Genomic DNA, 144179 nt, shown 5'->3' with positions numbered 1-144179 from the left:
AAATTGTGTGGTTTTTTTTTGTTTGTTTGTTTTTTTAGAGATGGGGAGTGACCCATCAGGCAAGGGTCGCTGCCCTGGGGGGCAAATTGTATTTAGACCTTTTCTGCCCCCCTTGGGGGCAGATTGGCCGATTTTAGGTCAATCTGCCCCCAAGGGGGCAGAAACCACTAGGCACCAGGGATTTGTTTTTTGGCGCCAATGTCATGCAGGGGGAGCGACCCCGTAGGCAAGGGTCGCTCCGGGGGAGGGGGGTGGGGTTTGGAGGGGCAAATTTATTTTAGGCCATTTCTGTCCCCCCGGGGCAGAAACCTCTAGGCGCCAGGGCAAATGTTTTTTTTTGTGTTTTTTTTTTTTTGTTTTTTTAGAGAGGGGGAGCGACCCATCAGGCAAGGGTCGCTGCCCTTGGGGGCAAATTGTATTTAGACCATTTCTGCCCCCCCTTAGGGGCAGATTGGCCGATTTTAGGTCAATCTGCCCCCAAGGGGGCAGAAACCACTAGGCACCTGGGATTTGTTTTTTGGTGCCAATGTCACGCAGGGGGAGCGACCCCGTAGGCAAGGGTTGCTCCCGGGGGGTGGGGGTTTGGGGGGCAAATTTATTTTAGGCCATTTCTACCCCCCCAGGGGCAGTTCGGCCTGTTATTAAGCCGATCTGCCCCCGGGGGGGCAGAAACCTCTAGGCTCAAGGGCAATTTTTTTTGTTTGTGTTTTTTTTTTTTTTGTTTGTTTTTTTAGAGATGGGGAGTGACCCATCAGGCAAGGGTCGCTGCCCTGGGGGCAAATTGTATTTAGACCATTTCTGCCCCCCTTGGGGGCAGATTGGCCGATTTTAGGTCAATCTGCCCCAAAGGGGGCAGAAACCACTAGGCACCGGGGATTTGTTTTTTGGTGCCAATGTCACGCAGGGGGAGTGACCCCGTAGGCAAGGGTCGCTCCCGGGGGGGGGGTTCGGGGGGTCAAATTTATTTTAGGCCAAACCTCTAGGCGCCAGGGCACATTTTTCCTTTTTTATGTTTTTTTTTTTTTTTAGAGATGGGGAGCGACCCATCAGGCAAGGGTCGCTGTCCTGGGGGGCACATTGTATTTAGACCATTTCTGCCCCCCTTGGGGGCAGAAACCACTAGGCACCGGGGATTTGTTTTTTGGCGCCAATGTCACATGGGGAGCGACCCCGTAGGCAAGGGTCGCTCCGGGGGGGGGGTGTTGGGGGGGTCAAATTTATTTTAGGCCATTTCTGCCCCCCCAGGGGTAGATCGGCCTATTATTAGGCCGATCTGCCCCAGGGGGGCAGAAACCTCTAGGCGCCAGGCCAGTTTTTTTTTTTTTGTGTTTATTTTTTTTGTTTGTTTGTTTTTTTAGAGATGGGGAGCGACCCATCAGGCAAGGGTCGCTGCCCTGGGGGGCAAATTGTATTTACACCATTTCTGCCCCCCTTGGGGGCAGATTGGCCGATTTTAGGTCAATCTGCCCCAAGGGGGCAGAAACCACTAGGCACCGGGGATTTGTTTTTTGGCGCCAATGTCACGCAGGGGGAGCGACCCCGTAGGCAAGGGTCGCTCCCAGGGGGGGGTTTGAGGGGGGGGGACAAATTTATTTGAGGCCATTTCTGCCCCCCCCTGGGGCCGGCTGAGCTAGAGGCCAAAATCCACAGGTAGGCACTTTGCAAAAAACACCTCTGTTTTCAGTGAAAAAATATGTTTTGTCCACGTTGTGTTTTGGCCCATTTCCTTTCGTGGGCGCTAGGCCTACCCACAGAAGTGGGGTACCATTTTTATCGAGAGACTTAGGTGAACGCTGGGTGGAAGGAAATTTGTGGCTCCTCTCAGATTCCAGAACTTTCTGTCACCAAAATGTGTGGAAAATGTGTTTTTTTTAGCCAAATTTTGAGGTTTGCAAAGGATTCTGGGTAACAAACCCTGGTCAGAGCCCCACAAGTCACCCCATCCTGGATTCCCCTGGGTTTCTAGTTTTCAAAAATGCGCTGGTTTGCTAGGTTTCCCCAGGTGCCGGCTGAGCTACAGGTCAAAATCCACAGGTAGGCACTGTTTTCTATGAAACAATTTGATGTGTCCACGTTGTGTTTTGGGCCATTTCCTTTCGTGGGCGCTAGGCCTACCCACACAAGTGAGGTATCATTTTTATCGGGAGACTTCGGGGAACGCTGGGTGGAAGGACATTTGTGCCTCCTCTCAGATTCCAGATCTTTCTGCCACAGAAATGTGAGGAACATGTGTTTTTTTAGCCAAATTTTGAGGTTTGCAAAGGATTCTGGGTAACAGAACCTGGTCAGAGCCCCACAAGTCACCCCATCTTGGATTCCCCTAGGTCTCTAGTTTTCAGAAATGCACAGGTTTGGTAGGTTTCCCTAGGTGCCGGCTGAGCTAGAGGCCAAAATCTACAGGTAGGCACTTTGCAAAAAACAGCTCTGTTTTCTTTAAAAAAATGGGATGTGTCCACGTTGTGTTTTGGGGCGTCACCTTTCGCGGCCGCCTGGCCTACCCACACAAGTGAGGTATCATTTTTATCGGAAGACTTGGGGGAACGCTGGGTGGAAGGAAATTTGTGGCTCCTCTCAGATTCCAGAACTTTCTGTCACCGAAATGTGAGGAAAATGTATTTTTTTAGCCCAAAATTGAGGTTTGCAAAGGATTCTGGGTAACAGAACCTGGCCAGAGCCCCACAAGTCACCCCATCTTGGATTCCCCTAGGTCTCTAGTTTTCAAAAATACACAGGTTTGGTAGGTTTCCCTAGGTGCCGGCTGAGCTAGAGGCCAAAATCTACAGGTAGGCACTTTGCAAAATACAGCTCTGTTTTCTGTCAAAAAATGGGATGTGTCCACGTTGTGCTTTGGGGCATTTCCTGTCGCAGGCGCTAGGCCTACCCACACAAGTGAGGTATCATTTTTATCGGGAGACTTGGGGGAACGCTGGGTGGAAGGAAATTTGTGCCTCCTCTTAGATTCCAGATCTTTCTGCCACAGAAATGTGAGGAACATGTGTTTTTTTAGCCAAATTTTGAGGTTTGCAAAGGATTCTGGGTAACAGAACCTGGTCAGAGCCCCACAAGTCACCCCATCTTGGATTCCCCTAGGTCTCTAGTTTTCAGAAATGCACAGGTTTGGTAGGTTTCCCTAGGTGCCGGCTGAGCTAGAGGCCAAAATCTACAGGTAGGCACTTTGCAAAATACAGCTCTGTTTTCTGTCAAAAAATGGGATGTGTCCACGTTGTGCTTTGGGGCATTTCCTGTCGCGGGCGCTAGGCCTACCCACACAAGTGAGGTATCATTTTTATCGGGAGACTTGGGGGGAACGCTGGGTGGAAGGAAATTTGTGCCTCCTCTCAGATTCCAGAACTTTCTGCCACAGAAATGTGCGGAACATGTGTTTTTTTAGCCACATTTTGAGGTTTGCAAAGGATTCTGGGTAACAGAACCTGGTCAGAGCCCCACAAGTCACCCCATCTTGGATTCCCTGAGGTCTCTAGTTTTCAGAAATGCACAGATTTGGTAGGTTTCCCTAGGTGCCGGCTGAGCTAGAGGCCAAAATCTACAGGTAGGCACTTAGAAAACAGAGCTGTTTTTTGCAGTCAAAAAATGGGATGTGTCCACGTTGCGCTTTGGGGCATTTCCTGTCGCAGGCGCTAGGCCTACCCACACAAGTGAGGTATCATTTTTATCGGGAGACTTGGGGGAACGCTGGGTGGAAGGAAATTTGTGGCTCCTCCCAGATTCCAGAACTTTCTGCCACAGAAATGTGAGGAACATGTGTTTTTTTAGCCAGATTTTGAGATTTGCAAAGGATTCTGGGTAACAGAACCTGGTCAGAGCCCCACAAGTCTCCCCATCTTGGATTCCCCGAGGTCTCTAGTTTTCAGAAATGCACAGGTTTGGTAGGTTTCCCTAGGTGCCGGCTGAGCTAGAGGCCAAAATCTACAGGTATGCACTTCGCAAAAAACACCTCTGTTTTCTTTCAAAAAATTGGATGTGTCCACGTTGCGCTTTGGGGCATTTCCTGTCACGGGCGCTAGGCCTACCCACACAAGTGAGGTATCATTTTTATCGGGAAACTTGGGGGAACGCTGGGTTGAAGGAAATTTGTGGCTCCTCTCAGATTCCAGAACTTTCTGCCACAGAAATGTGAGGAACATATGTTTTTTTAGCCACATTTTGAGGTTTGCAAAGGATTCTGGGTAACAGAACCTGGTCAGAGCCCTACAAGTCACCCCATCTTGGATTCCCGTAGGTCTCTAGTTTTAAAAAATGCACAGGTTTGGTAGGTTTCCCTAGGTGCCGGCTGAGCTAGAGGCCAAAATCTACAGGTAGGCACTTTGCAAAAAACACCTCTGTTTTCTTTAAAAAAAATGGGATGTGTCCACGTTGTGTTTTGGGGCGTTTCCTGTCGCGGGCGCTAGGCCTACCCACACAAGTGAGGTATCATTTTTATCGGGAAACTTGGGGGAACATAGATTAGCAAAACTAGTGTTATTGCCCCTTGTCTTTCTCTAAATTTTTTCCTTCCAAATATAGGAGAGTGTGTAAAAAAGATATCTATTTGAGAAATGCCCTGTAATTCACATGCTAGTGTGGTCACCCCGGAATTCAGAGATGTGCAAATAACCACTGCTCCTCAACACCTTATTTTGTGCCCTTTTTGGAAATACAAAGGTTTTCTTGATAGCTATTTTTTACTCTTTATATTTCAGCAAATGAATTGCTGTATACCCGGTATAGAATGAAAACGCACTGCAGGGTGCAGCTCATTTATTGGCTCTGGGTACCTAGGGTTCTTGCTGAACCTACAAGCCCTATATATCCCCGCAACCAGAGGAGTCCAGAAGACGTAACGGTATATTGCTTTCGATAATCTGACATTGCAGGGAAAAGTTACAGAGTAAAACGTAGAGAAAAATTGATGTTTTTTTCACCTCAATTTCAATATTTTTCTTTTTCAGTTGTTATTTTCTGTAGGAAACCCATGTAGGATCTACACAAATGACCCCTTGCTGAATTCAGAATTTTGTCTACTTTTCAGAAATGTTTAGGTTTCTGGGATCCAGCATTGGTTTCATGCCCATTTCTGTCACTGACTGGAAGGAGGCTGAAAGCACCAAAAATTGCAAAAATGGGGTATGTCCCAGTAAAATGCCAAAATTGTGTTGAAAAATTGGGTTTTCTGATTCAAGTCTACCTGTTCCTGAAAGCTGGGAAGCTGCTGAGTTTAGCACCGCAAACCCTTTGTTGATGCCATTTACAGGGGGAAAAACACAAGCCTTCTTCTGCAGCCACTTTTTCCCATTTTTTTGAAAAAAACGAAATTTTCACTGTATTTTGGCTAATTTCTTGGCCTCCTTCAGGGGAACCCACAAAGTCTGGGTACCTCTAGAATCCCTAGGATGTTGGAAAAAAAGGACGCAAATTTGGCTTGGTTAGCTTATGGGGACAAAAAGTTATGAGGGCCTAAGCGCGAACTGCCCCAAATAGGCAAAAAAAGGCCTGGCACAGGAGGGGAAAAAGGCCTGGCAGCGAAGGGGTTAAATATATGAATTACAATGTAAAAATAAAATACATGATAAGTTTCAGGCACAGTAGGCAAGGGATATAGAGGTACTGGGTGGACAAGGGTATTCATACTGAGGTATTAAGTATTACTACCAGGAAGTTAATTATAAAAATTAAATGCTTTATTACATTTGCAGATTTAAAAAATCAAATAAAATGCATAATATGTTTTAGGTACGGGATGAAAGGGATATTGTGGTATTGGATGGGGAAGTTTATCAATACTCAAGCATTAAGTATTCATATCTGGGTAATAATTGAAAAAATATATTAGTAAAGTAATGTTTCAAAAAAGTATGATAAGTTTAAGGCTTGGGATGCAAGGGATATACGGTATTGGGTGTGAAAGCCTATATATACTCAGGGCCTGATTACAAGTTTGGCGGTCCACAGGCCACACTCCTGGCGATCCGACCGCCAGATCATGACCCTGAAGACTGCCGCCACTGCCAGGGTCATGGATAACGATGGGTTGGCTGCAGTCGAAGTCGTGGTCAGCACAGCGGTGTCGAGTTCGTCACCGTCATGCAGATCACAACTTCAATGTCTGCCAGCTTTTGCATGTCGGGGTCCCCGGCATTAAAAGGCTGGCAGAAAGCTAGTGCTGGAGGCCAAAGGGGGTCCCGGGCACTGTCTAAGACCATGTTGTGGGCAGTGCAGAGGCCCCCCCTGCCAGCACCCTCAGAATGCACACTGTCTGCTATTGCAGATAGTGCCCAATTCAAGAGTGCTTATGTGCGACAGCATTTGCTTTGGCTTTATAAGAGAGTTACCACTGTTTCCACTGGGCAGACCGGCAGGAACATTGTAATATGCCGTTTCTGCCGTTCAGCCCGGTGGAAACATCATAATATTACAGGGGTGAGGCCACCAGCTTGATGGTAGCCTCACCCCCGCCATACTGCCAGTCTCACCACAATGCCACCAAGATCATAATCAAGCCCTCAGTTGTTAAGTGTTAACACCTGGGTAATGATTACAAAAACTAAACCATTATTAAATATATGAATTATAAAGCAAAAATAAAATACATGATAAAGGATATAGAGGTACTGGATGGACCACTGTATTAATACTGAGGTATTAAGTAATACTACCAGGGTACTAATTATAAAAATTAAATGCCTTACATTTGCGGATTTTAAAAAATCAAATTAAATGAATGATATGTCTTAGGTAAAGGGATGCAAGGGATATAGTGGTATTGTATGGGGAAGTTTATTAATACTCAGTTATTAAGTATTCATTTCTGGGTAATAATTGAAAATATATATTAATAAAGAAATAGTGTAAAAAGTATGATAAGTTTAAGCCATGAGATGTAAGGGACATACAGTACTGGTTGTAGAAAATCTATAAAAACTCAGTTGTTAATTAATAATTAACACCTGGGTAAAAATAAAATCCATTATTAAATATATGAATTGCAACATAAACATTAAATGCATGATATGTTTTAGGCACGGGAGGCAAGGGATATAGGTGTATTGGGTGAGCAAGTGTATTAATACTGACGAATTAAGTATCATTACCACAGTATTAATTATAAAAATTAAATGCATTATTAAATTTATGGATAAAAAAAAAACAAATAGAATGCATTATACGTTTTAGGTATGGGTTGCAAGGAATATAGTGGTATTGGGTGGGGAAGTGTGTTGGTACTCAGGTATTATTAAGTATTAACCCCCAATATTAATTATAAAAAGTAAATGCATTGTTAAATGTTTGCGTTAAACAAGTTAAAATAAAATTCATGATAAGTGATAGGAACGGGATGCAATGGATATAGGGGTATTAAGTACTATTGTGTAGGGAAGTGTATTATTACTCAGGTATAAGGCATTATTACCTGGGTATTAATAATTAAAGCATAAAAGTTGATAACAAAAACATAATTAATGATTTAAAATAATAACAAAACTGTCAAATTTTTCAAAACCTTTATAATACCATATAAAATCTTAACGCATCATTTTTCATTAAAAATAAATTAATAAAACAAAATGTTTTGCAAGTTCAATATTTTTTTAATCAAAGCAGGAATTTGAAAATTCCAAAAAAAGGTTTATTATTACAAAAAATATATATGTATTTAAGAAAATAAATAAATAATTTAATGCATTAAATGTTGCATTTAATAAAAACATTTACAACTATTTCCCATGGTTTCCCATTCAATTCAATGTGTAAATTTGTCTTTTTTCTTTTCATCTTTCAGGGCTGTATTCCTGCTTTTGCAGCTGTTTCTGTAGTCACTGGAGTATCGCAGTCAAGTTCGGAAGCATGGAGGAGCTATATTCAGGTAAGATTTTTGGGTGCAACGCGGATGGATTCAGGAATTCGAAAAATGTTTCCATTAACTGGAATATGGGATTTCCATGGACTGCTATGTAACATTAAAAAAAACACCAGCAGTTAAAACACTTTCTCAGTTAGGACATGTATTTTTTATTTATAAAAAAGGACAATTTAAAAAATTCCAAATTATTTAGGAGTTCAAGTAACAGGAGAGCAATTTAGTGTAATAATAAGTTTAATTGTTAGAATGTGCGCAAACTGTGTTTGTCGTGGATTTTGCCAGTAGATGGTCAAACATTTATTTAATTTTTTTGATACTCGATGATTCAAACTACCTGCTAAAAAATGTATCTGTCTCATTTCTTGAAAACTTTTTTCTTTTTTTTTAAATTCCAGGAAATGATACTGGTTCAGATGAATTTTGCCAATCACACTGTTGAAGGAGTTATGCCACCCCTTAATGACAATGCTTCTTTTGGCACTTCCATGTAAGCAGGTCGGATAACAGTTTCACCATTCAATTGTAAAGCATGGCTTTTTGCTCTGACCGGACCTGCTAAGAAGGCCAATCCACGTATCTTCAAAATAATTTATAAGAGGGTGCCATTTTGTCTCCCTTTGTGCAGAAAATTCGGATTGTATATTTGCTGTGTAGTAGCCATCCACACATTTAGGAGGAACAAAACACAAAGCTGTTCATTTTCACATTTCAAATTGTAATTTCCGATTTGATATGTAATCCTCAGCTAAAGATGTTTTTTGATTTTTTTTGCCAGTTGCCTGGGAAATGTGGAAACACATCCTTAAATGTGTGCATTTGGTATAGTTTAATAATAGTGTTTATCATTTGTAATTCAAAATCAAATATTCTTTTGTAATGACTTTTATTTATTATTTTGGATTATATAGCTGATAAAATTCATTATAGGCTAAGAATTGCTTGTCAGGGAGTAAAGCATAAACTAGTGGGATGGTGATGTGATTAACATTGGCATGAATTGTGTATATTTAGGTGAACGGATGAGGTGTGGATTTAAATGTGCCATCCATCATCCAAGTTTCATTGTTTTCCACTGTATCTGTTATATGAAGGGTTGAATATATAAGAACACATTTTTGGGTGTCAATTGTCATATAGAAGAAAAGGTTTGTGTTGAAAACAATTCTTCTTAAATTTGGAATTGTGGACATGATACTTGCAACATGCATGGGGATGTTCTGAACTACTTGCATCAGTATTGAGCCACAGGGTTCATTGAAGGTGGCACCAAGTGCCTTAATGTGCTAAACATTCTAAGGTGCTTCCAATTCTGTTGCAGTGGCAGAGTGGTTATGCTAGGATGTACTTTCACCTATGTCACCAAGTGCAACAGGTCTGCCTTTGCAACGGGCTGAGAAGTATTCCATATACCCACAGTGACTCCTGGGCTCAGTCAGTCTCTCCTTACAATAATGTTATGTACCATGTTTTAGAAAGCTGTTTTCTTTCTTAGAAAGAATGTATGCAGCTTGCCTTATGTTTTTGATGATATTTATCTGAAAGACAGAAAAAAAGACATACGTTAGTAATATGTATTTAACATGTTTAATATGCAGGCCCTCAATCCAAAATAAATGTTGGGTTAATTGCTGCTATTCTGTTTATGAAAATATGTTAAAGGTAATTTTTTATTTTTACACACATGCTTTATTCGATCAATCGATCATCAAAGAGAATATACAATAATAGTAAGAATACAAAAATAAAATAAAACCAATAATAGTAGTAATAATAATAATACATAATAAAATTAGGCATGGATTCCTAAGAACATAGTCCAATTAAAATTCTCAGAATATATAATACACATATGATTTCAACCCCCCTCCTACAATTCTTATAAGAGTAAAAGAGTAAAAAGCGGGTCTCTGGATTAAAACACAGTCCTTACAATGGAATTACGTATTCGCCATGCTACTAATAAATATTTACTAACAGCAATTATTAAAACCGTAGAATGGTGACTTTTTAAAATCCTCAAAGCAGAGGCACAGTCTCTTATCCCCATTTCGTGGCAAATGTGGCGGATCCACTTAGATCTAGGAAGGGAGTAAGCAGGGCAAAAAAACATGATGTGTTCAACCGTTTCTGATTTTGCACCGCAAACTGGGCATGTACTTGTATCTGTTTTTGCACCCCATCTGCACGTCAATGCCTTCAACGGCAATGACCCGAAACGGAATCTGGCATATAAACCTTTGCCGAGGATGTCGGGAATATTGTCTAAGTATGGTTCAAATTGTGGGTACCACTTAAAATCTGTGAAGCGGTTTGTTAAAGTGCCACAAGTTCTATAGGTAATATAATCGTTACATACATAAGACCAATATGTACGTTTCAGCACAATGGAGTGAGCCTTTTCTAGTTTGAGGGGTTCCTCCCAGAAGTGGCTAAGGCCGAGTTTGTTGAACCAACTGGATACATGTTTAATCCAAGGAATAGAGGTTGAGTTGGGACACTTTAACAGGTCGTGGAGTGAGGTCTTGTAAACATCTAGTTCAGGATTAATCCATAGTCGTATCCAATATAATAAAGGTCTTAAAATGATTAGATCGGCTATGCGTCTCAAACCCAGGTCTAAAAACAGTGGTATCAATGGAGTACTAGGACTTGTTGATCATTTATTGCGCACACAGAGCCAGTAACCGAGTCACACACTCAATAAAGAAATCCAACACCAATAATCAAAATAACACTTATCTTTATATGAATTTAGATATCAAAATCATCAGAATCAGGTAAGTTCTTTTCAAGATATGAATTTTTATACATTTTAAAAGTTGACAGTGCAATTTCTGGAGCAGTAAATTTATGCTATGGGGAAAAACATATACTGCATTCGGGCACTTTGCATCAACTTACAGCACTAATCTTTTGGAGTTAAGGTAAGTATAAGGCAAGGTCCAAGGTAGTATCAACAGGTCACTTCGGGAGGCACTCGGGTGTCAGGGTGCAGAGGTGCTTTTCAGTGTTAGGTGTCCTAATGTTATCCTATTAGAAAAGAAACAGATGCTGCATTTGGACACTCAGCAGTGACTTACAGGACAGTTCCTCTGGACTTGAGGTGAGTATAGAGCAAGGTCCAAGGTTATACTAACAGGTCTACTCGGGGGACACCGGGGTGTGCAAATGCAGAGGTGTGCTATGAACTTGGCGGTCCCATTCATTTCAATGGAGATCTGTCTGGTCAGAAAGAGTCTGCAAGCAAGGACTGCGGTCCAGTCCAGGGGAACCAAGAAATGGGCTCAGGATTTATGATGCTTGGGGATGAGAGGACACCTTTGGTCTTCTTTTCCTTGGGTCAAGGAGGCCTGGTGCAGAGGTGACCGGGGGCACTCACGGTAAAAGTTGAAGGCGGCATCGGGAAGAACACAGTTGGCAAACCGCAAGGTGGGCTTGAGCTCTGGAGGGCCTGGGGACCATGCTGGTACCATTGACCCACTTCAACTCGGGCTAGGGGGCATGCGTGCAATGGTGCTGTCCAGTGTCGGGATTTGGCAGTCCAGAGTCATTGTCAGTCTTCTTTGGTGCCTGCAGGGTGCAGGGAAGCAACTCCACTACTCTGTGGGAGATCCTGGTTACTTCTCAAAGTGCTGGCAGTCCTCTCAGGCTTTTAGGGGCAGAGCAGATGTAGAACAAGTTGTCTTTGATGCAACTGTCAAGGACAGTAGGCAGGCTGGAGGGGTTTGGGCTAAGTCAATTGTTGCTCCTCAGTTCTTTTTGCAGCTCTTTGGACCCTTCTTCTTCTTTACTCCAACAAAACTGAAGTGTTGGTATCAGGGAGCCCCCTGAATACTTAATTTATGGTGGTTAAGGGGAGTGAAGAGCAATGGCCAATGGACTACTAACCGCTGGAGTCACTATACCCCCTAGATGACCACTTCCTGTGGGGAATGGGCATCTTCCTGTCCCAGAATTCCTAATTCCATCACACACAAGATGGTGGAATTCCTAATTTCGTGTTCACTTCAGTCTGGCCACCCTGAGGTGTGTCCAGCCTGACAGTGCAACACATCTTCTGTATAGTTAATTTTCCTGGCTGTCCTGGTGCCAAATGTACCTCAGGGCAGGGGGTTGCCTCTCACACGTCTATGGGAAATTGGGGGCCATATACCAAAGGTGGATGAGACTTTGAAGTTTCTGGCTTTGGTAGGCAGATTTACTAGCCATCCTGCTGTTGGAGGTGATAACACCTCTTGCCAGAGCAGGCATTATTTCTGACCTCAGAGAGCAGAGGCTCCCACCTCCAGGGGGCCAGAAACTCATTTGTGGTGACAGACCAGTAAAATCCAATTAGCCAGCACACAAGAGGACTAGTAGGTTTCAGGAGGCACTTCTAAGGTGACCTCTGGGTGTATTTCATAATAAATCCAATACCGGCATCAGTATGGATTTATTAAGACAAGGTGTCTGATACCAAGCACCACTATTTTCCATGTAGCCATCATATAGCTGGGTCATTTGTGCTTACCAGTGTCTAGTACATGCTTTAAGATGGGTGGCCAGTCACTTGCAATATCTAGTAATAGAACTAGAAATCACAGAGGCATATCTGCTCATGCAGATATGTCCTCACATGTATTATAATGCTCCCTGTTTCAGGGCTCTCAAAGCCTGCTGTAAGGGTGACAAATATAATGCATGCAGTGGCTTTGGCATGGCACACAATGAATGAGTGCCATGTTGTATTTTTACTCAGGGTCTGCACCGGACATGCAGTCTGGGATGGCAGGCTGAGTGCAATTTGTGGGTGGGTCCCTTAGGGTGACATAAATTATGCTGCAGCCGTAACGGACCCTCTTTAGTACTTATGCCCTATGTGCCAGACGTGCCATTTACTAGGGACTTACAGGGGTGCTAAATTCCTATGCCAGTTGTTAACAATTAGACATACATTGCTTTAAGGAATGAGCACTGGCACTGAGGTCTGATTAACAGGCATTAGTGCACTGTCAGAGTTGAAAATCAGCATCTAGCAGTTCTAAAAAGGGCAAAAAATTGGGGTGATCTACAAAGAAGCCCTGTTTACTAAAATACTTTCTGTTTTTCTTTTTTTTTGGATGTGGAGTTTCTGAAATAAATAAAGTGTGATTAATACAAAATATGTTAAAATATATAGAAAGAAAAATTATATTATAAATTTCCAAATATGTTCCTATTTTAATTGCACAAATAAGGTTAGTTTTTTCAGATTCAGTTTTTTGTGGAGTACGTTATCTCTTGGTTTCGTTTCTTGATCTTGGTTGTGAAGGTTCAGTATATGCAAGGTTGAATATGAAACTTTTTCTTTTTTCATTGTAATACTGTTGAACTAAGAGGATATTTAACTTTTTCAGTAAATGTATCCACACTAACACTGTCCAGCACCTTCCCCCATTTGACACTTGGTGGAGTTAAGAATAGTTAATCTGTCCCTTAGCCACTGTCCAGCATCTTACTCAATTTGGCACTTGGTGAAAATAGGAATAGTATGTTTGCCCCCTAGTGACTGCCCAGCACCTTCCCTGAGTTGTCACTTGCCAGAGGTAGGAATAGTAAATCTTCCCCCAAGCCACTGTCCAGCCCTTTCCATGAATTGGCACCTCATAGATTTAGGAATAGTAAATCTGCCCTTCTGCCACTAAACAGCACCATTTCTGAGTTGGCACTTTGCAGAGTTAGGAATGGGTAAATTCCATCCCCGCAAACATTGTCCAGCACTTTTCCTCATTTGGCACTTGGTGGAGTTAGGAAGAATAACTTTGCCCCCCAAGTCAGAGTCCAGCACCTTCAATTAGTTGCCACTTGGAGGAGTTATGAATAGTAAATCTGCCCCCACCCCAACCACTGTCCAGTACTTTCCCTGAGTCGGCCCTTGGTGATGTTAGAAATAATAAATCTGGCCACCAACCACTTCCCAGTACCTTCCCTCAGTTGGCATTTGGGTGAGGTAGGAATAGCAAATCTCCACCCCAGCCTCTGCCCAGCACCTTCCTAGAATTGGCACTTGGCAGAGGAAGGAATAGTACATTTCCCCTCCCCCCACACCAGCCAGTGTTCAGCATCTTTACCAAGTTGTTAATATTTTAAACATTTTAATTATGAGGTAAGATACTTTTGCTGCAAATTTTCAATTGGTGCCCAATAGACACACCAATTAGTGTATTTCAGGTTAGAAGAAATAGTGTCTCAAATTGTTAAAAAAACATGATGTTATTTAAAATGCTTTTTAAAAGATATTTGTTTTGATAATGTTCATTTGCTCTTAGTGATTCTTACATTGAGACTGATACAGTTTTTCAGGAACACTCTCAGTCACAGTCTCCTCCTCTCAGCAGTGTATGTGGTCACCTCACAAGCCTGTGTATGACTGATTACAAAATAGTGAACAGTTAGTTTTATATGTTAATTAAGGATTAACCACAATTTTCAGTAAAATAGTAAAATAACTGCTGTAATCCTTGTTTTGAAGTGAACAATGCATGCCTAAACATATTTTGTTGTTGAAAGTGTCTTTTGCCATGGTTTTGACCTTTGTATGTTTGCCATCTTGGTTGGGGACAGAGGTACCTATCTAATAAAGTCAATTTACAAAGCCACACTAGGCTTCACATATTGAACCTTGTGTTGCTTTACAGGTAACAGTTTACTATTTGAGTTGCCTTGCATTTTCCTGCACTGTTGTGCTACACAATTGTATTTTTTTTTGTAGAGTCACTATGCAAGTTCATCTCTAAGATTATTTTAATGTTTTCATTATTAGCCACATTAGAGACATTTTTGGTTGTAATTTTATTTTTTATCATAAAATTAAATTTAGTTTTTTGGAAATTAAAAAGCAAGGTATCTCTAATACTTTGCAAAGTTTTACGTTGTTAAGGTATGCATGGCAAAGGTATGTGTGCTAAAGGTTACTCAGATGTTATCTTATGTGTATGCACGGTAAAGGCATGCCTGGTAAAAACTAATGCATGGTTAAAAAACATGTGTGAAAAGGTATGTATTGTAATGTCACACTATTATTATGACATACGAACATGCATGCATTATAACATATACACACATTTGGGTGTCAGGTATGTGCATACTGGAATGATGCAGGCACCTTTATCTTTTTTTTTTATTTACCCATCTGAGTTGGCGGACACTACTTAGATGGAGTTATGAAGAGGAAATCTGCCCCTCCAACCACAGTACAGCACCTTCCCTGAGTTGGCACTTGGTGAAGTTAGTAAATTTGGCCACCAGCCACTGTCCAGAACCTTCCTTGAGTTGGCTTTTGCAATGCATGCCTTTTCCACACATGGCTTTACCATGCAATACTTTTTGCCATGCAAGTCTTTACCTCTCGTACACCTAAGATAACATCTGATTAACCTTTACCATGCATACATTTGCCATGCATACCTTAACTATGCCCACCCAAATGCCACCTCCGGGAAGGTGCCAGGCATGCATGGAAAAGGCATGCATTGTACTATCACACATTCATTATGACATATGCACATACATGCATTATAACATATACACACATTTGGGTCATCAGGCATGTGCGTGCCTACAGAATGATGGGGGCGGCATTATCTTTTTTTATTTGCCAATTTAAGTTGGCAGATACCGCTTAGACTGGTAAATGAAAAAAATAACATTTTAACTATGCAAAACTCCATTTTCATTTGAACACCAAAAAACAATTAAATGGAGCTAGGGGTGCAATGGAGGACTGGATGGATGGTGTGGGTTAAAGGGAGAGATGGGGCCAAGGTAGCAACAGTGGCATGTTAAAGCTCTTTTTATGACCCAACAGCAAATGGCAGCTACTTTACGCTCAGAAAAACAAAATCTAACTACTGCATTTGACTTTGAAGGACCACAAAGGGAGGAGGAGCTACAGATTAGTGGGTTAAAGGGAAGCCGCAGGGAAGGGAAAGTGTTTGAAGGAGGGATATGAGCGCATGATAAAGAGTAAGAAAACACATGCACTCTCATGTAGTGCCTAAAAAAAAAAAAGTTGCTTCCTAAATGTTAGCGATGAAAGGACACTGGTCCGCCAGTTAAAGGGGTGGTAAAAGGTAAGGGACAAATACAAGAAGAGGAATGCAAACAATTGAATAGGAGGCAAGCAAATGGGATTGGCAACAAAATCAACTAATGGTAAGAAATAGTTGAGCTGCAAACTCACTGTAAGGTTTTGGTATGGTCCACAAGAGGCCTTCCCCTACATAAAGGTAAGAATTGCCAAGTAGGTGAGATCTGAAAACAGGTATTAGTAAAGGCAATAGTTCATGCGTTAGTATAAAACACGCAGACTGGACAAAGTGAGTACTGACTTTGTACTTCTAGTTTTGAATGCACAAAAAGGAAATCAGAAGCATTACATACAGCACACAACATATACAAAAACAAATGCACACATAGATAAGTACACATACAAACAAGCACACACTGTCAACACTTCCAGCACGCATAGTCAGACATATATCCACACAAACCCAGAACCAAACCAAAGACAGATTGTTGGACCTGACCCTGTCTGCAGAGTCATCCCAAAACATTTTGCCTTTATCCTCCACTTTTATGCTGAATTCACTTTTGTTGGCCTTAGGACTCTCTGCACTTTACCACTGCTTTACCACATGTAGCTATGTATTATTTGGTACCTATGAAATTGTAACAATAAACCCTCAACAATGGTAAACTCATTTTTTTCATTACAATTTTGAAAATGCCACTTTTAGAAAGTTGACAGTTTCCTGCCTTAGCCTTTTATGCCTGAAGCCTGCCTTAGGTCACATGACTGGGTGTAACTGACAGTTAGACTTTGTGAATTCCTCCTGGATAGTCACACAATAGAAGAATTAGGTGTTCCTGAATGGGCCATCTGCTGGCAGGAGGGAGTGTAGCTGAGCACAGCCCCACTTGCATCTGAACAGCCTGTGATCTGTCATAACACAAATGACTTAACTATCCTGCATTGTCATTGCAGCCAGCTTTGAGCCAGGGCAGGGGGGTCAAGGAATGCCATGCTCTTCAAATAACCTTTCCAGAAGCTTTTCCCACCTTCCAGAAGAAAGGCATCAGGGTATCAGGGTATAAAAATAGGACCTTCAGACCCACTCTTCAGTTCACTAATGGACCTGTGAAAGGGCTCTCAGAGAACTGCTATGCACTCTGCCAGACTGCTGCCGTGCTTGGAAGGACTGCTTTTCTGCCTGGAGCCTGCCTTAAACCCCCAGAGGTCAGCCATGCAATTGACCCCTGCATCCTCACCTGCAACCAAGGCTATCAGAAGGGACTTCAAGGGCTAGTTCACTGACCACCTGTTCACAGGAACAAAAAAGGCTTCCACCATCTTGAACTCACACCTGGATCCAGCCCAAGTGAGTCCTGCACCACCAAGAAGTGTCCCACCAGTCCTGAACCCTTGCTTATGGTGTCTGGATGGTCAGTTTCCAAAACTAAGGACTTAAACACAATTTGGCTGAAAGAAAGGCTCTGAGAACTAGAAGGAGACCAGGACCAACCTGCTGGCCTGTCCGTCCATGGTGAATTAACAGTCAGAATGACTTCACGGCTTCTCCCGCTACATTCTTCTCCACAGCAGCAAATCTGTTGCAGCGGTTCTTCGCCAAAAGGGTATCCAACCTCGTGGAATTGTCTGCACCTACAGCCTTCTGCGTTAATCCCGCTGGAGTTTTTCAACTTCCATTTTGGTGACTAAGGGCCTCATTACGACTTTGATGGTCCTAAAAGCAGACCGCCAAAGCTGCGGGGAGGACGCTACCATCATACCGGTACTGGTAGAGTCCCCCAGAGCGTATTGTAATGTTCTCACAGGGCTTCCTTTAAGGAAGCTGAGGCCAATATCCTAGCACTCTAGCACCCTCGGAATGTGCACCTTCTGCAAAGTGCATTCTGACGGTGTGCTTTCCAACATTGCTGGGCAGGAGGGCCCCTACAATGCCTATGCAATGGGCAGTGTAGGGCTCACCCTGTGGCCTCCCGGCACCTGGCTTTATGCCAGCCTTTTCATGGTGGGGTCCCTGCCATGACAAGGCTGGTAGAAAGTGAGGTTGTAATCAGCCAGGCAGTGGTGAATTCAGCACCGCCCTGGCTGGTTACAACTTCAACCACTGAAACCAAGTCAGGGACAAGGCTCTCGGTGGGGACATTGGTCTCCTGGTGGGTCCACCCGCCAGGGTTGTAATGTGGTGGTCAGACCGCCACAGTTACGGCGATCCAACCAACGCCACATGTTTGGCGATCCTTGGACCGCCAGACTCCTAAGGACCCCATAAGTCCAAACATAGAAATATTCACTGCAGATTTGACACAAGGCCATCCTTTTGCAAAGTTACCTTTGCTGACACGTCCTGCAGCCTTGCCCAGCAGAACTTTATCTTCTCAGACATTTTTCCGAAAGTAATCGGTGACCAGGCCCAAACCACCTCTGGTATCTGAACCGCGCTGCTTCGAGATTAGTCTTAACTTTCGACTTTGACCCGGTTTCGCATGTCTACTCGACTACATTTCTGCGTTGGTGCTTTGAACTTTTAGGTGTTAGTTTTTTTAATTCTTTACTCCGGTTCTACTGATTGGATTTTTGTCATTTTGGTCAAATAATTGATTAAAATGTACTTTATTTTTCTACATTTGTTTGGGATTTTTCTTGTGTTGTGTTTTCACTTAACTACTGTTTGTGTGCTGCATAAATACTTTATACATTGCCTTTAAGTTAAACCTGACTGCTTTTAGTGCTAAGCTACCCGAGGTTAAGCACAAATTTAGTGACTTTTTGTGGTTATTCCTGCAAGGGTCTGTGGCTGTTGCTTAACCAGGGCTCACCCTCAAGGCAGCCAAAAACTCAATTTCACACACAGGTTTTAATTTCCTTGGTCGGCAGTTCAGACAATAGCTGTCAGACCTTATCTTGAAGTCACAAAGGGACATAAAGGTAAGGCCATATTTATGAAAAAGTGGCGCATCCGAGCTGATGTGTCACTTTTTCTGAGCTCCCCTGCCTAACAACACCACGGTTGCGCCGTGCACCATGGCGGTCGTTAGTACAATAGCGTCAACATTTTTGACACTATTGTGGAACTTTGTTACACCAGCTTAAAAAATGTTGACGCTAATGCAGCAAAGGGCAAGGAGGCCCATAGGTTTCTACTGTATTGGAGTGTCATTTTTAACACCTGCTCGGACTAGGCGTTAAAAATGATGCCCAAAACGGTGCAGTGAAATCTGATAAATTTCACCGTGCCTTTTTTGTGGGCCTCCTAGCACAGGAACACACCCCTTGCATGCATTATGCCTGGTGCAGACATAATGTGGCACAAGGGGTTACAAAGTGGCGCAATGCATGCATTCCGCCACTTTGTAAATATGGGTTAAATATGGGGTAGGGAAAAGGCCACCTTAGCGCTGCCTTAACGTAAAAAAATGAGTGTAAGGCTGCGCAAGGGGCTCTTCAATACGCCCTGTAGTGTTTTGATGTGCTGAACTAACAAGACATAAATCAGTTAGATATACACTAACACTGCTGATTTCAGGCATCTGACCCTGCTTACCTAATGAGCTCTTCACCATGTGCCTGAGTCCAGGAGCCACCTTGTATTTTATATTTTGTATTTGCATTTATAAAGCGCATACAACCCAATGGCCATATGTAGGAAAGTACCATCTTGCCTGGCATGTTACCCCCATTTTTACATGTATGTAAGTTTGTTTTTGCCTGTCCCACTGGGATCCTGCTAGCCAGGACCCAAGTGCTCATAGTTTGTGGCATTCAGGTGTGTACCTGTGTAGTGACTAACTGTGTCACTGAGGGTCTGCTAACCAGAACCTCAGTGCTTATGCTCTCTCTGCCTTTAAAATTCTCACTATAGGCTAGTGACCATTTTTACCAATTCTAATTGGCACACTGGAACACACTTATAATTCCCTAGTATATGGTACCTAAGTATCCAGGGTATTGGGGTTCCAGGAGATCCCTATGGGCTGTAGCATTTATTTTGCCACCCATAGGGAGCTCAGATAAATCTTACACAGGACTGCCACTGCAGCATTAGTGCAATAACGCACATGTTATTTCACAGCCATTTTCACTGCACTTAAGTAACTTATAAGTTACCTATATGTCTAACCTTCACTTGCTGAAGGTTAGGTGCAAAGATACTAAGTCTGAGGGCATCCTTGCACTAGCAAACGTGCCCCCACATAGTTCAGGGCCATTTCCCCGGACTTTGTGAGTGCGGAGATGCCATTACACGTGTGCACTACATATAAGTCAATACCTATATGTAGCTTCACAATGGTAACTCCGAATATGGCCATGTAACATGTCTACGATCATGGAATTGTCCCCCCATGCCAAATCTGGTATTGGGGTGCCAATCCCATGCATCCCTGGGGCTTCACTATGGACCCCAGTACTGCCAAACCAGCTCTCTGGGGTTTTCTCTGCAGCTACCGCTGCTGCCACCCCACGGACAGGGTTCTGCCCTCCTGGGGTCTGGGCAACCCAGTCCCAGGTAGGCAGAACAAAGAATTTCCTCTGAGAGAGGGTGTTACACCGTCTCACTTTGGAAATAGGTGTTAAAGGCTGGGGAGGGATAGCCTCCCCCAGCCTCTGAAAATGCTTTTAAGGGCACAGATGGTGCCCTCCTTGCATAAGCCAGTTTCCACCGGTTTAGGGAACCCCCAGTCCCTGCTCTGGCACGAAACTGGACAAAGGAAAGGGGAGTGACCACTCCCCTGTCCATCATCATCCCAGGGGTGGTGCCCAGAGCTCCTCCATTGTGTCCCAGACATCTGTCATCTTGAATCCAGAGGTGTGAGGGCACTCTGGAGTCCACTGAGTGGCCAGTGCCAGCAGTTGACATCAGAGACCCCTCCTGATAGGTGCTTACCTGACTAAGTGGCCAATCCTTATCTCAGGGCTATTAAGGGTCTCTCCAGTGGGCTTTTCCTCAGATAACGACTTGCAAGAATTCACCAGAGTTCCTCTGCACCTCTCTCTTTGACTGCTGCCAAGGATCTACTGCTGACTGCTCCAGGACACCTGCAAAACTGCAAGAAAGTAGCAAGAAGACTGCCAGCGACATTGTAGCGCCTAATCCTGCCGGCTTTCTCTACGGTTTCCTGGTGGTGAATGCTTTGGGGGCTGTCTGCCTTCATCCTGCACTGGAAGCCATGAAGAAATCTCCAGTGGGAATCTTCCCCCTGCCCTAGCAGGTATCAAACTTCAGCATCACCGGTACTCTGGGACCCCTCTCAACCTGGTGAGTGTGGCCCCTGGAACACAGGTGGTGGACCCAAGTGACCGAGACTGTCCAGTGGTCCAACTGTCAAAATTTGGAGGAGGTAGGTCCTTGCCTCCCCTCTCCTGACAGTAATCCTGTGAACCGCATAAACTGCAGCTGCTAGGGCCTCTGTGCACATTTCACAAAATCCTTTGTGTAGGAAAGTACCATCTTGCCTGGCATGTTACCCCCATTTTTCACTGTATATATGTTGTTTTAGTTGTATGTGTCACTGGGACCCTGGTAACCCAGGGCCCCAGTGCTCATAAGTGTGCCTGAATGTGTTACCTGTGTAGTGACTAACTGTCTCACTGAGGCTCTGCTAATCAGAACCTCAGTGGTTATGCTCTCTCATTTCTTTCCAAATTGTCACTGACAGGCTAGTGACCATTTTTACCAATTTACATTGGCTTACTGGAACACCCTTATAATTCCCTAGTATATGGTACTGAGGTACCCAGGGTATTGGGGTTCAGGAGATCCCTATGGGCTGCAGCATTTCTTTTGCCACCCATAGGGAGCTCTGACAATTCTTACACAGGCCTGTCACTGCAGCCTGAGTGAAATAACGTCCACGTTATTTCACAGCCATTTTACACTGCACTTAAGTAACTTATAAGTCACATGTAAGGAAATGCCTCCTTGGCATGGTTGCCCCCTGACTTTTTGCCTTTGCTGATGCTATGTTTACAATTGAAAGTGTGCTGAGGCCTGCTAACCAGGCCCCAGCACCAGTGTTCTTTCCCTAACCTGTACTTTTGTATCCACAATTGGCAGACCCTGGCACCCAGATAAGTCCCTTGTAACTGGTACTTCTAGTACCAAGGGCCCTGATGCCAAGGAAGGTCTCTAAGGGCTGCAGCATGTCTTATGCCACCCTGGAGACCTCTCACTCAGCACAGACACACTGCTTGCCAGCTTGTGTGTGCTAGTGAGGACAAAACGAGTAAGTCGACATGGCACTCCCCTCAGGGTGCCATGCCAGCCTCTCACTGCCTATGCAGTATAGGTAAGACACCCCTCTAGCAGGCCTTACAGCCCTAAGGCAGGGTGCACTATACCATAGGTGAGGGTACCAGTGCATGAGCATGGTACCCCTACAGTGTCTAAACAAAACCTTAGACATTGTAAGTGCAGGGTAGCCATAAGAGTATATGGTCTGGGAGTTTGTCAAACACGAACTCCACAGCACCATAATGGCTACACTGAAAACTGGGAAGTTTGGTATCAAACTTCTCAGCACAATAAATGCACACTGATGCCAGTGTACATTTTATTGCAAAATACACCCCAGAGGGCACCTTAGAGGTGCCCCCTGAAACTTAACCGACTATCTGTGTAGGCTGACTAGTTCCAGCAGCCTGCCACACTAGAGACATGTTGCTGGCCCCATGGGGAGAGTGCCTTTGTCACTCTGAGGCCAGTAACAAAGCCTGCACTGGGTGGAGATGCTAACACCTCCCCCAGGCAGGAGCTGTAACACCTGGCGGTGAGCCTCAAAGGCTCACCCCTTTGTCACAGCACCGCAGGACACTCCAGCTAGTGGAGTTGCCCGCCCCCTCCGGCCCGGCCCCCACTTTTGGCGGCAAGGCCGGAGAAAATAATGAGAATAACAAGGAGGAGTCACTGGCCAGTCAGGACAGCCCCTAAGGTGTCCTGAGCTGAGGTGACTCTAACTTTTAGAAATCCTCCATCTTGCAGATGGAGGATTCCCCCAATAGGGTTAGGATTGTGACCCCCTCCCCTTGGGAGGAGGCACAAAGAGGGTGTACCCACCCTCAGGGCTAGTAGCCATTGGCTACTAACCCCCCAGACCTAAACACGCCCTTAAATTTAGTATTTAAGGGCTACCCTGAACCCTAGAAAATTAGATTCCTGCAACAACAAGAAGAAGGACTGCCCAGCTGAAAACCCCTGCAGAGGAAGACCAGAAGACAACAACTGCCTTGGCTCCAGAAACTCACCGGCCTGTCTCCTGCCTTCCAAAGAACTCTGCTCCAGCGACGCCTTCCAAGGGACCAGCGACCTCTGAATCCTCTGAGGACTGCCCTGCTTCGAAAAAGACAAGAAACTCCCGAGGACAGCGGACCTGCTCCAAAAAGACTGCAACTTTGTTTCGAGGAGCAGCTTTAAAGACCCTGCAATCTCCCCGCAAGAAGCGTGAGACTTGCAACACTGCACCCGGCGACCCCGACTCGGCTGGTGGAGAACCAACACCTCAGGGAGGACCCCCGGACTACTCTCCGACTGTGAGTACCAAAACCTGTCCCCCCTGAGCCCCCACAGCGCCGCCTGCAGAGGGAATCCCGAGGCTTCCCCTGACCGCGACTCTCTGAAACCTAAGTCCCGACGCCTGGAAAGGACCCTGCACCCGCAGCCCCCAGGACCTGAAGGACCGGACTTTCACTGGAGAAGTGACCCCCAGGAGTCCCTCTCCCTTGCCCAAGTGGAGGTTTCCCCGAGGAAGCCCCCCCCTTGCCTGCCTGCAGCGCTGAAGAGATCCGTTGATCTCTCATAGACTAACATTGCGAACCCGACGCTTGTTTCTACACTGCACCCGGCCGCCCCCGCGCTGCTGAGGGTGAAATTTCTGTGTGGGCTTGTGTCCCCCCCGGTGCCCTACAAAACCCCCCTGGTCTGCCCTCCGAAGACGCGGGTACTTACCTGCAAGCAGACCGGAACCGGGGCACCCCCTTCTCTCCATTCTAGCCTATGCGTTTTGGGCACCACTTTGAACTCTGCACCTGACCGGCCCTGAGCTGCTGGTGTGGTGACTTTGGGGTTGCTCTGAACCCCCAACGGTGGGCTCCCTTGGACCAAGAACTGAACCCTGTAAGTATCTTACTTACCTGGTAAAACTAACAAAAACTTACCTCCCCCAGGAACTGTGAAAATTGCACTGTGTCCACTTTTAAAGTAGCTATTTGTCAATAACTTGAAAAGTATACATGCAATTGAAATGATTCAAAGTTCCTAATGTACTTACCTGCAATACCTTTCAAACAAGATATTACATGTTAAATTTGAACCTGTGGTTCTTAAAATAAACTAAGAAAAGATATTTTTCTATACACAACCTATTGGCTGGATTTGTCTCTGAGTGTGTGTACCTCATTTATTGTCTATGTGTATGTACAACAAATGCTTAACACTACTCCTTGGATAAGCCTACTGCTCGACCACACTACCACAAAATAGAGCATTAGTATTATCTATTTTTACCACTATTTTACCTCTAAGGGGAACCCTTGGACTCTGTGCATGCTATTCCTTACTTTGAAATAGCACATACAGAGCCAACTTCCTACATTGGTGGATCAGCGGTGGGGTACAAGACTTTGCATTTGCTGGACTACTCAGCCAATACCTGATCACACGACAAATTCCAAAATTGTCATTAGAAATTGATTTTTGCAATTTGAAAAGTTTTCTAAATTCTTAAAAGACCTGCTAGGGCCTTGTGTTAGATCCTGTTTAGCATTTCTTTTAGAGTTTAAAAGTTTGTAAAAGTTTGAATTAGATTCTAGAACCAGTTGTAGATTCTTAAAAAGTATTCCAACTTTTAGAAGCAAAATGTCTAGCACAGATGTGACTGTGGTGGAACTCAACACCACACCTTACCTCCATCTTAAGATGAGGGAGCTAAGGTCACTCTGTAAAATAAAGAAAATAACAATGGGCCCCAAACCTACCAAAATACAGCTCCAGGAGCTTTTGGCAGAGTTTGAAAAGGCCAACCCCTCTGAGGGTGGCAACTCAGAGGAAGAGGATAGTGACTTGGAGGACAATTCCCCCCTACCAGTCCTATCTAGGGAGAACAGGGTCTCTCAAACCCTGACTCCAAAAATAATAGTCAGAGATGCTGGTTCCCTCACAGGAGAGACCTCTGAAATCACTGAGGATAACTCCAGTGAAGAGGACATCCAGTTAGCCAGGATGGCCAAAAGATTGGCTTTGGAAAGACAGATCCTAGCCATAGAGAGGGAAAGACAAGAGATGGGCCTAGGACCCATCAATGGTGGCAGCAACATAAATAGGGTCAGAGATTCTCCTGACATGTTGAAAATCCCTAAAGGGATTGTAACTAAATATGAAGATGGTGATGACATCACCAAATGGTTCACAGCTTTTGAGAGGGCTTGTGTAACCAGAAAAGTGAACAAATCTCACTGGGGTAATCTCCTTTGGGAAATGTTCACAGGAAAGTGTAGGGATAGACTCCTCACACTCTCTGGAAAAGATGCAGAATCTTATGACCTCATGAAGGGTACCCTGATTGAGGGCTTTGGATTCTCCACTGAGGAGTATAGGATTAGATTCAGGGGGGCTCAAAAATCCTCGAGCCAGACCTGGGTTGACTTTGTAGACTACTCAGTAAAAACACTAGATGGTTGGATTCAAGGCAGTGGTGTAAGTAATTATGATGGGCTGTACAATTTATTTGTGAAAGAACACCTGTTAAGTAATTGTTTCAATGATAAACTGCATCAGCATCTGGTAGACCTAGGACCAATTTCTCCCCAAGAATTGGGAAAGAAGGCGGACCATTGGGTCAAGACTAGGGTGTCCAAAACTTCCACAGGGGGTGACCAAAAGAAAGGGGTCACAAAACCTCCCCAGGGGAAAGGTGGTGAGACAGCCAAAAATAAAAATAGTCAAGAGTCTTCTACAGGCCCCCAAAAACCTGCACAGGAGGGTGGGCCCAGAGCCTCTTCACAAAACAATCCTGGGTACAAGGGTAAAAACTTTGATCCCAAAAAGGCCTGGTGTCGAAACTGTAGTCAGTCTGGACACCAAACTGGAGACAAGGCCTGTCCCAAGAAAAGTTCCACTCCAAACTCCAATCCAGGTAACACTGGAATGGCTAGTCTCCAAGTGGGATCAACAGTGTGCCCAGAGCAAATCAGGGTCCACACTGAAGCTACTCTAGTCTCTGAGGGTGGGGTGGATTTAGCCACACTAGCTGCCTGGCCCCCTAACATGCAAAAATACAGGCAGCAGCTCTTTATTAATGGGACAAGTGTAGAGGGCCTGAGGGATACAGGTGCCAGTGTCACCATGGTGACAGAGAAACTGGTTTCCCCTGGCCAATACCTGACTGGAAAAACTTATACAGTCACCAATGCTGACAATCAAACTAAAGCACATCCCATGGCAATGGTAACTTTAGAATGGGGAGGGGTCAATGGCCTGAAACAGGTGGTGGTCTCCTCAAACATCCCAGTAGACTGTCTGCTTGGAAATGACCTGGAGTCCTCAGCATGGGCTGAGGTAGAGCTAAAGACCCATGCAGCCATGCTGGGTATCCCTGAACTGGTGTGTGTAAAAACAAGAGCACAATGCAAGGCACGGGGTGAAAAAGTAGAGCTGGAGTCTGGAAAAATGGCCCAGCCTACCAAGAGAAAAGGAAAGTCAGTTGGGAAACCAACTGCAACACAGTCAGAAAAAGGGAACCTCTCTTCTCAGGAAGAAGTTCTGCCCTCTGAGGGAACTGAGCCTTTGGAACTTGAACCTTATCAGGTTGAGCTCTTAGGCCCAGGGGGACCCTCAAGGGAGGAGCTGTGTAAGGGACAAGAAACCTGTCCCTCTCTTGAAGGCCTTAGGCAGCAAGCTGCTGAAGAGTCCAAGGGCAAGAAAAATGGAACACATAGGCCCTCATTCTGACCTTGGCGGGCGGCGGAGGCCGCCCGCCAAAGTCCCGCCGTCAGATTACCGTTCCGCGGTCGAAAGACCGCGGCGGTAATTCTGACTTTCCCGCTGGGCTGGGGGCGGTCGCCTTCAGACCGCCCGCCAGCCCAGCGGGAAAGAGGCTTCCACGATGAAGCCGGCTCGGAATCGAGCCGGCGGAGTGGAAGCTGTGCGACGGGTGCAGTTGCACCCGTCGCGTATTTCACTGTCTGCGCAGCAGACAGTGAAATACATGTAGGGGCCCTCTTACGGGGGCCCCTGCAATGCCCATGCCAGTGGCATGGGCACTGCAGGGGCCCCCAGGGGCCCCGCGACCCCCCCTACCGCCATCCGGATCCCGGCGGTCCGACCACCGGGATCTGGATGGCGGTAGGGGGGGTCGGAATCCCCACGGCGGTGCAGCAAGCTGCGCCGCCGCGGAGGATTCAATGGGGCGGCGGTACACTGGCGGGACCCCGCCAGTGGTGCCGGTCCGACCGCGGCTTTACCGCCGCGGTCGGAATCCCCATTGGAGCACCGCCGGCCTGTCGGCGGTGCTCCCGCGGTCCTCCGCCCTGGCGGTCAAAGACCGCCAGGGTCAGAATGACCACCATAGGGTCTATTGGGAAGATGGACTCCTGTACACTGAGGCCAGAGACCCCAAACCTGGTGCCACTAGGAGAGTGGTAGTGCCTCAGTCGTTCAGAGAGTTTATTCTGACCTTAGCCCATGATATTCCCCTTGCTGGGCATTTGGGACAAACCAAGACGTGGGAGAGGTTAGTCAACCACTTCTACTGGCCCAATATGTCCCAGAAGGTTAAGGAGTTTTGCCTCTCCTGCCCCACCTGTCAATCCAGTGGTAAGACAGGTGGGCACCCAAAGGCCCCCCTCATTCCACTTCCAGTGGTGGGGGTCCCCTTTGAAAGAGTGGGAGTGGACATAGTTGGTCCACTAGAACCTCCCACAGCCTCAGGAAATATGTACATCCTAGTAGTAGTGGATCATGCTACTAGGTATCCTGAAGCTATTCCCCTTAGGTCGACTACTGCCCCTGCAGTAGCCAAGGCCCTCATTGGTATCTTTACCAGAGTGGGTTTCCCTAAGGAGGTGGTGTCTGACAGAGGTACCAACTTCATGTCAGCATACCTAAAACACATGTGGAATGAGTGTGGAGTGACTTACAAATTCACTACACCATACCATCCACAAACTAATGGCTTAGTTGAGAGATTCAACAAGACATTAAAAGGCATGATCATGGGGCTCCCAGAAAAACTCAAAAGGAGATGGGATGTCCTCTTGCCATGTCTGCTTTTCGCTTACAGAGAGGTGCCACAGAAGGGAGTAGGATTCTCACCCTTTGAACTTCTGTTTGGTCACCCTGTAAGGGGACCACTTGCTCTTTTTAAAGAAGGCTGGGAGAGACCTCTTCATGAGCCTAAACAAGACATAGTGGACTATGTACTTGGCCTTCGCTCTAGAATGGCAGAGTACATGGAAAAGGCAACCAAAAACCTTGAGGCCAGCCAACAGCTCCAGAAGTTTTGGTATGAGTTCCAACCAGGGCAGAAAGTCTGGGTTCTGGAGCCTGTGGCTCCCAGGGCACTCCAGGACAAATGGAGTGGCCCTTACCCAGTGCTAGAAAGGAAGAGTCAGGTCACCTACCTGGTGGACCTGGGCACAAGCAGGAGCCCCAAGAGGGTGATCCATGTGAACCGCCTTAAGCTCTTCCATGACAGGGCTGATGTGAATCTGTTGATGGTAACAGATGAGGATCAGGAGGCAGAGAGTGAACCTCTCCCTGATCTTCTGTCATCAGACCCAAAAGATGGCACAGTAGATGGAGTGATCTACTCAGACACCCTCTCTGGCCAACAGCAAGCTGATTGTAGGAGAGTCCTACAGCAGTTTCCTGAACTCTTCTCCTTAACCCCTGGTCAGACACACCTGTGTACCCATGATGTGGACACAGGAGACAGCATGCCTGTCAAAAACAAAATCTTTAGACAGTCTGACCATGTTAAGGAAAGCATCAAGGTGGAAGTCCACAAGATGCTGGAATTGGGAGTAATTGAGCGCTCTGACAGCCCCTGGGCTAGCCCAGTGGTCTTAGTCCCCAAACCTCACACCAAAGATGGAAAGAAAGAGATGAGGTTTTGTGTGGACTACAGAGGGCTCAATTCTGTCACCAAGACAGATGCTCATCCAATTCCTAGAGCTGATGAGCTCATAGATAAATTAGGTGCTGCCAAATTCCTAAGTACCTTTGACTTGACAGCAGGGTACTGGCAAATAAAAATGGCACCTGGAGCAAAAGAGAAAACAGCATTCTCCACACCTGATGGGCATTATCAGTTTACTGTTATGCCCTTTGGTTTAAAGAATGCCCCTGCCACCTTCCAAAGGTTGGTGAATCAAGTCCTTGCTGGCTTGGAGTCCTTTAGCACAGCTTATCTTGATGATATTGCTGTCTTTAGCTCCACCTGGCAGGATCACCTGGTCCACCTGAAGAAGGTTTTGAAGGCTCTGCAATCTGCAGGCCTCTCTATCAAGGCATCCAAATGCCAGATAGGGCAGGGAACTGTGGTTTACTTGGGCCACCTTGTAGGTGGAGGCCAAGTTCAGCCACTCCAACCCAAGATCCAGACTATTCTGGACTGGGTAGCTCCAAAAACCCAGACTCAAGTCAGGGCATTCCTTGGCTTGACTGGGTATTACAGGAGGTTTGTGAAGGGATATGGATCCATTGTGACAGCCCTCACTGAACTCACCTCCAAGAAAATGCCCAAGAAAGTGAACTGGACTGTGGAATGCCAACAGGCCTTTGACACCCTGAAACAAGCAATGTGCTCAGCACCAGTTCTAAAAGCTCCAGATTATTCTAAGCAGTTCATTGTGCAGACAGATGCCTCTGAACATGGGATAGGGGCAGTTTTGTCCCAAACAAATGATGATGGCCTTGACCAGCCTGTTGCTTTCATTAGCAGGAGGTTACTCCCCAGGGAGCAGCGTTGGAGTGCCATTGAGAGGGAGGCCTTTGCTGTGGTTTGGTCCCTGAAGAAGCTGAGACCATACCTCTTTGGGACTCACTTCCTAGTTCAAACTGACCACAGACCTCTCAAATGGCTGAAGCAAATGAAAGGTGAAAATCCTAAACTGTTGAGGTGGTCCATCTCCCTACAGGGAATGGACTTTATAGTGGAACACAGACCTGGGACTGCCCATGCCAATGCAGATGGCCTTTCCAGGTTCTTCCACTTAGAAAATGAAGACTCTCTTGGGAAAGGTTAGTCTCATCCTCTTTCGTTTGGGGGGGGGGTTGTGTAAGGAAATGCCTCCTTGGCATGGTTGCCCCCTGACTTTTTGCCTTTGCTGATGCTATGTTTACAATTGAAAGTGTGCTGAGGCCTGCTAACCAGGCCCCAGCACCAGTGTTCTTTCCCTAACCTGTACTTTTGTATCCACAATTGGCAGACCCTGGCATCCAGATAAGTCCCTTGTAACTGGTACTTCTAGTACCAAGGGCCCTGATGCCAAGGAAGGTCTCTAAGGGCTGCAGCATGTCTTATGCCACCCTGGAGACCTCTCACTCAGCACAGACACACTGCTTGCCAGCTTGTGTGTGCTAGTGAGGACAAAACGAGTAAGTCGACATGGCACTCCCCTCAGGGTGCCATGCCAGCCTCTCACTGCCTATGCAGTATAGGTAAGACACCCCTCTAGCAGGCCTTACAGCCCTAAGGCAGGGTGCACTATACCATAGGTGAGGGTACCAGTGCATGAGCATGGTACCCCTACAGTGTCTAAACAAAACCTTAGACATTGTAAGTGCAGGGTAGCCATAAGAGTATATGGTCTGGGAGTTTGTCAAACACGAACTCCACAGCACCATAATGGCTACACTGAAAACTGGGAAGTTTGGTATCAAACTTCTCAGCACAATAAATGCACACTGATGCCAGTGTACATTTTATTGCAAAATACACCCCAGAGGGCACCTTAGAGGTGCCCCCTGAAACTTAACCGACTATCTGTGTAGGCTGACTAGTTCCAGCAGCCTGCCACACTAGAGACATGTTGCTGGCCCCATGGGGAGAGTGCCTTTGTCACTCTGAGGCCAGTAACAAAGCCTGCACTGGGTGGAGATGCTAACACCTCCCCCAGGCAGGAGCTGTAACACCTGGCGGTGAGCCTCAAAGGCTCACCCCTTTGTCACAGCACCGCAGGACACTCCAGCTAGTGGAGTTGCCCGCCCCCTCCGGCCCGGCCCCCACTTTTGGCGGCAAGGCCGGAGAAAATAATGAGAATAACAAGGAGGAGTCACTGGCCAGTCAGGACAGCCCCTAAGGTGTCCTGAGCTGAGGTGACTCTAACTTTTAGAAATCCTCCATCTTGCAGATGGAGGATTCCCCCAATAGGGTTAGGATTGTGACCCCCTCCCCTTGGGAGGAGGCACAAAGAGGGTGTACCCACCCTCAGGGCTAGTAGCCATTGGCTACTAACCCCCCAGACCTAAACACGCCCTTAAATTTAGTATTTAAGGGCTACCCTGAACCCTAGAAAATTAGATTCCTGCAACAACAAGAAGAAGGACTGCCCAGCTGAAAACCCCTGCAGAGGAAGACCAGAAGACAACAACTGCCTTGGCTCCAGAAACTCACCGGCCTGTCTCCTGCCTTCCAAAGAACTCTGCTCCAGCGACGCCTTCCAAGGGACCAGCGACCTCTGAATCCTCTGAGGACTGCCCTGCTTCGAAAAAGACAAGAAACTCCCGAGGACAGCGGACCTGCTCCAAAAAGACTGCAACTTTGTTTCGAGGAGCAGCTTTAAAGACCCTGCAATCTCCCCGCAAGAAGCGTGAGACTTGCAACACTGCACCCGGCGACCCCGACTCGGCTGGTGGAGAACCAACACCTCAGGGAGGACCCCCGGACTACTCTCTGACTGTGAGTACCAAAACCTGTCCCCCCTGAGCCCCCACAGCGCCGCCTGCAGAGGGAATCCCGAGGCTTCCCCTGACCGCGACTCTCTGAAACCTAAGTCCCGACGCCTGGAAAGGACCCTGCACCCGCAGCCCCCCAGGACCTGAAGGACCGGACTTTCACTGGAGAAGTGACCCCCAGGAGTCCCTCTCCCTTGCCCAAGTGGAGGTTTCCCCGAGGAAGCCCCCCCCTTGCCTGCCTGCAGCGCTGAAGAGATCCGTTGATCTCTCATAGACTAACATTGCGAACCCGACGCTTGTTTCTACACTGCACCCGGCCGCCCCCGCGCTGCTGAGGGTGAAATTTCTGTGTGGGCTTGTGTCCCCCCCGGTGCCCTACAAAACCCCCCTGGTCTGCCCTCCGAAGACGCGGGTACTTACCTGCAAGCAGACCGGAACCGGGGCACCCCCTTCTCTCCATTCTAGCCTATGCGTTTTGGGCACCACTTTGAACTCTGCACCTGACCGGCCCTGAGCTGCTGGTGTGGTGACTTTGGGGTTGCTCTGAACCCCCAACGGTGGGCTCCCTTGGACCAAGAACTGAACCCTGTAAGTATCTTACTTACCTGGTAAAACTAACAAAAACTTACCTCCCCCAGGAACTGTGAAAATTGCACTGTGTCCACTTTTAAAGTAGCTATTTGTCAATAACTTGAAAAGTATACATGCAATTGAAATGATTCAAAGTTCCTAATGTACTTACCTGCAATACCTTTCAAACAAGATATTACATGTTAAATTTGAACCTGTGGTTCTTAAAATAAACTAAGAAAAGATATTTTTCTATACACAACCTATTGGCTGGATTTGTCTCTGAGTGTGTGTACCTCATTTATTGTCTATGTGTATGTACAACAAATGCTTAACACTACTCCTTGGATAAGCCTACTGCTCGACCACACTACCACAAAATAGAGCATTAGTATTATCTATTTTTACCACTATTTTACCTCTAAGGGGAACCCTTGGACTCTGTGCATGCTATTCCTTACTTTGAAATAGCACATACAGAGCCAACTTCCTACATTGGTGGATCAGCGGTGGGGTACAAGACTTTGCATTTGCTGGACTACTCAGCCAATACCTGATCACACGACAAATTCCAAAATTGTCATTAGAAATTGATTTTTGCAATTTGAAAAGTTTTCTAAATTCTTAAAAGACCTGCTAGGGCCTTGTGTTAGATCCTGTTTAGCATTTCTTTTAGAGTTTAAAAGTTTGTAAAAGTTTGAATTAGATTCTAGAACCAGTTGTAGATTCTTAAAAAGTATTCCAACTTTTAGAAGCAAAATGTCTAGCACAGATGTGACTGTGGTGGAACTCAACACCACACCTTACCTCCATCTTAAGATGAGGGAGCTAAGGTCACTCTGTAAAATAAAGAAAATAACAATGGGCCCCAAACCTACCAAAATACAGCTCCAGGAGCTTTTGGCAGAGTTTGAAAAGGCCAACCCCTCTGAGGGTGGCAACTCAGAGGAAGAGGATAGTGACTTGGAGGACAATTCCCCCCTACCAGTCCTATCTAGGGAGAACAGGGTCTCTCAAACCCTGACTCCAAAAATAATAGTCAGAGATGCTGGTTCCCTCACAGGAGAGACCTCTGAAATCACTGAGGATAACTCCAGTGAAGAGGACATCCAGTTAGCCAGGATGGCCAAAAGATTGGCTTTGGAAAGACAGATCCTAGCCATAGAGAGGGAAAGACAAGAGATGGGCCTAGGACCCATCAATGGTGGCAGCAACATAAATAGGGTCAGAGATTCTCCTGACATGTTGAAAATCCCTAAAGGGATTGTAACTAAATATGAAGATGGTGATGACATCACCAAATGGTTCACAGCTTTTGAGAGGGCTTGTGTAACCAGAAAAGTGAACAAATCTCACTGGGGTAATCTCCTTTGGGAAATGTTCACAGGAAAGTGTAGGGATAGACTCCTCACACTCTCTGGAAAAGATGCAGAATCTTATGACCTCATGAAGGGTACCCTGATTGAGGGCTTTGGATTCTCCACTGAGGAGTATAGGATTAGATTCAGGGGGGCTCAAAAATCCTCGAGCCAGACCTGGGTTGACTTTGTAGACTACTCAGTAAAAACACTAGATGGTTGGATTCAAGGCAGTGGTGTAAGTAATTATGATGGGCTGTACAATTTATTTGTGAAAGAACACCTGTTAAGTAATTGTTTCAATGATAAACTGCATCAGCATCTGGTAGACCTAGGACCAATTTCTCCCCAAGAATTGGGAAAGAAGGCGGACCATTGGGTCAAGACTAGGGTGTCCAAAACTTCCACAGGGGGTGACCAAAAGAAAGGGGTCACAAAACCTCCCCAGGGGAAAGGTGGTGAGACAGCCAAAAATAAAAATAGTCAAGAGTCTTCTACAGGCCCCCAAAAACCTGCACAGGAGGGTGGGCCCAGAGCCTCTTCACAAAACAATCCTGGGTACAAGGGTAAAAACTTTGATCCCAAAAAGGCCTGGTGTCGAAACTGTAGTCAGTCTGGACACCAAACTGGAGACAAGGCCTGTCCCAAGAAAAGTTCCACTCCAAACTCCAATCCAGGTAACACTGGAATGGCTAGTCTCCAAGTGGGATCAACAGTGTGCCCAGAGCAAATCAGGGTCCACACTGAAGCTACTCTAGTCTCTGAGGGTGGGGTGGATTTAGCCACACTAGCTGCCTGGCCCCCTAACATGCAAAAATACAGGCAGCAGCTCTTTATTAATGGGACAAGTGTAGAGGGCCTGAGGGATACAGGTGCCAGTGTCACCATGGTGACAGAGAAACTGGTTTCCCCTGGCCAATACCTGACTGGAAAAACTTATACAGTCACCAATGCTGACAATCAAACTAAAGCACATCCCATGGCAATGGTAACTTTAGAATGGGGAGGGGTCAATGGCCTGAAACAGGTGGTGGTCTCCTCAAACATCCCAGTAGACTGTCTGCTTGGAAATGACCTGGAGTCCTCAGCATGGGCTGAGGTAGAGCTAAAGACCCATGCAGCCATGCTGGGTATCCCTGAACTGGTGTGTGTAAAAACAAGAGCACAATGCAAGGCACGGGGTGAAAAAGTAGAGCTGGAGTCTGGAAAAATGGCCCAGCCTACCAAGAGAAAAGGAAAGTCAGTTGGGAAACCAACTGCAACACAGTCAGAAAAAGGGAACCTCTCTTCTCAGGAAGAAGTTCTGCCCTCTGAGGGAACTGAGCCTTTGGAACTTGAACCTTATCAGGTTGAGCTCTTAGGCCCAGGGGGACCCTCAAGGGAGGAGCTGTGTAAGGGACAAGAAACCTGTCCCTCTCTTGAAGGCCTTAGGCAGCAAGCTGCTGAAGAGTCCAAGGGCAAGAAAAATGGAACACATAGGCCCTCATTCTGACCTTGGCGGGCGGCGGAGGCCGCCCGCCAAAGTCCCGCCGTCAGATTACCGTTCCGCGGTCGAAAGACCGCGGCGGTAATTCTGACTTTCCCGCTGGGCTGGGGGCGGTCGCCTTCAGACCGCCCGCCAGCCCAGCGGGAAAGAGGCTTCCACGATGAAGCCGGCTCGGAATCGAGCCGGCGGAGTGGAAGCTGTGCGACGGGTGCAGTTGCACCCGTCGCGTATTTCACTGTCTGCGCAGCAGACAGTGAAATACATGTAGGGGCCCTCTTACGGGGGCCCCTGCAATGCCCATGCCAGTGGCATGGGCACTGCAGGGGCCCCCAGGGGCCCCGCGACCCCCCCTACCGCCATCCGGATCCCGGCGGTCCGACCACCGGGATCTGGATGGCGGTAGGGGGGGTCGGAATCCCCACGGCGGTGCAGCAAGCTGCGCCGCCGCGGAGGATTCAATGGGGCGGCGGTACACTGGCGGGACCCCGCCAGTGGTGCCGGTCCGACCGCGGCTTTACCGCCGCGGTCGGAATCCCCATTGGAGCACCGCCGGCCTGTCGGCGGTGCTCCCGCGGTCCTCCGCCCTGGCGGTCAAAGACCGCCAGGGTCAGAATGACCACCATAGGGTCTATTGGGAAGATGGACTCCTGTACACTGAGGCCAGAGACCCCAAACCTGGTGCCACTAGGAGAGTGGTAGTGCCTCAGTCGTTCAGAGAGTTTATTCTGACCTTAGCCCATGATATTCCCCTTGCTGGGCATTTGGGACAAACCAAGACGTGGGAGAGGTTAGTCAACCACTTCTACTGGCCCAATATGTCCCAGAAGGTTAAGGAGTTTTGCCTCTCCTGCCCCACCTGTCAATCCAGTGGTAAGACAGGTGGGCACCCAAAGGCCCCCCTCATTCCACTTCCAGTGGTGGGGGTCCCCTTTGAAAGAGTGGGAGTGGACATAGTTGGTCCACTAGAACCTCCCACAGCCTCAGGAAATATGTACATCCTAGTAGTAGTGGATCATGCTACTAGGTATCCTGAAGCTATTCCCCTTAGGTCGACTACTGCCCCTGCAGTAGCCAAGGCCCTCATTGGTATCTTTACCAGAGTGGGTTTCCCTAAGGAGGTGGTGTCTGACAGAGGTACCAACTTCATGTCAGCATACCTAAAACACATGTGGAATGAGTGTGGAGTGACTTACAAATTCACTACACCATACCATCCACAAACTAATGGCTTAGTTGAGAGATTCAACAAGACATTAAAAGGCATGATCATGGGGCTCCCAGAAAAACTCAAAAGGAGATGGGATGTCCTCTTGCCATGTCTGCTTTTCGCTTACAGAGAGGTGCCACAGAAGGGAGTAGGATTCTCACCCTTTGAACTTCTGTTTGGTCACCCTGTAAGGGGACCACTTGCTCTTGTTAAAGAAGGCTGGGAGAGACCTCTTCATGAGCCTAAACAAGACATAGTGGACTATGTACTTGGCCTTCGCTCTAGAATGGCAGAGTACATGGAAAAGGCAACCAAAAACCTTGAGGCCAGCCAACAGCTCCAGAAGTTTTGGTATGAGTTCCAACCAGGGCAGAAAGTCTGGGTTCTGGAGCCTGTGGCTCCCAGGGCACTCCAGGACAAATGGAGTGGCCCTTACCCAGTGCTAGAAAGGAAGAGTCAGGTCACCTACCTGGTGGACCTGGGCACAAGCAGGAGCCCCAAGAGGGTGATCCATGTGAACCGCCTTAAGCTCTTCCATGACAGGGCTGATGTGAATCTGTTGATGGTAACAGATGAGGATCAGGAGGCAGAGAGTGAACCTCTCCCTGATCTTCTGTCATCAGACCCAAAAGATGGCACAGTAGATGGAGTGATCTACTCAGACACCCTCTCTGGCCAACAGCAAGCTGATTGTAGGAGAGTCCTACAGCAGTTTCCTGAACTCTTCTCCTTAACCCCTGGTCAGACACACCTGTGTACCCATGATGTGGACACAGGAGACAGCATGCCTGTCAAAAACAAAATCTTTAGACAGTCTGACCATGTTAAGGAAAGCATCAAGGTGGAAGTCCACAAGATGCTGGAATTGGGAGTAATTGAGCGCTCTGACAGCCCCTGGGCTAGCCCAGTGGTCTTAGTCCCCAAACCTCACACCAAAGATGGAAAGAAAGAGATGAGGTTTTGTGTGGACTACAGAGGGCTCAATTCTGTCACCAAGACAGATGCTCATCCAATTCCTAGAGCTGATGAGCTCATAGATAAATTAGGTGCTGCCAAATTCCTAAGTACCTTTGACTTGACAGCAGGGTACTGGCAAATAAAAATGGCACCTGGAGCAAAAGAGAAAACAGCATTCTCCACACCTGATGGGCATTATCAGTTTACTGTTATGCCCTTTGGTTTAAAGAATGCCCCTGCCACCTTCCAAAGGTTGGTGAATCAAGTCCTTGCTGGCTTGGAGTCCTTTAGCACAGCTTATCTTGATGATATTGCTGTCTTTAGCTCCACCTGGCAGGATCACCTGGTCCACCTGAAGAAGGTTTTGAAGGCTCTGCAATCTGCAGGCCTCTCTATCAAGGCATCCAAATGCCAGATAGGGCAGGGAACTGTGGTTTACTTGGGCCACCTTGTAGGTGGAGGCCAAGTTCAGCCACTCCAACCCAAGATCCAGACTATTCTGGACTGGGTAGCTCCAAAAACCCAGACTCAAGTCAGGGCATTCCTTGGCTTGACTGGGTATTACAGGAGGTTTGTGAAGGGATATGGATCCATTGTGACAGCCCTCACTGAACTCACCTCCAAGAAAATGCCCAAGAAAGTGAACTGGACTGTGGAATGCCAACAGGCCTTTGACACCCTGAAACAAGCAATGTGCTCAGCACCAGTTCTAAAAGCTCCAGATTATTCTAAGCAGTTCATTGTGCAGACAGATGCCTCTGAACATGGGATAGGGGCAGTTTTGTCCCAAACAAATGATGATGGCCTTGACCAGCCTGTTGCTTTCATTAGCAGGAGGTTACTCCCCAGGGAGCAGCGTTGGAGTGCCATTGAGAGGGAGGCCTTTGCTGTGGTTTGGTCCCTGAAGAAGCTGAGACCATACCTCTTTGGGACTCACTTCCTAGTTCAAACTGACCACAGACCTCTCAAATGGCTGAAGCAAATGAAAGGTGAAAATCCTAAACTGTTGAGGTGGTCCATCTCCCTACAGGGAATGGACTTTATAGTGGAACACAGACCTGGGACTGCCCATGCCAATGCAGATGGCCTTTCCAGGTTCTTCCACTTAGAAAATGAAGACTCTCTTGGGAAAGGTTAGTCTCATCCTCTTTCGTTTGGGGGGGGGGTTGTGTAAGGAAATGCCTCCTTGGCATGGTTGCCCCCTGACTTTTTGCCTTTGCTGATGCTATGTTTACAATTGAAAGTGTGCTGAGGCCTGCTAACCAGGCCCCAGCACCAGTGTTCTTTCCCTAACCTGTACTTTTGTATCCACAATTGGCAGACCCTGGCATCCAGATAAGTCCCTTGTAACTGGTACTTCTAGTACCAAGGGCCCTGATGCCAAGGAAGGTCTCTAAGGGCTGCAGCATGTCTTATGCCACCCTGGAGACCTCTCACTCAGCACAGACACACTGCTTGCCAGCTTGTGTGTGCTAGTGAGGACAAAACGAGTAAGTCGACATGGCACTCCCCTCAGGGTGCCATGCCAGCCTCTCACTGCCTATGCAGTATAGGTAAGACACCCCTCTAGCAGGCCTTACAGCCCTAAGGCAGGGTGCACTATACCATAGGTGAGGGTACCAGTGCATGAGCATGGTACCCCTACAGTGTCTAAACAAAACCTTAGACATTGTAAGTGCAGGGTAGCCATAAGAGTATATGGTCTGGGAGTTTGTCAAACACGAACTCCACAGCACCATAATGGCTACACTGAAAACTGGGAAGTTTGGTATCAAACTTCTCAGCACAATAAATGCACACTGATGCCAGTGTACATTTTATTGCAAAATACACCCCAGAGGGCACCTTAGAGGTGCCCCCTGAAACTTAACCGACTATCTGTGTAGGCTGACTAGTTCCAGCAGCCTGCCACACTAGAGACATGTTGCTGGCCCCATGGGGAGAGTGCCTTTGTCACTCTGAGGCCAGTAATAAAGCCTGCACTGGGTGGAGATGCTAACACCTCCCCCAGGCAGGAGCTGTAACACCTGGCGGTGAGCCTCAAAGGCTCACCCCTTTGTCACAGCACCGCAGGACACTCCAGCTAGTGGAGTTGCCCGCCCCCTCCGGCCCGGCCCCCACTTTTGGCGGCAAGGCCGGAGAAAATAATGAGAATAACAAGGAGGAGTCACTGGCCAGTCAGGACAGCCCCTAAGGTGTCCTGAGCTGAGGTGACTCTAACTTTTAGAAATCCTCCATCTTGCAGATGGAGGATTCCCCCAATAGGGTTAGGATTGTGACCCCCTCCCCTTGGGAGGAGGCACAAAGAGGGTGTACCCACCCTCAGGGCTAGTAGCCATTGGCTACTAACCCCCCAGACCTAAACACGCCCTTAAATTTAGTATTTAAGGGCTACCCTGAACCCTAGAAAATTAGATTCCTGCAACAACAAGAAGAAGGACTGCCCAGCTGAAAACCCCTGCAGAGGAAGACCAGAAGACAACAACTGCCTTGGCTCCAGAAACTCACCGGCCTGTCTCCTGCCTTCCAAAGAACTCTGCTCCAGCGACGCCTTCCAAGGGACCAGCGACCTCTGAATCCTCTGAGGACTGCCCTGCTTCGAAAAAGACAAGAAACTCCCGAGGACAGCGGACCTGCTCCAAAAAGACTGCAACTTTGTTTCGAGGAGCAGCTTTAAAGACCCTGCAATCTCCCCGCAAGAAGCGTGAGACTTGCAACACTGCACCCGGCGACCCCGACTCGGCTGGTGGAGAACCAACACCTCAGGGAGGACCCCCGGACTACTCTCTGACTGTGAGTACCAAAACCTGTCCCCCCTGAGCCCCCACAGCGCCGCCTGCAGAGGGAATCCCGAGGCTTCCCCTGACCGCGACTCTCTGAAACCTAAGTCCCGACGCCTGGAAAGGACCCTGCACCCGCAGCCCCCCAGGACCTGAAGGACCGGACTTTCACTGGAGAAGTGACCCCCAGGAGTCCCTCTCCCTTGCCCAAGTGGAGGTTTCCCCGAGGAAGCCCCCCCCTTGCCTGCCTGCAGCGCTGAAGAGATCCGTTGATCTCTCATAGACTAACATTGCGAACCCGACGCTTGTTTCTACACTGCACCCGGCCGCCCCCGCGCTGCTGAGGGTGAAATTTCTGTGTGGGCTTGTGTCCCCCCCGGTGCCCTACAAAACCCCCCTGGTCTGCCCTCCGAAGACGCGGGTACTTACCTGCAAGCAGACCGGAACCGGGGCACCCCCTTCTCTCCATTCTAGCCTATGCGTTTTGGGCACCACTTTGAACTCTGCACCTGACCGGCCCTGAGCTGCTGGTGTGGTGACTTTGGGGTTGCTCTGAACCCCCAACGGTGGGCTCCCTTGGACCAAGAACTGAACCCTGTAAGTATCTTACTTACCTGGTAAAACTAACAAAAACTTACCTCCCCCAGGAACTGTGAAAATTGCACTGTGTCCACTTTTAAAGTAGCTATTTGTCAATAACTTGAAAAGTATACATGCAATTGAAATGATTCAAAGTTCCTAATGTACTTACCTGCAATACCTTTCAAACAAGATATTACATGTTAAATTTGAACCTGTGGTTCTTAAAATAAACTAAGAAAAGATATTTTTCTATACACAACCTATTGGCTGGATTTGTCTCTGAGTGTGTGTACCTCATTTATTGTCTATGTGTATGTACAACAAATGCTTAACACTACTCCTTGGATAAGCCTACTGCTCGACCACACTACCACAAAATAGAGCATTAGTATTATCTATTTTTACCACTATTTTACCTCTAAGGGGAACCCTTGGACTCTGTGCATGCTATTCCTTACTTTGAAATAGCACATACAGAGCCAACTTCCTACATTGGTGGATCAGCGGTGGGGTACAAGACTTTGCATTTGCTGGACTACTCAGCCAATACCTGATCACACGACAAATTCCAAAATTGTCATTAGAAATTGATTTTTGCAATTTGAAAAGTTTTCTAAATTCTTAAAAGACCTGCTAGGGCCTTGTGTTAGATCCTGTTTAGCATTTCTTTTAGAGTTTAAAAGTTTGTAAAAGTTTGAATTAGATTCTAGAACCAGTTGTAGATTCTTAAAAAGTATTCCAACTTTTAGAAGCAAAATGTCTAGCACAGATGTGACTGTGGTGGAACTCAACACCACACCTTACCTCCATCTTAAGATGAGGGAGCTAAGGTCACTCTGTAAAATAAAGAAAATAACAATGGGCCCCAAACCTACCAAAATACAGCTCCAGGAGCTTTTGGCAGAGTTTGAAAAGGCCAACCCCTCTGAGGGTGGCAACTCAGAGGAAGAGGATAGTGACTTGGAGGACAATTCCCCCCTACCAGTCCTATCTAGGGAGAACAGGGTCTCTCAAACCCTGACTCCAAAAATAATAGTCAGAGATGCTGGTTCCCTCACAGGAGAGACCTCTGAAATCACTGAGGATAACTCCAGTGAAGAGGACATCCAGTTAGCCAGGATGGCCAAAAGATTGGCTTTGGAAAGACAGATCCTAGCCATAGAGAGGGAAAGACAAGAGATGGGCCTAGGACCCATCAATGGTGGCAGCAACATAAATAGGGTCAGAGATTCTCCTGACATGTTGAAAATCCCTAAAGGGATTGTAACTAAATATGAAGATGGTGATGACATCACCAAATGGTTCACAGCTTTTGAGAGGGCTTGTGTAACCAGAAAAGTGAACAAATCTCACTGGGGTAATCTCCTTTGGGAAATGTTCACAGGAAAGTGTAGGGATAGACTCCTCACACTCTCTGGAAAAGATGCAGAATCTTATGACCTCATGAAGGGTACCCTGATTGAGGGCTTTGGATTCTCCACTGAGGAGTATAGGATTAGATTCAGGGGGGCTCAAAAATCCTCGAGCCAGACCTGGGTTGACTTTGTAGACTACTCAGTAAAAACACTAGATGGTTGGATTCAAGGCAGTGGTGTAAGTAATTATGATGGGCTGTACAATTTATTTGTGAAAGAACACCTGTTAAGTAATTGTTTCAATGATAAACTGCATCAGCATCTGGTAGACCTAGGACCAATTTCTCCCCAAGAATTGGGAAAGAAGGCGGACCATTGGGTCAAGACTAGGGTGTCCAAAACTTCCACAGGGGGTGACCAAAAGAAAGGGGTCACAAAACCTCCCCAGGGGAAAGGTGGTGAGACAGCCAAAAATAAAAATAGTCAAGAGTCTTCTACAGGCCCCCAAAAACCTGCACAGGAGGGTGGGCCCAGAGCCTCTTCACAAAACAATCCTGGGTACAAGGGTAAAAACTTTGATCCCAAAAAGGCCTGGTGTCGAAACTGTAGTCAGTCTGGACACCAAACTGGAGACAAGGCCTGTCCCAAGAAAAGTTCCACTCCAAACTCCAATCCAGGTAACACTGGAATGGCTAGTCTCCAAGTGGGATCAACAGTGTGCCCAGAGCAAATCAGGGTCCACACTGAAGCTACTCTAGTCTCTGAGGGTGGGGTGGATTTAGCCACACTAGCTGCCTGGCCCCCTAACATGCAAAAATACAGGCAGCAGCTCTTTATTAATGGGACAAGTGTAGAGGGCCTGAGGGATACAGGTGCCAGTGTCACCCCTGACCGCGACTCTCTGAAACCTAAGTCCCGACGCCTGGAAAGGACCCTGCACCCGCAGCCCCCAGGACCTGAAGGACCGGACTTTCACTGGAGAAGTGACCCCCAGGAGTCCCTCTCCCTTGCCCAAGTGGAGGTTTCCCCGAGGAAGCCCCCCCCCTTGCCTGCCTGCAGCGCTGAAGAGATCCATTGATCTCTCATAGACTAACATTGCGAACCCGACGCTTGTTTCTACACTGCACCCGGCCGCCCCCGCGCTGCTGAGGGTGACATTTCTGTGTGGGCTTGTGTCCCCCCGGTGCCCTACAAAACCCCCCTGGTCTGCCCTCCGAAGACGCGGGTACTTACCTGCAAGCAGACCGGAACCGGGGCACCCCCTTCTCTCCATTCTAGCCTATGCGTTTTGGGCACCACTTTGAACTCTGCACCTGACCGGCCCTGAGCTGCTGGTGTGGTGACTTTGGGGTTGCTCTGAACCCCCAACGGTGGGCTCCCTTGGACCAAGAACTGAACCCTGTAAGTGTCTTACTTACCTGGTAAAACTAACAAAAACTTACCTCCCCCAGGAACTGTGAAAATTGCACTGTGTCCACTTTTAAAGTAGCTATTTGTCAATAACTTGAAAAGTATACATGCAATTGAAATGATTCAAAGTTCCTAATGTACTTACCTGCAATACCTTTCAAACAAGATATTACATGTTAAATTTGAACCTGTGGTTCTTAAAATAAACTAAGAAAAGATATTTTTCTATACACAACCTATTGGCTGGATTTGTCTCTGAGTGTGTGTACCTCATTTATTGTCTATGTGTATGTACAACAAATGCTTAACACTACTCCTTGGATAAGCCTACTGCTCGACCACACTACCACAAAATAGAGCATTAGTATTATCTATTTTTACCACTATTTTACCTCTAAGGGGAACCCTTGGACTCTGTGCATGCTATTCCTTACTTTGAAATAGCACATACAGAGCCAACTTCCTACATCACCTATATGTCTAACCTTTACCTGGTAAAGGTTAGGTGCAAAGTTACTTAGTGTGAGGGCACCCTGGCACTAGCCAAGGTGCCCCCACATTGTTCAGAGCCAATTCCCTGAACTTTGTGAGTGCGGGGACACCATTACACGTGTGCACTACATATAGGTCACTACCTATATGTAGCTTCACCATGGTAACTCCGAATATGGCCATGTAACATGTCTATGATCATGGAATTGCCCCCTCTATACCATCCTGGCATAGTTGGCACAATCCCATGATCCCAGTGGTCTGTAGCACAGACCCTGGTACTGCCAAACTGCCCTTCCTGGGGTTTCACTGCAGCTGCTGCTGCTGCCAACCCCTCAGACAGGCAGCTGCCCTCCTGGGGTCCAGCCAGGCCTGGCCCAGGATGGCAGAACAAAGAACTTCCTCTGAGAGAGGGTGTGACACCCTCTCCCTTTGGAAAATGGTGTGAAGGCAGGGGAGGAGTAGCCTCCCCCAGCGTCTGGAAATGCTTTGTTGGGCACAGAGGTGCCCAATTCTGCATAAGCCAGTCTACACCGGTTCAGGGACCCCTTAGCCCCTGCTCTGAAGCGAAACTGGACAAAGGAAAGGGGAGTGACCACTCCCCTGACCTGCACCTCCCCTGGGAGGTGTCCAGAGCTCCTCCAGTGTGCTCCAGACCTCTGCCATCTTGGAAACAGAGGTGCTGCTGGCACACTGGACTGCTCTGAGTGGCCAGTGCCACCAGGTGACGTCAGAGACTCCTGCTGATAGGCTCCTTCAGGTGTTAATAGCCTATCCTCTCTCCTAGGTAGCCAAACCCTCTTTTCTGGCTATTTAGGGTCTCTGTCTCTGGGGAAACTTTAGATAACGAATGCATGAGCTCAGCCGAGTTCCTCTGCATCTCTCTCTTCACCTTCTGATAAGGAAACGACCGCTGACCGCGCTGGAAGCCTGCAAACCTGCAACATAGTAGCAAAGACGACTACTGCAACTCTGTAACGCTGATCCTGCCGCCTTCTCGACTGTTTTCCTGCTTGTGCATGCTGTGGGGGTAGCCTGCCTCCTCTCTGCACCAGAAGCTCCGAAGAAATCTCCCGTGGGTCGACGGAATCTTCCCCCTGCAACCGCAGGCACCAAAAAGCTGCATCACCGGTCCCTTGGGTCTCCTCTCAGCACGACGAGCGAGGTCCCTCGAATCCAGTGACTCCGTCCAAGTGACCCCCACAGTCCAGTGACTCTTCAGCCCAAGTTTGGTGGAGGTAAGTCCTTGCCTCACCTCGCTGGGCTGCATTGCTGGGAACCGCGACTTTGCAGCTACTCCGGCCCCTGTGCACTTCCGGCGGAAATCCTTTGTGCACAGCCAAGCCTGGGTCCACGGCACTCTAACCTGCATTGCACGACTTTCTAAGTTGGTCTCCGGCGACGTGGGACTCCTTTGTGCAACTTCGGCGAGCACCGTTTCACGCATCCTCGTAGTGCCTGTTTCTGGCACTTCTCTGGGTGCTACCTGCTTCAGTGAGGGCTCTTTGTCTTACTCGACGTCCCCTCTCTCTTCAGGTCCAATTTGCGACCTCCTGGTCCCTCCTGGGCCCCAGCAGCATCCAAAAACGCCAAACGCACAATTTGCGCCTAGCAAGGCTTGTTGGCGTCCTTTCGGCGGGAAAACACTTCTGCACGACTCTGCAAGGCAAGAGGGATTCGTCCACCAAAGGGGAAGTCTCTAGCCTTTTTCGTTCCTGCAGAAACCTCAGCTTCTTCTGTCCAGTCGAAGCTTCTTTGCACCCGCCGCTGGCATTTCCTGGGCATCTGCCCATCTCCGACTTGCTTGTGACTTTTCGACTTGGTCCCCTTGTTCCACAGGTACCCTAGATTGGAAATCCACAGTTGTTGCATTGCTGGTTTGTGTCTTTCCTCCATTATTCCTCTAACACGACTACTTTGTCCTTAGGGGAACTTTAGTGCACTTTGCACTCACTTTTCAGGGTCTTGGGGAGGGTTATTTTTCTAACTCTCACTATTTTCTAATAGTCCCAGCGACCCTCTACAAGGTCACATAGGTTTGGGGTCCATTCGTGGTTCACATTCCACTTTTGGAGTATATGGTTTGTGTTGCCCCTATCCCTATGTTTCCCCATTGCATCCTATTGTAACTATACATTGTTTGCACTGTTTTCTAAGACTATACTGCATATTTTTGCTATTGTGTATATATATCTTGTGTATATTTCCTATCCTCTCACTGAGGGTACACTCTAAGATACTTTGGCATATTGTCATAAAAATAAAGTACCTTTATTTTTAGTATAACTGTGTATTGTGTTTTCTTATGATATTGTGCATATGACACTAAGTGGTACTGTAGTAGCTTCACACGTCTCCTAGTTCAGCCTAAGCTGCTCTGCTAAGCTACCATTATCTATCAGCCTAAGCTGCTAGACACCCTATACACTAATAAGGGATAACTGGGCCTGGTGCAAGGTGCAAGTACCCCTTGGTACTCACTACAAGCCAGTCCAGCCTCCTACATTGGTTGTGCAGTGGTGGGATAAGTGCTTGAGACTACTTACCACTCTTGTCATTGTACTTTTCATAAGAGAAAAATATACAAAACAAGGTCAGTGTATATACACATAGCCAAAAAGTTTTGCATTTCCTCTTTTCACTCTTTTCTAAGTGCTGAAAAGTACCTCTAAACTTTCAAAAAGTTCTTAAAAGTTTAAAAAGTTTTTTTCTGTCTTTCCAAAAAAATTTCTGAAAACTTTTTTCTCTTTTTCTATCACTTTAACTCTCTCTAAAAATGTCTGGCACAGGCCAAAGTGTTGATCTGTCCAAACTTGCATATGACAACCTTAGCTGGAAAAGAGCAAGGAGTCTCTGTATAGAGAGAGGTTTGAGTGTAGGGAAGAATCCTTCCTTGGAACTGTTACTTAACATGCTTAGAGAACAGGATAAGGCCATAGGTGCCCCATCTGTTGAAAAAGTACCTAATAGTTCCCAATCTGATTCAGGGACTACCCCAGGAAAAGATTCAGGAAAGAAACTTCCTAGCCTGCCCATTACTAGACAATCTAGCATAGATGGTAATGATGATGAGCCACACCAAAGAAATAGTGTTGTCTCACATCATAGCAAAAGCATTTATTCTCACCATACTGGTAGTAATGTTCCTGTAAACCAAGCTGTTAAGTTGGCTTCTGTAAGGGACAGGTCTCCTTCTGTTCATTCCCATCATAGCTCTGTTTCTAGAAATGTCCCTCCCACCAACCCTGATGACAGAATGTTAGAGAGGGAACTCAATAAGTTGAGGGTGGAACAAACCAGACTGAAGCTTAAAAAGCAACAGCTGGATTTGGATAGACAGTCTTTTGAATTAGAGAAGGAAAGACAGAAGTTGGGTTTAGATACCCATGGTGGCAGCAGCAGTATTCCCCATAGTCATCCTGCAAAAGAGCATGATTCCAGGAATCTGCACAAGATAGTTCCCCCTTATAAGGAGGGGGATGACATTAACAAGTGGTTTGCTGCACTTGAGAGGGCCTGTGTTGTACAGGATGTCCCTCAAAGGCAGTGGGCTGCTATCCTATGGCTATCATTTAGTGGAAAAGGTAGGGATAGGCTCCTTACTGTGAAAGAAAATGATGCTAATAATTTCCAAGTTCTTAAGAATGCACTCCTGGATGGTTATGGCTTAACCACTGAACAGTACAGGATAAAGTTCAGAGAGACCAAAAAGGAGTCTTCACAAGACTGGGTTGATTTCATTGACCAGGCAGTGAAGGCCTTGGAGGGGTGGTTACATGGCAGTAAAGTTACTGATTATGACAGCCTGTATAACTTGATCCTGAGAGAGCATATTCTTAATAATTGTGTGTCTGATTTGTTGCACCAGTACTTGGTGGACTCTGATCTGACCTCTCCCCAAGAATTGGGAAAGAAGGCAGACAAATGGGTCAGAACAAGAGTGAACAGAAAAGTTCATACAGGGGGTGACAAAGATGGCAACAAAAAGAAGGATGGTAAGTCTTCTGACAAGGGTGGGGACAAATCTAAAAATGAGTCTTCATCAGGCCCACAAAAACACTCGGGTGGGGGTGGTGGGTCCAAATCCTCCTTTAATCAGAACAAGGAAAATAAACCATGGTGCTATTTATGTAAAATAAAAGGCCATTGGACAACAGATCCCAGTTGTCCAAAGAAAGGCACCACTGCTCCTACCACTACAACCCCTACTGCTACACCTAGTGTCCCTACTAATAGCAGTGGTGGTGGGAGCAAACCTACTAATAGCCAATCCAAGGGAGTAGCTGGGCTCACTTTTGGTAATTTAGTTGGGGTTGGTCTAATTAGGGAGACCACAGAGGCTACTTTAGTCTCTGAAGGGGCTATTGATTTAGCCACTTTGGTTGCTTGCCCCCATAACTTGGAGAAGTACAAGCAACTAACCCTAATAAATGGTGTTGAGGTCCAGGCCTACAGGGACACAGGTGCCAGTGTCACAATGGTGATTGAGAAACTGGTGCACCCTGAACAACACATACTTGGATACCAGTACCAAGTAACCGATGCTCACAACATAACACAAAGCCACCCCATGGCTGTTGTAAATCTCAACTGGGGGGGGTAACTGGTCCAAAGAAAGTTGTGGTAGCTTCAGATTTACCTGTAGACTGTCTATTAGGGAATGATTTGGAGACATCAGCTTGGTCAGATGTGGAGTTGGAGGCCCATGCAGCAATGCTGGGCATCCCAGGGCATATTTTTGCTTTGACAAGGGCTCAGGCCAAAAAGCAAAAAGGACAGAGAAGCTTGGATCCTGGAACAATGGACCAAGTGCTCCCTAAAGCTAGGGCTAGTAGAAGCAAACCACTTCCTACTATCCCTCCCTCTACAGTGGATTCAACTTCTGAGGAAGAAGAATTCCCTCCCTGTGCAGAACCTACACCAGAGGAGCTGGAAGCAGACACTGCTGAGCTTTTGGGTGAAGGGGGGCCTGCCAGAGAGGAGCTGAGTGTGGCACAGCAAACCTGTCCCACATCAGAGGGTCTCAGACAGCAAGCTGTCAAACAGGCTAATGGGGATGTCAGTGACTCTCACAGAGTTTACTGGGAGGACAACCTCTTGTACACTGAGCATAGGGATCCTAAACCTGGAGCTGCCAGGAGATTAGTGATTCCTCAGGAGTACAGAAAGTTCCTCCTAACACTGGCACATGACATTCCCCTAGCTGGGCACCTGGGTCAAATGAAAACTTGGGACAGATTGGTTCCATTGTTTCATTGGCCTAGGATGTCTGAGGACACAAAGGAATTTTGTAAGTCCTGTGAAACCTGTCAAGCCAGTGGCAAGACAGGTGGCACCCCAAAGGCACCCCTTATCCCACTGCCTGTGGTTGGGGTTCCCTTTGAAAGGGTAGGGGTTGACATAGTTGGCCCCCTTGACCCTCCTACTGCTTCAGGCAATAGGTTTATCTTAGTGGTAGTGGACCATGCCACAAGATATCCTGAAGCTATTCCTTTAAGGACCACTACAGCACCTGCAGTGGCAAAGACCCTCCTGGGAATATTTTCCAGGGTGGGCTTCCCAAAGGAAGTAGTATCAGACAGGGGAAGCAATTTCATGTCTGCATACTTAAAGGCCATGTGGAAGGAGTGTGGTGTAACTTACAAGTTCACAACACCCTATCATCCACAAACAAATGGACTGGTGGAGAGATTTAATAAAACTCTCAAAGGCATGATTATGGGTCTCCCTGAAAAACTCCGCAGGAGATGGGATATCCTTCTACCATGCCTCCTTTTTGCCTACAGGGAGGTACCCCAGAAAGGAGTGGGCTTCAGCCCCTTTGAACTTCTTTTTGGACACCCTGTTAGGGGTCCACTCACACTTGTAAAGGAGGGTTGGGAACAACCTTTAAAAGCTCCTAAGCAGGATATTGTGGACTATGTACTTGGCCTCAGATCAAGGATGGCTGAATACATGAAAAAGGCCAGTAAAAACCTTCAGGCCAGCCAAGAGCTCCAGAAGCAATGGCATGATCAGAAGGCTGTTTTGGTTCAGTACCAACCAGGGCAGAAAGTGTGGGTCTTGGAGCCTGTGGCCCCAAGAGCACTCCAAGATAAATGGAGTGGTCCCCACACAATTGTTGAAAAGAAGGGTGAAGTCACCTACTTGGTTGACTTAGGCACTGCCAGGAGTCCCCTTAGGGTGCTCCATGTCAACCGCCTGAAACCCTACTATGACAGGGCTGATCTCACCCTGCTCATGGCAACAGATGAGGGACAGGAAGAAGACAGTGATCCTCTACCTGATCTCTTCTCTTCCACAGAACAAGATGCTCTTGTGGAAGGTGTAGTTTTGGCTGATTGTCTTACTGCTGAGCAGAAAGATAATTGCATAAATCTCCTAGGACAATTTTCAGAACTCTTCTCTACTGTGCCAGGCACCACTTCTTGGTGTGAGCACACTATAGATACTGGAGACAGTTTACCTGTCAAAAGTAAGATCTATAGGCAGCCTGACCATGTCAGGGACTGCATAAAGCAAGAAGTTCAGAAAATGTTGGAACTAGGAGTGGTTGAGCACTCTGACAGTCCATGGGCTTCTCCTGTGGTACTGGTACCAAAACCCAATTCTAAACATGGAAAGAAGGAAACGCGGTTTTGTGTAGACTATAGAGGTCTCAACTTGGTAACCAAAACTGATGCTCACCCTATACCCAGGGCAGATGAGCTCATAGATACACTGGCATCTGCCAAGTATCTAAGCACTTTTGATTTGACTGCAGGGTATTGGCAGATCAAATTGTCAGAAGATGCTAAACCTAAGACTGCATTTTCTACCATTGGAGGACATTACCAGTTTACTGTAATGCCTTTTGGTTTGAAAAATGCACCTGCCACTTTTCAGAGGTTGGTGAACACAGTCCTGCAAGGGCTGGAAGCTTTCAGTGCAGCATATTTGGACGATATAGCTGTCTTTAGCTCCAGCTGGGATGATCACCTGGTCCACCTATGGAAAGTTTTGGAGGCTCTGCAAAAGGCAGGCCTCACTATCAAGGCTTCAAAGTGCCAGATAGGGCAGGGTAAGGTGGTTTATCTGGGACACCTTGTTGGTGGGGAACAGATTGCACCACTTCAGGGGAAAATCCAAACTATCATTGATTGGGTTCCCCCTACCACTCAGACTCAGGTGAGAGCCTTCCTAGGCCTCACTGGGTATTACAGGAGGTTCATTAAGAACTATGGCTCCATTGCAGCCCCTCTTAATGACCTCACATCCAAGAAAATGCCTAAAAAGGTATTATGGACAGCAAACTGTCAGAAAGCTTTTGAGGAGCTGAAGCAGGCCATGTGCTCTGCACCTGTCCTGAAAAGCCCTTGTTACTCTAAAAAATTCTATGTCCAAACTGATGCATCTGAATTAGGAGTAGGGGCAGTCCTATCACAACTTAATTCTGAGGGCCAGGATCAACCTGTTGCTTTTATTAGTAGGAGGTTGACCCCTAGAGAAAAGCGTTGGTCTGCCATTGAGAGGGAGGCCTTTGCTGTGGTCTGGGCTCTGAAGAAGTTGAGGCCATACCTGTTTGGCACTCACTTCATTGTTCAGACAGACCACAAACCTCTACTTTGGCTAAAACAAATGAAAGGTGAAAATCCTAAATTGTTGAGGTGGTCCATATCCCTACAGGGAATGGACTATACAGTGGAACATAGACCTGGGAGTAGCCACTCCAATGCAGATGGACTCTCCAGATATTTCCACTTAGACAATGAAGACTCATCAGGTCATGGCTAGTCTTATTGTCCTTCGTTTGGGGGGGGTTGTGTAGGAAAGTACCATCTTGCCTGGCATGTTACCCCCATTTTTCACTGTATATATGTTGTTTTAGTTGTATGTGTCACTGGGACCCTGGTAACCCAGGGCCCCAGTGCTCATAAGTGTGCCTGAATGTGTTACCTGTGTAGTGACTAACTGTCTCACTGAGGCTCTGCTAATCAGAACCTCAGTGGTTATGCTCTCTCATTTCTTTCCAAATTGTCACTGACAGGCTAGTGACCATTTTTACCAATTTACATTGGCTTACTGGAACACCCTTATAATTCCCTAGTATATGGTACTGAGGTACCCAGGGTATTGGGGTTCCAGGAGATCCCTATGGGCTGCAGCATTTCTTTTGCCACCCATAGGGAGCTCTGACAATTCTTACACAGGCCTGCCACTGCAGCCTGAGTGAAATAACGTCCACGTTATTTCACAGCCATTTTACACTGCACTTAAGTAACTTATAAGTCACCTATATGTCTAACCTTTACCTGGTAAAGGTTAGGTGCAAAGTTACTTAGTGTGAGGGCACCCTGGCACTAGCCAAGGTGCCCCCACATTGTTCAGAGCCAATTCCCTGAACTTTGTGAGTGCGGGGACACCATTACACGCGTGCACTACATATAGGTCACTACCTATATGTAGCTTCACCATGGTAACTCCGAATATGGCCATGTAACATGTCTATGATCATGGAATTGCCCCCTCTATACCATCCTGGCATAGTTGGCACAATCCCATGATCCCAGTGGTCTGTAGCACAGACCCTGGTACTGCCAAACTGCCCTTCCTGGGGTTTCACTGCAGCTGCTGCTGCTGCCAACCCCTCAGACAGGCAGCTGCCCTCCTGGGGTCCAGCCAGGCCTGGCCCAGGATGGCAGAACAAAGAACTTCCTCTGAGAGAGGGTGTGACACCCTCTCCCTTTGGAAAATGGTGTGAAGGCAGGGGAGGAGTAGCCTCCTCCAGCCTCTGGAAATGCTTTGTTGGGCACAGAGGTGCCCAATTCTGCATAAGCCAGTCTACACCGGTTCAGGGACCCCTTAGCCCCTGCTCTGGCGCGAAACTGGACAAAGGAAAGGGGAGTGACCACTCCCCTGACCTGCACCTCCCCTGGGAGGTGTCCAGAGCTCCTCCAGTGTGCTCCAGACCTCTGCCATCTTGGAAACAGAGGTGCTGCTGGCACACTGGACTGCTCTGAGTGGCCAGTGCCACCAGGTGACGTCAGAGACTCCTGCTGATAGGCTCCTTCAGGTGTTAGTAGCCTATCCTCTCTCCTAGGTAGCCAAACCCTCTTTTCTGGCTATTTAGGGTCTCTGTCTCTGGGGAAACTTTAGATAACGAATGCATGAGCTCAGCCGAGTTCCTCTGCATCTCTCTCTTCACCTTCTGATAAGGAAACGACCGCTGACCGCGCTGGAAGCCTGCAAACCTGCAACATAGTAGCAAAGACGACTACTGCAACTCTGTAACGCTGATCCTGCCGCCTTCTCGACTGTTTTCCTGCTTGTGCATGCTGTGGGGGTAGCCTGCCTCCTCTCTGCACCAGAAGCTCCGAAGAAATCTCCCGTGGGTCGACGGAATCTTCCCCCTGCAACCGCAGGCACCAAAAAGCTGCATCACCGGTCCCTTGGGTCTCCTCTCAGCACGACGAGCGAGGTCCCTCGAATCCAGCGACTCCGTCCAAGTGACCCCCACAGTCCAGTGACTCTTCAGCCCAAGTTTGGTGGAGGTAAGTCCTTGCCTCACCTCGCTGGGTTGCATTGCTGGGAACCGCGACTTTGCAGCTACTCCGGCCCCTGTGCACTTCCGGCGGAAATCCTTTGTGCACAGCCAAGCCTGGGTCCACGGCACTCTAACCTGCATTGCACGACTTTCTAAGTTGGTCTCCGGCGACTCCTTTGTGCAACTTCGGCAAGCATCGTTTCACGCATCCTCGTAGGGCCTGTTTCTGGCACTTCTCCGGGTGCTACCTGCTTCAGTGAGGGCTCTTTGTCTTACTCGACGTCCCCTCTCTCTTCAGGTCCAATTTGCGACCTCCTGGTCTCTCCTGGGCCCCAGCAGCGTCCAAAAACGCCAAACGCACGATTTGCGCCTAGCAAGGCTTGTTGGCGTCCTTTCGGCGGGAAAACACTTTTGCACGACTCTCCAAGGCGAGAGGGATCCGTCCACCAAAGGGGAAGTCTCTAGCCCTTTTCGTTCCTGCAGAAACCTCAGCTTCTTCTGTCCAGTCGAAGCTTCTTTGCACCCGCCGCTGGCATTTCCTGGGCATCTGCCCATCTCCGACTTGCTTGTGACTTTTTGACTTGGTCCCCTTGTTCCACAGGTACCCTAGATTGGAAATCCACAGTTGTTGCATTGCTGGTTTGTGTCTTTCCTGCATTATTCCTCTAACACGACTACTTTGTCCTTAGGGGAACTTTAGTGCACTTTGCACTCACTTTTCAGGGTCTTGGGGAGGGTTATTTTTCTAACTCTCACTATTTTCTAATAGTCCCAGCGACCCTCTACAAGGTCACATAGGTTTGGGGTCCATTCGTGGTTCACATTCCACTTTTGGAGTATATGGTTTGTGTTGCCCCTATCCCTATGTTTCCCCATTGCATCCTATTGTAACTATACATTGTTTGCACTGTTTTCTAAGACTATACTGCATATTTTTGCTATTGTGTATACAGGGAGTGCAGAATTATTAGGCAAGTTGTATTTTTGAGGATTAATTTTATTATTCAACAACAACCATGTTCTCAATGAACCCAAAAAACTCATTAATATCAAAGCTGAATATTTTTGGAAGTAGTTTTTAGTTTGTTTTTAGTTTTAGCTATGTTAGGGGGATATCTGTGTGTGCAGGTGACTATTACTGTGCATAATTATTAGGCAACTTAACAAAAAAAAATATATACCCATTTCAATTATTTATTATTACCAGTGAAACCAATATAACATCTCAACATTCACAAATATACATTTCTGACATTCAAAAACAAAACAAAAACAAATCAGTGACCAATATAGCCACCTTTCTTTGCAAGGACACTCAAAAGCCTGCCATCCATGGATTCTGTCAGTGTTTTGATCTGTTCACCATCAACATTGCGTGCAGCAGCAACCACAGCCTCCCAGACACTGTTCAGAGAGGTGTACTGTTTTCCCTCCTTGTAAATCTCACATTTGATGATGGACCACAGGTTCTCAATGGGGTTCAGATCAGGTGAACAAGGAGGCCATGTCATTAGATTTCCTTCTTTTATACCCTTTCTTGCCAGCCACGCTGTGGAGTACTTGGACGCGTGTGATGGAGCATTGTCCTGCATGAAAATCATGTTTTTCTTGAAGGATGCAGACTTCTTCCTGTACCACTGCTTGAAGAAGGTGTCTTCCAGGAACTGGCAGTAGGACTGGGAGTTGAGCTTGACTCCATCCTCAACCCGAAAAGGCCCCCCAAGCTCATCTTTGATGATACCAGCCCAAACCAGTACTCCACCTCCACCTTGCTGGCGTCTGAGTCGGACTGGAGCTCTCTGCCCTTTACCAATCCAGCCACGGGCCCATCCATCTGGCCCATCAAGACTCACTCTCATGTCATCAGTCCATAAAACCTTAGAAAAATCAGTCTTGAGATATTTCTTGGCCCAGTCTTGACGTTTCAGCTTGTGTGTCTTGTTCAGTGGTGGTCGTCTTTCAGCCTTTCTTACCTTGGCCATGTCTCTGAGTATTGCACACCTTGTGCTTTTGGGCACTCCAGTGATGTTGCAGCTCTGAAATATGGCCAAACTGGTGGCAAGTGGCATTGTGGCAGCTGCACGCTTGACTTTTCTCAGTTCATGGGCAGTTATTTTGCGCCTTGGTTTTTCCACACGCTTCTTGCGACCCTGTTGACTATTTTGAATGAAACGCTTGATTGTTCGATGATCACGCTTCAGAAGCTTTGCAATTTTAAGAGTGCTGCATCCCTCTGCAAGATATCTCACTATTTTTGACTTTTCTGAGCCTGTCAAGTCCTTCTTTTGACCCATTTTGCCAAAGGAAAGGAAGTTGCCTAATAATTATGCACACCTGATATAGGGTGTTGATGTCATTAGACCACACCCCTTCTCATTACAGAGATGCACATCACCTAATATGCTTAATTGGTAGTAGGCTTTCGAGCCTATACAGCTTGGAGTAAGACGACATGCATAAAGAGGATGATGTGGTCAAAATACTCATTTGCCTAATAATTCTGCACTCCCTGTATATATCTTGTGTATATTTCCTATCCTCTCACTGAGGGTACACTCTAAGATACTTTGGCATATTGTCATAAAAATAAAGTACCTTTATTTTTAGTATAACTGTGTATTGTGTTTTCTTATGATATTGTGCATATGACACTAAGTGGTACTGTAGTAGCTTCACACGTCTCCTAGTTCAGCCTAAGCTGCTCTGCTAAGCTACCATTATCTATCAGCCTAAGCTGCTAGACACCCTATACACTAATAAGGGATAACTGGGCCTGGTGCAAGGTGCAAGTACCCCTTGGTACTCACTACAAGCCAGTCCAGCCTCCTACACTTTGTGCACAGCCAAGCCCAGGTCCCCAGCACTCTGTCCTGCTCAGCTCCCTGAGTTGATCTCCGGCTTCGTGGGACCTTTTTGCAGTGTTGGGGCAACTGCTGTGTTCAGACTTCTTGAACCCATGTTCAAGTCCTTCTGTTGGTGCTACCTTCTTGTGCATGGACTCTCTATGTTGCTGAGGGCCCCCTCTGTCTCCTCTCCCAAGTGGCGGCTTCATGGTCCTTCCTGGGCCTGGGCAGCACCCTTTTTCTTCAACTGTGACTCTAGCAGCTAGCAAGGCTTGTTTGTGGTCTTTTGCCAAAGAAACAATGCTGCATCCTCCAGCACTCCATGGGACATCTTATGCACAAATGAGAAGTTCCTAGCAACTTTCGTTGTTGCAGAATCTTCAGCTTCTTCCATCCAGAGGCAGCCATTTTGCACCTTCATCTGGGGTTTAGTGGGCTCCTTCCCCTCCTGGACACATTCACGAATCTTGGACTTGGTCCCCTTCCTGTGCAGGTCCTCAGGTCCAGGAGTCCGTCTTCAGAGCTTTGCAGTCTGTTGTGGTCTTTGCAAAATCCTCTATCACGAGTTTAGTGTGTTTCTGGGGAAATAGTAGTACTTTATTCCTACTTTCCAGGGTCCTGGGGTGTGGTATCTTGGACACCCTTAGTGTTTTCTTACACTCCCAGTGACCCTCTACACACTACACTAGCCTAGGGGTCCATTTGTGGTTCACATTCCACTTTTTTAGTATATAGTTTGTGTTCCCCCTAGGCCTATTGCATCCTATTGTATTCTACAGTGTTTGCACTACTTTCTGACTGTTATACTTACCTGATTTTGGTTTGTGTGTATATTTTCTGTATTTTACTTACCTCCTAAGGGAGTATATCCTCTGGGATATTTTTGGCACATTGTCACAAAAATAAAGTACTTTTATTTTTAGTAACCCTGAGTATTGTGTTTCTTATGATACAGTACCTATATGATATAAGTGGTATCCTAGTTCAGCCTAAACTGCTCTTCCATAGCTACCTCTATCAGCCTAAGCTGCTAGAACACTACTAATCTACTAATAAGGGATAACTGGACCTGCCACGAGGTGTAAGTACCATCAGGTACCCACTATAAGCCAGGCCAGCCTCCTACACCATCTAAGCGCTAAGTATGTGAAAAGCAGGAAAAAAAAGTCCCCAGCTAGAGAGGCAGATCATCCCGACCTCCTAATCTCTTCTGAAAGCCATGTTTTAACAGCACTGCGAAATTCCAGATGTGATTCAATTCTTCGGATATCCACCAGTAATGTATTCTAAAGCCTGGCTGCTGCTACTGAGAAAGTTTTCACCCCACCTAGCCTTCCTAAATCTGGGGGTATTTACCTTCTTATTCCCTACTGAGTGCACATCTTTGCTCAGGACATACCAGGAGAACACTGTACTCCAATAGCCTGCCCCAACCTGATGCAAGGCTTTATGTACCAGGCAGACTGCTTTAAAGTTAATCCACTTCGTGATCAGGAGCCAATGTAGGGACCTCAGGCCCTCCCTCACCGAGAGTCTCTTTGGAAGCCCAAAGATCAGCCGTACAGCCCCATTTGTATCACTTGCAACTTATTGTGGGGGTATTGAGCAACTTCAGATAAAGGGCATTGCAATAATCCAGGCAAAAAATGAAAAGCGCCAAGAGGACTCGGACCCTAAACTCTGTGGAAATAAAAGGCAGGATCTTTCTGATCATTCTCAATGTCCAGTGACAGGTCTTTACTGTTTTGATAATCTGACCCTGGAATGTCAATTTCTAGTCATAGGCCATAACTAGATTCCTGGCTTAGTTTCACCAGAGTGAGTAGTGAGCCATATACCTCCGGCCACCAACTGTTATTCCAAATGAGGCTGTTAGTCTCAAAGAACTGGATCTCCGTTTTATCACCATTCATCTTAAGCTAGTTCTTGCCAGCAAAACTGCAAGGATGAGTAATTTACCCTCATACTATATGGGAAATATGTGCAGCCTAAGCCACCTGTAAACAAATAACACCTTGATTTTTATAGCTCTTGGTGTCATAGTCCTGTGACTTTGTGGAACTGAACACAATAAGTTACTGATATTATTCACTTCAATGGTTCTTTAATCAAATCCAATAGGATGAACACCAAAGACAACTCTGTTGGTGTTTAAACCTGCGGTCTGAAAGCTCTAAACTAATCTGTCTAGCAGGTGCATAAAATTGTTGAGTGGAGGTTCTTTAAGAAAAGGGAGTTTGACGAGGGTAAATAGCTGAGGTGCTGTTCAGAAAAGTTATGTTCCTGTATCACTACTTTACCACAGCATTACACAACGTGAGTTTTGAAAGATTGGTCGGCTGGGTCCTGAAGCCTCAATGTATCACTGCATACCCATGTTTGCTATTGAAAATGCTCCTCTCAAGGACATTTAAAGAATTTTGGGGTCCCTGGAACCTGCGTAATTTGGGGGACCCTGTTCGAAACAGCTTTTAATTTACGATTGAATTTCAGCTCTTTCATGCACTTTTTGGACAGATCACTAATAATCACAGGCACACTCGTCCAGATTCTTAAATGTTTACATCTAATCGAAGTGTGCTTTCAATATTCTTTTACACAGCAGAAGCTTACCAATATTACTGCAAATTATCTCTGTTACACCCTCCCATTTCTCATATGTGAGGTCCTGTTATGATCTATAACAACTGTCTTATGGATGTTGCAAGAAGCATAAACACAGCATTTCTCTGGAAAATGCCTGTCAGAGACTCTCACACATGAACCACATTAAAAATAAATGTAAAGAAAACGGTATTTAAAGCAATTTGTTAAAGAATTATGCAAGGTCACCAAGGCGAGTCTCTCTGCAGAACAGAGCCGGCTCTATCACAGCCTCCATGAAAGGCTGGGCCCCGAGGCCAGAGCCCATTTTGCACATGCCTTGAAACGTTTCTGGCTCCACTGCACCCTGGGCCAGGGTTGGCACTTGACAAGGACCTTTATTGGAATAAATTAAAATACACACATATTTCACCTGCAGTAAACCCAAATGACCGAATGCAGTAGTATCTTGTCACTTAATGAGCGTAGTCTGTTATTCATAGAGCGCACAAAGGGGCTGAACTTAATGTGGTGCCAGAGTCATCCAGCTCAATGGTTCGGTGTGTATTCCCCATTGCAGGATAGAAGGCTGAGTCAGGCATGTGATCTGAAATGAGGGTGAACGCGGCAGGCATGAAGGTCAATTCACCAAAACGCAATTGGTAGCTAGAGCGACATCACATGCCCTTTGACCTCCAATTTCACACTCACGTATTCTTACACATATGCACATTTACACTTAAACACACACTCTCTTACATGAACACACTCCCTGTTTCTTCCTCTTTCTTTGCCGCTGCAGCCATTAGGATAAGCCCTGTGGTCGCTAAATATATGTTTTTAAATAGTTAAATAGTTGAGGTGTATTTATTGTTTTTGGCCGTGGAGCGGGAGCAGGGGATGAACGGCACTCCCTTTCCTTCATTGGAGTCTCTAAAGGCGTCTGCGCTCGCACAAACGCACGTTTATTTTTACTTTATGAAAAGTTGTGGGTGCAGCGAGTGCGGGGTCCTCGGATAATGCTGCTGACACTGCGGGAGCATCCATCGGGCCTTCCCGGTGTCGGGCATGAGTTCTATGGCTTCTGTCTGAAGCCGTGTGAAGTGCTGCTTGGAGAGGCTAACCTCATTTTATTTTTATGAGGTGCGCAGATAGTGGCAGTTCTGAATCTCGCTAGCGGTGCAGCGTGAGCCATAAAATTGCTATATGTGTCCCCTGAGAGTGCCTGACGGTACAGAAAATGTGAGTTAGGGCTTTGCCCTAGGGAAATAATTGCAGGTGCTCCCTCCACTTCTATTGGGCTTAATTTGAGAGTTTTTTCTCTTCATTTAGCTGCAGTTCCTTCTTCATTCAACCAGCAAGAGCTGATTTCCCCCCTTTTTTTGTTGAACTCCGTCTTGACTGTACATCTTTAGGATGGGTTATTATACTGAAGAAGAGGAGTTCTTTCTGCAAGAGGCCGAAGAGCCCTATGATAGCCAGATGGAGGAAAGATTGGTGCAGGACCTGGGATTTCACGTGCAGGACTCTGTAAATCAAGCCCCCATTAAGGCTTTAAAGCATTTTACTCAGCCTTTAGTGTGTTATGGTCAGAGAGAATTGATGGGCAGGCCGTCTCAGACCAGAAGGTCGGAATCTGTAAATCTGGATGTGAGTCGGACCCAGAAGGTCCCTGGAGGTACTAGATCCTCAGCTGAAATACTGTTGCAAATGGCTTCTTCTGTCCTTAGAGAGCATGAATGTGAAAAGGGTCTCTCTGAAATACCTAGAGAATAATCCCCTCATGGTACGCTGCCTCCAGAAGATTTGCAGTCTTCTGCTTCCGATTCTTCTGACTCAGAGAAGAATCGAGAGGAACACAAGATTTTGGGAAAAAGGAAACATAAATCTCGTCATGTTTCAGACGAAGCATCGGTTAAGAGAAACCTGTTTTTCGATCCTGAGAGTATTATTAATCCGAGATCCACTGAATGGACACCCTCTGTGAAGGTGGTGCACCATGTCCAGGATAGATTGCGCAAAGGATTCGACAAGGATGTTCGCAATACATTGCGTTCAAAGTGTCCCCACCCTTCCTTGACAGGTAAGGTGGTGGATACTCCAGAACTAGACCAGAGTATGGCCACTTTTCTTTAAAAGTTCTCGAAAGATCCTAAAAAAGGACTGGACCGAGCCTGGAAAGGCTGCCAGGATAAGCTCCTAGATATTTCTGGACCGCTCACGAAGATCCTGGAACTGGTGGTGCAAGCCAAGGAGAATAACTTGCCTTTGGATCCTGCGGCAGTACTGGAGTGGACACAAAGGACTATTTGCCTCCTTGGCAATGCAAATTGCGCCATGTCCAATGAACAACGCAAATCGTTCTTGATGGGGATAGATTCCATGTTAGTGGAATTAGCTTCTTCGAAGCCTGGTTCTCTGGCCAATGGCCTCCTATTCGGAGATAAATTTGTTAAAGATCTAGGAAAATACATGTACACCTTTTCCGCCCTAGACAAAGCTCAGTCCTCCATGAAGAAAATATTTAGTGGCGGCCTTTTTATCAGGGCTGAATGCTACAGAGACCGAGTGCCAGGCTGTAGATACTATCAGGCCTCCTCTTCCAAAGGCCGGAGATCATACCAAGCCAACTTTGGGATTCTATCCCTCCCGCAGGAGAGGTCAAGGTCGCACCAATAGAGGAGGAAACAGGGGCAGTTACAACAAAATCAGACCTGGCAGCAACAAGTGAGAATAATTCCCTTTTCTGAAGTCCATCTGAGGGGCAGGTTAAAGGACCATTTGCAGGCTTGGAGACAAATATCACAGGATCCCTGGATCCTTCAGACGGTGATGAGTTATCACTTGGAGTTTTATTCTCCCCTCAATCGGACAGCTGTGCCTCCCGTTCTACGTTTTTCCCAAACAGAGAGCAATTTCATAGACGCCGAGGTAGCTTCTCTTTTTCAGAAGCGAGCGATACTTCCCTCAGAATGTCACCCTTCTGGGTTCATCAGCACAATTTTTCTTGTGCAAAAGAAATGAGGAGGAGATCGGTTAGTTCTCAAGCTAAGGGACTTCTATTCATTCATAATATATCGCCATTTCATGATGGAGGGTATTCACCTTTTAAGAGACCTTTTGTTAGACGGAGACTGGCTTGTGCATCTGGATCTCAAGGATGCTTATTTGACCGTACCGGTTTTTGCACCACATCGCAGATTCCTGCAGTTTTGTTGGCTAAACCAGTGGTTCGAGTTTGCAGTCCTCCCCTTCGGTCTATCTTCAGCCCCCTGGTGTTTCACCAAATTGCTTCATCCAGTCATACAATTTCTGCGAGAAAGGGGAGTTCATCTCATAATTTATCTAGACAACATTTTGATTATGGCCCAGACAAGAGAGGTGGTTCTGGTTCATCTAAACTGGAATATTAACATTTTTCAAGATTTGGGGTTTTAATGAAACTCAGACAAATCCATCCTCATCCCTTACCAATGTATAGAATTCTTAGGCTTCCAAATAGATTCTATCAAAGCATAATTACGACTCCCTGTGACGAAACGGGCAATTATCAAGAAAGAGTTACAGAGATCCCTTGCCTCTCCGAGTATATCATTGAGGACGTTAGCGAGGTTGGTAGGACTTCTAGCCTCCTTCTTTCAAGCAATATATCTGGGCCCCTTGCATTACAGGGCCCTTCAATGGTTAAAGATTTTGCATCTACGCAAGGGTCTCTCTTTTGAGGAGCAGATTGACGGAAGAAGCCCAAGCAGAGATATCCTGGTGGTTGGAACACATGGATGCTTGGAACAGAAGAGTGATTTCTGCTTCAGTTCCAGAGGCTATCATAGAATCGATGCCAGCCGATGGGTCTGGGGTGTTCGATGTAGGACAGTAGAGACGGAAGACAGGGGGTCTCCGGCGGAACCCTCCCTCCACACCAATTGTTTGGGACTCCTGGCGGGAGCATTTGCAATCCGCTCTCTCTTTCCCCAGAAAGCCAGTTTTTGCATACTATTAAGTATGGACAACATCTCAGCAGTGCAATACATCAACCATTTGGGTGGGAGAAGATCACAAATTCTGGCGAAGATTGCCAAGGAATTTTGGCATTTTTGCCTTCAACATCAGATTTCAGTGATGGCAGAATACATTCCGGCTCATTCCAATGTAATAGCGGATTGTAACTCTTGTTTCTTGAGGGATGGCAGCGATTGGAAGCTGCATCAGTCTGTGTTCCTGGCAATTACGAGTCACTGAGGGAAATGTGCGATAGATCTTTTTGCTTCTCGCCTCAACTCTCAACTCCCTCTCTTTTACAGCCGGAGGCCAGACCCGTTGGCCCTAGTGACAGATGACTTTCTTCAGGTATGGACAAACTCTCTGTTGTATGCCTTTCCTCCCTTCTCCAATGTTCAGAGAGTATTCTCTCAGGTTTGGAGACAGGGGGCGGAGATAATTTGAATCACACCTCTTTGGAGAGCACAACGTCTGCCGGTGTTCCCAACGTTGCTTCTGGATCCGGGTAATTTCCCTCATCTTCTAATAGTGCAGGGGCTGTTGTCCCTCATGGCGTGGAGACTTTCAGGGGACGTTGCCAAATGCAAAATGTTTTGAGAGAATCTCTCTTCTTCTTATCGTAGTCTTGGGCACCCTCTACCCACAAAAGATATCAAGCTTTTTGGAAACGATGGGTGGGTTGGTGCTGTGAACGAAGTATTGATCCCCTGGGGACCCACATTGGCATGATTATAAATGTCTTATCGGATTTAGCTTCACAAGGATTATCTTATAGATCTATAAATAATTTCAGGTCAGCTCTTTCAGCGGGTCATCCTCATATTGATGGTAAATCGGTGGGTGAACACCCGTTAGTCTGTAAACTTCTAAGGGGAATCAGAATGGTGAAACGCCCTCAACCGAAATATTTGGTGCTTTGGGATGTTAAAATTGTTCTTCGGTTTTTACGAAACTGGTCATGTAATGAAGATTTATTGTGTAAACAATTGTCGACCAAACTCACAATTTTATTATGTCTCATCTCATGCAGAAGAGTTTCGGATGTAAAAACTCTGGACTTAACAGGTAGAGTTTTTACTCCTTAGGGGGTCTCATTTTCCATTTCAAGACGTACTAAAACGGCTTCCAGGAATATTTCGTACCCAGCTTTTCCACATCATCATAAATTATATGTGGTTCAATGTATAAAGGCATATGAGGATTGTACTCAAGAGTTTTGCAGAGATACTCAAGGTCAATTACTCATTTCCTTACAGAGACCATTTTCTCCAGTCTCTTCAGCCTCTTTGGCTAGGTGGGTTAAATGGTTATTGAGTGAGACTGGAATTAAGGTTTCTTCTTTTGGAGCTCATTCAGTCAGGGGTGCTATGGCCTCTAAGTCATTTAGTGTTGGTTCTCGTTTAAAAGACATAAAAAATGCTGCAGATTGGTCTTCTGATAATACGTTTAAAGTGTTTTATCATAAACCTATTGTAGATGTGGCTTCAATTGTGGTGGGTCAGCCTTGAACTAGCATAATCCAAAAGTTCCGGTCTTGACATAGAATAAAAAAAATTCTAGCTTACGTGTCAAGAATTTTCAATTCTATTAAGGACAGGGAGGCGAGGATTATCCCACCCTTATGTATCATGTATTTGAGTAATATTTAACTTACTGTTTTGAAGTATAACTAAGTTGATGATGATGTATATTTTACATCTGTATCTCACTAAGTTTCCCTCCCATTTAGACACTGTTTATGAGACATTATCAATATGTTTTTTTCTTTTATTAGGTTCTGATACCAAGAACGCGTAAAGATTTGACGTTCCTATGAATGGTTCAGTGAGATTGTGACTGTCTGGAGTCCTGGATGACGCTGATTGGATTAATTATTCGTTTCTTCAGGTTGCATTATTCTGTTGTTGCAAAGAAAGAGGAAGGACTTTAGTTCACGGACATATATACAGACCAGGGATTGGTTGGATTGGACTACTGAGAATGTCGGGTATTGTAGTTTTTGTGTGTAATTCTTGACGTGTAAGCTAGAATTTTTTTATTACAAACTACCTCCTTAAGGTATGCGTTTCGATATTACAGCGCAATAAAGTATGTTAGTAAACAGTGTTATAAACAATCTGATTGGCTGCTAGTACAATTAATTTCTTTCAATATGTGTGATTCAAGTTCTTCGTTTTGCGTCACATTAAGTCGACGGTGCAACCAGTAATCCATTTGAATAATCAATACACTAAGGCAAGCTAGGAGATCCTTGTGGCTATAATGGAAATGCAATGGGACAACCTAAGCCTTTTCCAAAATGCCCTGGGCTTGATGGACCGACCATCCAAAAATTGCAAGTCATGAAAAGTACACAAGACAATGTTTAAATATATCCTGACGTGTGCAGAGCATGGAAAAATGTTTTGCGTTTCAGAGAGGCAAATCTACAGCTATATAAAAAAATGAAAACTAAATTAAGAGTATACTTATATTTTTTTATAAGTGGTCGGCATATAAAACAAGAAACTATAATTCGAGTTGTAAAATTATGAAAAAAGCAGCAGCAAAAAAACAGGCTCAGAAAGTTTTAAAGTACATAGGGGCTGATTTAAGAGCCCCAAGCGCCTCCTTGTGCAAAATTAGCATCAACGAGGCCAAAATCGCCACGCCAAATCCATGCATTGTGCCACTTTGTAACCCTTTGCACTACATTATGCCTGCAAAGGGGAAGTTCCCGAAAAAATGGCACCAAAAAATCTAACATATTTCTTTACGTCATTTTTTTGTCACTTTAATGCCTGTTCTGAAGGAGGCAATGGGATTTGCAGGATTAGTGTCAACATTTTTGACACTAGTCTTGTAAAGCTCCGAACTAGCATCAAAAATGTTGACGCTAGTTTCCCTGACTACAGCCATGGTGCACTGTATCTTAGATACAGCGCACATATGGTGGCATATGGGGCCCTAAGGGGCGCAAGAAAAGTGGGGCTGCACTGGGTGTAGCGCCACATTCTTTAAATCAGGCCTGTAGAGTTTTGCTTACTTTTTAAATTAGGAATATCAAATCACATAAAACTTTCCACTAGAGGTATGGAGGTTTCAAGCATTAGATGGGATATTGCATGAAGTTTTTGATAGTGTGCTATATAACAGGTCAGTTGGCGTCAGATTGTTGGGACTCCAAGACATTAGAAATGTGACTCTTGGGGCCAAAATTGTCAACACTTTGGATGGTGGAAAGTCACTAGAAGTGATACAAGCAGGCACAAAAAGTTATTCTGAAATTTACTTCCCAGTTCTAAACATGTTTTGCGCTGAAAAGACAGCCTTGAAGTAATACTTAGTAGTTTTCTGCGGTGCTTCGCACTACTTTGTGTCAAGGAGGCTTCCCATGGGTGCTATATGAAGGTTTTCATGCAAAACATTATTTACTAACATTTGTAGACAGGCTTTGCACCAAAAATATATGCCTACTTGAGGCAGGTGCAAAGTAGAAGAAAAGCTTTATTTTCTTCAGTGTACAGCACACATACAAAATGGGAAAAGTTTTAAAGTATAACTAAACATAGTATTTTGCCTTTGTTAGACTTGGCATCCATGGCGTGGTCTCCCCTAACTTTTTGCCTGTTTTCCAGGTTGTTGATGTGTGCTGGACTCTGTTTTTGCCATTTTTGATACTCTGGGCACTTTACCACTGCTATCCAGTGCTAAAGTGGAAATACTCCTATGTAAAATGTATGTGTGATTGGCTTTCCATGATTGCCATATATGATTTGCTAGTAAGTCCCTAGTACGGTGCACTAGAGGTGCCCAGGGCCTGTAAATCAAATGCTACTAGTGGGCCTGCGCACTGGTTGTGCCACCCACATACATAGCCCTGTAAGCATGGCTCAGACCTGCCACAGCAGTGTCTGTGAGTGCAGTTTTAAACTGCCAGTTTAACTTGGCAAGTGTACTCACTTTGCTGGCCTAAACCTTCCATTTTCTTACATGTAAGGCTCCCCTAAGGTAGGCCTTAGGTAGTACCATGGGCAGGGTGCAGTGCATGTTTAAGGTAGGACATATACTAATGTGTTTTATATGTCCTGACAGTGGAATACTGCCAAATTCAGTTTTCACCGTGCAAGGTCTACCAAATGTGAACATGGGGGCTGCCTTTAAATATTATTAAAGTGGAGATTCCCTTGGGAGCAAATAGCAATGTGGAATATAGAGTCTCCAAGCTCACAATTTAAAAATACATCTTTTAGTAAAGTTTGTTTTTAAATTGTGTGTTTGGAAATGCCACTTTTAGAAAGTAGGCATTTTCTTGCTTGAACCATTCTGTGACTCTGCCTGTTTGTGGATTCCCTTTCTGGGGCAGTTTTACAGATGGGCTTTTGCACCTCTCTCTAGACAGTGAAACAAAGGGAGCTGGGGTGTAGCCTGCATATGCTGATGAGCCATGTGTACTGGGAGGGAGGAAAGGAGTGGTCACTCACACCTGATAGGGCTGTGCCTGCCCTCACACAATGCAGTCTCCAACCCCCCTGGTGTGTGTCTGGGGCCTGGCCTGGGCAAGGCAGGATCTTACAAACAAGATAGACTTTCCTTTGAAGTTTGCCTACTTGAAAGGCAAAAAGGAGTATAAGTAGTGAACCCCAAACCCTGGAAAATCAGATGACTTATGGAATTAAGTGGAACCTCTGCCAAGGAGAAGGGCTGAAGAGCTGAGGAGAAGTGCTGCCCCTGCCTGTGACTGTGCTTTGTTGGGCTATCCTGCAGTTGCTGGTTCTGCCTGGGAAAGGGGACAAAGACTGGACTTTGTGGTATATTCCTGCTTGTGAAGAATCTCCAAGGGCTTGGACTGAGCTTGCCCACTGTTCTGAAGTCTCATGGCCATCAAAGACTTCCCCTACCAACACCTGGACTCTCTACTGAGACTCCTGCCCTGACAAGTGGTGCCCTATCCAGTCTCTGGGCCCTTGAAAGGAGAAGCTGGTGAAAATCCAAGAAAACCAACTTTGGACGACTCCAGACTGCCGCGGCTGCGGAATTTCGTGACGCTGCCTGCAACTGACTCTGTGGTCCTTGCTGGAGTGTGATGACCCTCGCAGGCCTGACACCGCTGCAGCCCCGCTGAAGTCCGCGACTCCATGGAAATCGACGCACCACGTCGTGACTGTCAGATATCCACTCCGCCCGAAGTGCACGGATTCAACGCTTTTCGCGGACACTGCCTCACTTCCAACGCTCTGCAGCAAAGACCCGACACCTCTTTGTGACACCTTTGCTCCGTCACCCCGCAGCACCAGAACCAACTCCGCCTCAGATCCAGCAATGCAGCGATATCCGACTTTGTGCACCAGCTTGTTTTCACACTTTGCTAAGGTACTGTACCTGGGGGCCTGCGTGACTCCATACCCGGCGCCATTGGCTTCGAATTGTTGGAAACGACTCCATCACAATGCTGTGTTATCACCTCATTGAAGCATTTTGTGTTTCTAAGCGCTATCTTTGAGTTCAATCTTTAAAAATTTATAACTTGACTTGTGTATGTCGGATTTTGTTGTTTTGGTCTTGTTTTGTGTAGATAAATATTGGCTATTTTTCTAAAACTTTGTTGAGTCATTTTGTGGAGTTTTTACTATATTACTGTGTGTGTTGGTACAAATACTTTACACCTGGTCTCTGAAGTTAAGCCTACCTGCTCGTGCCACGCTACCAAGGGGGTTAGCAGGGGTTAACTGAGTGTAATTCTCTTTTACCCTGACTAGAGTGAGGATCCTTGCTTGGACAGGGGGTAACCTGACTGCCAACCAAAGACCCCATTTCTAACAGCTTTTCTATAGAAAACCTATTCTAGACTCATGCACACACCTTTACACTATTGTACAACAGTGTGGATGGTGCTAGGCAGGCAGAAAGACGACTAGCGCTAGGAAAGAAACAATTAGCACCATATCTTAGCAGTTATGGTCCTGTGCTGCTCTCTCTTTCACTAAACACAACAAAGCAAAAGTGGTTTACTGTATATTTTTGCTATGTATAATTCCCTCTCCAATCCTAGTATGACTGGTTCATTCTTTGCAAAATTACTAGTAGCTAAATAAAGCCACTGTATACAAAAGTACATTAAAATGAATATGAAATTAGATGTTAACATTGGATACAATAAGTTTGGTCATGGTTACCTATGCTGTCATTATGACTTCACCATTTATAAAATTAAAACCGGATATTCAGTTGTGACAGTGGTGTTATGCTCAGGAAAAAGCCATGCTTCTTTGAAAGGTTGCATTTGAAATACTTTATTGCATTTCCAGTGTTTACATCTCAATTATAACAGCTCGGAGAGCGTCAGGACATTACCATATCTCCGGTGTAACCATATATAACTTTCAGGTATCCTGCCATGCATCAGAATTAAAATGTTAGTTCATGGTGTTTTATCCTGAAACCATATACCGAAAGCACAGCATGTACAATAATTTCCATCTTTTGGTCTGGACTGTGGCGCTTCTTCCATTTTCTAAGTATGGGCTTTGCGTTTAACGCCAATTATTGACTGCGCCACAGCAATTTCCTCTGAATATTTGCACACTGACTGTGCATATTTGTCAATCAAGTACGGAAGTTAGTGCTGTGGAGAAGGGGTTACCTAGCCATTTTGACCCTCTGTGGATTGGAGAAGGGATTTTAGGGTGGCTGTTGCTGAATTATGCAGGGGAAGTGAAATTACTGTTTTCACGTCTAGCATGTTCTGAAATGTTATTTTCTCAAGAGGCATCAAGATTTTTGCATTTCATATTTGACCAACAATTGCAGTTACTCAAAGGGGTGCTGTAAAAGAGAGCAAGTCAATCACCTGACCCTCTCTGGATTTGAATCCTCCCCCGACCCCAGCCCATGCAAGCATTGCACCACTTTGTAAATACAGCATGGGGGAAAAGCCACCTTGGCGCACCCTTAGCGTAAAAAAAAAGATTATATGGCAGCGCAAGGTGGCACTAGGGGCTTGTAAATATGCCCCTAAATTTGTAAGGACACTGGAATGAGAGAGGTGCTAAGGAAAGGGAAACTGAGGGGTATATTTACAAGACCCTTTTTCCGCCGGTGTGACCAGTATGTGATGCACCAGCAGCGCATAGTGCAGACCCACATCTACAAGGCCACGCAAAGCCACTTTGTGTGACTTTTCATGGCCATTTAGATATGGTGTAAATCAATGCAGTGCAGGTCGCTGTGATGCTTTACACTGCGTCAAGGAGGCATACGATGGGCGATTCAGCGGGCGTTCTCAAGCAACATCCATGGGTTTCGATGCATTCCCAGATTTACAAGATTCTATAAACCTGGGAATGCGTCAAAACTGTACTCCTCCCCAGGGCAGGCACAACAAGTAGAAATATCTTTATTTCTCCTTGTTGTTTCCTCTTTTCATGTGTACTGCATCCTGCAGCATACATAAGAAAGAGGAAAATGCCTTTCTCTGTTGTTTTTGTGCAGGAAGGTTTCCCTACCTGCACGGAAACAATCCTGCTAACAACATAGTCACCCTTCCACCATGGTGCTAAGGTGCCTATGTTGGTGCTAGGCAGCAATTTTATGTGCCAGCACAGGGTGAAAGAATAGAAATGTACTGCATCTTGTGAATACGGTGCATTTCTACCCTTTCCCTGTGCCGCAGAGAAAGGTCATTTTCTGCACTGCCCTGCGCCACAGGGCTTGTAGATATGCTCCACAGTTATGAAGGGGGGAGGTAGTGGCACTGTAGATGGAAATCTGAGAAGGTGCTGTAGCAAGGACTATGCAGTTATAACTGAACATATACAGAAGGGAGAAGGTAGATGGTAAAGGGAAAAAGGAGAGATGAGGAACTATAAGAAGGGTGAAGAACAGTAGCTGAATGGGGAAGAAAAATTCAGGGATATAGAAGGCATTGCAAGTGAAGGTGGGAGAGGGAAGAAATAGTTTATGAAGAGAGGGAAGTTGATGTGAAAGAGGTACTGGGGAGCCAGAATGGGGATGGAGAAGGAAGACAATGTAGAAAGAGGGAAAGAAGAGCTGGGCAAAAGAAAGGTACCTGGAATGAAGAAGACAGGCTAGTGGCAGCTGAGCTGAAGCAGAGGGAGGAACTGAAGACTAATATGAAGGATGTCAAGCTGAGTCAGAAAGCTGGAAAGAAAGGCTGTGGTGAAAGAGAGAATGGGAAGCTGCAATTAAAAGAGGTGAATGTGGCAGCTGCTCAGCTGGTGCTGAAGGAAGTAAGGGAGTTTAGGAGCAAAGAGAAGAGATAGAGCAGAAGTCCCACCACTCAACTCCAGTAGATGTGATAGCACTTTTTCTGCTAAAGCCAAATTTAAAACCAGGAGTGGTTTTAATCCCCTAAGGATTTTTTTGTTCCTCAATTGGACCTGTCCAACAAAGTTCCACGCAAATTACATCATGTTACATGTAAATAAAAAAGCACATTTGGCTTTACAATGGAAATGAAACAAATAATAAAACAACACAATGAACATTTCTTAAAGGTTTTAAGTCATTATAGAAGACAAAAAGAAATTCTGTCAATTAGTCATTTTAAATTAAAAGATACAATGCAGCTCAAAATAAAATGCAAAAAATGAAAATAGCAGAGCAAAATATTGCTCAACTTACTTAAAGTAAACCATTAGTCAAAGGTCAGACCGATATAGTGTGGACTTCTAATGATCAGGGAAGAGTAAGCACAACTCCTTCAAAAAGAGACTTCTTTTATATACCAAAACCCATATAACACATAAGGACAAGTTCTCAGGGGAATCATGCCACGGTCCAATAGGAAAGGCCTTGGGAACAATCTCTCTCAACAGAACAGTGTGCTAAAGAGTCCTAATAAAAGAATCATCATTTCACACCTAGGAAAGTGACATTACATCTTGAAGCAATGCTTGCATAATTTCTTGTGCATGAATAATCTGTGTGCAGATTGAGGCAGGAACAAACAGATACCCACATGCAGAATAGATGGTGGCAGACAGCACCAGCTATGTTTTTTTAATAGAGAACTACACTATCTAATACTAGCATCAGCAGATTTTCTCAACAGACTACTTTGATTCGTGGATCTTCAGTCATGTTAATGCACAGTGTTTTTTAAATATTAAAGCCTGGATTACATGTGGGAATACAAACTCCAAAAACATACATTCTACTTGCAGAAAATGACAAGGTTCAACAGGAAGGCATACAGGACAAACCATATTATCGTAATCTTCGATCATGGACATTGTATATGTACTAGCTATACTCAGACAAAGCATGAGTTAGTAAATACCCAGCAATGATCACCTTCAAATCATCAGTTCTTGTCCCTCATCCATTCTTAAACAATTGCAACATTTTGCTGCAAGTTACACAGTGCAGCGTTCCACGCCCGAGCTGATGTGTATCAATCTGCTGTCGTCAGTAGGAATGGTTTGAGGAAGTCCCAAATATCTCTGGGCCAGGACGATGGTTAAGCATCATTGCATACACCTCAAATTGTTCCTTGCAATATATAAGAGATTGGAGTCAATTTTTGTAAATCGGGGCCCTTCCTCTACTCTAACTGCTGGCCACTAATCATTGTGCCTGCAGAAGCACCAGTGCCTTGTATTAGGAGTACGATGCAGGGTTGTCCCACACCCATCCCAGCATGGCCACCTTGTGGTCTCTAGGTATCTCATGCGCCACCAAGACAAGCCCAACCAAGTGCAGTTAGCCCCAGGCTGCCCGCACCTAGCGCAGTTCTTGGGGCAGTCGGATTATTTTATAATGTATAGTACGAAACCTGCTGCTCAGGGGTATCAGACCACCAAAAAGTCCACATCTTCCCTGAAATCTAGAGTCTCATCTCATCTTCCCCTTTAGTCCGTGCAGATTGCTCCTTCATTGGCACGTCATCTAGAGATGCAAGATACAACTTGGTAATTAGCTGTGTTGTGGAGCTGACCGCAAGGAGTAGACCTAATGCTCATCAGGACACCTGCGCCACAGGGATTCTGGCCCTAGCACCGCCAGTGCACTTTTAAATCAGAAATATGGGAGAGTATCGATTGAGGTGTGCTATGTGGCTTCAACAAAACTATCAAGGCTCAGGAATTGTTTGTTAACGTGCAGGTTACCCCAGTTTGCAAGCCCCTCTTGTACAGTTGAAGAAGCGCCTTTGGTTCACGAGGGGCCTATATACCTGAGTATTGACAAAGTGGGAGCAAGAGTTAATATAGTACCCCCAGGCACGCTCGCCTGCCCAGCTCTTTCCAGGCCCTTAGTGCACAACTTCCTATTATAGTTAGTGAGTATCTCCGGCTGCATTAACTATACGAACCCTCAATAGCACTGGCGTAATTTTCTCTGTCTTGTTTGTCAAGTGTGATGTAAATGTCCATACCAGTAGTGTGCGAAGTGAGCCTAGGCGCAGAGGTAGTACAATTCAAGTTCAGGAGTTTTGACCCCCATCTGTGAAAGGGCTGTATTGGTGTGTTCCATCTCACCCACAATTGTTTGTTAGCCCAGGCTAATTTTATGAATAGTGAACAGATCCAATGGTGAAGATGCTTGGTGAATGACAGTGGAATGGTGATGAACAGGTATAACAGCTGAGGCAGCAATACCATTTTTCTGAGCTCTTTTCTGCCGGCCAGGAACAGAGGGAGGATGATCAACCTAGCCACCTTGTCGTCCATCTTGCCGATCGTACAGCCATAGCCACCTTTGATTATTGTATCCCTGTCCCACCTTACACATTGTTAGAAATGGGGTATTTGGTTGGCAGTCAGGTTACACCCTGTCCAAGCAAGGACCGTCACTCTAGTCAGGGTAAAAGTAAATCACCCTCAGCTAACCCCTGCTTACCCCCTTGGTAACTTGGCACGAGCAGTAGGCTGGCGCTGGTTTGCGTCAAAAAATTTACAGCCGGTTAACGCCATTTCTATGCATCATGCGGGCGCCTTATTTAAGGAATGACGTTAGCCGGCGCTGCGGACTGGTCAAAGTAAAAAAAAAAAGACTCAAACCAGGTAGCGCCGGCGTAGGGGAAAATGGGGGTTGTGCGTCAAAAAATGGTGCAAGTCAGGTTTGAGGCAAAAATCATGCCTCAAACCGGACTTGCGCCATTTTATGACGCACAACCCCCATTGAAATGACTCCTGTCTTAGCAAAGACAAGAGTCATGCCCCCTTGCCAAATGGCCATGCCCAGGGGACTTCTGTCCCCTGGGCATGGTCATTGGGCACAGTGGCATGTAGGGGGGGCCAAATTAGGTCCCCCTATGCACTTAAAAAAAAAATACTTACTCAACTTACCTGCACTTACCTGGGATGGGTCCCCCCATCCATGGGTGGGCGAGGGTGGCAGGGGGTGTCCCTGGTGGCAGGGAAGGGCACCTCTGGACTCCTTCCATGGTCAGAGACCTTGGAAGTGATCCCACAGGTCCCTTAACGCCTGCCCTGACCCAGGCTTTAAAAAATGGCACATATCAGGCTGTGCGCCGTTTTTTAAGGCCCGCCCTTGTCTGTGCGTCAAAATGATGCAGGAGTATATATAAGGCGCACAGGCCTTAAAGTCAATTTTTGGGTGGGAACGCCTACCTTGCATGTGATTAACGCAAGGCAGTTTCCCGCATCCAAAAAATGACTCACACAGAGGAATTTTGACATCCGCGGGCTCGGGCGTCAAAGTTTAAATATGGTGCATGGTTTGCGCTGAATGTACATCAACATTTTTGACGGACATTCGGCGCAAACAGAGTATAAATATGCCCCTAGTCTCTCTCATGCGAGGGGGGATCTGCCATGTGTGGGACACCTCGAACATATTCAGATGATGTGGGATTATTATGGTTTTATAGTGTTTATAGAACTCTGCATAGTGTCCATTTGACAACGGGGTTGTATATTTGAGGAGGCCATGTATAACTTCCACCACTTCATTTGGTGTGAAGAGCTGTGTCAGGAACAGGAACTGTGTATCACTGTGTCACACCAGTGCTGTGTCTCTGATTTGCTCGGAGGTTCTTGACCCCTGATGGAGTAAAGCCTTGAGTATTATGAACAAAAGCGTATAATTGACGCAATAGTGTTAGACATACAAGGGCGATCAATCATATGTGCCAGGGTGTGCCCTAGGCGCTCCCCCTCCCCAATTGTTTGGGCCTGTACATACTTCCCACGGTATCTGATCTCTCTATCAGCCACCTCTGTGTACTTTGAGCGATTGTCCCTAGTGTAGAACTGGAGCTGGCCAAAATGCCCATCTTACAATTGTGCCTCAAGCACTTTAAGTTCCATCTCCAGTCTATCCAGGTGTGCCCTAAGGTCTTTATAAATGCCTCCCAGTTCAGAACTATATACACCCCTGACAATGGACTTAAACACTTCCCAGATTGTCCCCATTTCCTCCACCAACTCCAAATTCAGAGCAAAGTATTCCATGAGAGTTGCCTGAAGTTCACCTATGAAAACTTCATCCAGCAAGCCCTCCTTGTTTAGCTGCCATTGTTACCTCCCTCTCAAGAGCCCCAGAGGCTGTAGAGTCTGCAAAACAAAGGTGTGGCCTGCAGCGTATGTGCTAAGTGGCATACATCCATCCTCCACATGTCTAAATCTTTCATGCTAATCCAATAGTCCAGACAAGACCATGAACCATGCACTGCCGAGTAGTACGTGCCCTCCCTCTGCTGAGAATATGTTTCCTCCAGATATCTGCCTGAACGTGGTCCTCTATTATTGCACATAAATTCCTGGAAGCTAATGTGTCCCCCCTGAGGGCAATGTGTGACCTGTTGATGTGGCCATAGAGGGTGCAATTCAAATTCCCACCCCATATTAGGGATGTATTGCTTGTGACTAGTATCCTGTTTCATGGTGTGTCAAAAATCCATACAATCTGTGTTGGGATTGTAGAAGTTAACAAATGTCACACGCATGTGGCCCCATCATCCCCAGAGGATGGCATATTGACCATGGTCATCGCAGCAAGAGACTATCTTAGTAAAGGGAGTCCCTTTTTTAGAAGTCCATCTCAGTGCATAGGAAGAGTAGGAGGATATTCAGCGGTATGGCACTCATCTGCTAACAAAAGAGGGTGGGTAAAAATGCATTTCTTGTAATTGTGCTACAGAAATATAGGGGGTTATTCTAACTTTGGAGGAGGTGTTAATCCGTCCCAAAAGTGACGGAAAAGTGACGGATTTACCACCAGCCGTATTACGAGTCCATTATATCCTATGGAACTCGTAATACGGCTGGTGGTATATCCGTCACTTTACCGTCACTTTTGGGACCGATTAACACTCCTCCAAAGTTAGAATAACCCCCATAGTGCCTGTTGAAGTATGCAAGCACTTGCCATTTTTTACATGGTTTACCTAGTCCCCTTACATTCCCAGTCAAATAGGAAATAGTGGTATTATAGTTGATGGCTGTATCTCGAATATTGTTGGAGCGATTGAGTGGTGTCATGAATACCTTATGTGGTCAGCCTGGAGGGCATAGTGCTGCCCACGATGTACTGCTCATTGCTGCTGTACTGTAGACTTTGTCCAGTGCCCACAATGAAACATGCAAAATCCCCCCATCTTAGCCCTCCTACAGTGATTACCCATACTTATCAGGACAGTGGTCATCCAAATTCCCCCAAACAACATAACACAACTGCCATAAGATGTTTCCTCTAAGGCAAAACAAGGTGTTTCCCATTTGGAATGCTATATCATCTGATGGGTGCACCTGCACTGGCTGCACACAGGTGCCGGGGGGGTCTACATTTTGTATGCCTGTGAGAGGGGTTGTCAACATCCAGCTGTGACATTATAATTACATAAAAGGGCTCCAGGATGGGACCCTCGGATTCTCTAGGGTGTTCCGGGTGCCTTCCTTAATCAGCATCTGTATGGTATTGTGATGAGGGCCTCTGGCTTGGACTCCACTTAGCATGATGAGGAAGCATGTTTAGAAAGTCAGCTGATGGCATAGGGGTCTGAAACACCTGCTGCTTGTCATCATGCAGGACTTGCAAGCAGACCAGGAATAACATTGCATATTTATTGTATGTAGGCCCTTCATAATTGTTGCTTGACAGAGAGGAGTAGTGCAGTATCTTGATCCCTGAAGATTAGCAGTCAGGCTATGATGGGGTGAACTGGAAGATCTGGGTGTGGGGGTAGGTCTGGCCGCCAAGGATCTGTGTCCCCTTTCCACCACCTTGAGGCGGGAGAAGGCATCTGTCCCGAACATCACCAGTAGCATTTGCTCCACATAATCCCTCCATGCGACCTGGTTTAGCAGATTCTGGCACGCCCATTATGCAGAGATTGTTGTGCAGCAATTTTGCTTACAAATTCTCCTTTTGGACTGTGAAAATATGCAAAATGTTTTCTTTACAGTGCAGCGTCTTGCCTTTAGCTGTCATTTTATCTTCTGCGGTTGATATTCTGCATTCTGCTTCTAGGATGCGGTCTTCATGCTTACATGTTTTTAGTGAGAACCAATACAGGCATTCAATGTGTCCATTATAGAGTCACAATAAGCTCACCTGCATAGTGTGCAGCATCTCAGTTTTGCCCAGAGGTTCCTTCCATGGTGTCCTCCCCCTTAGCTTTGTCCACGCCAGTTGTCTTGTGCTTCAATAGGGCTCGAGTGGGAAGCAAGACTGTTTGTTATTGATCTTACCCTTGATCCCTGGCTGTCCCTTCTTTGACAGCAGCCACTTACTCTCAGCCAGTCATTGTGCTGTCCTGATGGTCCCCTTTCACACTCCCCGTGGGCCGCTCTGGATGCCATATAGACAATTCCATCTTCCCCCCCAAGGCCTGGGCTCATGTCATAGTGGGGAAGGACAAGAGGAGATGCAAGGGCCCTCAGCTACTTTCCTTCCTCTCTTGAAACAGGGCAGCTATGCGGGGTTGTCGCTTCTTCTCATTGCACAGAGCCTCCACCTCATCTGACTGTGCATCGATATATTGCTGCAGGGCCCAATCTCTTATTAAGTAACAGTCATGGCGTCCCCACAACTCCACGTCCTCTTGCACACACATGGTGGCAATTCAGCACTGTCCATCTGGGCCCTCAACCCCAGCTTGGACCCTCTCCTCCATAGGGCAGCTGCACCTCTAGCCAGGCCACTACACCCACTGGGCCCAACTGAGAATGTGCTGTGAAGTCAACACCCCGTCCACCATGAACCAAGCCAGGGGTGCCCATACTCTCCTCTGCAGCCGCCTGCTGCTCCTGGCAGCCTTGCCATGTCATGGCATCCTCTCCCCTCCCTGCAGGCCAGCAGCCACGCTGCACCAGCACACAACAGGCGCCTGCATCCCCGCCTGACAGCACCAGTATCTGCAAGGAGATGGAACCTTAGACGATTGGGCTGCTGCTTTTAGCACTCACCCTACCTCAGGTTCCACTCCAGCCCTGGCCCATGATGCAGCAGTGCCCTGGCAGAGTCGCTTAGGCCTGCCTCAGCCGTACAAGCCACCATATGGGCCTACATTGTATTTTGCCTTTCCCTGGGTACCTGCAGGCACATACAGCAATCCCTGTCGATCCAAGCAATACTTGCCATATGATGGTGGTCTAACTGAAAGAAATTCATACATTGTGTTTATACAATTATACATATAAAAAACTCACTATCAATCACATTGACGTAACAGATGTATTTGTAAAGCTCACATTCATACTAAACAGTATTCCAGAAGAGAAAACAGATGTTTTTTGTTACCAAACTTAAGGAGACTCATTTAATTGAACTAAGGAAGAAGGGCTGAGTGGCTCTCCAACAGTTTGAACATATGTCCTTAAGATCAAGCACAGATTCCTGTAGTTATTATATTAGTCTACTGAGCCACTACACCTGGCTACCCTAGACACTCTGCCCTCCTTAGCTTGGTAGAGAATTTAAGCATAACTCCTAATCATGAAGGAAGCTGCTGTCCATAAAATCCTCATTTCTCAGGTCAATCAGTATTTAGCTCATCAACTCCAGGAGTCTGCTTTGCATTCTTGGACTTGTGATCCTAGTTTTATGATGAGATAAACAAGACCTCAAGTTCCAAAGTGCCAAGCGGAACACTTGGGCTGAATAAACTACTAGAGGTGGAACTTGGGCATTTTGAGACATTTGTGTCCAGTGTTGGGCTTTGGTCCATATAATGGAGTGACTAGCCTCCAGTCGGAGCCATACTGTGAATATTTGAGTCACAGAAGTTGGAAGGGAAAAAGCATTTCACGGTATTGACACCTGCTTTAAGTTTATGTCTTTTGCAGTCTCTGTTGTATATGTCCATAGTTGGAACTTGGAAGCAGCAGTTGAAGAGTCTGCAATACACCAAGCCAGGATTCATAAGAGCACAGTCTCCCTAGCAAAACCCCAGTTTTAAACACTAGTCACTCACTATGTGAGGGGAGCACTGTCTAGTATGGCTGTACTGGCTTACATCTCACACAGTACACAGTTTTCAACTGCCTCTTGACATGTTGATCATGGGCAAGCTGAGACATGCACAGTCAATAAATGAATGAATGAATACAAGAGAGAATGTGTAGCAATCCAATATGCTTCAGAAACACAATTCAACATGTAATTCTCCAAGTCTTACTTTGTGGAATAAACTCCATTTCCCAGCCAACGTGTACCGTTATCTTTTAATCATATTCATATTCAGTTCTGCCCATTGTTTCTTGTCCGATATGTGTAAAATGCATATTTTCAAAATAATCCTTCAGAACCTTCAAGATTCGAGGATCCATGCGTGAGGATCTCATCTATTAAATTCTATTGAATGTCAGTACAAAATTTATGATGAGATTAACAGGAATACAAGTACCTGAAAGCAAACCAAAACATTGACTTGAATGAACTGCTCGTATGTGGATCTCCGAGATCTGAATGACCAGATCGTTAGATGAGGTTTGTATTGCCTGGTCAGCACCTAGGAAACAAGATGCATTCTGCGATAGGGAGATTAAAGATCCCGGCTCCAATGTAATTCAAAAAGATGACATGAAAATAGCACGGATATTTTTGAAGCAATTTATTAATATTTATGCCTACAATAAGGTCAATTTTATATCTAGTCTAAATGAGTTTTTCAGGTTATTTAGGCTTCCTATTTTGTCGAGGACGCAGGTTGAGGCATTATTGCTAGATATTTAATTGGAGGAGGCTCTTTCGGCCCTTCAAAGGATGCCCAATGCCAAAGTGACCGGTATGGATGGGATTCCAACCAAAATATATCAGAGATTTCAGAAAGAGTTACTGCAGCATTTGGTATGTGATGGCATTGCTATCCCCCTGACATTTAGAGATTCGGCGATGGCAAGCTTTTTGAAAAGAGATTAAGATCCTCTTAGTGTAAATTCTTATCAACCAATACGTTTACTCAATGTGCAAGACAAATTATTAGCCAAAATCTCAGCACAACATATAATTGAGGTTGGGCAGGCCCTGGTCCAAAAAAACTCAGTGTGGGTTTTTGCCAAAGCAAACAATGGTTGTAAATACACAGTATTTGGTTTCAAACTATCAATTTTTTCTCCCATACTCTGTGAAGGCGTTCGATCTGGTAAATTGGGATGCTCTCTTCATTGCATTGGAGAAATTCAGATTTGCAGATTAAATGCTATCAATGTTCCAAAAACTATACCAAGAGGCAGAAGCACAAGTGATAATTGATGCAAAGCTCGCTGGTATTGTGCAGATAAAATGCATGACCCAGCAGCGATACCCCTATATGTCCCCTATACTTTTTGCACTTTTTATTAAGGCATTAGAAGAATGTATACATAGTGCCAACAGCATTGCCCCCCCCCTTCTCAAGGAATGTCTAAACTCAAGTTGTTTGCGGATTACTTATTGTTATATCTAAAGGCTGACCAGGGTAATATTCAGGGTGCACTGGACATCATTCAAGACTACACTAATATGGGAGGGTATAAGGTTAGCAGGAGAATACCGAGACATTGGTTTGTAATGCTTGTCCATTGGTGCTGTCGCCAGCGATAATTCATAACTATAGTAACAATCGTCCTACATGTTATCTCGGGATTCTGGTGACAAATAGTTATCCAGATTTATTTAAATTTACCTATGAGGAAACAATGATGAAAGTGAAAAGCCTTCTTGAAAAGTGGTCCTTGCTGCCGCATACTTAATAGGGAGAATACCATTAGTTAAAATGTCAGTTTTGCCGCTGTTTTTATTTCTTTCTGCGAATCTCTCCATGAAGGTTAACAAGGTGTTTTTTTAAGAACTAGATTCCCTTGTAATTAAGTTTCTATGGAAAGGGAAAAACCTTAGAGTGAGATATTCTATTTTTAGTTAAATAAGAAACAAGGAGGATTGGCTTTACCTGATTTCTTTCTGTATTACCAGGCAGCATTGTTGGACATGCTGGTTAAAATGGGTATGGTGGAAGAGAGTTTTGACTCGGCACTGAGTGACTTTTATCTAGCCACAGGGCTTGCTAACTGGGCAGAAATAACTTAGTTATAGCTTTGTCCAAATTAAATGCCTGATAAATAATTGTCTCCAAGAGATGAGCCCCCCCCCCTCCGCCCCCCTAGGTAATTATGAAACTTTAGTATAAAAGTCAACTGGCGGGAATAGGAAATTGGTATAGGTCTCCTCGGAAATATGTCTGACTCGGTATTGATAGTAATACATTTGAGTAAGGTAGAGCAGGTGTCTGGATGCTCTTTGACAATCGGGGAATGGGAGCGCATCTCAATATTGGTGTATAAATCTCTTGGGGCAGCTACTTTTAAAATAATTCGTTTTTTATCTTGTTGGTTAGCATATTACGCACTGAAAGTTATTGATAAAATGTATCCGCCTGTCGCCAACAAATGCTTTAGGTGTGCTCAAGATGAAAAAGGGGATTGGTTACATATTTTCTTCGAGTGCACTAAGTTGTTGCAATTCTGGGGTGCGGTCTTCCGATAACTGAGTCAACGAATTTAGGAGATGTTAATCGAGCTGGTGCTTTTTGCGGTATCAAGCCAAATTTCCTGGATAGAGAAGAGTATTCAGAATCTTGTCTCAGCATCATTAGCCGTCGCAAGGTCATTGCTTTTTACAGTGCTGTTGCACAGTCACAGCACAAACTCCTAAGGAGTGGTTTGCGAAGTTACATAGGATGTGGCATTTTGCGGAAGGATACGCTAGGAGAGTAGATGGCCTGAAGGATTATCTTAGTGTGTGGGCCCCACTAGAAGCCATGACCATGTATTCAGCAGTATGGTAACACAATTGTTTTATTGTGTTAATGTCTAAGGCATATGCGGCTCAGTTAATGCAAAGGGACTAGGCAGCACTAGTATGCACCGTGTGGAAGTTGTTCTAGCAGAACGGATTTTGTTAGTAAAGGTGTAGTGGCTATGAAGAATTTGTTTTATTCTAGAGTACAAGTTTTGCACAGTCCGAATGCACTTTATGAATTGATCCCCTGAAACCGAGCTATAGTTTTCTATCTTGTAATTCTTCTTTATACTATTGTACTTTATTGTTGTGCTACAGGTTTCACAATGATCACGATGACTTTGCGCAGTTGTCATGTTGAGTAATCTTTAGATCTGAAATACAGTCTGCTGTGTGAGATAAATATCATTTATAGCTTTTAGGAAAGTACTGTAGCACTGTAGCACTTTTTGTAATTAATTGTTTATTCTGCACCAAACCTTCCTGCACTTTAGACATCGAGATCTCTTTGCTGTGAAAATGGTCGCATTAATATGATTACGGTGAGTTTGTGCAGATGCTATGGTGCTTAGCTTTCAGATGTGCTTTATATTTTGTTCAGCGGGACGAATATGATGCGCAATTCTTAGAAATGCACTGTAGCATTTTTGTACCAAACTGCTTTTTTTGTACTAAATTTGTTCCACTTTATTTAAGAATATCTCTTCGCAACGATACAAGGTTAATAAGAAGGCAAAATAGAAAACAGTGAGCTATTTCGTTGTGGGTATGCCAAGCTACCTATTACTACTAAATGCCTAAAATGGCTGGTTAATCTATGTTTGGCTAGGCTTGGGAGGGATAAGCGAGCTCTCCGGTCCTGTTGCATGATGTTACTTTTAATATTTTATTTTTAATGCTGTTAACCTTCGGTCTGGTGAAATAATGCATTCTTACATTGTTTTGTTGTTATTGATAAATCTGCTTAATAAAAATAAAAATATAAAAAATAGGCTTGTAGTCCCATACAAAGGTGTGTGTTGAGGTTCTCTTCGGTTCGTACCAAAGTTAATGGCTCTGTTTGATTTGAAAGTAATAATTTCCAGGCACTACTGGAATATCATTGTCGAGAGAGACAGCCCAAACCCTGGCTGTAAAGTGTTTTTTAAGCCATATACATTATGATAAATTCTATTGTCAAAATGTGTCAAAGTAGACCGTTTCTCATAACACTTGCCATAAATTTCACTGTGAAGTGATATTTAAAACTATACCAATGATAAGCAAGCTGGCCAGTGTGTGTTCGAATGCAGTGTTTCCAACAATTTACAAAAAAAACTCGGCATGACCAACCCTTGCTGTTTCTACTCTTCGGTATCTCTATGACATCATAGATCTCACCCTCATTTTGGTCTAGAACAGTAGACTGGTATGAGTAACTGCCTTCCACAAGTGTTGTCCCCATTTTGTACAAACAATGAGATAAAACAGTGTATGAAGCAAGAATCACTAATATAGATAGATAAGTAGATCATTTTTTTATTGTTCAGTTATTAAAAACTTACAATAATTTAAAAGGGCAGATATAAAAAAAATCAATATTAAAATAAAGAAATCAAATCAATCAAATGTTGGGTAGCACCGATTCCAGAAAGTGCTAAGTGCAAAGACAGTTACTTTCATTTCATACGTAAAGTGCTATATATGCCATTAAAATGCTGGTCTCCTAATAATAATGTGCCTGACTTGACATTAGATATCACCTCCTCGTAACTATATACCATCTGTAGACCTTTTCGGGAAAGGCAAGGCAAGTACATACAATATGGCACATATTCTCCTTTGGAAATTTACAGGGCCGACTTGTAGTCTCTGTGGAGCATTGCTTCCAAGCCAGGGAATAAAAGCCGGTTTGAAAGCCCCCCATCCGTAGAGTAGGTTAAAGCTTAGGTTTTAGTCTAAACAGATCCCCTGTGTATGACTGGGGCTGCAGGAATCCATGTGAGTGAATTACTATCTAGGCATGTGATATGTTAGACAGTACTGCTTTATCGTCAAGCATAGAGATCTTTTTCCCAATGAAATTGATAACCCTGTTGAAAGCAAGGGATGAAAGGGTTAAGACCCAAAGTTCCTCTGCCTTGAAAGTAGTGGTAGGCCCTGATATTGGTTGGATCATTTAAGGTTTTACACATGACACTACTTAATTTGGGTCTGGGGTCGTTTTTTGATCTTTTAGCAAAATTTCAAGAACGCACCCATATACTACTCACGTTCCATCTCCGGAATCCGAACTCCAGGCGAACTTGCACTGGGGAAGCACTTGGCGGCAGAATAAACGCACAACAATATGTTTTATTTTATTAGCTCCATGTTTTAGCACCTCAATTCCAAATGTAAGAGAGGGAGCATGTTTTGCCATCTTATCCATCAAAGAGGCTGAAAAGGCATTCCTTTTAAGATATTCCTCAAGGAGCAAAAAGCAGAGGTTAAATTGTTATTTCTTCTTTTTATAGCACTGCATTGTTTGACAAAGGATCCCTTGGATTAAAAATATATGTATTCTTGCACAGGATCTCACATAGAGCCAGTCAGATCAATAATCATAAATGGACATCTTCTAGTGGTTACTAACATTGTTTGTGTTTTAGATAAATTTACTCTGAGCCCGTGTTTTGCAGCATATTGAACAGTTGTAGTGATTAAACGCTGAAGCCAACCTTAGTGCAACTAATCAATACCACGTCATTAGCATACAGCATATGAAATCCGCTAATTTGAGACACTTTAGGAGAATGTGGCTTTGTGTTGTTAAGCAACTTAGTCAGCTCTGCCAGGTACAAATTGAAAACATGTGGGGCCAAAACACAACCTTGTTTAGGACCATTATTTAAAGGTATTTTTTTCGACGCTGCTGAACCTTTTCCCAACCTTATCCTTGTCCACGTGTCAGTGCACAGTAGTTGTATACAGCCAAGTAGGGAGGGGAACATTTCTACACTAATGCAGTATTTTGATCTTGGATCATCTATTTTTCACTGAATTTATTTTTAGATTTTATATATCATTGCAGTCAAGTTCACACTTATGATTGCCACTTGGTTGTCCTGCTTTGTCACAGTCCTTGTTATCTTTGTGTATTTGTAGAGCACACTATCACCCGTGAGGGCATCTGGGTGCTCAGCAGGCATGTGCCCTTTACACTGACTATGGTAGATTTGTTATTTTAAGTGCCACGTTTTCAGCTTCTTGCCGAATTCAAGAAGAGATATGAAGCTCCGATTTGGAGTGAAAGGCTTTTCCATGCTTCAAGTGTGATGCAAGAGAACGCATGTCCTCCTAATCTGGCTCTGTGTGCATGGAATGTTTGAGAGTAGGAGTCCTGGGGAACAGAGATATCTGGGTGGTTGGTGGAAGAAGATGCAACTGTTTAGGTAACTGGGGTAAATATTTGCGTAATGCCTTGGGTTTGTGTGAGGAATTTGAAATTAGTGTGTTTATGTGTCAGGAGCCAGTGAAGTTCCCTAAGTTGTGGTGTAATGTAAATTCTGTGTGGGAGGTTGAGGATGAGTCTGGCTGCCAAGTTCTAGATGGATGGAAGTCTTCTAGTGAGTTCCTTGGTGATCCCATCATAGAGGATGTTCCTGTATTCCAACCTGCTGGTGACTAGCACGTGAAAGACAAATGTTCTAGTGGTGCTTCAGAATCATTTAAAGATCTACTTCAGGATTTTCAGGATGTGGAAGCAGTATGCAGTCACGGCATTGACATGGACGTTCATGTCTAGTTTGTTGCTAATGATTATTCTGAGGTTCCTGGCATGGGTGCTGGGTGTGGGTCCAAGTTCAGGCATTTACCAGTTGGAGTCCTGTGGAGAGATGTTCTTGCTGAAGATCACTACTTTCAGCTTGTCGGTGTTGAGTTAAAGGCAGTTGACTTTCATCCAATCAACAACTTTGGTCATGTATGCAGTGAACATGTTGGGGGTCTTGTCCAAGAGGGAGAGTATGAGTTGCATGTAATCAGCATAGGAGATAATGCAGATGTCATATGTGCAGATGTCGTTGGCCAGCTGGATCATGTATAAATTGAAGAGAGTGGTGCTGAGAGATGTAAGTTGAGGAACTTTGCAGATGAGTGAGTTTGTGGACTTCCGAGGAGTAAGGTGCCAGGCTTAATCCGTTAAGAAGAATCAAATCTAGCGAAGTGTGGGTCCTTGGATGCCAATCTCATGCAAGCACCTGATGAGACTGTGCTATGAGACCTTGTCAAATGCTGCAGAGAGGTCCAGTAGAATGAGGACTTCCATGTCTCCTCTGTCAAGGATAATGCAGGTGTTGTCTGTGTCAGTGATGACTGCTCTTTCTGTACTGTTGTTGGGTCCGAATATGGGCTGTGTGGTGTTGAGGAGCTGGTGGTTGCTGAGGTAGTCAGTGAGACGTCGATTGATTAGTTTCTCTAACACCTTTGCTGGTTAAGGTAGGAGGCAGATGGGTTGTAGCTGGAAAGCATGAATGGATCAGTGGGTGGTTCCTAGAGCAGGGAGAAGACAGTGACATGTTTCCAGGTATCCGGGAATATGGCTAAGTCAATAAAGGCATTGAGGATGGGTGTTAGTGCTTCACTGGTCGATAAGAGTCCTTTGAAGGAGGTAAGGGTTAGAAGGGGCCCCAATTGGATTGTCTTTATGGTTGCAGCAATTTCAATGGTGGTAACGGCTGGACGTAAGGTCAGGGTTTGTTCTTTAGACATTATGGGAAGTTGAGTTACAATGGTGACCGGGTCCGATTGAGGTTCAAGCTTACTGTATATGTATGTAGTTTTGTTACAAAATTCCAAGAGCTTGTTGCAAAGGGCTTGGGATGAGGTAATGTTCCTGGAGGCAGCAGGAAGAGCAGTAAAATCTTTGATGATGGTGAAGATTTACTTGCTGCTGTTATTGCTAGCGTTGATTCGCTGTGTAAGAGCTGTGCACTTGTTTCATATCTGCTGGCAGTAGCATCTTAGGGCTCATTTGAAGATTTTTATCAGTGCTGTCTTGACTTGTTCTCCATTTGCACTCCAGTTGCTTGAGGTGGCGTTTCGTTAGCCAGAGTTATTCTGTGTTCTAAGTGACCTGTATTCTAGCTCTTTCCATTGGGTTGCCCTTGAGTGGAGCCAGGGTGTTTGATGCATGCAGTGATCAGACTGTTGAAGTCCTTAAGGTCCTTGATGGCTGTTAGCACGTTGTTGGTGTGCTCTGGCTGGCGTAGCCCACTTCCCTGTGATGCTTTTCCAAGTGCTCCAGTTAGTTCCAGTGGTGATAGGTCTGTGGTGGTGCGGGATGGGGATGCTGAAACTGATGAGATCATGGTCTGTCTAGGTCATGGTTGCTGGCTCGTCGACTGTGGTGTTGCTGATTGAGGAGAAAATCGGGTCCACTAGGTGTCCAGTGGTGTGGGTGGGTTTGGTAACATGCTGGGTGAGGCCAAGTTTTCTGAGATTTTCTAGAAGGGCATTTGGTGGTTCAGCTGATGGTGTATTTTAATATCATCATAACTCCATCTCCGGTTTTGTGCTGATGGTTCTGTTGGCAATCATGTAGCCAGGAGGGATGGCTGCAGTGATGTCTGGTGCAAAGGTGGGTTTACCTGTGTTTCTGGGAGGACAAGCGGGTTCAGAGTATGTTCGGGCAGTAGGTTCCATATCTTCGTGGGGTATTTGGCAAGGGAGCAGTGATTAAGGAGCATGCATGCATCTGTGGCATGTTGTGCGGGTGGTGTTTGGTATGTGTTAGCGTAAGCAGGTGATTGATTTGTGTGAGTGTTAGCAAGTGAGCTGGTGGTTGCTGTTTGTGCAGCAGTTGTGGGTGAAGAGAGCGGGGAAGTGCATGAGAACTTGCAGGAGGGGCTTTTAACTGCTTTTTCTGTGTTGTGTGGTGCTGTGTAGCAGCAGTGCACCCATGGCTGAGAGCACAAAGGAGCATGGCAGAGTAGTGGTGGATATGGGGAGAATCAGAATTCCTGACACTGGGCGTGGCCCATGTGCAAATGGGTGTGGTCCAGCTTACCTTTGATATGACTTTGCCATGCCAGTAGTATGCCCACTGCATGTATCCACTGCATGTTCTCACTGTGGCGGCCATTAGGTAGTGCCCAGAAAGGGAGAGGAGTGCAGGGTGCCGTCGGCTCAAAACCAGTGGTCATTTCCTGTGAAAAGCCAGCGTTGTCACTTCCTGAGCAGATAGATGATGGCAAATGAAGTCCTCTTGCTTGAATTCGTATTTTAAGATGATTTAGGAGGGATACCAGAGATGTCACTTCCTCTGCAGATGGATGATTGAAAATCCTGTAATACCACTTCCTTGACTATGAAGAGGACATATAACCTCAATGAGGAGATAGATAATCCACTTTCTTTCTTTTTGTTAAATTTACAGTAATCCCTATACGTAATCATTTTATTACTGTAAATATGATGGTATTTATTTATGCATACACTTGTTATCGGTGCACTGGAATTGTGCCCCCAAAAGGCCATGTCAAGCTGTTTAGCAGACAATGCATGTGCAGTTATGGTGTTATTAGGAGAAACCATGTGAGGGAGATCAGGAGAATTCATCACTAACTAATTTAGTAGGTTGCATTTTCAATGTAGAGATGCCAGTAAAAGTAGCCAGCAATCAATTGATGTAAATGCAATGCTGGCAATCTCTGTTTTCAATACTGCCACACAGAAGGATCCTCAGCATTCTCTGCAGTTGTGGTCTGACCACCTCTGCCACCCTAAAGAAAGACTCTGCCACAGTCTTGGGTAGTCTTCATAAGTGGATGGTTGGGGGATTGCTCCTTTATTGTCATTACCAAAAGGAACATTTCTGGATCCAACTTTGGGGTCCTAGGTCAAGGGATTATCATTTAAATCTCAGACTAACAAAAGCTGCTGAGATGGCCTAGCAGTGGCATATTGTGCACCATACAAGTCCCGATGACAAACAAACAGACTTCAGCAATGTTCTGTAAAATATTTTTTACATTTTGGTAGTTGGCCGGGCATTGACAGTACACTGCCACCATGTGGCTAGTTTCTAATTCTCACAGATTTGTACCTGGGAGCTAAACGTTTAATGCAGTAGCTGTTCTGAGGCTGCACTGCTGACTCCTCTGACTTTGAACTTGTTGATACTGAAGGCTTGCTCATTTTACATTGACATTAAGAGAGTTTCTGACAAATGTAGATTTTTGTATTTAGGAAACCTTTATCTGTGTTCAGTGAGTTTGGATCAGATTTCTAGCTTGTCTTTGTAACATGACATCATTATTGAAAAGATTGGCAGCACACTAGTAACAAATTGGATAGTTAGCAATCTTGCTGCTAACTCTCACAGTCCTGTAGGGTAGCTAATCTCTTTAAGAAAGGACCTGCTGTGTGGCCATGCAGTGTACATGTGCTTTGCTGCTCCTGTCTCATCAAGTACAGGTACAACTACATATGTCCAGAGAACTCATGGCAACTCACCGGAATACTTTTTAAATATATTCTCTTCAGGGCACCACTTGATTGCAGATGCCATAGATGTTCATAAATTAAAAAATGTATACCGCACCCAGCCTCTGCAATTAATGCCCAGGTCCAAACACACAAGTGCCCATCAGACTCCATGCCATGTTGTGCTATATTAACTGTGCCATGAATCAATGAAACCAGGTGCACATTTGTTTGACTCCCAAAGCATTAATTTACTATGTCTAAAGTAGTCCTGGCTAAATAAAAGTAGCTCTGCTCTCACTGGTGTACTGCATTATATTGTATTGTGTTGTATTATACTTTATTGCTTAAAGGTTACATAAAACTATGAACAATAATTATTTTTCATAAAACACAGCACATTAAAAATCAGCACTAATTAAAATAAATACAGTTAAGTATTTGCCTCTCAGAGCTTGTTCCTCCAAGCCTCACCATTTTCCTTGGAGGTGAAATATCAGACATAATGCTTTTGGAATTATGATAGAATATTTCAAACCCACAGATAAAAATGATTCACTGGCCTTCTGCAAAATAAATATAACCAAAACATATTTTTCTCCCTGTTTATCACCCACATAAACATAGATTACCAGATTACGCTGTCTGGAGGATAAATGGGGGGATTTATGTTTTAGACAACGAACCAATAACTCTGTGGTTGAAGCAGCTTTAAAGTGTAAAGAACATTTGGGTATTTCAAGCTGATTTCTGCAAACTAATAAGCCTATACATGAGACTAGTCTGTTGTTAGACTCAGTGGTTTCGGAACAATTTTCAGAGCTGGGATGCTACTATCAGTATTACTTCACCGAAATCATTGGGACTATGAAAAAAACAAGCATCACACAAACAAGTATAGTAAATGACCCATATCCATTTCGCAGGATAGTGGTAAGTGTGTGGTATGTAGCCGATGATGCATGTTGGAAGGTGGATTATTAGTAGATGCAGGTAAGTACCTACAGCTAGCAATATGTTCACAATTAAACATAAAGTCCAGTCAAAGTCTCAATAAATTAATCCTTGCTCAACCATTGGTAGCTTGACTGCAAGTAGACAGGCTTAACTCAGGAGACGTGTTTAAAGCATTTAAAAACACCAATACATTAAATAAGTAAGACACAATACACAATAAAAATTAAACACCAGTTTAAGAAAATATGACACCCAAATGATAGAAATCCAAAGTAGAGAACCAGAGATATGCATTTTTAAAGATTAAAAGTAAAAATATCACTCAAAGAATTAGGAAAGGATGCGCTGGACCGGGACAAAGTCAAGAGTTCTGGCCGCCTACGATGGACTTTTACACTTACTGCCAGAAGTGTTTCTTGATGCAGAAAAGTGGTCCACAGAACCAGCCAAGGGTTCAGAAGTCCTGGTGTGCCTCTTGGGGTCTAGAACTACAACTCCCACAATGCACCTGGTCAATCCATGTAATGTCCAATTGTAATTTATCAGCTGGAGTTGCCCTTGTTGTTGATCTGTAGGTAGCACTTCCAGCAATTTTCTACCTGTTGCTGATCAGGGAGTCCACTCCTTATCCTTTTTGAAGCAAGGCAAAGTCCTTAGGGCTGTAGTTCCAGCAGGCGCGCAGCAGGTGCAGTCATTCAGAGTGCAATCCTTTGGGATGCAGGCCAGACTTCCAGCAGGGCAGACCTTCTTCTCCTTGTAGTTTCAGGCAGGGATCTCAGTTGCAGGGCAGCTCTCCATACTTATACATGCTCCTGGGGTGCAAGCAAGGAAGCACCTCTGACTAATGGGGTGCACAGTGCCACACTCAGGTATCTCAACTTCCTCAAAAGTGTGGCATATTCTTTTCCCAGAAACTACTATTCCTTTAAAACCCAAAACGGAGAAACCCGCTCCTTGAGGTTAAGATCTGGCTAAGCCATCACACTGGTGTGCCTAAGTTTCCCTAACACTCCCCTCCTGCCCGTATGCTAATCTAATTACTAGGGCTCCTGTATGGCTGGGGAGTCAGGATGTGGGAGTGAGTCTGTGACCTGTCTAAACTGTCACTTCCTCTTTGAAGACCAGTTTGGCTACTCCACTCCCATCTTCCCTTTTGCTATGCAGCTTAGAGACCTCCTCTCACCAGATGTCCTTTGTCTCTAAGCAGGCCACCTTACACCCAATTAAGATAGCTGGCTCAGCCTGTCAGAGGCTGGCCGATCAGGGGGGGGCTGCTGGAAGACTGGATTTTGGCTCATCAGAAAAGTAAGTTCTATAATTCTATTGTTTCTATGATAATCATAATACATCTAACAGTGGCAACTTGTCAGAATTATTTCAACTATCATTGTGATACTTTGAAGTTTATGTTTATCTCATTCCTTTCAATATCTATACTTTAATAAAGTATGCCTATGTTAGCCTATGAAGTCATTAGGCTACAATGGAGAAAACTAAATTGGCAGTTCTTTCCCTCACCAGGGCGTATAAAACATATTTTATAATGCCCTTGCTTATAGCTATAAGGCTCCCTATCCCTGGGGCACCTAGGGAAGACCTTAGGGATGACTGATATATAAAAATAAGGTAGTTTAAGACTTTGAAAGTGCCTCAATTTTGCATATAATTTACTTTTAAAAGTCACCTGTAAAGCAGGACTGCCTTTAAAATGACAGAGGCATCACAACAGGGCACATTTAAGTGTATTAACTCTACTGGGTCTCTAACCCTACATGCCCTACCATATACTAGGGTCTTACAGGTAGGTTGTCATGCCAATTGTGATTACACCTTATTACCTTGTACCCTTTAAACAGAACACTGGCCCTGGGTCTGGTTAGCAGAGCCCAGGACACAATCAGAGTGAGTAACCACCAGTATCAATCAAAAATGAGGGTGATCAGGGCAGAAAGGATGACTTTCTCACAATGCATTTTGGAGCATACTGTTGCAAACATATCACTTTTACAAAGTGCATGTGTTTGACTGAAATGGGCACAGAATTTGCACAGCCATACAGTATTACTGATAGAACTTTGTAGCACAAACACAACAATGTGTGAAAATTGTGTTTCAGTAAATATATATAATTTGCACATCTCCAAGTAAAGCATCTAGATTTGTTTTGATCCTATTAAAATTATTATTTTCATCACAGTTCAAAATTGCAAAAATTGTGCTTAATTTGCACCTTCCTAACTCCTAATATATTTTGAAATATTTTTACAGTTCATTTACAGGTATTTACATTTTGTTGTTTAAGAAAAAAGAACAAACATCATGTAGCCTTTCCTTTCACACTCCCTCTACAGCAGCAAGATTGCTAGATATTTCACCTTGCAAATTGTTTTAATTTTATAGTTAAAGATAAGTAAATATCAATATCCATGTTAAATGAATAAGCAGTAATTTGTCAGAAGACATAACCTGACATTTGACATCTGTCTCTGAAGGCACAGCAAATGTGACAAGATAAAAACAAAAACTAAAGGCACCTTCAATAGTCATTCATTTTCTGAACTCCGGCATGGCTTGGAGGTGGTGCAGCACCCCTCCTTTTGCACCATTACTTCCAACACCTATGGTTATACCCTATAGCTTTGATGGAGCATTATGGGGGTCATTCTGACCCTGGCGGTCTTGGACCGCCAGGGCCACGAATGACGGAAGCAACGCCAACAGGCTGGCGGTGCTTCAATCCCTATTCCGACCGCAGCGGTAAAGCCGCGGTCGGATTGCCGGGGCCGGCGGTCATCTGCCGTTTTTGCCCTAGCTGGGAGAATCCGCCAGGGCAGCGCTGCAAGCAGCGCTGCCCTGGGGATTCTGACCCCCGTACCGCCAGCCTGTTTCTGGTGGTTTTCACCGCCAGGAAGAGGCTGGCGGTAACGGGTGTCCTGGGGCCCCCTAACAGGGCCCGGCCTGCTTTTCACTGTCTGCATGGCAGACAGTGAAAAGCGCGACAGGTGCAACTGCACCCGTCGCACCGCCGCAACACCGCCGGCTCCATTCGGAGCCGGCTCCTGTGTTGCGGCCTCATTCCCGCTGGGCCGGCGGGCGCTAACTTGGTTAGCGCCCGCCGGCCCAGCGGGAATGTCAGAATGGGGGCCGTGGAATTTTGGCCGCATGGCGGCCAAATGGCGGTTTCCGCCTGGCGGGCAGCAGTAGCCGCCCGCCAGAGTTGGAATCACTCCACATGTATGTTGTAATTCGAGGTCAGTAAACCTTTGGATCCGTGTGAAGGGTTTGTCTAGGGAGTTGGGCAAAAGCCAATCAACATTAAATTTACAGTGTAACCAATTTGGTTACACTGAAGTTAAAGAGTTTAGTTACCAATTAACACTCAGGTTAATCTAAACAAATCTGAAGAATATACTGTAAAATACAAAATCACTGTAGAATAACTAAATCTTGTGAAGAAATGTAGTTGTGTTAACATGAAACAAACACTCAGTAACAGCAATACAAAATATCAGCCATAGTTTAAGGCTCCAAAGTAGACGCTGGTCAAATCTTTTGCACGTTAGTGCAAATTAAATCATCTAGCTAAAATGAACTATGAGCAATTTGGGTAAGTTATTTAGAGCCTAAACTAACAAAAATTAGAATCTAATTAAAAGACATAAGGGCAAAAGTTGAGAAGCAAAAAAAGGACATAAAGGATTTGGAAAAATGAAAAAGAAGTTGGAAATAGAGGTAAAAGGGAAGGTGTCAGCATTTCTGAAGCTTGGTAAAGAGTCTTCTTAAGGAGTTAAGTGTACGCCTAGGCCACACTCAGCAAAGCATAGGGCGAAAGGGAAAGTAAGAGGTCTGTACCTCCCAAGAGAATCTGCCTCTCAATCAATTAGTGAAAGTCCAAGTTAATACTGCACAACTCGATCAGGTAACACCTTCTGGATCACACCACTACACACTACATTATCCTCCTGTCCCACAGTACAACACCTCTTGTAGTTTCCACATCAGCCCTGAGAATGGTGTTATCCTTGGTCCTCTGTACATCTTTGCAACATGTATGAATAAGGGACATTGTACTTATTCTTGGTCTCTTCATGTACCTTCTCCAATGATGTTTTTACAGATTCTGTATTAGAAAAACAATAGCCATCTATTTCCCATCTAACATTTCATGGAAAAATCCCTGCAGCTAAATGACACATTAGCAAAAAATAGAAAACATGTTCTCACATTAAAGGAATGTCAGGCCAAGTCAAGCTAGCATTAAGAAATTGCATATTTAATTTCATGTTGTGCTATGCACACATTTAATTCTAACCAACATATGAATGAGAATTACATTTTCTAAATCCGGAGTATATGATACATTTGATATGTATGCAGACTTTACCAATGCACAAGGATAAATATGATGTAGACATACATATTAAGATAAAACTTCAACATTAGTGTGCACATTACATAGATTGGTATTGTTTTAAATGCAATTACATTCAAATAAACCAAGGATGGTTAAAATAATATACCCAATGATTACATTTCACTTAGTGAAGTTAAGATACACATTATACACTTCAGTATTGAATTTGAGTGCACTAGACAACGTTTACAACACACAACTTGTTATATGTTATGAGCACAAATGGATCTTGTTTATGACTTTAGGGTGGCAGCCAAGTCTCCACTGCACCAGTCTCCCCTCTGATGGCGAATCAAGCGATCACATCAATCTGATATCTCGAACCAGAGATACAAATCAAAATCTCAGATGTTGATCCAGGAAAGATCTCCTGCATTCCTTTAACTGCCTAATGTCACTGTAATAAATGTTTAGTCTATTCCCAAGTTCTATTTCTGCTTATCTTTTCCCAGTTTCTCCTCTCTTCATCTGCACTCTCGTGGACAGCTTGTAAGATCCAAATATGACTAATGTACTCAGGGCAATTATTAGTTGTGGTGTTAAGATGCTTCCAATCCCACCACTTCCAAACCATTTGCCAACAGCTGAAAGTCCATTCCCTATAGCTTCCGATGCACCCATTGTTCTGATTATGTTTCCTTTCAAATCAGTAATGTGCTTAATGTATTTCTTCAGCTCTTTGCTGTTATCCTAGATGTAGGTACAACATTGTTGAACCCTTAACATCCAGCTGACTCTGCCTTCTTTTGTGAAAAGGAAGTCTAAAACAAGTATATTTTGTAAAACAGTTGATCTAACAGCAACTATTTCTGTGTCTATAATTAAATATCCCTCAGCTGTACTGGTAGACAACTTGTCAACTATGGTCAAAAGCTTTCTTATCTTGTGTGAGTTGAGTATCACTCCTGCAGATGGTATCAAAGTGCCAAAGATGTCTCCAACCATTTCACTAGCATTAGAACCTCTTTTTGTTCTCCCATGTTGTTCTGTAATCTAGTCCTCATTTGGTCCCATATGATAAATCTTTGAAAAACTATCCTCATAAAACATATTCCATACCATATTTTGGGTTACCTGTAAAATGCCTCTAACCTCAAATGTATGGTCACATTCGCTAGTCCCTACAAAAGTTGTGTCAGTTGTGGATTTTCTCATGAGAATCAATAATCTTCCCTTATGTTGCCAATCTAGAGCTAATGCTGCCATGTTTCCCCCTAATTTGTGTTCACTTTCATATCTAGCCCACCGTGGTACTTTTGAATGATTCATAGCCTTAGCTAATAGGTCTCTCTTTATATCTCGTACTCAATTTATGAATTTCTTTTCTACACCTGTTAATGAACAAGTCGATTCAAGTGTCTCAGGATAGGAATTTCCAAAAAAACCAGGGGCCTGATTTAGATCTGAGCAGAGGTCAATACTCCCTCACAAAGTGACAAATATCCCATCCGTGATATTACAATCCCATTATCGCCTATGGGAATCATAATATGGCGGATGAGATATCCGTCACGCTTGTGATGAAGTAACCAATCTGCCAAACTCTAAATCGGGCCCCAAGCCTTGATTCGAGTAATAGTATTGAAAATGACCCTTTCCATAGAATAAGCTCAACAACAAGCTACAGATAACACCATGTGTCAAGGGGAGGTGATGGTAGTAAATCCCTCAGCAACTGATACAGGTAACTGCATTCAAACATAGCAATCCCTAGCATCCATAGTGTCAACATATTCATAAAGTAGTTTTGAATAAGCATTCAATGAATATTCTCCTCTAAAGGCAGCTATATGTAAGTCCTTCTCATCTATTGCAGATAACCTATTTTCAGTAGGAGGAAGTGTTTGGGGGCCACATGTAGTTCTAATGTTTTCTACTCTAGCAGGTGTAGGTAAGCTCAACTCTATAAATAAAGCAAGCATTACTATAAGTGATGTGACTAATACTCCTGCTCTTATGTATCTACATTTACCATTTTTGTTTCTAGACTCCATGGCTTCTCTCAATTCAGACCATTTAGTAAAATGCAGCAGCAGCGATGGTCTCTTTCAGTTTAGCAAAGCAATAGCACGCAATTGCCTTTTCAGGAAAGTTCAAATGTTAGTTGCAATATCTTCGTTAAACTTACTCTGTGCTTTTCTAAATGACAACCCTGTGATGAATTCTGCATACAAGGAGCATGGTACTATTTTTTACTCTCTACAAAGTTATCAAGGGGCATATTTATACTCCGTTTGCGCCGAATTTGCATCGTTTTTTTCAACGCAAATTCGACGCAAAACTAACTCCATATTTATACTTTGGCGTTAGACGCGTCTAGCGCCAAAGTTCATGGAGTTAGCGTCATTTTTTTGCGTGAACACCTTCCTTGCGTTAATGATATGCAAGGTAGGCGTTCCCGTCTTAAAAAATGACTGCGATGCATATGCGTCGTATTTATACTCCCGGGCAAAAATGACGCCCGGGAGTGGGCGGGACTAAAAAACCCGCATTTGCGCCGGATTTTAGCGCCTGGGTCAGGGCAGGCGTTAAGGGACCTGTGGGCTCAGAATGAGCCCAGAGGTGCCCTCCCCTGCCCCCAGGGACACCCCCTGCCACCCTTGCCCACCCCAGGAGGACACCCAAGGATGGAGGGACCCATCCCAGGGAAGAAAAGGTAAGTTCAGGTAAGTATTTTTTTAAATTTTTTTTTGTGGCATAGGGGGCCTGATTTGTGCCCCCCTACATGCCACTATGCCCAATGACCATGCCATGGGGACAGGAGTCATGTTAATGGCGTCTGGGCGCCAAAAAAAAATGGCGCAAATCGGGTTAAGACAATTTTTTTGCCTCAGCCTGACTTGCCCCATTTTTGGACGCCCAAACACCATTTTTCCCTACGCCGGCGCTGCCTGGTGTACGTGTTTTTTTTTCACGCACACCAGGCAGCGCCGGTCGGCTAACGCCGGCTAACGCCATTCAATAAATACGGCGCCCGCATGGCGCTTCAGAATGGCGTTACCCGGCGCTAATTTTTTTGGCGCAAAACTGCGTTAGCGCAGTTTTGCGTCAAAAAGTATAAATATGGCCCCAAATGTCTCTAATAAATGTGCAGTTCAAAGTCACCAATAATCACATCCAGGATATAATATCTCTGTCTCTCAAGTGGCAATGCAATTTCAAGGTTCAATTCTGCCCCAAGAATAAGTTCAAAGAGCACACCTGGATTTAAATTGTTAAATCAAAAGATTCCAAATTCACTCTCCCAGTCATTGGTAGCAAAATATGTCCATTCAGGTGTGACATACCTCTAACAGGGTACCCTTGCTCTCTTTGATCTCCTGAATACTGGCCTTTCAACATCATTGTCACTTTGGCCAGACTCCTCAGTTTGTTCCAGAATAGTCTGTGGAATTCGCACTTCAGACACAGTCCGTTCTCTTGACCACCGGTCTTCAGGCACAACTCATTTTGCTACAACACAGCATCTGAGTTTTGTGCAGTCAGCGTCTCTCTACTTGACTCTTCTGTATCAACTTCATCTATTGGCTCATGCAGACCCCCCTCAGACGGAACATGTACTGCCCCAATCACATGCTCGTCCACAACAGCTTGACTAACCTGCTCCCTTTGTCTCACTGTAACCGGCCCTTCAGGGACAAGCGCTGAAGTAGCATTAAGGGAACACAGGACTCTGCAAGTATGTGCCGCATGTATCTAATTATGGAGACCTCCACACTTCACAGCAGTTGTAGTGATCAAGATCACCCGGTAAGGCCCTTTTCATCAAAGCTCTAAGCACAACTTCTGTACATTCCTCTTCACCATAACCCAGTCCAGACTGAGGTCATGGGCTTGCTCTTGCTGCGGCTGAGCTTTAGCCTCTCCTACCTGATGTCTCAGAACGAACCACATCAGCCCATCTTTTGCAGTCATCAAGAGCTATTTCATCTGTAATGTTCACAAGCACATTTTCAGGCACAGCAGGTAATCTCATGGCACACCCCATTAGAATTTCTTGGGGTGACAGTCCTGTTCCGTATATGGAGTAGTGGGGTAGTGCGACAACTCATCAACACAAGAGGCAATGCATCAGGCCATTACAATGAAGTTGAAGCACACAATTTAGCCAGTCTGGATTTCAGTGTTCCATTTATTTGCTCAATAGTCTATAGCTGCAATTTAGTCTCTGCTACACTTGTAACGCTGCACACAATAACTTCAGGACATCACTATTGCAGTGAGTCCCTTGGTCTGACTCCAGAGAAGTTGGGATCCAAAAACGTGGAAGAGCTCTTTTAACAACAACTTTGCTATAGTGAGACTGTGATTTCTCCTAGTTGGATAGGCTTCAACCCAACAATAGAAAACGCATACAAAATCCAAGATGTATGTCAGTCCATTGGACACAGGTAGTTTGACAAAATCCAACTGCATTCTATTGAAGGGACCTCCTGATCTGCCTATGTGAGTCAGTGTTACCACAGTGCGCTTGCCTACATTCACCAGTTGACATGTAACACATCTCTGACACAAAGCTTTTGTCAACAGCCTAAATCTAGGTTTAAGCCATGTCCGTCAAAACAATCTCACCATTGCATCATGCCCCACATGAGCTGGACCGTGGTGATGTCTTGCAATAGGTGGTAACAAGCTATCTGACAACACAATTCTTCCATCATTTGAACCCCAAATATCCTCCTCATCTCTTTTGAGGCATCCTGTTCTAATCCAACCCTGCTGTTCTGCTTCTGACACTTCTTCCTGCAACCTCCTGACTTCTTCCCATGTATCTGCTGCTGTTAACAAGAGATTGTGATTTGTTCCATCTGTTCCCTCGTTTAAGTAATAACCATTGCATGCACATGCATTTAGAGCACAATATCTGGTGACTTTGTCTACAAATTATTTTCAGCCATTACATTGTTTCCCTTGTGGTGTACAGAACACTTCACAACTGCAGTTCGGGCAGACAGTTGTAATGCCTTCATCAAATCATGAACTCTCACTACATTAAGGATAGGAGAGCCAAAGGAGGTCATAAACCCTCTCTGGAACCATAACTGTCTGAAGTAATGCATGACGCCTAAGTCATTCTGACTATCAGTGAAAATGGTCACTTTCAGCTGGTCTGAAACATGGCAGGCTCTCGAAACGGCAATCAATTCAGCCACACGGGCAGAAAAGACTCATTGAAGCTAGGAAGCTTCAAACCACACCTGAGACAGTACAGACTGTGTAGGCAGCTCTCAGGTTTCCTTCATGGTCTCTCAAACAGGAGTCGTAAAACACATTGCATGATCAGATTCAGAAAGTGGTGTATCTTGTATGTCAGGTCTCGGCTTGTTGGACAGTTCAGTGACATGTAAACAGTCATGCTCAATTTTATCATCAACATTTATCATTCACAGATAATGGTAACAAATTTGCAGGATTCAACATTGTACACCATGCTAGATTCACATTGGGAGCAGACAAAATGATTTGTCATATCTGGTTAGCCCATTGTTTGTGAGGTTTTGGGTCTTGTTTTCGAGTCAACAAAATCTCCACAGAACGGGGAACAAAAACATTCAGAGAATGATCCATAGCAATGCTTTCACACTCGTCTATGCTAATAACTATAGCAGCGACTGCTTTAAGGCAGCTGGGCAAAGCTGAAGCTACTGGGTCAAGTGTAGCAGAAAAATAAGTAACAGGCCTGTGGGTTTTTCAGTGTAACTAACTTAGCACTGAGAGAGTGCATCCCTTCCTCTCACTGCAATACAAAGTAAAACATTTGTTGTAATCAGGCAACCCAGTGCTGGGGCATGACCCAGATTTTCCTTCAGCCCTGAGAAGGCACACATGCAAGTGTTATCCAGTAGTATTGGATCTGACACATCCTTTTTGTGTCAGCCTCTGTAAAGGCTTGGCCAAAAGGGAAAAGTTGGGAATCCACTATTCCCAAGAACATCCTGACTTATTTCTGGGTGGTTGGCGGATTCATTTTAACAATTGCTGAAATTCTCTCCTGTGATACCTTCCTTTCACCTTTCTCAATTTGATGTTGAAGGTGCAGGACTTCTCTCTTAAAGTACTGCAAATTTATCAAGCATAATTTATGTCCATTCCCATCATGGCCATTATCTCTCTGCTGCAAGCTTCTTGTGTATTTGATATCACCAACTGGCGATCAATATACTGAATCAGGACTGGATAATAGGCCATCTCAAGGGTCTCCAGATTCTTTTTCAAAATATTGTTGAAAATTGACAAACTCCCAGTATACCCCTGCAGGACTTGGCACCATGCCAAAACATGACTGCCAAACCAAAAAGTGAAGAGGATTTGACTTCTCTCATGCAACGGTATGGAGACAAATGCTTGGCAAAGGTCAACCACAGTGAACCACTCAGCTTCACATGTAATCTGAAACAAAATCCCTGCTGGATTTGGTACCACAGGACAACATGGAATCACAATTGCATTTACCTTTCTTAGGTCCTGGAGAATGCTTTACTTTTTGTTCGGCTTCCGCAGTCCCATAGTGGGTGAGTTACATGAGCTTCGCATTATCTCTTTTAATATTCCCTGCTCAATCATGGAATCAATCACTGGAGTGGTTCCTGCAATGCTTTTGATGGTCATATTGTACTGTGCGATACTCGGTTTCCTGTAATTTGGCTTTGTAGTTATCCATATAGGCTCAACACTTTTGATTATATTGCTCTCTTTTCCTGCAAAGTCCCAGTCTTCAAGCTACACTGTGTCTCTCAAGTCAGCAGACAAATAATCATTTGTAATCATTGGGTAAAATTTGGCACCTGTGGTTTGATTCAAAATTTTTAATTCAACATCCTCATCATGAGTCTGCATCTCAATGCCTCTTGGAGTGCAATAGATTGCACAAGAGGTCGCATCGAAGCAGTCTCACAGGACTAGAATTACACATCACAAGTTGGTGATTCTCTTCAAATGGCCCTATTTTTACAGGTACTCTGACAGGGCTTGTCAATTGTTTATTTGCAATTCCTACAACCTGGATTATTTTTCCAGAGAGGGTAGTTTGGGAATCTCTGCTGTTCTCACAGTAGAGCGGGTAGTACCTATGTCCACCAAAAATGACATGGGGTGGCATTCATGTTACCATCCATGTATGGACCACACTTATCTTCCTCTAAAGATGTGCCAAGTGTGCATTCCTCTGACTTCCTCAGGCATCATCATTATCCACATCTATTGGATCATGGGCTATTGTTGGAATATACTCTGATTCGTATAAGGGTAGGTATTTGCATTTCAGATCTGGTTCTGATTAAGTCTTGAAACATTTACATGTTGTTGGGGCATCAAGGCTTGTGGAATGTGCATTGTCTAACCTTGGGACGGATTAAAATTGGATACTCGCTGTCGCTGTACATACTGGTACTGAACCTGATTGTTTTTCTGTGTCCGCACAAATCCACTATTCTGCATCTGGTTTTCATTTGCCATAATATTCAGATTAAGACAACACTCCCTCTTCCAATGGCCCAATCTGCTAAAGCCATGACATGGATTAGTCCTTTTCAAAGTCATCACATCCACTGCTGCACTCAGGTAAATTGGAACACTTCATCCTCTACCTTGCTGTTGAAAGCCATCACCTCCTTGCATCATAGGAACTCACTGCTGATACACTCAATGCATAGCATCAACATTTCCTACAAACTGTGAATATTTTCTCCTTTGTGCAGCTTTTATCTGTGCTACCATCAGCTCCTCTTTTAATCATTTCTGTTTCAATTCCAATTCGTTGCTACATTACTTGGCATATCTCAGAATCTCGTCAATCAGCTTGTTCTGCCAGCAAATCAAATGCGGACAAATCACATTATTCACTTCTGGTTGCAATCTCTGCACAAATCTGAACACAAAATGCCCCATGTCTTTCACCTCAGTAGTCTCTGTACCACTGAAATGTTTAAAAGCCTGTAACAATCTCTCATAAAAGGAATGTATCAACTCTTTAGATTCTTGAGTTGTTCTATTATTCGTGAGCCAATCAATATCCTTAGGCGACACCTTTCTTTTAAAAAATGATATCACCTGATAGTACTTTTCCATCACAAGTCGAGATGAAGCCTATGTCACTGGATGTCTCATAGGTTCCTTCTCAGGCCAAAAAATGGACAGCTTGCACTCAGTCAGCAAATCACTTGGAACAACTATGTCAAACAATGTGTTCAAATCTTCCCATAAGACTTTGTACAGCTTTACAAATCATTCAATTTGCCTGTACCATTCCACTAGTTTCTCTCTTAATTTTGGAAAATCATTTGTGAATGACACAATATCACCTCTACTCCAGCGTACATGAACATATCCTCCATCAGGAACTTCTCTCATAGGAACATATATACATCTTCCCACTTTCATCTGCTCCATCTGGAGGCAGATCTATCCTCATCTTTCGTGTTGACTCCTTCTTCTTTACCTATCTTCCTTCCTATCTATCCAGTTCACTTCATTTCTGAATATAGCCAACTAAGTTCCTAATCTGCAATTTCTTTCCTGAAAGTCTCATGATTACCAAATTTCTGTCAATGAAACTCAAGCGATAGTTGTGGATTTACTTAAATCAACATCATTTTTCCGGGCTAATTCAGTTAGTCTCTCGTGAGCTTGTCCTGCATGTCACGTAATGTCCTTAGATACAGCAATAACCCATTCTGTTGATATGCGTCTAATTGGGACATGTCGAGTGTTCCTAATATCATTTTGTTCAATTCTTTTTCTGTCTGGGGTTTGAAATGTCCTCCCACTATATTCTAAACTTAAAGCTTCATTTGGAGTGCTGACACTCTTAAATCAATTTTCTAATACTTGGGCACTAAGACCCGGTAATTTTGCTTGAGTATTTAGTAGTATCTCTCCTTGGGAAATGTTTTAATTTGTATGATCTGGGGTATTTGCACCAGACATCGCTTTCTGAACTTGTCTTTGTCCTTGCTTCATGAGAGCAGCTTGACTTGTTTGTTTAGTAATTACTTGATGTTTTTGTGAGGTAAAGACTTTTGCCATAGCTCTTCTGCCTGCAGATGCTTTATGGCTGAAGAGATTCTTTTTGGCGATGGACTTGAGATTCCCGCCAAGTTTGTGCCAATTTCCTCCCCAATCAGTGCCTTTAGTGTGTTTGGCTGATCCTGTCTTAAAATGGAGGCATATTTAAGCAAAGCCCCGTCTTTTGTTAATGTTTGGTCTTGTAACCCAAAATCCAATCTAATCTGCGCTAGAGACGAGCTGTATGGAAGGCGGAAGAGAAGGCAAAGACTTTGCACTAGGTAATGTTCATGAAGTCGTTTAGCTTACCGGGAAATATTTTCAGACCATATGCCAAGGCAGGCATGAATTTTGCATTAATCACTGTAAGGAGTGGACACCAGGTTGGACTTTGTAGTTTTGAAGCCAGGGATAGAACTATTGCAAGTTGAGACGCCATTCTAGCTTTCAGGATGTTCAGCTGCAGGCGATGCGACTAGCGCTCCTGTAGCCAGATGCCACAATATTGATAGCTTCTGCTTCTTTCCAATGATGGATCCCCACAGAGCCATTTCTTTTTCTTGAATACCCGCTTGCCAATTCTCTACTGATAGCATCACTCGATCAAATAGTGCCAAATAGTGCCAGCCAAACCAAGGAAAAACAGCCATAACTAGATCAATGCGAAACCACTGGTTTACAAATAAACTTGCTGAACTCGAGGATTACACAGCAGAGAGAAAATGGAGAGAAAAAACTGTGCTACGGAACAAAAAGACACTATTTAGAGATTTGAAATCTTACCACTTCAGTGAGTGAATCGAAAATACACCTAATTTGGCAAACACTTATTTTGAACATAATTAGGAAATTTTCAGACCGAAAAAAGCCTGTCAAGTTGCCCCAGTACCCTCCACTAAGCTCTGCAATATCCATCTCTCCAGTAATCCAAGCAGAACATTGGAAAATTTTGTTCAGAGATTAAACAAGAAGTTAGACCCCATGCTCAAATCTGCTATGGAATGTAGTAGTGGTGCCCTCTAAGAAAACCATGGAGGTTTTCAAAATGATAAAGGAGACTCACTCATCAACTGTCATTGTGCCCAGTTGAACATCTGGTTTTCTTAGTGATATGTGCTCAGCTGAGGTTATAGTATTACTCAGCCCGCCCTAAGAACAACTACTGATAAAGCGTTTCAACAGCTCCCTAGAGTCTGGCTCTATTTCAAAAACTCCAAAGCAAAACATACTGTCTTCCAGAATGGACAACTTAAAAAACTCTAGCTCAATGTCTTTACTGCCTTTCTTGGGTAATTTGCTGGGAAAATATTGGGCTAAAGCAATATCATTCCTTTACCTTCATGCATGATGTTCTACATTCTCTTCAAATGGGTTTTTGGGCTGGTTATTTTACCAAAGTAGTCATGCTGTTAGTATTGGATAACCTGGGCATCTTGTTGGATGATGGTGGTGACAGTGCCTTGTCTTCATTGGGCCTGTCTGTGGCCTTTAATACTATTAAGTATACCACCCCCACTACAAAGACTGACAGGAGCATGTCTTGGTGGAGCTGTACTAGCATGATTAAAATCATCTTTTGAAGACGAATTGCAGTCAGTCATCATGGATTTCCTTGAGTTAAAATTCTGTCAACTTTTATTTTGAACATATATAGACGTCCTCTTCCCAACATCCCATATGTAGAAAGAGCTATATTTTATGTGAACCTATTTTTTCCATCAGCAGTAACTTGATGCAAATACATGGGTAATTTAACTGTTTCCACATCTGCCTTCCAATTGGAAAATGTGATGAATGCAGGAGGACATTGAGTAATGCAAGGAACGAGGACATCTTGTGCTGCCTCATGCTGTCAGGGGCCTGCCATTTTAGTTAACTTAATGGCAAGCACATTAAGTAAAATACAGTGACCAGCACCTAAGTGTCCCCTTCACATAAACTTTCCCAGCAGGGGAGCATAAGTGTGGCACCTGCCTGCTAGGAGGACTCTACAGGCAGGACTACAAACAGACTTCCCTGCAGAGGAAGTTGCTTTGAAGTGCACTTTGTGGGGCTGAGCACATATATTGCCAGTATGTTACAGTGCTTCAAAAAGCTACTATGTTCTTTGTATCTTTTAATCTTCCAACAAGCAGCGGGTCAGGCCCAGTTCTGTGGAAATAAAACAGATGAAATTCCTGCATTTCGCTTTCCACATGGGAATGTCCGCCACCTCCAATTTCATCTATACTGATGATGTCCAGTTGGTGTCAGGCCTATCTAAACATCAGGTGAATTAAAATGAGTACCTACCTGAAAAACTCTGCCAGACTACCTGGCCGTAATTCAGAGGTAGATGGGCAATAGTTTACTTATATTAAATCCCTTTAAAGCAGAAAGTCTTCTAACCATCCAGGATTTAAAAATCTGCAGCATGGTAGCTTAGCCCCAGATTATGCACCATGTGCCAAAGCCTGCTAAATCTGTATAAATTATTTTCTTTAATCTGGATTGAGGGTGATCTGTCATGAAAGAATCAAGTTTCCAAAGTTGCAAGTTCCACCTTCCTGCTGATTCAACTAAAAAGTTTTTGCTTCTGTTGATGTATTATACTTGGCATACCTTCACGGATAATGCTCTTAATTCAATCAAAGTTAAACTACTGGAAAATTATTTACCTGGAAATTCGACCAAAACTCTTACACAGGCTTCAGTTAGTTCAAACGTTTGCACCTACACTTACTCCCACCATTGGTTCTCTTCCTTGGCTGGCAATTAACCAGCTAATATCATTTACAGTAATGCAAATAGTGTATAAAGCAGTATACTCGAATAACTTCAGGGCAACCATATTTAAGTGGCATAACCAAGTCTCTTGTCTCCAGGCAGCTAAGCAATCTTTACCCTACTGCGAGTGAGGAGAACACAAACTCGGGGGGAGGACAGGTATTAAGGGGCAAAGTTGGTGTTGCCCCACTAGCAGCAAGCAAAAGAAAACCACAGTGAGCTGTTTTTATGAAGGGCTCCATGGTGCCTAGTTTTAGGCAGTAAGTAACCTGAAACTCACACTTATTAGAGCTGTAAAAGTGGATGCAGCTGCACATGTGCTGAGCTGGGTAAGAGTTTACTCACCCTGCAGGCACAAGGCATTGTGTCATCAGAGTGGTGGGTGCAGCTTTTTACAATGCCAGTGTATTTGCTTCTTTATGTCTTGTGGCCTGGGGCAGGGTCCACACAGCATCAGAAACAAGAGAGGCAGAGTTGATTTGGGTTGATTAACTGCAAACAAATGTGCAAGCCCCTCCCCCACCCTATGCTGGTAGGCTTTTGTTTTGAAGAGGACAGACTGGAGGAGGGTCCGCAGTGCATTTGGCAGTTGGCACACGTGAGGGAAAAAGTGACCGGAGCAGCCCAAATTCTTCTGCCCAGACTAGAGTGCAACTTTAACTCAACATGGTGTGCTTTGCTCCTGTCACCATTGTTGCCTCGAGCAGCAGGATTCTAGAGTATTAGTGCTGCCCAATGGCCACGCTTTTGAATCTTCTGAGTGCCTATGTGGATAAGAGCCAGGCAGCAGCCCTAGCCTGCATGTTTCCATTGATATGCTAGCTTCCTCTTGGGAGAGCTGGACATCATTAGGTAGTTAAACATACTGGTAAGAAAATCAGAGCACTAATGCTGTAATCAGTTTGTTGCTCTTTGTAAGTTTGAGATGGAGTTGCCATCCGAAGTGAGTCTAACAATGCTCCTAACCTCCCTGTAGCTCTGCCAAGACACTGAAAGAGAAGCTTGCATGACAATAAGGCATATGCTATTTCTACTCCTGCATTTTACTTGCATTTTAATGAGGTGTGAAGTCACACAAGTCACCACTTTGCAGTTAATTAAAATGCCAACCTCAAGTGTGCATATTTCAACTGCGTAATTACTCTGTACTCTGTCCAGATGCTTCAGAGGCAGCAGCAGCCCCTAAAAATATGTCTAGTCCTGCTTCTTGTCTTTATTGCCTACTAGTGACCTTCATTCAAAAAAAAGTAAAGCCATAATTACATGTTTTTGGCCCGCCTACCCATGACAGCAGTATTTAAACTGTGTGTCCAGTGAAGGGCATTTACTTTAGCTTGCTAATTTTGGTAATACAAAATTATAGAATGGCACATTGTGGGCCACTGTATGTGCCTTTTCTGGTTCCCATTTTCTGTTCAAGTGTCTTCCATCAAAAGAGGTGTTCATCATTATGAGCATAAATGTCATACGGGGAGTGATGGACCATTCTGAAAAATCCATCAGTTCTTACCTTTGTGGCTTGAACTTTTGGTATGCTATATATCATCTTCTTAAGGGATTTTAGAATGTAGTGCAGTAATGCAAGAAAGGTAATAAATATTGGCCCAAGTCAAAAAGGTTTATGGTGCAGAACAGAATTTGCTTGTGTGGGTTTAGATCTATGTTTTGTGTGCATTTCTTTTCAATTTTTTATTGAGATAAAAATATTAATAGAGAAGCATCATGGTACAAGTTGCGAACAACCTACATGGATGATTTACAGCTGATGTATGAAAATAGACATTAGGCAATACATGTGTCATGTGGTGCGTGAAAGTAGTAGTTGGGACATTATTGTAAGATCATCAACACCACTCAACAGGTAAATCAATGGTGTAGATATCAAGATGATTTGTACATCCAATGTCCTAAAAGTATAGCTGACATCACAAGATGTATGTGCCATCATGTTGGAGACATAGGGGAAGGGATTTTCTTAATAAGCGTAGAGGGGAGAAAAGAAAAGTAGAAGATAGGAAGAAGAAGAGCAAGAGATCTACATTATGCCTACATAATGTATGTCAGCAATGATAAAGGCAGCGTGAAAGCCAGAGCAAGCAGGTGATAAATATCAAATTACACGCTGGGACATTATGGTGGTCTGTTTTTCTGGAGATAACTATAAAGAGCATCTCATAGTTTTCTAGGTAAAGATAAGCAGTGAGACTTCCAAAAACATATATTCTCAGTGTCTAACAGGCCCACCAAGTATGGAAGGAGACATTTGGAGGGCACTCCATTCAGCAAGATTCAGTTTGGTGCCTATAGCTAATAGTATGTCAATGAGTTGAAGGTCAGCAGCAGGTTGAATATCTATTTGTGGGGATGCATGTTGTGGCTGTATCCATGATAAAGTGTGCTTTAAAAATCTTCTGTATGACTTCCTGTATTTGTTGCCAAAGGGGAGGGGGTGGGGGGGTGTGGATACATTTAAAAAACAAATATGCGATATCCCCTGGGGTAAGGTCTCAGTTCCAGCTAAACATCAATTCAGACAGCCATAATCTATAGCCTTTTATGGGAGTCCAATATATACATTGTGGATAATACAAAATCTCAATGCTAAAGGGGTGGATTGATCTTATCTTTAGAGGTAGAATTCCAGATGTTTAACCAAGCAGAAGGGGCAATATTCTCTCCAGGCTGTGATTTAACAATCCTGTTCCATGTGTTAATGTTCTTCGTTGTCACTCGTTGTTCAGGGGTCGAACTGCAATCATATATCTTTGAGGCTACATATCCAAGTTTCATGATGCCTAAAAGGAATGAAAGAGCAGGAGAATGAGTGGGGTCTAATCTCTTGATTGAGCATTTTATTCTTTAAAAGGTGGGAAAATCCTGAGTAGAGAGATTATTTTTATATTGCAAATCATCAAAAGAGAAGGGGTTGGCTCAAGTACCGAGATCACCAAGTAGGTATCCCTTTCAGTGCCCAAGTGTTCCAGAAGGATACTTGTCCTTCTATTCTAAAGTGTTTGTTGAACCATACGGATGCCATATCAGGTTTGGGGAGCTCCATCAGAATTTTCCTATGTATAGCACAGTGCGTATCGCGCTGTGGCAAGCATAATACATAGTTAGTGTTCCACTTGAAGTTGGTTAATATTGTGGATCGTTAGTAGAGCACATAGGGGAATAGAAGCTCTCTCTGTAGGCAGTCAAGTGGGTATGTTTGAAGTAGTTGTGGAGAACCACAAAGCGCCTTGTATCCCCAATAAGGCCAAATTATATTGCTGGTTGGTAGTCTAGGAATTTAACACGTCCATCGTTTTTATCCTTTCTCTGTTTTTTAGAGAAATTCTAGACATCTTATTTTCCGGAGAAAAACAACTAGGAATTTGTCTGTCGTTTTGAAAGAGCAATGTGAGAATCTAAAGGGAAGCATGCAGATTGGGAAGTAATTTATTGATGTAAGCACCATCTTGATTGCTTTGTATCTCTCCCACAAAGTTAAAAATGTAGGGTACCATTGTGTAAGTAGTTCCTTATGTTTTGTAATTGTTTTGATCTCATTTAGTGGAAGGGTTTCTCTAAGATCTTTCTCAAACTAGACTTCTAAATATTTTAACGTTTGAAAACCAGACTTCTAAGTATTTAAAAGTTTGCCATTTGAGACCTGTGTTTTGAATGTAAGAGGGTAACCAATTAAAGTTTCATGGGAAAACCTCTGTTTTTTTCTTTATCAAGTGAATAGCCTTACACTTCCTCATACTCTGAAATCACTTTCAAAATGCAAGGAATAGCTTCATCAACTTGTTCTGTAAAAATCAAAACATTATCTACTTAACCTGCTACTTTTTGTGTTCAGGAGAAGACAAAGATTTCTTTAATATCATTATTATTTCTTAGCTGCTTAAGAAGGGGCTCAATCTATAGTATGAAAAGACCCAGTGAAAGAGGGTTATCCTATTGTTTGCCTTGTTGTAAAAGAAATGTGTTTCAGGTTAATTCACACTTTAGCTTGTGGGTTTAAATAAAGAGCAAAAGACAGCTTTTTAAAATTCTCTCCTAGAGTCAATTTAAGTAAGAAAGTTTTCATGAAGCTCCACGAGACCTTAGCAACAGCCTTCTCTGCTTCTAAGGCTCTAGCAGCAGTTGGAGAACTGAGAGATTTGATGTTTTTGAAGGTATGGCATATTGTTCTGTTTGCTCTGGACACTTTACCACTGCTGTTCAATGCTAAAGTGTAAGTGTTCCATGTACAAATTATATGTGTACATTGACTTATCCATGATTGACATATTTGATTTACTAGTAAGCCCCTCGTAAAGTGCACTAGAAGTGCCTAGGGCCTGTAAATCAAATGCTACTAGTGGGCCTACAGCATTGGTTGTGCCACCCACATTAGTAGCCCTATAACCATGGCTCAGACCTGCCACTACAGTGTCTGTGTGTACCCACTTGCCAGGCCTAAACTTTCCCTACCCTTTTACTACATGTAAGGCACCCCTAAGGTAGGTCCTAGGTAGCCCCATGGGCAGGGTGCAGTGTATGTTAAAGGTGGGACATGTACTTATGTGTTTTACATATCCTGACAGTGAAATGCTGCCAAATTAGTTTTTCACTGTTGCAAGGCCTATCTCTCTCATAGCTTAACATGGGGGCTGCCTTTAAATATCCTTAAAGCGCAGATTCCTGTTGGGAGAAGATAGACATATGGAGTTAGGGGTCTCTGAAACTCACAATTTAAAAATACATCTTTTAGTGAAGTTGGTTTTTAGATTGTGTGTTTGAAAATGCCACGTTTAGAAAGTATGCATTTTATTGTTTAAACCATTCTGTGACTTTGTTTGTGGATTCCCTGTCTGGGTCACTTTGACAGTTGGGCTCTCCTCTAGACAGTGACACAAAGGGAGCTGGGGTGTAGCCTGCATATCCTGATGAGCCATCTGGGCTAGGGAGGAGTAGTCACTTACACGTGAAAGGGCTGTGTTACTGCCCTCACACAATGCAGTCTCCAACCCCCTGGTGTGTGTCGGAGGCCTGGCCTGGGCAAGGCAGGATCTTGAAAACAACAGAGACTTCTCTTTGAAGTGGGCCTACTTCAAAGGCAGAAATGGGTATAAGAAGAGCACCCAAAACCCCTGAAAATCAGAATACTTCTGGAACCAAGAGGAACCTCTGCCTGGAAGAAGAGCTGGAGAAGCTTGAGAAGGAGTACTGCAGCTTTGCCTGTGACTGTGCTTTGCTGGGTTGGCCTGCAGTAGCTGCTTCTGCCTAAAAGAGGACAAAGACTGACTTTTGTGTGACTTTCCACTGGTGAAGAATCTCCCAGGACTTGAACTGAGCTTGCCTCCTGGTGTTGAAGTCTCGGGGACAACAAAGACTTCTCTCTGCCAGCACTTGGGCTTTCTGCTGAGAGTCCTGCCTGCCTAGTGGTGCCCTAACCTGTCTCTTGGCCTTGAAAGGTGTAGCTGGTGAAAAAGGACAGAAATTCATGCAAACACCACCATGCAGGGAAACTTTTGGGGCACCACCTGCTTTGAGGCTGATAAATGACGCGCTACCGGCCTCGTGGCTAAAATCAACACTCCACCTGCATCGCAGCTGGGACATCGATGCAACGCTGATGGAGAAATTACGTGCAACACCCGCAGCGGCTGCTGTTAAAAATGCAAGCCTCCACGCAGCGCAGTTTCTTGGCACCGTGTGACTGGATTTCAACACAACATCGATGGGTGTGGAAACTCAGTACAAAGCCAGCCCGGACCTGAGGTGCACGTCCGGATCGACGCATCACAACATACTCTGACTCGACTGGAGGAGGAATGCCACACGTTCTTGCTTGCGAGTGAGAAATCAACGTATCGCTGGCCTTTTCCAATGCACGTTCTCCCATGCGGCTTTATCTAGACGCTACCCAGTTACTTTTGTGCAATGACAGCATTCTCACTGTTTTCTAAGGATTAAAACTCTTATTCTTTTTAAAATTCATAACTTGACTTGTGCATGTCGCAGTTTTATTGTTTTGGTCTTGTTTTATTTAGATAAATATTATCTATCTTATGTACGGATATGAGCAATCCCTAATAGTAGCTTTAAGAAAATCCAAAAAAGTTTGGGAGGAGGCTTAGCTATATTGTTCTTGTTTAAAAAGTGAACAATGTAATTTGAATCAATTGTTTCTTTTCTTTTTTATTTATAACCATGTCATTCATTCTCCATTGCCTTAATGAGGGGGTTTAAACACCTGGGTTAAATTCTAGTGAAATGCATGCATGGTTCGAGATCACAATTGGATCAATTTGTGGGGATGATGGTTGGAAAAATCGGTCTTTTAATAAAAGGTACTCAGTCCTACAATAGGAATCATGTGGTTGTGTGTAGAATGATTAGTTGCTTACAGTAGGGTTGTGGATCCTTTAAATATCTAATAAATGATGGTGGTCATTACAACATTGGCGGTAAAAGCCGCTTACCGCCGTGCAGAAGACCGCCAACACACCGCCGCGGCCGTGGAAATCCGCCACAGCTATTATGACCCACAGCTCGGAATCTGCCAAAATTCAGACACCCACACTAGTCCGCCACACCAAAGGTCAGTGATAAACTGGCGAAAACAAAACCTCCACCGTCGCGCCAACAGAAATACGCCCACACTATCACGACACACGAATCCACGCGGCGGTCTTTCAACCGCGGTATTCCATTGGCGGTACACACCGCCGCGCTCAAAATACACACACATTTACAAAACACAGCCACATTGGACAATTCGAAACACACACACCTGATACACATACACACACCACTCCCACACACCCATTACAATATAAAACACACACCCACAAAACCCCACGACCACAATTACAGAGAGAAGGCCAGAGAGAGACACCACAAACAACTACCAAGCATCCACAGGCACACAATACCATCACCCACAGAACTTCCACGCACCTCATACAACACACCACTAAATATCACCCCACTTATCACTACACACACCACCCCATACATCACCCACACCACCCCATGGCACGACAAAGACACCCCAGGTTCTCGGAGGAGTAGCTCAGGGTCATGTTGGAGTAAATCATCCGGGTAGAGCCACAGCTATTCGGATCACAGGTGCAGCACACCTCCATAGCTAGGAAGATGGAGCTATGGTGCAGAAAAGTGGACAGGGTCAACGCAGTGGGACAGCACCCAAGAAATCGGGATGACATCAGGAAGAGGGGGAACGACCTACGGGGAAAGGTGCGTTCCGTGGTCTCAAGACACCACCTTGCCGTTCAGCGGACTGGCGGCGGACCCCCACCTCCTCCCCCACAACTAACAACATGGGAGGAGCAGGTCTTGGCGATTCTGCATCCTGAGGGCCTCGCAGGAGTAGATGAGGAATGGACACTGCTAAGTCAGATCTTAACTATTACATCCCCCACCCTCCCTGCATGCCATCACATACCCCCACCCTCACCCTCACCCTCACCCCCATCACTCCAACTCCTCACAAAGGTCCCAACATCACAAACCACCCATCCCAACACCAAGCCCTGCATGCAACAACAAAGCATGGACACCCATCACCAAAGCATGGCCACCGCACATAACCACACACCCCCTAAACCACCATCACACAAGGTCCCACACAGGAATGCAAGCACTGGGGTGCACGGTCACCCACCTATTGCACACCATGGCACACACAGATGTAATAAACATCCATTTATAACCCTGCAGGACCCCTAACCAACGTCACCGGACAGGAGGGTCCACACATGTCCACACCACCAACAGAAGAGGCCCACAGTGATGACAGCACCTCTGTCCAACTGGATCTAGATGACCAGCCCGGCCCATTGGGGACCTCGGGACAGTCGGTTCCCCTCACACAGTCACAGGCCACTACAGAGCTTCCCCCCTCTGGAAACACCAGCACAGCACCCACACAGCGGGCCCATATCTCTGTCCCCAGGACACGTCAATCAGCAGTGTGTCCACCACTACAGGGAACCCAGGCTAACCCACCACCCCAACAACACCAGGGACCTGGGGGCAGTGGTAGTGGGCACACAGTCCAGGGGATGGAGGCCCAGGAACACAGGGGAACTGGGAGGGCTGCTGTGTGACAGGGAGAGGACAGGCCAAGGGAACCCACTCTCCACAAGGCCCTCTCCAACATCATGGGAGCCTACCACCACTCCCAGGAGACGATGGCAACGGTACTGGCCAAGTTTCAGGAGACCCAGCGCCTGCAGGAGGAACAGTACTTGGGCTTCAGGGAGGAACTCAGAGCCATCAATTCCACCCTAGGCACCATCGTAGGGGTGCTGAAGGAAGTACTCAACACCAGGAGGGACACTGTGGCACAACAAGGGGCCCCTGACACTAGCCTGGATGATGAACTGCCCACCACCTCCGCCGGAGCTAGTGGACAGGAGGCACCGCCACAGGACCACCACACCAGCACCCCACCCCCTGCAGAGGGAGAACCACCCCACAAGCGGTCCCTGAGATCCAGGACAAAGACAGAGAACGATGCCAAGACCCCCGCCAAGAAATGAGACCACCCTGAATGTCATCTGTCTGTCCCACTTTGTCACCCTGTCCATTCTCAAACTGCCCCAGCTCCACTTCCTATGCCCAATTGGGCAATGCACCTGTGAGACTAATAGACTGGACTCTGCCATGGACATTCCTCCACCATCACTCCTCACCATTTCACAACCCCCTCCAATATTAAGCACTTAAATAAACACCCTTGAAGCACAAAACAATCTGGAGTCAGTCTGTGATTTTGAAATAGTGTTTTAGCAATTACAGTGTCAAAATGCTCTTTCATATGTAATGTCAACATACCTATGTCACACAGCTCTAGTCCATGAGGAAACAAAGCAGATGTCACACAGTGGGACCCACATCTGTGAAATCGTAAGGGAAAGTGACAACTCAGTGACCATACACTGGGTGAAAACGACAGACAGTAGAGAAGTAGTAGTGTTAAAGTAAATGTAGTAGGCAGGTTTGTATTCTTACCTGTGTCTCACTGGAAATATTGCAGGAACACCGAGTTCCTGTTGTCTATGTCCTCTTCTTCTGCTTCCTCGTCTTCACTGTCCACAGGCTCCACAGCTGCAACAACACCGCCATCTGGACCATCCTCCTGCAGAAAGGGCACCTGTCGTCACAAAGCTAAGTTGTGAAGCATACAGCAGGCCATGATGATCTGGCACACCTTCTTTGGTGAGTAGAATACGGATCCAACTGTCATATGGAGGCACCTGAACCTGGCCCTCAGGAGGCCGAAGGTCCGCTCTATAATCCGCCGAGTTCGCCCATGGGCCTCATTGTAGCGTTCCTCTGCCCTTGTCCTGTGATTCCTCACTGGAGTCAGTAGCCATGACAGGTTGGGGTAACCAGAGTCACCTGCAAATGGCGAGGGACAACTCTTAGACTGTCACGTACTGCGCTGGACTGCTCACCTCTGGATTTTGGATTGGCGAATACACCAAGTCTTGTACAGGTACTGGATGCTCCAAGATAAGGGCGACCCCTTCTAGTAGCCACGGTGCCGCTTGACAGGCTACGCCAAAGCAGACCGTACCCTCCAGAAGGAGTCCCAGAGGGAAAAAACCCCAACACTGGGGAAAAAACCTCTAACAGGAACTCCAGAAGGAAAACAAGAAAAAACTGGACTTGACAACAGGAAACAAAAATAGGCAATATCCAGGGTACAAGGCAGGAAAAAAGGAACAGGCAAAAATATCCCAAGGCAAAAGCAGGAACAAAGAACAGGCAAAAATCTCCCAAGGCAAAAGCAGGAACAAAGAACAGGCAAAAATCTCCCAAGGCAAAAAAGCAGGAACAAAGAACAAGAGCGAACAGCACAACCAGAAGGAAGTGTTTGCAACGCAAGGAGGAACAAGACTGACTGACTTATCTACTGAGAAAAGGGAAGTGACATCACAGGAAAGGGAAGTAACACCATCTTGGATTGGGAAAAGCCCATAGACCAGTATAGGAAAAAGGAAGTAGTATAAAAGAAAAACAGAGCATGCTGGGACAAAAACACGAAGAAGACAAGATGGACACAACATGGATAGAGACAGGCAAAAGGTCCAACAAAAAACCCACCACCAACAATAAAAGAAGAAAAAAGGCTACAAGTAAGTGTAGCGCGACCAGGAGCGAAATATATGCTTCCCAGAAAGCTTAGTCAAAAAACGCGGGGAACGCGCTCCGAATATCGGTAGCACGTTCCACCCGCGAGGACAGAAAGAGACGCCGCGCTCTGACGCGGCGTTACAGTAGGTCCCCTCCCCGAGGCTCCAGGTTTGTCAGGATGATTGTCAAAAAACAGGCGAACCAAACGGGGACCATGGACGGAGGAAGCATCTTCCCACGAACAGTCACTGAGGGGGTATCCTTTCCAGTGGACCAAAAACTGTAGTTTGCGTCGAAAAATTCTGGAATCACAGATCTCCTGGACTTCATACTCAGGCTGTCCGTTGATAGAAAGAGGAGGTGGACATTGGAACTGGCGATGGTAAGGATCAGGAACGAAGGGTTTTAACTGGGACACATGGAAAACAGGATGAACCCTCCAGGTATGAGGTAAGCGGAGACGCACAACTATAGGATTCAGGATGTGCGAAATTCGAAAGGGACCATAAAAACGTGGTTTGAACTTATTGGTGGAAAACCGGGATGGTAGAAATCTGGAAGAAAGCCATACCTTGTGGCCCACTTGATACAAAGGTGCGGCTTGCCGATAACGATCCGCCTTTCGCTTCACAGCTTGTTTCGAAGCTAGGAGAGTAGTATGAAGTAGGCCCTGGATTCGACGGATCTGTTGTGAAAAAGAAGTGACTGCAGGCACAGAAGAGGATGTTCGAGAAACAGTAGTGAAAGTCCTCGGATGAAATCCATAAGTACAATAAAAGGGTGTGGTCTTGGTCGCACTATGTATTGTGTTGTTATAGGAGAACTTGGCAAGAGCAAGATATTCTGACCAATTGCTTTGTGTGGCATTACAGTAACATCTCAGATACTGCTGAAGTTCTTGATTCACTCGTTCAGTTTGCCCATTCGTTTGTGGATGGAAACCCGAGGATAAAGAAATCTCAATGTTAAAGAAGGCACAAAAGGCTCTCCAGGAACGTGAAACATATTGAGGCCCTCTGTCCGAAATGACCTCTAGAGGAAGACCATGGAGGCGAAAAATATCTCGTAGAAAAATGCGACTCATTTCTGGGGCCGTTGGTAGTTTCTTCAAGGCTGAAAAATGGGCCATCTTTGTGAATGAATCTACGGTTACCATGATTACTTGGTTACCAGAGGAAGTAGGTAGAGAGCATATGAAATCAGTGGATAGAGTACACCAAGGAACGGAAGGAACAGGTAAAGGTCTTAATAAACCTGCCACCTTAGTTCGGGGTGTCTTAGTCTGGGCACAGCCTGGGCATGCTGACACATAGGTTTCAGTGTCTGTCTTTAGCGAAGGCCACCAAAAAGATCGCTGAAGCAGTTCCTGGGTCTTCCTGATACCTCGATGACCGGCTATAGGAGAATCATGGCACATTTGCAGGGCTTCTGTCTGCACTTTCTTGGTAGGTAGGAAGAGAGCATGTTGATGATAGAAGTAGTTGTCCTTCTTCTGCTAAAAAGGAGTCACTTTATCCCATTCTGAAGCAGACAGAAACTGGTACTCGGATTTAATGCGTTCTTGAAAAGATTGAGTAGCTCCGATGATCCTGCTAGACTCAATAAGATGTGGAGAGGAGTTCTGGGCTATGTCAGGATATCTGCGGGATAAGGCATCTGCCACTAAATTCTGGGAACCAGGTATGTACGTGATCACGAAATCGTACTGGCTAAAGAAGAAAGCCCATCGAGCCTGACGACTGTTGCGACACTGAAAGCTCCGAAGACACTGGAGATTACGGTTATCAGTCCTAGCTTCAAAAGGCTCTCTGGAACCCATCAGGAAATGCCTCCATTCCTTACAAGCTACTTTGAGAGCGAGTAGCTCTCGTTCCAGTACAGAATAATTTCGTTCAGCCTCTGATAGAATATGTGACAGATAAAAGATTGGATGTTCCAATCCATCATTGTCTTGCTTCTGCAGCAAAACTGCTCCAATAGCTCTGTCTGAGGCATCAGTCACGACGATAAATTTCTTGGTATTGTCAGGATGACGCAACACGGGTGCTTGGGTAAAGGCTGTCCTTAATTCTTGAAACGCGTGTTCAGCCTCCTTGGTCTAAATGAAACCCTTCTTCAGGTTCTCTTTCTTAATTGTTTGTGTTATGAAACTTTGTAGGTGGGCAAAGTTCTGAATAAACTGACGATAAAATTTTGATAACCCAAGAAAACATTGCGTTTCTTTAATGGACGTTGGAGAAGGCCAATCTAATATGGCACTGACCTTGTCAGGGTCCATGGATATTCCGTGTTGATTAATACAAAACCCGAGATACCTTACTTCAGATTTATGGAACTCGCACTTCTCAGGTTTACAAAACAATTGGTTTTTCTTGAGTCTTTCCAGGACTTGCAGGACATGATCTACATGGTGCTCAGGATCACGGGAATATATCAAGATATCATCCAAATAAATGACCACATATTGATTGAGTACATCAGAGAACACTGAATCCATAAATCGTTGAAAAACAGAAGGGGCGTTGGTCAGTCCAAAGGGCATAACACGATACTCATAGTGCCCAAAAGGGGTACGGAAAGCAGTCTTCCATTCATCTCCTTCCTTGATCCGAAGGAGATGATAGGTACCCCGTAAATCTAATTTAGTAAATATCTTGGCTCCTTGAATGGCATCCAGTATATCTCTGATTAAAGGCAGTGGATATCGATCCTTAATCGTTATTCTGTTGAGTTCACGAAAGTCCACACAAGGACGCAGATCCTTAGTCTTCTTTGGGACGAAGAAGAGAGGAGCCCCAGCGGGGAACGTGGAAGGAGCAATCAAACCGTTGTGTAAGTTGTCGTCTAAATATTCCCTTAACACCTTCTTTTCTTGGTCTGTCAGAGAATACATTCGACCGAAGGGAACGACTTCATCAGGAATTAAAGGAATAGCACAGTCATAACTGCGATGAGGTTGCAAAATAGGATTACTAGGTTTCTGAAAAATCCTGATATATTCCTGATAACAATCTGGAACCCCCTGGATAATATTGATAGAGTTATCCTTAGTTGACTGACAGGACCTTTTTGTAGTCCAATAAGAAGTAGTAGAATAACAATTCTGTTGACAAAAGGAAGACGTTAGGGATATAGTTCGTGTTTCCCAATTGATATAGGGGCTGTGTCGAGCTAACCCGGGAATTCCCAAAATCATGATGTGATTTGGTGAGGCTATGAGATCAAAGGCAACGTGTTCTTGATGCCCCCCAAATGTCAAACAAAGAGTAGGAGTTGAGGCCACCACAGGTCCTGAAGTTAACGGAGAGCCATCCACTGTGTGAACCTGCTCAGGGGTTTCTTTAGGAATGCGGGGAATTCCTTTACTAGTAGCCCAGGTCTCATCCAGATAGAGTCCACTGGCTCCACAATCAAGGAGAGGCAGAAGATGTTCTTCTTGATCTTGTGAACTCTGTAACTTGACCGAGAGGATAAACAGGGTGGACATGCTTTCTTTGGAGGAACATATTGATGGTACTTCAGCTCCTCCCGTCTCCTTCCTCCTTACAGGGGACGGGAGCTGGCCTTTCCCGCAGGCCTTGAGGGACGTACCGGACAACTACGGCTCAGGTGGCCAGCCTTACCACAATATAGGCAAAGTCCCCTTCGTCATCGTTCCTCCCTTTCTGACTCCGTCAATGGCCCACGAACCAGATCTATCATGGGGAGGTGGAGAGGCTTCAGATGGACTATCTTCCGTTCGCCGACTGCTAGCACGGAAGGTACCTGGATGGTATAGAGCTCTAGTTCTACGTCTTTCCATCTTGCGCTCTCGAAGTCTATACTCGATGTTCATAGATTGATCCATTAATTCTTTCAAAGAACAAGCTGGGGAAGAGTGTACAAGCTCATCTTTAATTTCTTCACGCAGGCCTCGGCGGAAAAGGGTTACGAAGGTGCGTTCTACCCAGGAGGTTTCAGCTGCCAGCTGTTTGAAGCGGGTTATATACTGTAGTACATCCTGATTACCTTGCTGAATGTCACATAAGGCTTCTTCAGCTGCTGCTTCTACCCCAGGTCTCTCAAACATTTGTTTGAAAACAGTCAGGAAAGCGGAATAGTTAGCCAGGACTGGGTCATCTGCAGAAACCAGAGGAGTCGCCCAAGCAAGCGCTGGACCAGACAAGGCGCTGATCAGATAGCCCACCTTAGTCTTATCCGAAGAAAACTGGAGTGGACGAAAGGCAAAGAAAACCGTCAGGGCGTCCAAAAATTCCTTCATCTTTAAAGGATCTCCGGAATATCGAGGAATAGTAGCAGATACGGGTGGTATGTCCATTGATCGGGAAGACAAGACCTGTCGTAGCGCAGTGTTCTCTGCCCGTAACTGTTGTAACTCTTGGGCTTGTTGTTGGACAGTCTGTAACATAGCTTGAGCATTTTCTGACACCTCTCCCTGTGGATCTTCCATGGCGCTCTCGCAACGCAGAATCTTTTGGCGTTGCAATCTGTTACGTACTGCGCTGGACTGCTCACCTCTGGATTTCGGATTGGCGAATACACCAAGGGGGTCATTCTGACCTCGGCGGTAAAAGGCCCTTACCGCCGGTCAGAAGACCGCCATAACACTGCCGCGGCCGCGGTTAACCGCCACGGTCATTCTGACCCACAACGGCCAAACCTCCAAAAATCCGTCCTCCACTGCAGCCCGCCACATCAGCGGGCAGCGAGAAACTGGAGATGACCAAACCTCCACCGTCACGCCAACAGAAATACGCCCATGCCATTACGACCCACGAATCCACACGGCGGTCATTCAAACGCGGTATTCCATTGGCGCTACACACCGCCGCGGTCAGAATACACACACAGCACCAAAACACAGCCACATTGGACAATTTGAAATACACACACCTGATACACATACACACACCACTCCCACACAATCAACCAACTATAAAACACACACCCACATCACCCACAAACCCCTGCGACCATAATTACTGAGAGAAGGAGAGAGAGACACAGCAGACAATCCATAGCAAGACACACTGAGGCACACTACACCATCACACACACCACATAGTAGCACAAAGCACCACTCACCAACATACTTATCATCACATACACCACCCCACACCTCACCCACACCACCCCATGGCACCCCAAAGGCACCCACGCTTTTTGGACCAAGAACTCCGGGTCATGGTGGAGGAAATCCTAAGAGTGGAACCCCAGCTCTTCGGCTCGCAGGTGCAGCACACCAGTATAGCTAGGAAGGCGGAGCTATGGCAGCGGATCGTGGACAGGGTCAACGCGGTGGGACAGCATCCCAGGAATAGGGAGGACATCCGCAAAAGATGGAACGACCTACGGGGGAAGGTCCGATCGATGGTCTCCAGGCACAACATCGCGGTCCAGAAGACTGGCGGCGGACCCCCACCCACCCCTCCCGAATTCACATCGTGGGAGCAAGAGGTCTAAAACATCCTGCATTCTCAGGGCCTCGCAGGAGTAGCCGGAGGAATGGACTCTGGTAAGTCCAATCTCAACTACTATATCCCCCCCACCCCACCAGCATGCCAACCCACACCCCCACCCTCACCCCCAACCCCCCAGCACACATCCTCCCTGACAATGTCTCACCAGCACAACCCACCCATCCCAACACCAACTCCTGCATGCCAACACAAATCATGGGCACCCATCACCTAAGCATGACCACTGCACTAACCCTCCCTCAAGGGAATGCCTGCACTGGGGGACAAGGGCACCCATAACACGCACGCTATTGCACACACAGAAACAATAACCAAACTCTCTTACCCCATGCAGGACCCGAACGACAACACACCAGCCAGGAGGGTCCAGAAGTGTCCATTCCACCACCGGAACAGGCCCACACTGAGGATAGCAGCTCTGTCGACAGTGAACCTGATGACCAGCCCGGACCATCGGGGACCTCTGGGCAGTCGGTTCCCCTCAGGCAGCCACAGGCCACACCAGACCCGACCCCCTCTGCCAACACCAGCACAGCTCCCACCCAGCGGGCCCATGCCTCTGTCTCTAGGACAGCTCAATCAGCGGTGTGTCTGCCACTACAGGGCACCCAGGCTAACCCAACACCCCAACAACAACAGGGACCTGGGGGCAGTGGTAGCGGGCACACCGTCCAGGGGACAGAGGCCGGGGGAAACCGGGCAGCTCGGAGGGCTGCTGTGCGACAGGGGGGGGAGGAGAGGCCCAGGAAACCCACTCTCCAAGAGGCCCTCACCACCCTCATGGGGGCATACCACCACTCCCAAGAAACGATGGCGACGGTACTGGCCAGGTTCACTGAGATCCAGGCACAGCAGGAGGAACGCTACATGGGGTTCAGGGAGGAGCTGAGAATCATCGGGACCGCAATGGAGACCATCGTCCTGGCCCTCCACAGGATAGAGGACCCTGTCACTAGCCCGGACCAGGAACAGCCTACCACCTCCGCCGGCGCTAGTGGACAGGAGGTCCCAACACCTCGACAGCCCCCCAGAACCCCACCTCCTGCTGAAGAACAACCACCCCGTAAGAGGAGCCTGAGACCAAAAAAAAAGACAGAGTAGGATGTCAAGACCCCCGCCAGCAGGACATACCCCCTCAAGTCTTCCCACTGTCCCACATTGCCACCCTGTCCAACCATGAACTGCCTATGCTCCATCCTTCCACAGGCAAAAGGACAATGCACCTGTGAGACTGAGAACTGGACTCTGCCATGGATATTCCTCCACCCCCACCCATCACCCTTAGAATCACATGTACCGATATCTAGCACTGTAAATAAATCACATTTTGCACACAAATCTGTTTTGAGTCATGCTGTATTATTAACAAATGTATTACATATTACTGTTCAATTTCTGTTCTGTCAATTAGTCATGACAACATACCAATGTCAATACGCTGTATTTCATGGGCGAACCAAGCAGAAGTCAGGTACTGAGTCAGACAGCACTGAGAAGGGAAGGGAAAGGCAAAAATTTATGAAAAACATCTGTGGGGAACTACAGAAAGTACAGATGCAGGAGGCTATAAGCAATTGTGAAATGGCGTGGGTGATTCTTACCTGTGTGTTACTGGAAATACTGTTGTATCACTCTGTCCCTATTGTCTGTGTCGTCCTCAGAGTCTTCCTCCTCTTCACTCTCCACAGGCTCCACGGCTTCTACAACACCACCATCTGGACCATCCTCCTGCAGGAAAGGCACCTGGCGTCGCAAAGCCAGGTTGTGGAGCATACAGCACGCCACGATGATATGGCACACCTTCTTTGGTGAGTACATTAGGGATCCACCTGTCATATGCAGGCACCTAAACCTGGCCTTCAGGAGCCCAAAGGTTCGCTCAATCACCCTCCTAGTACGCCCATGGGCCTCATTGTACCGTTCCTCTGCCCTGGTCCTGGGATTCCTCACTGGGGTCAATAGCCACGGCAGGTTGGGGTAACCAGAGTCACCTATTAGCCACACACGCTGTCTCTGTAGCTGTTCCATCACATAGGGAATGCTGCTATTTCGCATAACATACGCGTCATGCACTGACCCTGGGAACTTGGCATTTACATGGGAGATGTACTGGTCAGCCAAACAGACCACCTGGATATTCATTGAATGGTAATTCTTCCTGTTCCTGTACACCTGTTCATCGTCATTTGGGGGGACTAAAGCCACATGGGTCCCATCAATTGCACCAATGATGTTGGGGATGTGTCCAAGGGCATAGAAATCAGCTTTCACTGTAGGCAAATCACCCTCCTCTGGGAAAATGATGTAGCTCCGCATGAGTTTCATCAGGGCAGACAACACTCTGGATAAGATCTTGGAAAACATAGGCTGAGACATCCCAGATGACATGGCCACTGTTGTCTGGAATGAGCCAGTTGCAAAGAAATGGAGGACAGACAGAACCTGCACTAGAGGGGGAATTCCTGTGGGTTGGCGGATGGGGGACATCAGGGCTGGATCCAGCTGGGCACACAGTTCATGGATGGAGGCTCGGTCAAGTCGGTATCGTAGTATTATGTTGCGTTCTTCCATTGTGGACAGGTCCACCAGCGGCCGGTACACGCGAGGATTCCTCCTTCTCATCGCTAGTCCCAGCGGACGGTGCCTAGGAAGGAGAATATGGAGTACAGAGTCAATCCACTCACAGGTACGTACAACACAGCTTGCACAGTACAGGTAAATGTATGGTTTGATATGTTTGTATGTGTGCCATTGCAAGGCCTAGGCCTGTGTGACGCATTAGAAATTAAGCCATGTGGGCCCTTGAAATGGCCGATGCCTGACCTGTGAAGTGGGACAATGGGATGTGAGGTCACTGCGCTGGCGGGGCACACCGTGGCGGTAGGCGGTCGAAGACCGCTGTGCGAAGACGCATTGGTTAACATTGAAGCCTATGGGTTTCAGGAGCCAATGACGATGTGCGCCGGCGGTCGCGGGACGCACCGCCGCGGTACGCACCGCCGCGGGCGTGACCGCCATTTTCTATCTGCTCAATCATTCGAGACCTGATCATCCACAGGAGAGGACCTATACTGCAAGTGCTGCTGTGAACTCGGTCTGGAAGTGACAATGGCTGCTGCTACTGGTGAAAGGGCCCCCGCCTTCAGTTCAGAAGAATTGGAGAAGCTCATGGACGGGGTCCTCCCCCAGTATGCGCTACTCTACGGTCCTCCAGACCAACAGGTGAGTACACTCAGTGCACATTGAATGGGTTATGCCTGTGTGGAGGGGGGGGGATGTAAGTTGGTGGAGTGTGGAGGGAATGAGGAGTGCAACGCACGACAGATGAAAGAATGGGAACCATGACAAGGTTGGGGAGGGGGGGCATGTACTCCAAACATGCAGATATGTGACGGTTTCTCTTTCCCACCCTGTACATGTCAAACAGGTGAGCGCCCACCAGAAAATCGATATTTGGCGTGCCATCGCCAAGGAAGTCCGGAACTTGGGGGTCTACAACAGACGGGGCACCCACTGCCGCAAGAGGTGGGAGGACATCCGCCGCGGAACGAGGAAGACCGCAGAAACACTGCTGGGGATGGCCTCCCGACCTAGGAGGGGTGCCAGTCGCACCATGACCCCCCTGATGTCCCGGATCCTGGCGGTGGCCTACCCTAATTTGGATGGGCGCTTGAGGACAGCACAGCAGACACAAGGGGGTGAGTATCCGCACATTCTCCTATCTGTATGCGCATTGGAGGCGTCTGGGTGGGGGAGGAGGGCTGTGGGTGACATTAGGCCAGGGCGCTCTCTGTAGTGTAGTCCGCTCCCTAAGCATGGCCCTGTGCCCCCGCCCCCCACCTCTGTAGGGTGCCAAGTGCAGCTACCCATGCTCCAGCATCACACATGTGCGCGTGTGTTGTCCCTAGACCTGTTTGCCTAGTCAGAAGTACTGAGTAGTGTACCCAAAGTTCGCGACTTAGTGCACGAGGCACCTGTGTCTGTCCTCTCCGCAAAGGGTATTGCTAAGGCATGCACTCAACTTTGTTTCATTTCTCCCCCCACCCTAAATCTTTGTCTTCTTGTGTTTTAGCATCATCCGGCGGAGGAGATTTGGCGTCGGAGCAGGAGGGAGCTGCAGGTCACCAGGCCCCGGTGGGCACTGACACAGACACCGAGGGCACCAGTGATCCGGAGGGCGAGGGGAGCACCACAACGGGGGCCGGTGGAGACACCAGCGACACGGACACGTCCTCGTTTGGGAGCTCCCTAGCGGTGGCGGCACCATCTGTGCCCCCCGCAACAACAGGTACAGCCGCCACCCAGCGCACCAGCACCGCCCTCCCAGCAGCCCCTCAGTCTTCGCTCCGTGGCCGCTCGGCCAGGAAGGCGCGCGTCTCCTTCGCCCCAGGCACCTCAGCCTCTGCCTCTGTTACCCCTGCTGCCCTCAGTGCGGAGCTCATTGACCTGGTGAGGACGGTCATTGTTGGGCAGACTACCCTTCTGAGTGCCATCCAGGGGGTGGAAAGGGAGGTGCATCGGAGCAATGCCTACCTGGAGGGCATTCATTCGGGTCAGGCTGCCCATCAACGAGCGTTCACTGCTCTGGCCTCAGCACTGACGGCAGCCATTGTCCCTGTCTCCAGTCTCCCTCTTCTATCTGCCTCCACCCTTTCTCTGTCTCCTGTACCTCAACCTATCCCATCCACACCATAAGACCAGCCTGCACACACCTCAACACCCAAGGCCAGCTCATCCAAACATAAGCACCACAGAAAACACAAGCATTCACCCAAGCAACACACAGATGCAGACATATCAACAGTCACTACCACCTCTGTGTCCCCGTCTTCCTCGTCTCCCTCCTCCCTCCCTGTGACGTCTACACTCACACCTGCATGCACCCCAACATCAGCCAGTTCTTCCACCACCAGCAAACCCTCCACTACAGTCCGCACACCTGCAGTCACCACCCCCACTGGCATTTACACGTCCCCTGTGTCCTCTCCCACTGTGTCTGTCACCCCCTCTTCCAAGACACATAAACGCAGGCAGACACCCAAACAACAGCCAACCACCTCACCACAGCCTACGTCCCAGTCACCTGCACCCAAAGACAGCACACCTGGCTCTCATACAACCACATCCTCTTCCTCCACTTCTCTCACCACTACTCCTACCCCTTACCTTGGTCCCAAGAAAAATTACCTCTCCAGTTTTGACCTCTTTCCCTCCCCCGACCCACCCCCTCCAACTGGGAAAAGTCCCAAGGGCACCTCAGCCACCACCAGCCCAACTTCTACAGTGCAAGTGGTGCATGGCATGTGGAGTCCACCCTTTGGCGGCAGTAACACTTCGGTGAGCAGCAAGGGGACAGCCAGCCCCCCCCCCAGGCAAGAGGACCCGGAAATTGAAGGGCCGCCGTGAGCGGACAGAGACGGCTGCCCCCAAGGAGGTGACTCCGGCCACTTCACCGGCCACAGCAGCCAGGGGAGGCAAGGGCCCGAGAGCCCCATCTAAGGAGCGGAAGGACAGCAGGGCGGAGAGGACAACCACCAGGAGCGCAGAGCAGGAGGGCCCCACAAGCCCCATCCCGGCTGCAAGGGACGACACCAAAGGGCCCAGGACTCACTCCCCGAAGGGGCCTGACACAGCACGGTCGGAGGGCGAGTGAGCAGGGTGTCCAGGCCAGGTATGACTCCCTTGACATACTGCAAGAGCACCGCTGAACAGGGCCCCGCCGTGAAGACAGGTACCGCTGAACAGGGCCCCGCCGTGAAGACAGGTACCGCTGAACAGGGCCCCGCCGTGAAAACAGGTACCGCTGAACAGGGCCCCGCCGTGCAGAAGAGCACCGCTGAACAGGGCCCCGCCGTGAAGACAGGTACCGCTGAACAGGGCCCCGCCGTGAAGACAGGTACCGCTGAACAGGGCCCCGCCGTGCAGAAGAGCACCGCTGAACAGGGCCCCGCCGTGAAGACAGGTACCGCTGAACAGGGCCCCGCCGTGCAGAAGAGCACCGCTGAACAGGGCCCCGCCGTGAAGACAGGTACCGCTGAACAGGGCCCCGCCGTCTCAAGCACCGCTCCGCTGGGCCCTTCCTGTCAAGCACCGCTCCGCTGGGCCCTTCCTGTCAAGCACCGCTCCGCTGGGCCCTTCCTCTCAAGCACCGCTCCGCTGGACATCGCCATGTCATGCACCGCTGCGCTGGGTCCCACCGTCTCAGGCACTGTTTATGGTTCACTGTGCCCACCATGCCTCCTCCTTGACCAGTGGACTCTGTAATCCACCTGAGAGACTGTGGCTTTGCACTCCCCAGGATGGTCCAGTGGGCAATCCACCCACTGTAGAGACATTGAGAGACTGTGGCTTTGCACTCCCCAGGATGGTACAGTGGGCAACCCACCCACTGTAGAGACATTGAGAGACTGTGGCTTTGCACTCCCCAGGATGGTCCAGTGGGCAACCCACCCACTGTAGAGACATTGAGAGACTGTGGCTTTGCACTCCCCAGGATGGTCCAGTGGGCAACCCACCCACTGCAGAGACTTGAGAGACTGTGGCTTTGCACTCCCCAGGATGGTCCAGTGGGCAACCTACCCACTGTAGAGACATTGAGAGACTGTGGCTTTGCACTCCCCAGGATGGTCCAGTGGGCAACCCACCCACTGCAGAGACTTGAGAGACTGTGGCTTTGCACTCCCCAGGATGGTACAGTGGGCATGGTGGCTCCTCGTGGATCTGGCGTCGTGGACTCATGTGGCTGTGGTGGCCCCCCCTTCCCTTCCCCCTGAGGTGCCTGTAGTTTTGACATCAGATGCCCCTGCAGTGTTCTCTCCAAAGGACTCAGGTCTCGTGTGTGGGCTTTGCCCTTGTTTCGCAGAACCTTGGCCCACGGACATGTTAGATTCGTAGGATGTGCAGGACTTGTTACTTCAGTGATACACTGATGTGTATATCTTTTTGGTTTTTGTAAATATTTTTCACGGTTGCTCAATTATTTCCAGGTGCTTTTTTTGTACATGAAAATTTATTCCAAATTTGGTTGTGTCATTGTATTTTTAAAGGGTCTTTGTGTGGTGTCACTGTGACTTCCTGCTCTGCATTGGTGTGTACATATTGGGGGGGTGGGGGGGTCGCATATGTGTATGCCCGTAACCTTTCTTCCTCCCCCCTCCCGTGTGTCGTAGGTGCAGTACTCACTGTTGACGTCTGCGCCGGAGTTCGTACTCGTGGTAGATGAGCAGGTAGACGAGAGCAGGTATGATGTTCAATTCGGGTTCCATGCTGTCCGGATTCCGCGTGGAGTGTCTCGAGGTGAGCGTTTTCCATTGGAAATGTCTGTTTCCGCCCCGGAAAAGGTGGCGGATTGGTGGGTCGTGATAGGGTGGGCGGTACATTGTCTGCCGCCTGGCTGTTGGCGGTGACCGCCGCGCTGTTTGTTTGTTCCGCCGTGGCGGTCGGAGTGTTAATGCGGCGGGCTGTGTTGGCGGTTCCCGCCAGGGTCAGAATTGCATTTTTTTGACCGCCGGCCTGTTGGCGGGTTGGCCGCCGCTTTATCACCGACCGCCAGGGTCAGAATGACCCCCCAAGTCTTCTACAGGTACTGGATGCTCCCAGATAAGGGCGACCCCTTCTAGTAGCCACTGTGCCGCTTGACAGGCTATGCCAAAGCAGACCATACCCTCCAGAAGGAGTCCCAGAGGGAAAAAACCCCAACACTGGGGAAAAAACCTCTAACAGGAACTCCAGAAGGAAAACAAGAAAAAACTGGACTTGACAACAGGAAACAAAAATTGGCAATATCCAGGGTACAAGGCAGGAAAAAAGGAACAGGCAAAAATATCCCAAGGCAAAAGCAGGAACAAAGAACAGGCAAAAATCTCCCAAGGCAAAAGCAGGAACAAAGAACAGGCAAAAATCTCCCAAGGCAAAAAAGCAGGAACAAAGAACAGGAGCGAACAGCACAACCAGAAGGAAGTGTTTGCAACGCAAGGAGGAACAAGACTGACTGACTTATATACTGAGAAAAGGGAAGTGACATCACAGGAAAGGGAAGTAACACCATCTTGGATTGGGAAAAGCCCATAGACCAGTATAGGAAAAAGGAAGTAGTATAAAAGAAAAACAGAGCATGCTGGGACAAAAACAACATGGATAGAGACAGGCAAAAGGCCCAACAAAAAACCCACCACCAACAATAAAAGAAGAAAAAAGTCTACAAGTAAGCGGGGAACGGCGCTCCAAATATCGGTAGCACGTTCCACCCGCGAGGACAGAAAGAGACGCTGCGCTCTGACGCGGCGTTCCATAGACACGCACTAACCTGTAGGGATATCCCCAGACAACCATTCCCACAGACTTGCTTCCAGGTGCTCACCTAATAGCCACACACGGTGTCTGTTGAGTTGACCCATCACATAAGGGATGCTGCTATTCCGCAGGATGTAAGCGTAATGGACTGAGCCAGGGAACTTGGCATTAACATTGGAGATGTACTGGTCTGCCAAACACACCATCTGCACATTCATGAAATGATAACTCTTCCGGTTTCTGTACACCTGTTCACTCCTGCGGGGGGGGGTACCAAAGCCACAAGGGTCCCATCAGTGGCACCTATGATGTTGGGGATATGTCCCAGGGCATAGAAGTCTCCTTTCACTGTAGGCAAATCCTCCACCTGAGGGAAAACGATGTAGCTCCGCATGTTTTTCAGCAGGGCAGACAACACTCTGGACAACACGTTGGAAAACATAGGCTGGGACATCCCCGATGCTATGGCCACTGTTGTTTGAAATGACCCACTTGCAAGGAAATGGAGTACTGACAGCACCTGCACTTGAGGGAGGATTCCTGTGGGATGGCGGATAGCTGACATCAGGTATGGCTCCAGCTGAGCACACAGTTCCAGGATTGTGGCACGGTCAAGCCTGTAGGTGATGATCACATGTCTTTCCTCCATTGTCGACAGGTCCACCAGCAGTCTGTACACCCGAGGATGCCGCCATCTCCTCACACGTCCCAGCGGATGGTGCCTATGAAGGACAACAGCGAGCACAGAGTCAACCAACTCAGAGGTACGTACCCACAGCTTACACAGAACACGAATCATAATCCAATATTTGGCCTGTATGAGTGTTGAGGCAAGGCCTAGGTATGTGTGACGCAGTTAAAAATTAAGCCATGTGGGCCCCTGAAATGGCAGCTGTCTGAACTGTAAAGTGGGACAATGGGATGTGAGGTAACTGCGCTGGAGTTGTACACCATTGCGGTAGGCAATGGAAGACCGCGGCGCAATGCTGCACTGGTTAACATTGGACCTTATGGGTCCCAGAAGCCAATGACAATGTACGCCGGCGGTGACGGACGTGACTGCCATTTTCTATCTGTTCAATCACTCGATACCTGATCTTCGACAGGAGAGGACCTACACTGCAAGTGCTGCTGTGACCTCGGTCTGGAAGAGACAATGGCTCATGCGTCTGGGGAAAGGGCCCCTGCCTTCACATCGGAGGAGTTGGAGAAACCCGTGGATGGGGTCCTCCCCAGTACACGCTACTCTACGGTCCTCCAAACAAACAGATAAATACACTGGGAGCATGCTGTATGGGCTATGCCTGTGTGGAGTGGGGTGGATGAAAGATGGGGGGGAGATTGAGGCGTGCATGAAACGACGGTGAGTGCATGCACATCATGGCAAGGGTAGGGATGGGGGCCAATGACTGTGACAGTGCATTTGGTAATAACTTTTCTTTTCCCCCTGTACAATTCATGTAGGTCAGCGCCCACCAGAAAAAAGATATTTGGCGTGCCATCGCCAAGGACGTCCGGACCCTGGGGGTCTACCACAGACGGAGCACCCACTGCCGTAAGAGATGGGAGGACATTCGCTGCTGGAGCAAGAAGACGGCGGAGGCCCAGCTGGGGATGGCCTCCCAACGTGGGAGGGGTGCTTGTCGCACCATGACCCACCTGATGTTCAGGATCCTGGCGGTGGCATACCCGAAGTTGGATGGGCGCTTGAGGGCATCACAGCTGCCACAAGGGGGTGAGTACACTCTCATTCTGCTGATTTTGCGTGCAGTGGAGGTGTCTGGGTGGGGGAGGTGGGCTTTGGGTTTTCCTAGGCCAGGGCGAGTGTGCTAGTTAGGTCCCCTTGTTCTGGCAGACCCTGTGGCACCCCAAACCCACCTGTGTACAGTGCCAAGTACACCTAGTCAGGCTCCTGTGTCATCCATGTGTGCAGATGTCATCCATAGCCTTGTAGGCATGTCCCAGGGATTGAACAGTAGAGGCCAAGTCCGTGGCGTAGTGCAGGGGGCTTCTGTGTCTGTCGTGTCCGCCAACTGTAGCGGTAATGCATGCACTCAACATGTCTGTCTTCTGTCGTCCCCCACTTTTTGTGGTCTCCCTGTTCTTGTTTGCATTAGCATCATCAGGCAGAGGAGCAGTGGCACCGGAGCAGGAGGGAGCTGCATCCCACATGGCCCTGGAGGGCGACACTACGGACTCGGAGTTCACCAGTGGGACGGAGGGCAAGGGGAGCTCCACAGCGGGGACAGGAGCCGACACCAGTGACACAGACTCGTCCTCTGATGGGAGCTCCCTTGTGGTGGTGGCAACATCTGTGCCCCCCGCATCTACAGGTACAGCCGCCACCCCCCTACCAGCACCGCCCTTCCAGCAGCCCCTCAGCCTTTGCCCCTTGCCCGCTCACCCAGGAGGGTGGGCATCACCTTCGCCCCTGGTACCTCAGCCCTTGCCCCAGTCACCCCTGCTGCCCTCAGTGAGGAGGCCATTGACCTCCTCAGGTCCCTCACTGTTGGGCAGTCTACCATTTTGAATGCCATCCAGGGTGTAGAAAGGCATTTGCAACAAACAAATGCATTCCTGGAGGGCATTCATTCTGGTCAGGCGGCCCTTCAGCGAGCTTTTCATACTCTGGCCTCAGCACTGATGGCAGCCATTGTCCCTGTCTCTAGCCTCCCCCCTCCAACTTCCTCCACCCAGACCCAATCCCCTCTACCTCAGCCTATCCCAAGCACACCTTCAGACCAGCATGCACACACGTCAACACACAAGGGAAGCTCTGGCAAACATAAGCACCACACATCCCACAGGCACTTACGCAAGCATCACACATATGCATACACACCAACATCCACTGCCTCCACTGTGTCCCCCTCCTCCTCGTCTCCCTCCTCCCTCCCTGTCTCATCTACACTCACACCTGCATGCACTACATCTACAGCCGCTGCTTCCATCACCAGCACACCCACCACCACACCCCGCTCACGTACGGTCACCACCCCCACTGCCATTCACACGTCCCCTGTGTCCTCTCCCAGTGTGTCTGTGATGCCCCCTCCCAAGATACACAAACGCAGGCACACACCCACCCAACAGCCATCCACCTCACGACAGCCTCCAGCGTATGCACCTTCACCCAAAGTCACCAAACGAACACCTCCTACAACCACAACCTCTTCCTCCACCCCCAAACCCCCTCCAGCTACCCGTCCCAGTGTTCCCAAAAAACTTTTCCTGTCCAGCCTTGACCTCTTTCCGACACCTCCCCCACCCCATTCGTCTCCTAGGGTCCGACTCTTCAGGTCCCAACCTAGCACCTCAGCCACAACATCTCCGGGACCAGTGCTGCCTGTAGTCACCGGAATCTGGAGTGCACCGGCCACCAGGGCTGCCAGTGTGGCACGGAGCCACAGCACGGACAGTCCCCCACCTGTCAAGCATCAAAAGTTGGCCAGTGCCCGGCGGGAGAGGAGGAGGCCTCCAGCCACCAAGAAAGTCAGCAAGGCTAGGAAGAGCAGCACGGCAGAGAAGACCGCCATCATCCCCGCTGCCCAGGAGGCCAGCACCAGCCCTGCTGCCCAGGAGGCCACCGCCAATAGCCCTGCTGCCCAGGAGGACACTGCCATCATCCCCGCTGCCCAGGAGGCCTCCGCCAGCACCAGCCCTGCTGCCCAGGAGGCCACCGCCACCAGCCCTGCTGCTCAGGAGGCCACCGCCATCATGCCCGCTGCCCAGGAGGCGACCGCTACCAGCCCTGCTGCCCAGGAGGACACTGCCTTCATCCCCGCTGCCCAGGAGGCCACCGCCAGCACCAGCCCTGCTGCCCTGGAGGCCAACGCCACTGGCACAGCTGCCCAGGAGGCCACCGCCAGCACCACTACTGCTGCCCAGGAAGCCACTGCCACCAGCCCTGCTAACCAGGATGCCAACGCCAACGGCACAGCTGCCCAGGAGGCCTTCGTCAGCACCAGCCCCGCTGGGCCAGACAGGACCGCCAGCACCAGCCCCGCTGGGCCAGACAGGACCGCCAGAAGCTGAGTCACTGCAAAGGACCCCACCGCAACAAGCACAGCTGAACAGGGCACTGCCGCCACAAGCACGCTGAACAGGGCACCGCCGCCACTAGCACCGCTGGTCCATGGGCGCCAAGGGCACTGACGCTACTGAGTCCGTCACGAGCAGGATGAAGCACTCTGGGCACCAAACCCCCTCCAGAACCAGTGGATATTGCCATCCACTACCTCTGTCCTTGGCAGGATGAAGCACTCTGGGCACAAAGCCCCCTCCAGAACCAGTGGAGTATCATATCCACTACCTCTGTCCTTGGCAGGATGAAGCACTCTGGGCACAAAGCCCCCTCCAGAACCAGTGGATATTGCCATCCACTACCTCTGTCCTGGGCAGGATGAAGCACGCTGGGCACAAAGCCCCCTCCAGAACCAGTGAAGAAAGGCATCCACTTGAGAGACTGTGGCTTTGTACTCCCCAGGATGGAACAGTGGGCAAACCACCCACTGTAGAGACTTGAGAGACTGTGGCTTTGCACTCCCCAGGATGGAACAGTGGGCAAACCACCCACTGTAGAGACTTGAGAGACTGTGACTTTGCACTCCCCAGGATAAAGCAGTGGACAAACCATCTACTTGTTAGACTTGAGAGACTGTGGCTTTGCACTCCCCAGGATGGTACAGTGGGCAAACCACCCACTGTAGAGACTTGAGAGACTGTGGCTTTGCACTTCCCAGGATGGAACAGTGGGCAAACCACCCACTGTAGAGACTTGAGAGACTGTGGCTTTGCACTCCCCAGGATGGAACAGTGGGCAAACCACCCACTGTAGAGACTTGAGAGACTGTGGCTTTGCACTCCCCAGGATAAAGCAGTGGGCAAACCACCCACTTGTTAGAATTGAGAGACTGTGGCTTTGCACTCCCCAGGATGGAACAGTGGGCATGTGGCCCCCTCGTGGATTTGGCGTCGCACACTCAACCGCCTGAGGTGCCCCCCCTTTCCCTTCCCCCTGAGGTGCATGTTTTTTTGCTATCTGATGCCCCTGCAGTGTTCTCTCCGTCATGTTCGGGGATTGAGTGTGGGCCTCGCCCATACCGTGTGGGCCCAGTGTTCCACTGACTTCAATGGAGCACTACCTGGACTACTATTCTTGGTGTATATTTTGTTTATAGTGTATATATATATATATATATATATATATATATATATATATATATATATATATATATATTTTTTTTTTTTTTTTTTGCGTCCTGGATTTTACTATATTACAATGGTTACACTCATTTTCTTTTGTCTTTGCATTCTTCCAGGGGGTTTGGGGGGTGTAACTGTAATGTATCAATATGTTTTCGTGTGTGTGTTGTAGTGGGTGAGGGTGGGGGTGGGGGTGTTGCGTATTGTGTGTGTGTGTCCCTGTTTTTTCCCTCCCCCCTCCCCTGTGTCGTAGGTGCAGTACTTACCGTGGTCTTCGCCACCAGCATTCATGCTCCTGGTAGAGGGGCAAGAAGATAAGGGCTGGCAGGATCTGGATCTCGGGGTCCATGGTGTCCTGATTCCTCGTGGGGTGTGTAGAGGTGATCGTTTTCCCTTCGAAGTCCTGTTTCCGCTGTGTTTTTGTTCGCGGGGAATCCGCCCTGGAAAAGGGGGCGGATTGGTAGGTTGTGGTACTGTGGGTGGTACATTGTCCTCTGCCTGTCTGTTGGTGGTGACCGCCGCGCTGTTTGTTTGTACCGCTGTGGCGGTCGGAGTGTTAAAGTGGCTGTCTTTGTTGGCGGTTTCCGCCACGGACGTGATTCCATTTGTTTTTCCGCCGGCCTGTTTGCGGTTTTACCGCCCCTTTAACACCGACCGCCAGGGTTGTAATGACCACCTATGTGTTTTACAAAGATGTAAAAGTTGGGCTGGAGCTCTATTAGGCCCACATTTCACCTCTGAGAGGGAATCAAGAGGTCCATCTAGAGGAAGATTGAAATCTCTACCCCATATTACACCGTTACTTTGTGGGAGGTCTGAGATTGCTCTATTAAGTGAAAACCAGGAGCCATGGTCACCTTTGATTGGGGCATAAACATTGATAATATAGAACTCCATCTCCCCTTTTTACCTAGGATTATTACTCATTTGCTTAAATAGTCTTGTTGATGTAAAGTGGGATTTTTTATTTTTCAGATATTAACATGACAACACCATTTTTCTTTTGGTGCGCAGGGGAGCTAAAGCAGACACTGATCCATAAATATCTTAATCTACTGACCCCAGTCATGTCTCCTATAGTAAGATGATATCTCTGGTTACTTTGTAACAGTAATCAACTATCTTTTCCCTTTTAGAAAGGTGATTTAGGGCCAGATGTACAAAACCTTTTACACGTCGCAAACAGCGAATTTTGCTGTTTGCAACGTGAAAAAAGTACATTGCGATGCCCAATCCCCGTTTTGCGAATCGGTAACCTGGTTATAGATTTGCAAAACGGGACTGCGAGTCTCAATTAGGAAGGGGTGTTCCCCTTCCTAATTGCGAGTCGCAGCGCGATGTTGTATTGTTTTGTGACCGCAAAGGAGGTCGCAAAACATTCGCAGCCAGCACCCATTTCAAATGGGTGCTAACCCATTCACAAAAGGGAAGGGGTCCCCATTGGACCCCTTCCCCTTTGTGAATGGCATTAAAAACATTTTTCCAGAGCAGGCAGTAGTCCTATGGACCACTGCCTTCTCTGAAAAAATGAAACAAAAACGTTTCATTTTTTAGTTTTGTAATGCGTCTCGTTTTCCTTTAAGGAAAACGGGATGCATTACAACAACAAAAAACTGCTTTATTTAAAAGCAGTCACAGACATGGTGGTCTGCTGTCTCCAGCAGGCCACCATCCCTGTGAGTGCCGCGATTCTCAAGGGGGTCGCAAATTGCGACCCCCCTCATTAGTATTAATTAGGTGGGCCTTTGAGACCCCCCTGCGAATCGCAGATGGTGTCAGGGACACCATCCGACATTCTGAATTGCGACTCGCAAATTGAGAGTCGGTCTGACTCGCAATTTGCAGGTCGCAATTCAGATTTTTGCTACATCTGGCCCTATGTCTCTTTGTAGTCAGTGAGAGAATGTTAGCAGCTGACAGACGTTAGCACACATTCTTTCAAAGTGGGCAAGTTACTATGGTAGGCACCCTAAGGTATCTCATAAAGATGAAAAAGTGAAGATTACATGGAGTGCTGGTGTACCTAATAGGCACCAATATAGGGGAATATATTATGTAGTCGCGTGTTGCACGGTGTTAGAAATGGGGTCTTTGGTTGACAGTCAGGTTACCCCCTGTTCAAGCTAGGACCCTCACTCTAGTCAGGGTAAAAGAGAATCACCCTCAGCTAACCCCTGCTTACCCCCTTGGTAGCTTGGCAGAGCAGTAGGCTTAACTTCAGAGTGCTCGGTGTAAAGTATTTGTACCAACACACACAGTAACTTAATGAAAACACTACAAAATGACACAACACCAGATTAGAAGAATAGCAAATATTTATCTAAACAAAACAAGACCAAAACAACAAAAATCCGACATACACAAGTCAAGTTATGAATTGTTAAAGATTAAACTCAAAAATAGCGCTTAGAAACAAAAATGCTTCAATGAAGTGTTAACACGGCGTCGTGACGGAGTCGTTCCCAACAAGTCGACACCAGCGGCGCCGGACATGGATTCGCATAGACCCCCAAGTACAGTACCTTTGGTGAAGCGTGAAAACAAGTGGATGCGTGAAGTCGGGGATTGCGGCGTCAGTGCGAAACATTGAATCCGCGCACTTCGAGCGGCGTCGGTCACAACGTGGTGCGGCAAAGTCCAAGGGGATGCCCGCCACCCAGTTTGAAGACCTCTGGTCTAGTGTGAGGTGCAACCAGCCCAACTGTCAAATTGACCCAGACAGGGAATCCACAAACAGGCCGAGTCACAGAAATGGTATAAGCAAGAAAATGCTCACTTTCTAAAAGTGGCATTTTCAAATGCACAATCTTAAAATCAACTTTACTAAAAGATGTATTTTTAAATTGTGAGCTCAGAGACCCCAAACTCCACATGTCCATCCGCTCCCAAAGGGAATCTACACTTTAATCAGATTTAAAGGTGGCCCCATGTTAACCTATGAGAGGGACAGGCCTTGCAACAGTGAAAAACTAATTTAGCAATATTTCACTGTCAGGACATATAAAACACATTACTATGTGTCCTACCTTAACCATACACTGCACCCTGCCCTTGGGGCTACCTAGGGCCTACCTTAGGGGTGTCTGACATGTAAGAAAAGGCAAAATTTAGAGTTCCGACACGTCCATGAGATGAGATGAGATGGACGCGTCGGAACTCTAAATTTTGCCCGCTATCCAGAATTAGATCTTTGATATTTACTGTGGCATTTATGACTGAAGAATTTTGCTCTCTAATACGATATGCCTTGAGAAAGCCCTGGCGCATTCGCAGTGTGGGACGAAACACGTGTTGGCTGAAACTCCGTTGAACTTTGAAATTCAATTCTGGAATATACCACTCTTCCTCAAATCAAAGCGTGTCAAATTGGAGGCTGAAACTCCGTTGAAATTTGAAACCTAAATACTGGAATATACCACTTCTCCTTAAATGAAAGCGCACTGAATTGGACCTAAGAGACTTAGCTTGTATATTTCCTTCCTTTGAAATATTACAAACAACAAAATGATATCTTTTTTGTGGAGAATTAGTTAGTACTGAAAAAATGGATGCACGGAAGATTTTACTGCAAAATAAATTCCGTTATTTTCAACACCTGCTAAGAGCAGGCTTTAAAATGACACACCCATTGAAATCAATGTGCCTCCCTGCACATTGCTGCTCTAGCACAAACATTTTTGACGCTAGTGGAGCAAAGCTCCACAATAGCATCAAAAAAATGTACGCTATCGTCATAACGACCGCCATGGTGCACTGTGTTATAAATAGAGTGCACCCATAGTATTGTTAGGTGGGGCAGGGGCGACGCAAGAAAACTGCTGCATCAGTGCTGATGCGCCAGTGTCTTCTAAATCTACCTCTACATGTGGCACATGCCATAATATTCAAGCTTTTAATGTGTGTTGCTAGCAACATAATTCACAGGATTTCATTTTGAGTTTTATGTATGTACTCAATTCAGTGTTATCCACTGCTAATTATTAGGATGTATTCCATTCTATTGTTGTTGAACTCATTTATTTATTAGGCACAGAGACCAAACATAAGCAAATGGGTCTGAGTATTGTGTCTAAAAGGATTGCCAAGGTCAAAATGCTAGTTTTGATATGTACTGGGTTCTAAGAAGAAATCTTCCCATCCCTGTCTTCTCTGCGTTTCATCTCATTAACATATATTATAAAAATGTCTGTGCCTGTTTGGGGGCAGAGCGAAGTCAGCAACCAACATGGCCATCAGGCACTGAAGCTCCGATGGGCGATCTCCCACAACCACACCAATGAGGCCAGTGGCACAGAGTTGAATCATCATGGCCCGCCCGAGGAGCCGGGTGACATGAGGGACGCATGAGACTGGAGCGGGACTGGCACAAGGCGTGTAGTCAGAGGACTGCCAGGGGCCTTCCCAGGCCTGCCACGAACTCCGGAGGCCCCGCAATGACAAGGGCTGCGGGTGATCCTGGGATAAAGGGCGGGAGGGCAGTGCAGTGCAGCCGTGATATTGGCCGGTTCCCCTGTGACAGGCTGGAGGGCCAGAGCCCCGCTGTGGACCCGATGGGGAATATCGCATGTGGTGACAGGGGCCGCGGGCAAGCCTGGCGACAGGGGCGGAGGGGCCGCGTGGTGTGGCCTGAAGGCGCAAGTTGCTCCCCAGGTGCTGCCAGGTGGGCCCCGGCTGGCGACCCACCCAGGAAAGATAAGAGGTGAGCAGTGGAGTGGAGGTGCCCTCCTGTCGACACCAATATCACTGCCCTGTCCATGAATTGTCATACATGCGGAGTGGAGGACTCCGCCCATCAGTAAGGTCTGGCTGCTGTACGTAGCTCCCCCTTGGTAGCCATATGCCTGCACGGACCAAGTTGGGCAGGGAACAGAAATAGTGGTAACCCACATTAATATGGCGGACCACTGCGGGCTGGAGAGTGGCTGTTTGGGGACATACGCCTGGCGAGGTGCCTGGCCTGGCCATGCCTGGCAGGTCATTGCATGTTGATCATGGTCAGCGGGGACTCCAAACAAAAGAAGCTTACATTCGAGAGATCGTGTATCGCCACTTTGGTAGACTGGAGTATGGCTGAGGGGGGTGGCGCAGCGCAGGGCCCGCAATGCCACAACTGATGGATCTCAGTGCAGTTATGGCAGAGCTGTGCTCTGGGCACTAGATGCCATGATTTAACACAATAGTGTCACGCCTAGATAAGATGGGGGACAGAATGGATAAACAAGACACCAGAATCAAGGGAGTCAAGGACCGTATCTCCTGCCTTGAGGATGGAACTAACAAGGCAGAGAAACTTCTTGAATGGTTGGAGAATCAGCTATGCATGGTCGCAATTAAAAACGGAGACCTGGAGGCTCGAGGACGGCAGAACAACATCTGCATCTTGGTAATTGCGTAATCCTGGCTGCCTAGACACTTTTGTGGAGACCCTACTGATTGAAATGCTGGGCTGTGACAAATTCACCACTACTTTTGTGGTGGAACGTGCCCACAGAACCTTAGGAGCGCGCCTGGTGCCGGTGGTGCCACCGGGACCTATACTGGCCCGCATGCTGAATTTCAGGGATCGCGATGCTGCTCTACCCCTTGTAAGGGAAACAGGCCCCCTACAGTATCAGGTAATGTCAGTGTCAATCTTCCCTGATTTCACGATCGCTGTCCAGGATGCGTGGTGCAAGTTTGCAGAGGCGAAAACACAACTAAATAGGCTAGGCATTCGATGTAGAATGTTATATCTAGCGCGGTTGTGAGTTTGCGTTAATGGGAGAATGCGCATCTTTGTAAAAACAACGTAACAGAGGCTCGGGGGACGGACCTGAGAGTTCCCCCCTCCAACACACAGAAATCGGCCAGCATGGACCTGTTTCCAGGAGAGTGATTCGGCTGGGCGGACCGGGCACCGGAGATGCAGCTGCCGGCACACATGGCTTACACACATCTGAAAAATGTGACTGAGTTAATAAAACAACACAAAACTAGTGCATTGGACTGGTGCGATGGGCCATCTAGAATCTTATCACAGATGACTCCTTGTCTAGTTTAGAGATGTCCGTCGTAGTGTTGCTTCCCCCCAGGATGGATACCAAAAGCATTTTTGGGGGGACTGTTTTTCCTATTTCTGATTTATATGTTCTGCTTGTTTTATTGTTGGGGATTCACCAGGCAGCTCTTTGCTGGGTGTGGGATGGGACACTGATTTGCCTAATTGTTGTTTATTAGTTCTGCGTTATTGTTTTATTGCACAGAATGCTGACACTTGTAATACATCGGACACGTACATACATCCATATTCATGACGGGCCGTAAATCTAACCGACGGGTGAACCTGGAAGCTGTCTTTATAGCCTGGAATAGTCGAGGATTCAATAATCCCCACAAAGGGAAGCAAGTGCTGCATTATTTGAATAGATTTGAGACACAGATAGCGTTGCAAGAGACCCACTTCCCGCCACAAGATGTGCACATATTTGCAGCTAGTTGGGGTCCCCACAGGTACTTCTCCTGCTATAGCTCATATTCCCGAGGGGTCTGTACATTGATACATAGGAACCTGCAATTCCATCCAACCTCCTCCTCAGCGGATGAACAGGGCAGATATCTCTTGGTGGCAGGGTCGAGGGCTGGGCACTGGGTATTGTTGGTTAATGTCTATGCCCCAAACACAGGCGACACAGATTTTTCCCATGCCCTGCTGTCCCAAAAAGACCATATGGCATCAGATCACATCATTATGGGTGGGGACTTCAATATGATTATGGATGCACTCTGTGACACCACAGCAGAACACTCAACCATTAAACCTCAATTCTTGCAAATCCTGCATGACATTTGTGAAATCCATGGGCTGCAGGACCCCTGACGCATACAAATCGCACAGACCTCGAATTATACATTTTACCCAGCCCCACCCAACACATGGACACGAATAGACTACTGGGTGGTCTCGAATGCCACCGCACTTTGGGTGAGCCACATTGCACACCTCACACACGTTGTTGGACCACTCCCCAGTTAAGATTCTCTGTGGGATTATGCAGTCCTGTGAGAGCACAGATGGAGATTTTTCACCTTAGCATTACAAAGACATGCTCTTTCACACCGAACTACAGAAAGCAATCATAGAGTATTTTGACATAAATAAAGGGACGGTGCTCTTGTACGCTATCTTATAGGAGGCCTTCAAGGCGTATGTGAGGGGGATCTGTATAGCGAAACAAACGGGGGTTCAGCGTGACATCCGCAGCAGTCTGTACAGAGTGGAGACAGCACTAGCTGAACTGGATTGTGCTGATGCGCAGAGTTGCATGTAAACAAACATGAACAGGAGGGCCTTCCTCGTAAAGGAGGTCCGACATCTCGCAGAGGTCAAGGCACATTACTTGGGCAAGTATGCTAAAGCCCGGCGGTACAGGGAGGGGGAGCAACTGAGTCATACCTTAGCAAACCTACTGAGGCCCTCCAGAGCCTCCTTACATATACCTGAGTTGTACGTGGTAGAAGGCACACATATAACCGACACAGCTGGTATACAATCCAAATTCCTTGCCTACCACACACAATTATATACTTCCAACTATGATGTTGAGACACCCGCCCTGGCACAATTTCTTGATGAAATAGCTATGGTGTGGCTAACGAATGTGCAACAACAGTTTCTGAGTGAACCATTCACATGCAAAGAGATCGTCTCTGCTATAGAGGCTTTGGATGGTTCAAGGGCCCCTGGGCTCGATAGCTTCACCTGTGCCTTTTACAAGGCATAAAAGACAATACTAGCACCACATCTATTGGAAATGTACACCGAGGCACTGGAATCTGGTGTATTACCACCAACGCTCAGAGAAGCGGTTATTACCCTTCTGCCCAAACCAGACAAAGATTGCACAAAATGCAACTCCTATAGACCCATTCCCCCATTAAACTTTGATAATAAAATCCTGGCTAAGCAGCTGGCAAGACGACTATCCCTACTAATGGATAGCGTTATATCATCAGCACAATCAGGATTTGCCCCACAGCGGTCAACTGCCTTCAACCTCTGTACATTGTCTGTCACACTTAACAGAGTCTCCCCCGCGTTCCCGGCAGCGGTGGCACTCCAGGATGTGAAAAAGGCGTTTGACTCACTGGAGTGGCCATTTCTGATGGCTACTTTCCATAATCTGTGCGTCCCACTGTGGCTTCCTCTCCTTGATTAAACTCCTATGTGCTGAGGCAATGGCCAGACTCAGAGTTAATGATACTCTGTCCCCGGCTTTCCCAATTTTGCGAGGCAGGCAACAGGGGTGCCCGTTGTCCCTCTTTTTATAATCGTCATGGACCCCTTGGTACGACACCTTAAAAAAAAACAAATACATA

The sequence above is a fragment of the Pleurodeles waltl genome, chromosome 3_1 (genome assembly GCF_031143425.1).
Source record: "Pleurodeles waltl isolate 20211129_DDA chromosome 3_1, aPleWal1.hap1.20221129, whole genome shotgun sequence".
Classification (NCBI taxonomy): Eukaryota; Metazoa; Chordata; class Amphibia; order Caudata; family Salamandridae; genus Pleurodeles; species Pleurodeles waltl.
This window is presented reverse-complemented; position numbering follows the sequence as displayed.